This window comes from Gracilinanus agilis, chromosome 5, assembly GCF_016433145.1.
Source record: "Gracilinanus agilis isolate LMUSP501 chromosome 5, AgileGrace, whole genome shotgun sequence".
Lineage (NCBI taxonomy): Eukaryota > Metazoa > Chordata > Mammalia > Didelphimorphia > Didelphidae > Gracilinanus > Gracilinanus agilis.
Genome location: NC_058134.1, coordinates 51,845,533 through 51,956,843, shown reverse-complemented (window position 1 = coordinate 51,956,843; position 111,311 = coordinate 51,845,533). Strand labels below are relative to the sequence as shown.

Genomic DNA, 111,311 nt, shown 5'->3' with positions numbered 1-111,311 from the left:
TTAACATAGCTCATTATATATGTACATTACGTTTGTGACCTTTAAAAGAAATTGTTAATTATAAAACTTCTGTGATAAGTTTTAAATTACATAAAGTTAAAAAAACTTAATTGGTTAAAAAATGTTGCATAGGAAACTGGACACAGTTAGATGGTCACTATCTTCTAATGCTTACCCATCTCACAATATCAACATACATATGTGGACACAATAATTCCTTTCTAAAAGAAAAATGAAACAAGTAATTACATTAGAACATATTTTAAGGATGTGGATTTGTATTCTGTTTAGATGTGGTTTTAAGTACTACCATCATGTAATATACTAAAAACGTTCATCTCATGATTATATTCCTTCAGTCCACAATATAGCAATTAATTTGGCGTATTAATAGACTAGACAGAGGTCTCAGTAATATTCTATCTCCATAACTGAGCATCTTTAACAAAGGCGGGATGAGGCTGTAGGAAGGTTTGAACTCCATGATCCCTGTATTCAGGCTAACATGTGGGATGTGACTTAAGATAAAATAAATGTTATTATGCCACATGAAGTTGCCTTGTCATAAAAAACCATTACCCTGACCTCAAACACTTCCCAGCTGTGTGACCCTGGGCAAGTCACTTAACCCCCATTGCCTACCCTTACCACTCTTCTGCCTTGGAGCCAATACACAGTATTGACTCCAAGACGGAAGGTAAGGGTTTAAAAAATAAAAAATAAAAAAACATTACCTCCATCCCACAGTTAACATCAACATAAACACCCTTTTTCTTCTCACTTCAGCTCCTAGGGATTTGGTAGTTACTAAGACCTAGTGGCCAATTCTACAATAGCTTTGGGGGGGTGGCCTTTCTCCTTTGTATATTTTTGAATGAGGAGGAAACAGGAGGTCCTAATGAACCTGGAAGCTGTCTGGTAGCCGGCAGTCATGGAAGTTTTCTTTTGTTAATTGGTGGAGAAAGTCTGCCTGACAAGGAGAGACTTAAGACCAGGAAGCTTGAACAACCCATGGTAACTTGCCCTCACTCCTCCCCACCCCCCAATCTAATTAAGGTCATAATCCTGTGGACCAAAGACAGGCTGAACAACTCCCTGCACACTAATAATCTCTTCCAAAAGGCAATGTTAAGAAAATAGCTCAAGATGTTATCATTTCTCCTTTATTCAGGCCTTTGAAAATCATTGCAAAGATGGGCTATTTCCTGCCCAAGCATTTATCCATGAAGTTTACATACATATAAAAGATGTGTTTAAATAATTATTTATACACTGGCTTTAGAAACTCTGTTTCTATAAATTATTCCATAACATTTTTCAGTATCGACCTTCCACTGAGTTCAGTACTTGATTAATATCTTATTTTGTACATTTTCTCCATTTCAGTTGAAAAGGAAAGTTACTGTTAATAGGTCCTCTGTGGATTTTCAAAGCAAATTCCTATAATTACTCACTAAGGAATTCTTATTCAGTATGGACTTCATAAAAAAAAGGAGGCTTTTCCCCTTTGGGATAATACTCTTCCTAATAGTACTTCCCCTACTCTTGCTTATATGCATATTTGGTAAATTATTTGCGTATTATCTTTTCTTCCTTCTTCAATTTTTGTCCTACCCTGTTATAATGTGAGGTCCCACAAAGCAGAGGTTGGATTCCTCAGTTAAATGCTTTGAACATGCTAATTGGCTTATTATAAATGCCTTTTCATTCATTCATTCATCTACCATCACATTCATCCATCCTCTGTGAATTTCATTGTTTTCTAATATATATTCATTTTATTTTTAAGTTATTTCATTCCCCTTCTACATAGTAATTTGTTACCTCACAGAAATTTAGTCGTGTGAAAAATCCTGAAGGCAAAAATTTAAGAATTACTTTAGAATAACAAAAATTTGAAATAATTGCACTTGTTCATTAGAATCCTAATATGAGAAAGGTTTCACTCCTTCAGTATCCAAGCCATTTGGTTCTAAGTGGAATGCTAATATATCAAGTGACTAATAGTACAGATAGACTCATCGCTAATGTACACTAATGAAGTGTGAAGGTTTTCTTAAGCTTTTTAGAAAAAAACATAAAATAATGACTTTTGAAATAGCGTTTCAGATGTTAATGGATCTGAGTTTTGCACAATGCATCTGCTAGTACACTGTCAAGTAATCACAAAAGAAAAACACAGTATTATCATGTAAGAGTTTATTCACAATACAATATTATGAAATATATATAAAGGTAATTTTATAGTGAGTACTTTAATGTTTTTTACTGAATTGTTTTCATGATTTTTCACTGTTGTCAAAATAATACTAAATTCTATCATTGCCATCTTGACAGATGTAATAGAAAGAGAGAAAAATTACGATGACAAATTGAATATAGGCAATACCTCTTTTCCTCTAATCTAACCTAAGCAAGGTCCACAAGCATGAAAATACTCTAAATGGCAATACAAGTGATGATGAGACCAGTGATAATAAAAGTCATTTTTATTTTGATTTCTTTATTTTTATTTCAATTTAAAAGTTTAAAATTTTTTGCACTATTTATAACAACAGTAATTTTTCCTAAGTATTTTTCAGTGAACACCAACACTTGTTTTCTGTTCAAAAAGCTGACATTTTAGGCATGTATTCAGTTGATATTTTGGGGTAACCTACATTTGGAATAAGAGGATATATAATAATGGAAACTGAGCATTGGAGACTCTGCTGTAGATCTGTATTTTGTAGCATATCCCTATTCCTGAACCAAAATAGGTCATTGAGAAATCTATCAATTCTTATTCCTATGCAATAAGTAATTTTATTCCAAAAGGAAAATGACCATATTATATCATGCTGCTTAACCTCTGTGTATGAAGATTCTTAATTCTTTCAATATTTAGAACCATGTTAAATAGGAATATATTAATATGCTATTGTATATTTTTCAAAGTATGTGTGAAAATTTAAGCCTTTTGGTTAAATGTAAAATTTTTATTTAAAATAGGAATAGATTATATTTGTAGGTATTTATCAGATATAATTATTTTGTGCTATATATGGGATTTTATAATGAGTTCCATTGTTAAGATACATAATTAATTTCTTACAAATTAACATATCAACTTAAAATATTTATGTTAAAGATTATATTTAATAATATTCACTTAATGCCTAAAGTAAAATCTTACTTTCACTATAATCAAATTATTGAAATTATTTGTGCACAAGGGCTGCAGGAATTTGGGCCATATATTGTTTTATGCATCGTAATCATAACTTTTTATTGGTTATATCTTATATTATACAAAGATTGTCTGCCCTTTTACATTGCATTTTCCCATGAAAACAAAGAATTGCTTATATAATACAATACTGGAAACATCCTATCAGATAATACATATATCTATGCATATGCCCATTTTTTTTTAAAGAGGCTATGTATCCTTGGGGAAAGACAGGGCTGAACTCAGAGTGTAGAAGACCTGGGGTCAAACCCGACCTCTGGCTGTGGAACCCTGAGAAGTCATGTTATATATCTCAAGGCCTCGGGCACCTAACTCTCCAAAGCTATGAGCTCTAGAACAGTTGTAGTTGGGCTTTGGGAGACAGAGTGGACCTCATTCTGATGAAATCTCTCTCTGGACTCCATCCCCTCCCAACCAGACTGAAAAACATGTTTTTTGTTAAGGCACTAAAACTATCATTTTTCTTCTGGCATTTCAACTTAAGTGCTATAAATGTAATCCATGCACATTTAAGAATATTGAGTTAATTCTCCCAGTATCCAGCCTAAAATCTCTGCTTTTGACATTTTAGAAACTTGTAAATGTCTTCGTTTATAACAGTGTTCTATCAGTACACAGTATAGTGTTACAAAATTCAAGCCAACAATCTTCATGGACATACTTTGTCTGCATGCTGGAATAGAGACATATATAGGACAAGTAAATAAGTACTAAGATCCTTTCCTTAAAACATGAGTACTTTTGAAGATATTGTAATAAGAAAATGCAAATATACATCTTAAATAAAGGCTATGTCTAAATGACACCAAAACCACCAGTCGAGTCAATCAATCAAATTTTATTTGTTGAGCACCTATTATATAAAGAGTCAGACCAGTTTGTTTGACAGTCCTGTGAACAAAAGGCTGACATTTATTTTTATTGTCGTTTTTTTTTTTTGCCTTTCCAGTGTATTCATTGTTTAGAAAAAGCCAAAATTAATGCCCACTCTGTAAATCATCCAAAGGGAGTTTTCATAGCTGCAGAAGCAGACAAGTTGTATTGTTTCATGAAATGTTTTGTCAATGATGTTACCTTCAAAGAAGTCTGTTTTTGACAATGATATTCTCTTTAAATATGATGAGTTAATCCTGCCAACAACCAGCAGTAATGTGTCATAACATGATATAGCAAGAAGGAACTGGACTGCAATAAATCTTACCTTTAAAAGCCAACACTTTGAAGTGGTAACGGGTGATTTACAAAAGAATTGATTTGTTAGTTAATTATGTACTGTATCCATGCCTCGTGTAGTCCGACATTGAATAGTTCGTCTACTGTGGATGTATTTCTGATTTCTCCTGTATGTAACTATGTACCTGATGTTTGCCGGTCCCTGTTGTCATCTCTCTAAATAGAGATATCAAATTTAAAAGTAGTGCTTTTACAGTGTTTCCATAGTTCTGCCTTATATAAAACTAAATACAATGTAACAAATCAAATGTTTTGACTTTTCATTTGAAATGCTTTGGTTATTTCCTTTTTCTTTGTATAATAATTCTAAGAAATTTGAAAAAGATTTCATGTATTTAATATTTTTTATTTCTTTTGATCTAAAAGCTTGCACTATACTACATATATTATAGGTATTTTCTACAACATGGTGGTCATTAAAAATAACTCCATTAATGAAATAATTTTCTTAAATAGATGTGTCTTAGCAACAAATTAGTAGTTTTTATCTTATGATATATGTATAATCACATTACTTCTGAAAGCCTTAAAAAGATTTTATTTTATATACCAACCCACAGAAGGGAAAAGGGTTTAACAACAAAGAGTCTTGTAGAAGTCATTATTAACTGGCCATTTTTAAGACCAAAATTCCAACTTAATTTTTAAGAGTATTTTCACCGACCAGTTACTTAGTAAAAGCCTCTTGTTGTTCAGTTGTTTTATTAATCTGACTCTTTCTGACCCCTTCTGGGGTTTTCTTGGCACAAATCCTGGAGTAGTTTGCCATTTCCTTTTCCAGTTCATTTTATAGATGTGGAAACTGAGGCAAACATGGTAAAGTAAGTATCTGAGGCTGAATTTGAATTCAGATCTTCGTGTCTCCAAGTCCAACACTCTAACCCACTGTGCTACCTTATCTTAGAGTTGTATTATTGTTGATTTGCCCTTTAACAGAAGAGTCATATTCATAAATCAATCAAAAATCACATATTAAATGCCTTCTGTGTGGCACATGCTATGCTAGATGCTGAATATCTAATTATTCCTCTAAGTTTTCTATATCAGAGATACAGTAGGGGAAAGGCCATTCTAGTTCATTCTGCCACTTAGCACCTTAGGTGTAGTAATGTGTTACCCAACTTAATTCTTGTAGAATTCAGACTCCATATCAGTAAAGTGAGAGTACTTAGAGTAAAATGAACTCTAAGATCCAAATCTATGATCCTATTTGTTGTTAACTGGTTTAGACTTACATTTATAATTTTTGTTGGAAATGATAATTATTTCATTTGGGTTTTTAAAAAATACTTAATTTTTCTGCAACTCTAGCAGTCTGAAAAACTGACAAACCATTGCCCTAAAGCAATGATGGTGAACCTATGGCACAGGTGCCAAAGACGGCATGCAGAGCACTCTCTATGGGTACTTGGCGATCTCACCCCAAAGAGTTTGTTACTAGAAAGTGAGAAGGACTCAGGTGGAGCTGCTCCCCTCCACCACACCTGATGACTTTTTTTCACATTCCCTGTCCCTCTGCCCAGTAGCCCAATGGGAGTGCACAGTGGGTAAGGTAGGCAGCTCACAGGAGGCAAAGCTGGAGGAGGAAGGCTCAGGCCACTCCTCTCCCCCTCTCCATACCCACTGAGGGGATTCCTCACTTCACCCACCCCTCCACCCAATAGCCCAATGGGAGCGATTTTTCTCTCCTGTGTGGGAAAAACAGGGGCGGTGGGGAGAGGGAGGTGGAGTAGGCCATGTCCAGCACTTGGTGAGTGGGAGAGGCACTCTGTCTCTAAAAGGTTCATCACCATCACTTCCCTAAAGTATAAGAAAATTTAAGTTTTAGCTATTTTTTTCTGATAAGCATTTTCTAAAGCTAATTTGCCAAGACTCTCCTTCAGTTATATACATTAAGTGCTATAAAAATTCTTTGCATAAAACAAATTGTTGTGGCTTAGGAAGAAACAACATTAAAGTCATGCATGAGTATAGAGCATATTAAATTCCCATATCTAAATCTAAGATAATCAGTACAAACTTTCTTAATTCAAACAAGTAACAAATATACAACTGTGTGCATTACTGAAAACAGCAAATGAGTCTACAAACAAAAACCTGAAAAAAATTTTAAAACACAGATTCTTCATACTTAATCTACTTTTAGAAATATAATTTGGTTCTGAAGGACTCAAGGAAAAGAATGGTATCCACCTCCAAAGAAAGAACTGTTAGAGCTGGAATGCAGATCAAAGCATATGAGTTTTCTCTTTAGTTTATTTTTATTTGGAGGTTTTGGTTTTATATGAATATTTTCTTACAAAAATGAGCAATATGGAAATGTTTTGCATGACAGTACATGTATAATTGCTTACCATCTCCAGGAAGGGAGGGGGGAGATAATTTGGATCACATAACCTCAGAAAATGTATGTTGGAAACTTGTTACTACAAGTAATTGGTAAAATAAAATATCTTTACCAAAAAAATATATATATACATATATAAAATTTGACCTATATACTTTTAAAAGTTGAAATGCTACAGCATGTATATATATATATATATATATATTTTTTTTTTAAATTTTTTAAACCCTTAACTTCTATGTATTGACTTATAGGTGGAAGAGTGGTAAGGGTAGGCAATGGGGGTCAAGTGACTTGCCCAGGGTCACACAGCTGGGAAGTGTCTGAGGCCGGATTTGAACCTAGGACCTCCCATCTCTAGGCTTGGCTCTCAATCCACTGAGCTACCCAGCTGCCCTACAGCATATATTTTTAGTCATTCCATTTTCAAGATTTCACTGAAATTGGCATCTCATTTGTTTATTAAAATTAAAACTACAAATTTGACAAAAACTGCTGGGAAAGCTGGAAAACAGTATGGCAGAAATTAGGCATAGACCAAAAGCTCTCGCCTTATATGAAAGGTAAAGTCAAAATGGATACATGATTTAGAAATAAAAGGAGATACCATAAACAAATTAGGGGAACATAAAATAGTTTGCCTGTCAGACCTATAGATAAGGGAAGAGTATAGGTCAAAACAGGATATAAGGAACATTAGGAGATGCAAAGGAGATAACTTTGACTACCTTAAGTTTAAAAGTTTCTGTACAAACAAAATCAATGCAACCACAATTAAAAGGCAAACAACCTGGGGGTAGGGGGTAAGGAATCTGTATAGCAAAATCTCTAACAAAGGGCTTCATTTCACAAACATAGAGAGAACTGAGTCAAATTTTAAGTATGTAAAGCATTTCCCATTGACAAATGGTCAAAGGATATGAAACCAATTCTCAGATAAAGAATTGTAAACTTTGGTTATATGAAAAAATATTCCAAATCACTATTGATTAGAGCAAAACAAATTTCAACAACTCTGAGGAACTAACTCACATTCATTAGGCTGGCTAACATGACAAAAAAGGGAAATGATAAATGTTAGAGGGGATATGGAAAAATTGGGGTATTAATACACTGCTAGTGGAGCTACAGACATATAGAACCATTCTGGAGAACCATCTAAAACCATCAAACTCTGCATACTCTTTGACCCAGCAATACCACTACTAGGTCTATATGCCAAATAGATCAAAGTTGGGGGTGGGGGGATGTAGAATAGAGAGAGAGTCAGGCCAGAGATCCTGGATTCAAATGTGACCTCAGACACTAACTAGCTGTTTAACCCTCGGCAAGTCACTTAACTCCATTTGTCTAGGTCACCACTCTTCTGCCTGGGAATTGATGCTAAATATTGATTCTGAGACAGAAGTTAAGGGTTTAAAAAGCAATAAAGGGGTTAATATTTAGACTCAGAAACGAATTCATGATGATGGGATCAGAAATAAGTGACTTTTCAGTTATCCACAGCAATGGGTACTACAAAAGGGAACAGGGAACATTTTTAGTCTCTTTCCACATTTTGGTGCAGATGTGCCAAAATGCCAACCCCCATAACAAATCAAGAGAGACAGAAAATCCATAAAAGAGAAGAATAATCCCTAATAAGAGTAACCTAGGTTTATAGGGTTTTCAAAACTTTAAAACATACACTTACATACAACTTAAAAATAAATTTAATTACCTACTCTAGCTCACTTATGAACTGCCTTAATTTGTCTTAAATATAAGAATTTAACTTTCAAGCCAGTGGTCCAGTAGAAAAAAACAACTTTAAAATTAGACTCAAGATGATTTAGGTTCAAATTCTAGAACTTTGACTTATTATCAATGTACCGATGTTGTCAAATCATTTATGCTCTCTGGGTTGGACCAGATATCCCTTAGGTTTTCCAATCAATCAATCAAATTTATTAAGTGCCTACAATGTGTTGGGCACAGTGCTAAATACTGGATACAGGTCTACCCTGTTTTATTGTGCTTTGCTTTGTTATATTTTCAGATATTACATTTTTTTACAAAATGAAGGTTTGTGACAACCCCGCATTAAGCAAGTCTATCAGGACCATTTTTTCTAACTCCACATGCTCCTATCATATTTCTATGTCACATCTTGATAATTCTTCCAATATTTCAAACTTTTTCATTATTATTATGGTCATCTGTTACCAGTGAGCTTTTTTATTATATTTATCCCAATTACATGTAAATATAATTTTTAATAATCACTTTCTTACATTTTGCCATCCATGTTCTCTCCTTCCCTCCCTCTCCCCCACCTTCCCCAAGATGGCAAGTAATATGATGTAGGTTATTTATGTGCTATGATGCAACACATATTTCCATGTTCATCATGTTACAAAAGAAGAAGACACATTGCTTATACAAGAGAAAAATTCATGGAGGAAATAAAGTGAAGAATGGCATGCTTCAATCTGCACTCAGATTCCATCAATTCCTTCTATGGCAGTGAATAGTCTTTTTGTCATGAATCCCTTAGAGTTGTCCTGGATCCTTGCACTATTGAGAATAGTTAAGTCATTCAGAGTTGATCATCATACACTATTGATGTAACTGTGTACAAACTTCTGGTTCTGCTCACTTCACTTTGCATCACTTCATATAAGTTTTTCCAGGTTTTTGTTTTGTTTTGTTTTGTTTTTTTGTGATCATTCTATTTGTCATTTCTTAGAGCACAGTGGTATATTTCATTATAGTCATATACCACAACATGTTCAGCTGTTCCTCAATTGATAAACACCCCTTCAGTTTCCAATTCTTTGCCACCACAAAAAGAGCTATTATAAATATTTTCGTACAAGTAGGCCCTTTCTTCTTTTTTATTATCTCTTTGGGATGCAGACCTAGTACTGATACTGCTGGGTCAAAGGGTTTGCATAGTTTTATTGTCCTTTGGGCACTGATCCAAGTTGCTCTCCAGAATGATTGAATAAGTTCACAGCTCTACCAACAGTGGATTTTCCCATATCCCCTCCAACATTTTTTGTCATATTATCCAAACAGATAGATGTAAGGTGGCACCTTAGAGTTGTTTTAATTTGCATTTCTCTAATAGTGATTTGAGGCATTTTTTCAGAAGACTAAAAAGTTTTAATTCCTTTATCTGAGAACTATCTGTTCATATCCTTTGACCATTTATCAAGTGGAGAATAATTTGTATTCTTATAAATTTGATTCACTTCTGTATAAATTTAAGAAATGAGGCCCTTGTCTGAGACACTTGCTCTAAAATTATTTCCTAATTTTTTAGTTTCCCTTCTAATCTTGGTTGACTTAGTTTTGTTTGTACAAAACTTTTTTCATTTAATGTAGTTATCAATAGTAGTAGTAGCAACTAATTAATAGTGTAGAAGCAACTGGTATTTGTATAGTGCTTTATTATTTCATGAGACAGATGATATTATTATCCAAATTTTCAAATAAGGAATTGAAGCTGAGAGAGGTTTTTGTCTTGCTCTTCACACAGATTGTATGACAAAGACTTAGATCTTCAGCCAAGCCATACAAACTCCCACACTTAGCTTCTGTTTCAAGCATTATTAACTTGGGGCAGGATAGGCGTGCCAGGAGGGCCATCCTCCTTTGGCATCCTCCTGGCACTTGCCTCTCACCATGACTTAAGAAGCCACACCCTACTAGCTCATCATCTTGGCCAATGGGCTAACGAGACTGAGGGGCCACAAACCCTAAGGAGAATTGGGGCGGAGCTTGGGGAGTGGGGTGGGCGCTGGCCGGGGCCAGGGCAGTGGTCCAACCCTAGCTTGGGAAGCCTCCCCCAACCGCCCCATCCCCCGACTCCCCAGGGACTGAAGCTGGCCGGCTCTGCCCTCGGTCAGACTTAGTAGATGTCAAGGTCACCCAGTAGTACATCCTGGTCCATCACCTGATTTTTCTCCTGCCCCTGGACTTAGATGACTATGAAAGAGTGAGGCTTTACCGGCTTTTGCATTTCTGTCCAAGTTAAGACATGACCTTGTGATGTCATCGATCTTCAAAAGGAAGACAAGGGGCAACTAGGTGGCTCAGTAGATTAATAGCCCCACAGCTGCTTCCTAGCTGTATGGCTCTGGGCAAATCACTTAACCCGCACTGCCCAGCCCTTACTGCTCTTCTACCTTGAAACTTCTATGACCAAAGACAAGAGTTTTTTTAAAATCTCTTCTTTTAAAAAAATATGAGGGAAAAGAGCTCGAGTTCTGGAGTTGGAGGTTCTGGGGTCAAATTCCACCTACTACTCTTGGACAAATGATTCCCACTTCTCTTAGGCCAAGGTTTTTTTTTCCTCTCTATAAAACGCTGGATGGGGACAATTCCTCCCAATAAGGTCTCTAGGTGTAGCCCACACGTGCCCGAGTCACGCATGCGCAGTGAAGCAATGACCTCTGTGCCCCCCCAGCTGCACGTGCGCAGTGAGCGCAGGGCTTGTGCGTCTCTCCCTCTCCATCCACACCACTTCAAGTAAACCCCGAAGATGCACATGCGCGGAGGCCTCCACGCGTTTGTTTCTCTTAGGGCCCGCCCTCAGCAGCTCGCGCAGCCCAGGGAACGTGCCGGATTAGTTCTGTGGGTCCCTAGGGCTTCCGTAGGAGCCTAGCTTTCCCCTAGGCCCCGCCCCTTCATGCCCCACCCCCTAGCAACGCGCGCGGCTTGTGTTGGTAACGCCGGGTGCCCACGCCTCTGCCGCTTGTAGGTGGACTGTGGCGGCTGCGGTGGCGGCTGCGGCGGCGGAGGCCACTCTATGGAGAAGCCCCTGCTGCCCCTACGGCTGCGGCCCGCCCCTCGTCCCCCTGAGGCGTATTGACCTCAACCATGCTGTCAGCCACGACTTCTGCCCAGCCCAGTAGGGAATCGAGGGTCATGAGCCGGTCCCAGAAATCCAGCCTGGGCGTGCCCACGCCGGACCGCCTCACGCCCTCCCGGACCCCGGACACCCTCAGCGTCAGCCGGCCCAAGTCCAGCGCCAGCACCGTCAGCAGCCGCCACATCCCCTTGGTCAGGCTCAAGGCAGTCACCGACACGGACTTGGGGTTAGCCCAGGTGAGGCAGGGCGGGGGGCTGTGGAAGAAGCTACGCGACGTAAACACCTATCATCTTCGTTGTTATTGTAGCATCCATTTTGGTCCTTAACTATCCAAGAAATCATTCCCCTTTTGCAGATTAAAGAACAGGCTGAAATGAAAAGATGTGTGCACCTGCATACAAGTAGTAAGAGTCTGGGGCTGGATTTGAACCCAGATTTTCATCCTTCCGGGTCAGCACATGGTCCACTAGACACCAGGTAGTCATTGTGAGTAGAAGCACTCACCTCTAAATGCTTCACAGATGGCCCTGGCCAGCTGGAAAGCCTATGGCACCTTTTCCACAATCGTGACTCAAAAGGGCAAAACTGTTAATTTCCTAACTTTTAAATTTATTATTTATTTAAAACCTTACCTTTCGCCTGAGAATCAGTACAGCTTACAGGTTCCAAGGCTGAAGAGTGGCAAGGGCCAAGCAATGGGGGTTAAGTGACTTGCCCAGGGTTTCACAGCTAGGAAGCTCTGAGGTCAAATTTGAACCCTGGACCTGCCTCTAAATCCACTGTACTGCCCAGTTGCCCCTAGGACATAACTTTTTTTGTGTGTCATAGCCCTTCCCTTTTCTACCACTTTGACATCTTAGTGAAGTCTATGAACTCTTCTCAGAGCAAGGTTTTGTTGTCTACATTCATTATTAAGGGAAATACAACATTTCAGTTAGAGTTAAATGAAAATTAAAAGTGCAGGAGTTTTTTACTTTTCAAGTTCACAGACTGTGTGAAATCCATCCAAGAAGCTCCCTTTTTAAGGGTTCTGTGGGCCCCAAGTTAATAATGCTTGAAACAGAAGCTAAGTGTGGGAGTTTGTATGTCTTGCCTGAAGAGCTAAGTCTTTGTCATACAATCAGTGTGAAGAGCAAGACAAAAACCTCTCTTAGCTTCAATTCCTTATTTGAAAATTTGGATAATAATATCATCTGTCTCATGAAATAATAAAGCACTATACAAATATCAGTTGCTTCTACTACTATTAATCTTTCTGTTTAGCTTAAGACTCTAAATTACACAGAAGTGTGGCAAGGAAACTCCTTACTCTCATTGATGAAATCACAGACCAGTTCTAAGATCTTAGAGAAATGCAACCAAATTCTGTACTTACTGCTTTTGTATAAGGAGGGCAAAGAGAATAGATTCCATCCAACTAGACCATGATTATACTCTTCAGATCTTTTGAGAAGATTCAGAAGGGTTGGAATCTTTGCCTGGGTGCTGCTGCTCATTTGGTTCCTTGTTTCTCTTCCTATGTCTTAAAACTTGAAACTGCTCTAAAGCAAAGAAGAGAATAGAAGCAATAAAAGTAGGGGACCACTAAAGTAATCTGCTGAAAATCACTTTATAGGGGAAAAGCTGACCTGATTAGGTAGAACTTTTCTGTATGGCCCTTTACATACTGTTTTGAAATGTTCTTTATCCACTGATCTTCCTCCAACTAAACTTTTGACTACTAGAAGATAGGGAGCTGAGGAATATAATTAAAACCCTGGAAAGTTTGCATCTTTTAATCTTTTCTAACAAGCCTCTCTTTGATTCTTAATAACATAGATCTATGGATCATGAAGCAGTTTTTTTTTCTTGGACTACAAATTCAGCTAATTGCTTCAAATTAATATGTGAGAGTAATTCCACTTTAGAACTCTTCATTATCACTGATTTAAACTTTTTTTTTCCCTGAAAGTACAGGCCTATCAATTTCTCAGTATCCCTCATCATATATTCCCAAACCCTAAATTCTTTGGGGAATCCATGCCCTGCACCCTCACCCTGGCACTATGGAGTTACTGTGAAAACTCCCAGTGAGATTTCTTCAGTCTCAAGATGCGTCAGGAGCTCCATATTCTATCTCCTCATCATGAAGCCCCAGAGAGAGTTGAAGGTAGACCAGGGACATCCTTCTACTTTAGAGACAGGCTTACTGTATGCCACAGAGCAATCTGTAGTCGATACTTTTTTTTTACATGTGGAAGAGTCAGCATCATGGGAATTTGGCCTAGATTGTATAGATATCCCAACCCAATGGGGATAGAAGCTTTGATGGCACAGAATTTTCCATTCCCAATGCAGTAGGGAATCTGTGCTCCTTCCTCATACTAGGCAGGGGAGGGGAGTGGTATGGCCTGCCTAGGCCAAAACTGTAAAGTAAATGACTTTAGTCATTGATGACTCATCTTCACTCCTTCGCTGCAGAAGGGAAAGGAAAAGACGACTGCAGGAAGATGGTAATATTTAAATGGGATATACTCTGGCTTGTTATTGATCAGGTGAAAGAGATTGATGAGAAGCCAGAGAGAGAACTTTTTCTGATTGGGTTATCTTCCAACTATCTTCAGATCATACCACATAGACTCCTCAATCTGCTCTGCCTATGCCCCTGGCCAGTCCTGATATTGAGGAGTCATCTGAGATTCTGTGCTGCATAGGCAGTCTTCTAGCATACTTTGGGTTCTAAAATTAGAGCAATTTATGAGATACCTGAGAGCATTCCCTTATTACTCCAAAGAGTAAGTGCCTTTGACAGAACAGTCCCTGGATTAGGATTTAGATTTGGACACTTAAACCTTTCCATTCAGTGAATTCCTTGTGCTGGGCTGGCAGTCAGCCTAGTTACTAGAAGTTTGATTTTTGGCTACAAGTCCTTTTATGTAGTCCTCAAATATTGCTTCTATTAATGCTGTCCTTATTTAATTCTTTTTGCCAGATCTGCAGTTGAGAGAACTAGTTTGCCTCAGTTTCCTCATCCATAAAATGGGGTTAATAACCATACCTAACTCATAGGATTGTTTTAGGGATCAAATGAGATCATAATTGTAAAGTGTTTTCCACAGTACCTGGCACATAGTAAGCACTCTATAAATATCATTATTATTATCTATTCCTATGGTTCCGGAGTCATAGTCTATGTCATCAGGAGTCTGCCCTGAGTTTTAGGAGACTTGCAGAGGTGCCAAGGTTGGTGAATGTGAGCATACCTGAGTCTGAGCCAATTCATAAACAGGTACTGCTCACTTTATTCCATCTTGTTGCTGGTCTTCTCCCTTACTACCTGGCAGTGTACATTTTGTGAGCATTCAGATAAAATCTTTGTTTATCTTTTTTTTACCTCTTACTTTCTGTCTTGGAATCCATAATTAAGTGGGTAGCTAGGTGATTCAGTGGATTGAGAACCAGGCCTAGAAATGGGAGGTCCTGGCTTCAAATGTGACCACAGTTACTTCCCAGCTATGTGACAGGGCAGTCACTTAAGCCCCATTGCCTAGCCCTAGTTCTTCTGGAACCAATACATAGTATTCTATTCATTCTTAGATTGAAGGTAAAGGTTTAAAAAAAAAGAATCTATAACTTAACTATGTTTTCCAAGGCAGAAGAGCAATAAGGGCTAGGCAATTAAGTGACTTGCCCAGGGTCACACAGCTAGGAATTGTCTGAGGCCAAATGGAACGCATATCCTCTTATCTCTAGGCCTAGTTCTCTATCCATTGAGCCACTTGCCTGCTCCCAAAAGTATTTTTCAAAAAAATGATATTCTAAGAATCTGAAGGCTTATCTGCTATCCCTTGTTATATCACCACTAATAATTAATGGAAATAAAGTCTGCTTGAACTTCTTTTACTACCTATTAAAATTATTATTATGCCTACAGCCTTACCTAATTATGTAGGTGGTATGATGATTTATAAGTTAAAGTTTCTCAAAAAATATTTTTCCTTTTATATGTATTTTGGTTGTCAAAGACTATAAAAATCTCAAAATCTTGGTATGCTAATGGTTCTCATCTTGATAGCTATTTTTAAACAAAATTTCCTTTATGTGATATATTAGCATGCTGACAAAATGTTAAGGTCATTTGATAGGTAATAAATAAGACAAATTTCAAATCTAATAAGTAATAAAAGATGAAATAAAACTGAGAATAGTGAGAACCACCAAAGAGATGATCAAGAATATTATAGAGGAGCATCTCTGTCCAAGTATGAGTTGGAATAGGTGTCCAGCAATGTCCCTTCCTGTTCAGAAATTGTGAAAGATTTTATTCTGTGAAAGATAGATTAACTGGTATAATGAGAACCTTTGGGAAGGACAGGAATAAAAAGATCAAAGAGCTTATGTCAGATAAGAATAGAGGTGTGAAACACTTTTAAACTAAAAAAATTGTATTTAAAGAGAGCATGGATTATAGATGACACCGTCTTTAAAGCTAAATATAGAATATAGTTCCCAATCTCCTCATTTCTAGTGTGAGAGGTATGTGTCCAAGCCCTATCAATAATTTACAGTAGCAGTTCTCAAAAATGTGGTTCAGAAATTCCTGGAGGTCCCTGAAACCCTTTCAGAGAGTTTGCCAGGTCAAAAACTATTTTCATAAGAGTACTAAGACATTTTAATTTCCAATATGGTATATAGCAATATATATTACCCAAAAAAAACAAATACTCTTTGGGAATAAGGGGTCTTTTACATTTTTTTTTTAAGATGCTAGATGGCTCAGTGGATCAAGAGCCAGGACTAGAAATCAGAAGTCCTAGGTTCAAATGTGGCTTTAGACACTTCCCCATTGCCTGCCCTTTACTCCTCTTCTATCTTGAAACTGTGCAGAGAGAAAATAATTAATTTGTTCTTCTCAGATTGGGATTCCATTAAAGAAGAAAATTTGTTTAGGAGTTCAGAATAACATCTCAAGGACATTTTGTTATTGCCATAGGCCCAATGGGTGGAGAGATTTCTTATCTCAAAGAAAGCAAACCAATAGGCTATCCTACCTCCTTATCTGACCTTTAGAAGTCAGAAGAGTCCCTCCTGAAGGCACAGCTACCCCTTCATAATCTCCTCCCTGCCTGGTGGAACTCAGGGGGATTGGGGGTGCTCATGCTCTGTATCTTTTTGCTTTCTGATTGGGTAGTCTTTCATGCCTAGATTGTAAGTTTGGCCCTAGATCACAGGTATTGAACAGAGTGGGTGGGAGTTTGCGTCAGGAATCTATACAATGCTCGTTTCTGCACCCATGCATTGGGCATCACCATGAGGGCATGACTCCTCTTGAGAAAGATTAAACCTTGCCTCTGCTCACTTAAGCGGTCTCTATTTCTTTAAGCCGTATGTCTCATCCAAAACCAATACGCATTATTGATTCTAAGCTGGAAGGTAAGGGTTGGAGGGTTGTATAAGTGTAAAAGTATCCTTGACACCAAAAGGTTTGAAAACTGCAGGTCTAGGTAAGCATATCATGTCTTCTCTACATCCCTATAGGGCACCCTGCTTATCTGTGCATACTACTGAGGGCTCAAGGAAATTGGAACTTCATCTAGGATAGTAGGAAGTCAGTGTCCTGGGATGAGAGTTGGTTCCCAAACAGATCATTTGTAGGCCTCTGTCTGATACATCATACTCTTGAAACTCATCATTTTCCATTAATTGGGGCAAAACAGGAAAGACGAGGTGGTGAAGCCAATTCTTTTGCCAGCCAAGGATAGCTTCTTGGTAGTTCAGCTTACCCAGGACCTGTCCTCAGTTTTCTCCACAAACTCAGTCAATAAGCATTTATCTTTAAATATTTACTATGTGCTAGGCACAGGAGCATATACTAACTATTCAGCATGTCCCATAGAAGATAAGGTATACCTCCCCAAGACATGGTCTAGGTCCAGGACACACACACAAGTCATTGTAGCAACGAGAGATCAGAGAACCAGTCACTCTAAGAGTGAAACTTCTACATGAATCAGATTCTACAAATATATGCCCTTAACTTACCCATCCAGAATCTTTTCCAAAGATTAAACTAGTAATATGGCACTTGCTGGCTTTTCAGAGCTAATCATCTCAGTGACCCTAAACCTAACTTGAACCTAAAGTTAACTCAATAATAAAACCAAATTAAGTGTTTATTTCAAACTTACAAAATTATTAAGTTGTCTAAATTATATTCCTCACATTAAGGTGCTTGATGATAATTTTTTTTTAAATCTAAAAAACTTTGGAAGTAGGTCAAAGATGAGATAAATGTGAAACTGGCTGAGGATGTCAGCATTACAAAGACACATGACAGGGCAGCTAGGTGACTCAGTGGATAGAGAGCCAGGTTTGGAGATGTAAAGACCTGGATTCAAATTATGGTTTCAGATAATTCCTACCTATGTGATCCTGGGCAAATCACTTGGCCCCAGTTGCCTAGCCCTACCACTCTTCTGTCTTAGAACTGATACTCAGTATTGATTCTAAGCCAGAAGATAATAGTTTAAAAAAAAGAAATACATGAGAAGAGTGTCAACAGGAAATATAACTGCCCTTCCTAAATGGACCAAGCCTAAAGTCTCAGCCATTGACATTGACCCCTCCCTATCCCTATTGTGAACATTCTGGTAGAGCAGGGATAGAGCACCCAGCCTAGGGTCAGGAAGACCTGAGTTCACACTCTGCCTCAGACGCTTACAGCTGTGTGACACTGGGCAAGTCACTTAACCCTATTTGCCTCAGTTTTCTCATCTGTCAAATGAACACAGGAGAAAGAAAGAGCACTCTAGTATGTTTATCATGAAAATATCAAATAAGGTCATGGAGAGTTAGACATGTTTGAAATGAATGAACAACTGACTTCCTCTGATACTTCCCACCTCTGGCTATTCTATCTCTTCAGCTGATCTGCCTCATTAGTATTTGCATTTGCTCTATATTCCTAACCTCTGCCTTCATTTGAACTGCTTAGTTTGTTCCTTCCTCTTTCCATCAAACTGGGGAGAGAGAGTGAGAGAATAGACCCAATGATATAAAATTTTAAGACTTGGAAAAATCAGATATTTTGACCAACAAAGGAGTTTTTGCTCCATAATACAATTAACCTACAGATTGTATCATGTCAGCTTTCCATCCTCTTACACTGTCTCTTAGGAATGAAACACATTTTGAAAATTAATCCAAACAACAAATATTTATTGAACAGTGACATGTGGAGTAATTATGTTACGTGTTTCATGTTTCATTAAAGATAAAAAAGCCTTGTCTTTAATGAACTTTATTAAAGATTTTTATAGTCAAGCACAGGTCTTTCTAGTGAAATTAAAACATCTAATATGATCTGCTGATAAATGGCACTTTATAATTTTTATAACTGTAGCAAACTAAGAGAGGTATGTTTTGCAGGGCGTGCAGTTCAAGGCCATGGATCTTAATGGCATCATCAAACTGCTTGAAGAAGGTGGCAAAGTGAGTATCCCCAAAGAAAATTTTATCACATCAGAAAATGTTGTAGTATAGAGGATTATGTCGTATTTTGCCAAACATAACTCAGATTGCTCCCTTTTTATTTAAAGGAGAAGAATTTTATCCTAAATTCAAAGGCCCTTTCAATTTGTTATATGCAAATTCAGTCAGATGCTAAATGAAGGGGGAATGGGATAGTGTGGAGAATCAGTTTAGAGTGGGGAGAGGTAGTGACTTCTGTTTTGTGAGATGGAGAAAATTAAAGCACACATGATTTTAAAGAATCAGATTCTAAAGGGAAAGCCTGCTCCCAGGAAGAATTTGGTGCCCATAGATAAAGAGTAAGTGTTAAACAAATGAGTCATTTTAGATTTTTCTGCTCCCGAATCATGATGTATTAGCAGAAGAATTATTTTGTATGATCTTTTATATTAAGTTTCATGGAAACAAAATTATTTCAGGCATAAGAATTGTTGATTACTGACTCAAAACTGAGGAACCTGGACCCCCAACTCAGAATAAAAAAGACAGAGGAGTTAGGACTCTCCTGGCTCAAACAGAGGGGTCAAGGTCTAATTAAAGCAGATCTCTGCCTCAAAATAAATAATCCAGAAGAGTCAGAGTCTATAAAATGCAGCTTTAATTGGACAGGACCAAGGATGTGTACATCGTAACACTGCAGGTATTGTCTTATCATAGTGCCCAATGCCTGTTTCAGCAGAAGGTCTTTTAAGCTAAAAACTATGAAGGGGAAAGGGGAGCACACAGAGCAGAGTAAATGACATCATGGGATTAAGTACAATAATTGGTTTTCAGAATTGAAGCTTGAGGACCAACATGATTGGCTAGTAGTTTGGTGATTGGGTGCTAGCAACAAACCCCCTTTTTCCCACAGGACTTAAGAAAAGCTCATTGTTGGAGTTCAGGAGCAACATAATGACCTAGACTCTTGGACAGCAAACCAGACACCCTTGAAGGATACTTTGGTAGCTAAAGATGACAGGCCCAACAACTTTTCTTTCACATGAAGTCCTCAAGGTTAGCAAAATTACTTGGGGCAGGAAAGCTGCCTATCATAGACCAGCTGAATTCTGAACTAAGTTCAGAAACAAAGAATCATGACTTAAGCAATCATAGGAAGTCAGCAAGAGCACAATATTGGCCCTCCACTCAGGCCTATGGTTGGTCAGGCTAAAAAGCCTCTTCTAAAACTGGGAATTCTATGGGAGAGTGGCAGGATTCATTTCCACAGAATCATCTCCTACACTGGGCATAGTCTATTTTAAAAGGGTGGTCAACCTCTCAGTGAAAAACAATTTAGATGTAAGCCATTTTTGCTAAAATTCATGCACAACCTGAAATGGCTAAAAAAATCCAGGAGTATAAATGAAAACCATGGATATTACATTTTTTTATTATTTAAATTAAAGCAGAGAAACAGTCATTTACTAAGATATCATCAGAGATTTATGTTAAAGGGAGGAAGACCCTTAAAGCTCTAGAGGGAAGGTCTCATGGGACCAAAATGATTTGCCTAGTGAGGAAGCAGTAGTACTTGCAGAGGAAATTGTTTGAGTTGATTCACATGTTAGTATAATACTAAAAATTATACGATATATATGAAAGCTGAAGTACATAACTATATGTAAATTAAATAAAAATAATCCTATGTATGTTAAATAATTTTTTCTATGAGAAAATGAACTATATATTACATTATAATCGTAGTCTATAGTTTTATAATCAGACCAAGTCTTTCTCTTTTTGCTGTGGTTTTTTTTTTTTGAGTAATTTTAGCAAACAAATTATCATGAAATTTAATGGAAAAAACTTTTAAAATAAAATCATTACCAAAAATGTCATTTAATGACTATTTTCTTAGTTGTCAGCCTTAAGCTCTATAAACTTTAAAGCACTATGTAAATAAGCTTTATTACTACTAGCCTTAATCTTAGAATTCAAATAGTGTAGCATTTTCAAATTCAAAGAAATATGCCCATAGAAAAAAATAAAATAAAGGCTGGCTGCTTTTAAATGGTAATAGTTTAATTCCAAGTTCCCTGCCACATAGAAATCATCCAGTTACTTTTCTGAATACTGTTAAAAATGATGGTCTAACTGTGGCCCCCCTATTTCAGAAATATTTTGATAGTTCAACCAGCCACTTTCTAGTAAAATGGAATATATGGAGGGGGGAATAATAATTTCTTAGAGATGGTATTAGGAAAAGAGAACAAAGAAAATATGTTCATTAAAACTCTACCGCAAATTGCCTCACATTAACTTTTGGGTCTAGAAATTCTCAGTGTGCTTTATGGATAGAGGCTTGCATTTTTAATATAATATTGTTTTAATATGTTAAATTTAGTTACATTTCTTTTTAGCATGGTTTCTTTCACAGATTTCATAAAAGAATATGAGTAGTTATTTCAAACCTACAATGTGATGAAGTTGGTAAAAAGCATTTTGTTTTATAGCGCTGTATATTTGACACAGTAGCATCTAAGGGACTGTATGGTTTTTTTTAACTGTAAGTAACAAAGAACATTTCAAATACCAAGCACAGAAGTATTACAACTTATTATTTGTTGTAGGGTGATTTAGAAGAAAGGCAACTACAGTCTATTAAGATGATGGTGCAGTGTTATCAGAATGGATTTGTATCCTTTACAAATTAATCGTTGATTTCCTTATCCAAAGATGAATCGATGATAATCAGAAAATAATTACATGATGTACTTTTATAAATGTTTTCATTTTTTTGTTCCTTAAAAAAAGAGCATAAATTAAAGAAACTAATACATTTTAAACAAGTCTTATCAATATCCATAGAATCTAAACAATCTAAGGTATCTTCTTTGTCATATAATCAGTCATTTGTTAAGCACCTACTAATTGCTAAAAACAGCTATATAAGAATTGGAGATGAGCAAAAAAGGGAAAAAAAACAGTCCCTATTTTCAAGGAGGTCACAATCTAATGGGGGAAACAACCTGCAAACAACTCTATGGAAAAGATAAATACAAGATAAATCGGAGATAATCAACCCAGGGAAGGCATTAATGTTGAGCAGGATCAGGAACGGCTTCTTGCAGAAAGTGAAGTTTTAGCTGAGACTTGAAATAAACCAGGGATGCCAAGAGGGAGAGACGAGGAGGAAGAGAGTTTCAGGCACAGGGGAACAATGGAAATGCCCCAAATTGAGAGATGGAGCATCCTATGTGAGGAACATCAAGGAGGCCAGTGTCTCTTTACGATTTCCTGAATCACTGAGTATGTAGAAGGGAGTAAAGTGTAAGATGATTACAAAAGGTAGGAGGGGGACAGACTCTGAAGGGCTTTGAACTCCAAAAGGAGTATGTGATCCTAGAGATGCACAGGAAGTCACCAGAATTTATCCAATAGAGAGTTGATGTGGCCAGACCTTTGATTTAGGAAGGTCCATTTAATAGCTGATTGGAAAACGAGCTAGAGTAAGGAGAGAATTGAGTCAGGGTGGCCAAACAGTTGGCTGTTGTCATAATACATGTGTGAGGTGATGCGGGCCTGCACCAAGATGATGGCAGTGTTGGAGGAAAGAGAGGAGGGGGCTGTATAAGAGATGTAATGAAGGTAAAATTGACAGCACTTGGATGAGTGTGAAGAGAGAGTGAAGAGTGTAAAATGGTGCTAGGTATTCATGTGGGGGAATTTGAGGTTCTAGGCATCTCTACTTTATAATGAGGAGTGGTTCATTCTTTGCCACCAGCTAGTTATATATGTTATATTATTATATGAATATATAATATATGTATATGATATATAAATATTATAGTTACATAATTTGTGGCAAGTAGCCTCCTCAGTGGGCCTGTTTTCTTGTCTGTGAAATGAAATCTGTGAAATAATTGACTTAAGTAATTTATAAACTTTCTTCAGCTCTCAAAAAAATAAAATAAAATAAAATTCAGTGATACTTGTCTATATACAAGTATGATTTTTATAATAAAAGAGTAGGCTTCTTTTAAATTCGAAGGGCACGAAACACTGAATACCTAGAACACTTTTAGCTTGAAAAGGTATAAGATTTTTCATCTGGCTCCAGCCTGCCTTTACAGGCTCATTTTCATATTCCTCTCCTTCATGTATGCCTGTTGTTTATTCCTTTTCCTAGTCCTTGGTTGTCCCCCATGGAGCACACTGCCTCTTCCCTTCTTAGCTCACTTCAAGGCTTAGCTATAGAAAGAAGCCCTTCCTGATCCCCCCAGATGTACTCTCTCCTCCTCAAATTATCTTGTGCACAGTTACACACGTTTGTATTATATCAGCAGAATGTAAACTTCTTAATGGCAGGACTCATTTTTTGTTTTATCTTCATATCTCTAATGCCTACTATGTATGTGCTTAATAAATGCTTGTTAGGGGCAGCTGGGTGGCTCAGTGGATAGAGAGCCAGACCTGGAGATGGGATGCACTAGATTCAAATCTGGCCTTAGACACTTCCTAGCTGTGTGACCCTGGACAAGTCTCTTAACCTCCATTGCCTAGCCCTTACCGTTCTTCTGCCCAGGAACCTATACCTAGATTGATCCCAAGACAGAACGTTAAGGGTTTAAAAAGAATAAATGTTCGTTAGGTGAATGAATGAATGAAAAAAAAGTTGCGACATCACAATTAATTTAAACCTTGACTGTAAGGTAGTCATTTAAATTAATTTTAATAAAGTAAATATATTTTAAAAAGATAATTAGGACTTAGGCCCTGCGTTACCTTGTTTCCTAATCTTGGCTGTCTGTGTATGTGTGTATGTGTGTGTGTGTGTGTGTGTGTGTGTGTGTGTGTGTGTGTGTGTAGAGATAGAGAGGGGTGGGTTAGGGAGGAAGAGAGAGAGAATGTCAGGAAATTCAGATGAGCCCTGAATTAGCTTTGTTTAAAAAAAAAAACTTTTGTCACTTTCACATAAATACCTCATTGAACCCAAAGGCCTGACATCACTCTTAAAATCATCTAGGTAGCTTGAAGGGCGACCTGTCTCTGACTGTTACAGGTGCCTCCCAAGGGCAGGAATGTTCTGTCACTATAAGTGCTCACCATTTCTTGAAGATATTAGGAAAGAGGTTCATACATCTATTCTGGGTTGGACCAATAACTTCTGAGGTCTCTTCTACATGTGATTCTTTGAAAAATTAAATTAGCAAAGCAGTAGGCAATAATCTAGCTGTATATCTGGGTCCAGGTGCAGAAATGAACAATTCCTAATTAAACAAGAAATTTGAAACTAAATTATATAACATGTAAATATAAGTATATATATACATATATATATTTATTCATTCGCTTGTTTATTTATTTATTCGTTCGTTCATTCATTCATTTGTTTGTTTGTTTGTTTATTTTTTTAATTTATTTTCATTTCTTCTTATTCAGTTCTACAAGCCTATTATGTGCCAGGCACTGTACTGTGTCAGGCACTCAGAATGCAAAAACAAAAAATGACAACAACCCCTACTCGCCAGAAGAGTGCATTCTCTCACCAGTGATGGCTTATCTAAAAGAATCATGTAGAATGCTTAAGGACTTCTCATCATCTTCCTGAGGCTCTTAGAACAAAAAGAGCTGTCATTCTTTTAAAAAGTGTATTTTCTTAATGAAAAATATTAAAAGCCTCTCAGGGATTTGGCCCACATATTTAAAATCATGAGTCTGTGTTCAAAACGGATTAATACTCAGCCGGCTTTTTTGGACATCGTATGTGGCATTCTGAAACTATGCCGGTAAGTTCCTTTTCCTGAGTTTTGTTTCACCTCCGCACTGTATTTTATCACATCTTATTTTTTACTGTGACAAATAGATCACACATCATGGTGCTTGGGTGAAGTAAGAAACAGCTTTCTACAACACTGAGAAAGCTTTAATTGATCCCCTGATTCCAACAGCTGGGATTCTCAGAGGCAGTCAGTCAGTTACCTGTGGTCCGTTGGTCTGAGACTTCCAACACCAAGGGATTTAACCATAAGTATTGTTAAGTGTGTTTTCTTGTTACCAATGGCTCTCAGGTGAGGTATAAACTTTAGATGAAGCCAAGGAACCATAATATCTTTAGAAAATTTTTATGGAATGACATTTTATTGGTGAGATTTAATATGTAATCTTAAGGATGACATTTTTGAAAAGTGTCTTTTTTTCTCTCCATTTAGGGGAAAAATTTATTCAGGAATTTAATAACATTTTTGATATCTTAAATTTTGTTTTAATAGATAGTCATAATTCTCATGATGAGAATGATAATTTACATAATCCTCTTTGCATCTTTCAAAATGAAATTAATTTGGCATGTATCTTGAAAGATGTGAGTAGAATTATATTGAATTTAACGTGCTTATTTTTTCTTGTTAACAATTAAGACTCTCTTTAGCTGAAAGAATAATTTCCTTCAGTGACGCCTCAATAGAAAACTAGGAACAATTGTGCTTCCTTGCTGCCACACTGTGGCAAAAGAAAGCATATGTTTAAAAAGCCATTCTCCTTTGTACACAATGCAGTATGAAATAATCTTCTTGAAGTTAGAATAAATCTTTAAATATTCATTTAGAATCAGAAATGAAGAGTCACTTTACTATTTGATGGTTATTCTAAAACTTTATGCAATCTGTACATTTAATACCTTTTTGCTATAATTAAGACAGTAACAATGAGTCCCACATTTGAAAAATGAAGATGTATATGGCATGGCTCCTTCAAAGAATTTAAAATCGGACTGAGGATTGTGCAACAAAACAATTTATTATTTATTTCATTGAATCCTCTCCATTTTAAAACCATCTACATTTGTGAGGATGTCTAAGTTTTGGAAGATCAAGTAAATGGGTTATTTTTTCCATACTAATGTTAATGACATCTTATCAACCCAATAAATGGATATAACTGATGCTTTGGGATTTCACTTTCCCTATTCTTGCATATAAATCTTCTAGTCACTCTTACCTTCTTTCTTTTACTTAATTTCTGCTATGTGGCATTTACCCCATTCAGACTGTCCTCTTTCAGGGCATATTCCATTTTTTAAAAATTTTACTTTTGACTCTGAAACAGTCAAGTTTTCCCACTTTAACCAAAAGAGTGATTTATACTGTTTTTTTTTCACTTTCCTGTTTGGTTGCAAACTATTTCATTCCAAGTCTGTTTTGCAATTTAGTTTTCCATTTAAAAAAAATGAAAAGTTGGGACAAGATGTTCCTCGTGCTTTTTATGTGTTGAATTATATATAAACATTAGAAACTTCTCAAATAATAAATGCTTATAAATACATCATAAAAACTGCAGGATTCTCCTTTTCTTGGTAAATATGTACTCTTCACTTTTCTTAGCTTATATGCCATAAATGTTAGTTCTTTATATTTTTTGTTTTTCTCTAATAGTCCTATTAATTACTGTTACAGTCCATATTTTTAACAATAGTCTAATGTTTTTCTAAGTCTTCTAAAACTCAAAACTGAACTGTTTTTAAAGACTCATATGCTAAGAATTTTAGATAGATGGCTAATGCCATGTGATTTTAATGATGGATATTTGTTTATTAACTTCAAGTTTCAAAAGATAATTCATCCATCCATTATAGAGATGAAAACCCTGTCCAGCTGATAAAGAAAAGCACATTGACCTTTAAAGAACAAACAAGGCATTGACCCATTAACCCAAAGTTTGCAATACTCCGAGGAAAAAGCTCTTGATGAGCTCCTAAATCCTAGATAATCCAGAATTTATGGTACCATATCAGATAACCCAAGGTCTCCCTGACCTTGTAGAATTACAGTAACAGTCCTTTTTAACAGATTAATTCTACCTAAGTATATTCGATAGTTAAGTAAAAGGCTTTCTTTTCCACTCTGTGCCTTCCATTCATATATCTTTATTCTTGAAGTAAACCTAGTTAATAGTCCTACAATAAAGTATGGCATTACTCCAGTTTATGGGGTTATGTAATTGTTTTCAAAATTCCAGTGCCAAAGAATAATATACTGAGCCCATTCCCTATTGACTGAAAAGGAAAGATTTTTTTACTCCCTACCTTGTAAACATTTCTAGGGTCAAGATATAGATTAAAAACTTGCTATTACAGTCTCCAATTTGTATTTCAGTTTACCATTTCTGAAAAAAAAAACATCAGATGAAGTCACCTATGCAAAAGAAATCTCAGGGGCAGTTCCACTTCTAGGTAAGTCTACGTTTCTTTAAGGTTGTACTATGAAATCAGTGGAACAAGCCTTTTTTTTTTAATAGCTAATCTTTTAAAATTAGAATATATTGTACTTCCAGATTGGATTCTCTTTATGTTGGCAATGCAACTTAAGATATAATGTAGGAACACACCAGTTACTGTCAAAGAGAAAATAAATAGAATGGATCTTGGCTTCTCAATGGCTTTTAATGCAACCTCATAGGACTTCTTTGGCCATTTAGAAGAACACGGCTCTTCTTGCAAGTAGGTGGGCAAAATAAACTGCTTGAAAGTTGAACTTTGATAGTAATGAGCAAAAGTTTTGATATCGATTTACCAAAGGCATGAGGCATGAGGACCTTTTTTTTTTTATTCAATGCCATTATTAGTGACCCAGACTATAGACTCAAGAATAGAAGTTTAGAGTTTTATTAATTGGGTTTTTAATCTTTAATTATTTTTATTAATTGATTGATTTTAAATTAATTGATGCTGTACCCCAGTGGAAATGGAGAATTTCAGAGTTGGAAGGAATAGTCTTACCTATCTAATCCAACTAATATCTGAAAAGGAGTTCCTTTTGCAGCATGCCCAACCAGTGGTCATCCAGCATTTTTTGAAGGGCTCTACTGATGAGGGATCCCACTGCCCCCTGAAGCAGCCCATTCATTTTGGGGTAGCTCCCAGTGTCAGTCCTAAATTGTTTCTGCGCATAATCCAACCGTCTCTTCACTTAGGACAAACAGAACAAATTTTAGCTCTCCTATCTGTGACAGCCCTTCAAATACTGGAATACAACTACTAGGTCCTCCTCCTTTCCCCTCAAGTCTACTGATCTCCAGATTCACCATTCCCACAATCTTCAGTCAGTCCAGAATTCAGTACAGCACAGGTCTGGCCCTGAGGCTCCTCTTCCTGATAAACTCTAGAATTCCCCATTGCCTCTGGGAGCAAACACAATCTCTTCTAGATTGCATTTACAAGGCCTTCACAGCCTGGTCTCCACCTCCATCAATATATATTATTTCCTTTCCCACACGCTCCAGTTTTGTCAGGCTGGCCTTGCTATTCTACACATACAGCCTTGCATCTCCCACCTCTCTGCCTTTGTCTGGGCTGTCCTCCATGGCTAGGATTCACTGTCTCCTCACTTCTGGCTCTTAGAATCTCTTTCTTCCTTCAGATTTTACTTTAGCACAAGCACCACCTTCTACATGAAACCTTTATTGAAACCCTTTGCTGCTAGGGCCTTCCTCTCCAAAATCATCTTAGACTGATTCAGTATGTGTTGGTAAGAAGCAGTCTTGTAGAGCAGCTGGTTGGCTCAGTGGGTAGAGTGCCAGACCTAGAGATGAGGTCTTGGGTTCCAATCTGGCCCTAGATACTTCCTAGGTGTGTGACCCTGGGCAAGTCACTTCACCCCCAGTGCCTAGTCCTTACCACTCTTCTGCTTTGGAACAGATACTTAGATTCAATTTTGAGACAGAAGAAAAAACTTTAAAAGGGGGAGGCAATGTCGAGTAATGGATAGAGAGCCACTCTCAAAGTTCAGCAGACTTGTGTTCAAGTCCTGCCTCTGTCAAGAACTGGCTGTGTGTCCCTGGACAAGTTAATTAATATCTTAGCACTCTAGGCAATATTAAGACTCTTAAAACTGTTACTAGATTGTGACCTGCTTTGGGGCAGTGTTTATTTACTAGGCTTTAGGGAGCCACTTAAGAATTTTGGACAAGACAGTGAATAATCCAACAGGGATTTAAGATTACTTTGCTTAGTGGTCTTTACTGGGTATGGATTGGAGTAGGCAGAGGAGGACTAGTGAAGGTTTTCTTTCTGCTCCCATCCTCTACTCATAGCCCAGGCCTTCAAATGATGGAGCCATATCTGTTTTCTGCCCCCTTATTGTCCCTGCCCAGCTCTAAGAACAGTGCCAAGTCTCTTTCTCTCTGCATTCTGCAGGGATGCTGGTAGAAATAAGGTTACAACAGGAAACACACACTGAATCAAATCAATAAAATGTTTGTTATATCGTGATTATGGACAGGAAACTTGTCAGCTCTTCTGCCTGACAGGATTTTGGACAGGATGGCCCATCTCCCTAGGACATAGATATAATTTCCCTAAATCCAACCCTCCATAAAATGTATTTATCAAAAGAGTGTTACCTATACTAGAGAAATAAAGAAGCTGCTGCCCACTCTCAGAAAAGCAGTGCATGGATGAGGCTTTAAATGCCTTTCTCCTCAGTGTAGTACACATGGAAGTTATATTTGTTGTCTAGTTCTTTTAGTTGTGTCCTACTCTTTGGGACCCTTTTTGGAGTTTTCTTGGCAAAGATCCTGGAGTGGTTTGCCATTTCCTCCACTAGTTCATTTGACAGATGAGGAAACTGAGATAATCAGAGGTTAACTAACTTGCCCAGGATCACCAGGCTAAGTGTCTGAGGTCAAATTTGAACTCAGGTCTTTCCGACTTCAAGCCCGGTGATCTATTTACTATATACCACCTAGATGCCCCATGAATGCTATATAATATATAACAGCTAAATAATGATACTAATTCTGTAAATATAACAATCAGAACTGATATATGCAAAAGCGCTTTATCCTTTTTAAACTAGACACTTGAGATACAGGGATGGTCCAACAGTGCTGCTATTGCTAAAAATGTATCTTGAACTCTTTTGGAGAGGTTCCTAAGCTGAGCAAGATGTCAGCAGGACTGGTAATTGTGCTACTGTTCTAATTCCTCATTCAGAATTCTCAGTGATTGTCATGGCAAAGAGGTGGCGCCTGAAGGGACAGAACATTTCATGTTTCTTACATTGTCAAGTTGCAATCATTATAGCAATTGTTTTTGCCTAACCTGTTTTCGTTGTTATAAGGAGGCAGTGCAATTTCCTTGATATATCTGTGTTGTAAAAACAAAAGGCACTGATAAATCTCATTTTTTTTTTTAAAAATGTAGCATTGAATTAAGGTATTTAAGAAGAGAGAACAATTAGCATTGCAGGCAGCCCTAAAACTGTCCCCAACCCTTTTGTCTTTCATTAGAATTGGCCTAATAGTAAAAGAGAATGGAGGAAGGTAAATCTTTGGTATAGAAGGAAAGGCACAGCTGCTATGCTGACCCACTAACAAGAGAACTGGGGCAGGGGGTAGTGATGGGGAATATCTGGATACTACTACCTTCCATGCCAGATCTATTGACCAGTCTGTGATGAGACGGGTCATTGTGGTATACCTTGCCCACATATATGACAGAGATCTTAGACTTGAACCTCTCTCATTCAGAAGCATAATTGGGAACCACAGCTGTCACAGTATCCTCACAGTTTGGCATTCTGAGGATAGATTTGATTTTTGAAAATAGCAAAAGTCTTTTGGAACCAAATATTATAAAACAGACAGATAGTAGCCAAAGAGTAGTATTGGACCTATTTGTATTTGGTTTGGCTTTTATTGTTAGTGTAATTATAAACTACTGAAATGTACTTTTTTTGTTCAGCAACTCTCTTTGCTGGCGATTCCAGTAATATTTTTTTTAATGGCAGCATCATTAAAACAAATATATACAAAGCCTCCTGAGGGTTAACCACTCTGAAAGATAATCTGGGCATAACAGTTCACATATATTTTATAAAATTAGCTTTATTATTCATATGGTGTACATTCTTACAGGACATATGTCTAAAGCAGTGATGGGCAAACTTTTTAAAGAGGGGGCCAAAGGAAAGGAAATGCTCATCTGTCCATCTGTTTCTAAGGCAACTCTTTCACAGTTTCAATGTATTGTATCCTACTCATTGTATTCGTCAGATTAGGAATAATGTCACGCAGCCGGATATAACATTTCAGGGGGTCGCATCTGGCCCGCAGCCCATAGTTTGCCCATCACTGGTCTAAAGCAATATGGCCTCCACTCTCAGAGCCTAAAGACTGAGGAAATAAATTGAGCTGATAGAGGAGACCTACTTTGTATCAAGAGTATCTTTTTGAAAATCTAAAAAACTTGACTAAGAAATCATGGTGGAGAACCTTTAGGTGAAAATAAAAGAAGAGACAAAAGGAAATTATATCGGTATATAACTAGACAACGTGACCCCTTGGAGAAAATGGACAATGAGTTCTTGATATAGATCACAAAAAGGGAAAATGTATTAATGATAAAGAATATTAGCTCTCAAAATCATTCTGATATATAGTAAGGGAATGATGGCTACTATAGCAGTGAGAGGAAAGTAGAAGAGGGTAAGGATGGAGAAATACCAAAGCCACGAGGATAAACCAAAGCAGAGCCATTTTCAAATCCTTTCAGGGGCAGGACAAGCCTAATAGAAGGAGACAGAGACAGAGACAGAGAGGGAGGGATTCCAAAAACTACAAAACTGATGAGTTTGATGTCAACCCTCTGTGAAAGTCCAGGACATGTTATTAAGAAAATAGTTTATGAACCCCTAGAAAAGGAAAAAGTTTGTGTTTACTAAAAACATCATGCCAGACTCATTTCCCTTTATGACTAGCCTGGTAGGTTAGTGGAATGCCAGACCTTTCCATTAAAGAGTTCTTTGATCTCTGCCCCTCCACTAATTTGTAATAATCTGTTTTTCAGTTGGATTCATGACATGTTGTACCTTTCTGCTTAATTTGTTATTCCCCAATTTGTACTATAATTATTTGTGTGCATGGCTAAAGTCCTATTCTCCTGCTTCATTGTGGCGTGGAGATGACCCTGGGATTCTTCAGGGATAGCAGAGTAAAAGCTCCAGTAATTCTTACCAAGCTGAAAAGGCTTTGGGTGTGTCACTAGTGATGGAATCTGTCCTTTTTCTCAGGACTAGGCTAGATAAGCTCAGAGAGGCTCTTTGTGTTGTTGACTGCAGTAAGGAATTTTTCAGCCACAAAAATTCTCAGAGACTGTCTACTAAGGTAAGGATGTTAATTTGATTCAATGGAGGGTAGAGCCTATAACTAAAATTACAAGTCTTTGAAATACTTGAGTGAGAGAATAAGGTTTATCCAGAGATCTCTTCTGGACTGTAAGCTCCCTAAGGGCAAGTCTTTTATATCTTCATCAGTACCTAATATAATTAGTTATGACAGATGCTTAATAAATATTTGATGAGTGAATGAATAAATACAGCAGAACCCAATGGCCCTGAGATTTCATCTATATCAGTGAAGTTAAGCCCTTGCTGGACATAAAGATAGGCAAAGTCTGGGTCCCTGCCCACAGGGAGTCATATGGATATTATCTCCACAAGTATGGGTCCAAGAATGAATGTACCTTAACTCTAAACCATAAATAACTCAATGATATGTACAGCCTAGATGTACAAATAGCTGTTGAAGGGAAGTCAGGATGTCATAGGTGATTCCTTTGTTTATCATATTCCTCCACTAGATGGTGAGCTCTGTAATGTCTGTAAATCAGTCATCAAACAAAAGACAGTGGGTCCATGTAGAAATGTATACAAAATCTATAGAAGATAGGGAAGGCCCTGGCCCCTAAGGGGGATCCAGGAGGTCATATAGAAATTGCCTGGACTAAACTTTAAAGCACACTAGTTATTCCACATTGTAGTCATGAGGAGGGAATTCATTCTAGCCCTAGGGAACTAGAGTCTGTGCCAAGGCACCAAGATGGAAGTTGGAGAGTAATGTATGAGAACCAGCAAGAAGACCAGCCTAGCTCAATGTGATCAAGGTCTGGATAATAAGACTGGAGAAAGGTAGGGTGGGTGGGCAGGTTGTGGAGAGGAGTAAATGCCAGACAGGATTTCAGATTTAATACTAGACGTGAGAGGGAGCATCCTATTAGGGAACACTTCCTCACCAACAATGCCTACTACGGTGTTTTCTACCCTCTGGGTGCTTTCTAAATGGTGATGGAAGAGATAGAGGGAAGAATTAAGGGAGGGGGAAGTATACAGAGAAGATGAGAAGAGCTGGGCCTAGAATAAAAGAATTTAACCAAGTGAGGGGAAGAAATAGGAAACTCCAACAGAGAGAATGGTACAATTAAAGAAAGGCTCAGAGTCAAAGTGGGGAGAGAGTAAACAGATCTGCCTTACAAGACTAGCATTACTGTTTCAGGAAATAATAAAAAAAATGCATAGGTATCTGAGATCTTATTATAGAGACCTTTGAAAGTTAAGAAAAGGGGTTTGGACTTGATATGGTAGCCAATAAGACATATTATAGGTTTTTAGGCAGAGGAGTAATGTAATTAAAGCAATGTTTTGGATGGATTAGTCTGGTACTGACATAGAGTTGGCATAAAGTGATGGCTTTGGAGAGGGTACGGAAGGGAGAAACTGAAGGCAAAGAAATCATCTGAAAGGCTTCTCCAAAAGTGAGTTAATTAGGGTTTAGGCTAGGGTGTTTCCATATCCCTAACTGAAAGTATTCTCTCCCTCCTCAGATTCTCCTTGAGCTCATTGGGTGTAGCTAAGCTCTCCTTTTCCACCATCATTCTCTACTTTCTGTTTATCTGTATGTGTCTCTTAGTCTGTCTTCCCATCCAAATAGAGTGGCAGCTACTTGAGGGCACAGTTTTGACTTTGTCTTTGTAACCCATCAGCTACGATCCCCAGAACGGAGCCTGACACATAGTAGAGGCCTAATCAGTGTTTGTTGGATTCAGTGGAATTGAACTAAACTGAAATGAATGGCTCTGCTTAGGATTTTCATGGTGGACACAAAATGTAGGTCACAACAGAATTGCAGAGGGGCTCAAGTTTGAGCACGTGTGCCTGGTTTAATGCTGTGGACCTCACCAAAGCCATGCCCACCAGTCAGCAGCTGTCACCAGGCTTTATTATTTCAGCTAACACTCCCCTAGGGAATCCAGGCTACAGGCATATATGAGAGGCTAGAAACAGCTGATACATGCAAAATACAAGAGGATTGCATTCCTTCCTAAGCACATCCCCATCCTGAAGCTGGCTGTATCCAGAGTCAGGGAACTAACTCTCTGGTTTCTCCACGAGGACATTTGAGAAAGTCCTTGTACTCTGAGAAGCTCTGTCCCCACAGGGCCTGAGATTCCTTCTTCCCCTGACCCTACACAAAAGTGTTAGTGACGTCTGTTGAGTCAGAGACTCAGGCAGTAGCATGAGCTCTGCCTTGTGGAATGACTAGGCTGGGACCTCGTGAGCTTCAAAAGGTTGGAAGAGTAGACTACAAAAGATCTGTTGATGGGTGTACATTCCAGAGTGTGGCAGCAGCTGAGCTGGTGGGGGGCCAAGCTTCAAGTGACCTGCTTAACCCAGCTGCCTCAATGGATGAAAGGGAGCTAAGGCCTATCTGTGAGGCCCCTTTCAGAGGAGAACTTGGTAGAGAAGGGGGAATGCTTTGTGGCTGATGACTGCTTTCAGTTTGAACCCACTCTTCCTAGGAGCTGCTCAGTAGGAGGGAGATATGACCCCCACAGATGTTGGGAGGAAATGTTTTTGCTTCTTTTCTTGAGCTGTTTTTTGGAAAGGCGACAATAAAAGAGAGGAAAAAAAAGGAAAAGAAGGTCTTGTTTCTGTGTTCTCCAAGATAGCAAGAAATTGCCTGTTTCTTTCAGGTTTAGTGAATTGAGAGCCAGGCTAGAGAGAGAAGGTCCTAGGTTCAAATCTGGCCTGAAACACTTCCTAGTTGTGTGAGCCTGGTCAACTCCCTTACTTAACCCCCATTGTCTAGCCCTTATTGTTCTTCTACCTTGGAGCCAATACCAAGACAGTAGGTAAGGATTTTTAAAAACTACATCTCAAGTGGTAGCAATGGGAATTCCCTTTACTCCTTGGATGATATTTGTCAAGTCACTAAACCTCTCTCCACCTCAGTTTTTTCATCTTCAAAAATGAAAGTGGTGACTTTGATGACCTTTCCAGATTCAAATCTGTGATCTTGAGGTCATGGCTATAAACCCCACAGACATGCCAAAGGAAGAAACTACAAGACCTGCTGCTACAGAAGAAAAGGGGAAAAATTAAAATAAGAAAATGTTAGGAATTTAAGAAAAGTGGTCCTTTGATCAGAAAGAAAACGGTGCTTCAAACCTCTGAGTTAACAATCAACGGTAGAAAAAGGATAAGTTACCTTAAAGGGCTGTCTGGGAATGATTTGGACCAAGAAGAATAATTATTCCTTGTTTTAATCTATTTCCATGGAAGTAGGTCTTCTTATATATGAGTTTACAAAGAGAATATCTTGGATAATATAAAGAATTTGTAGAGCATAGATTTTTTTTTCAGTAAGGTATTAGGAATCTTCATTGTTCCCATTTAGAAATGTCACTTCTGACAGTGTTTCTGGGATTTATTAAGAAGATTAAAAGCCTTGATCTATTGAGCACATGGTCAGCTTATTCTTCAGTTAAGAACTGTGGTTAGAAACTATGGCACATGTTACAATCTTCATTCACAGGTCTGAACCTCCTTGCTAAGATAAATGTCGCTGATGACTGAAAACAAGATGAGTATTTCTTTTCTTGTTCCCAAGCCATCAGTGGCCATGCTTTATGGATCAAATGCCAGAAATGTACAATCAAATTAAAACCACCATAGTGTGAGACATATAGAATACTAATTATTATTTGCTGACTAATAACTTCCAGTTCCTCAGTGTGAATTGGTCTTAGCCTAAAAATTTAACTAAACAAACTTCCTCAAGATAAATAAAGAATATAGTGGATATTAAATGAGATAAAAGGTGGGCTTAGAGAGACATCTCATCTGTGCAGAGAGAATCAAACAAGAAGTCATTAGAATAGCTTAAATCTTAGGAGAACTGAAAGGAAGAGTTCCCATCGACTTCCATATTTGTTTGATTTTGTTTAAAACATTCAGTACTTCTTGATACTTTTAAATTTCCAAAATGCAAACAAATTTGCAAATCTTGGTGTCAAGACAGGACCTGATTCTAGAGATGAAGAAGATTTTATTGAATATAGAGTTTAGAGAGAGCTTTGAGGCTATTATCCAGCACTTTAATTGTCTGTATGAGGAAACTCAGATTCATAGGAGTGAAGGTATTTGTTAAAAGTCCCTCAAATTCTAAGTAGCAGAACAAAGAGGGGAACTTTGGTCCTCTGCCTCCCAATCCTTTGTTCTTGCTCCTACATCAGGCTACTTAGGATGATGGTTATAGACAAGAGGAACATAATGAAGCCATTGTGATAGGCTTTAAAGGCCAAAGAGAGGAATTTCTATTTGATCCTTGGGTGAAGGAATTGCTGCTGAAGCTTCTTTAGCAAGGAAAGACTTTAGGAATTTGTTAGCTGTGTGGAGGATGCATTAGAAAGGAAAGAAACTAGAGGCAGAGAGGACAAACAGAAAGTTGATGCAGGAGGAGGAGGAAGGTGGTTGAAGAAAGTGGATAGGAAGGAGAGGGGAGAGTGGCTAAGGTGGTAGAATCACTCAGGCCAGGCATGTAGACTCTTTGGAATAAAAGACTGAAATGGTCATGAGGCTTTCTTGTTTTAGTCCATAAGGATACACATCAATCCTCCTAAAGCTAGTGCATGTGGGGGCCCTAGAGGACATGAAACACCTTTTCAGAATTTCTCTTTGTTCCCTGCATCTCTGACCAGGCCCTTTCTCCTCTCTCTGCATTCGCAGAGACTTTGTCTGCACCCATGGACTCAATTATCTCTTCTCGGTCATATCAATGATTCCCCAAACCACATGCCCAGCTCTCATTTTGCTCTAGACCAGTGATGGGCAAACTTTTTAAAGAGGGGGTTCAAAGAAAAGGAAATGCTCATCTGTCAGTCTGTTTCTAAGGCAACTCTTTAGAAGTTTCATGGTATTGTATCCTACTTATTGTATTCCTCAGATTAGGAATAATGTCATGTGGCCAGATAGAACATTTCAGGGGGCTGCATCTGGCCTGCGGGCTGTAGTTTTCCCATCACTGCTCTAGGGCTTTGGTCCCACATCTCTGGCCACCTACTAGACACTTCCAAATAGATGTCACGCAAGCATGCCAAACTCAATGTGTCCAAAACCAGATGCTATCTCCTTTCCCATGAAGGCACACGTCTTCCTCTCTTAAATCCAGTTCATGTATGAGTCAAGACATCACCCTGTGATATGATTGGTCTTCTTCAAAACAAAGGACCAATAGCATATCTTCCTAATGTCCCCATTTCTGACAAGGGCACCATTATTTTTCCAAATTCATGTTTCATATCTCTTTGCTCTTGCTGATTCCTCCATAGCCAGTCACCTGTGTGGTTCTGTTCCATTCTGCCTCCACAGCCTTTCTTGAATCCATCCCCTTCTCTCCATTCCCACATCTTCTCTTCCCCCCCACCCTCTTCTTTCAGCTAGACTGCTGCAACAGTCTCATGTATGTCCACCCTTCCTCAAGGAGGTCCTATTCGAAGTAGGTCTTCCCTGACCCTAAGATCAAGTAGAAGCTCCTCTTTGAACATTGAAAGTCCTTCACAGTGTGAAAGCCAAAGTCTAGATTAACTTCTTGGGTTGGTTTCGCACTCCTTCCTGACATGCATTCTCTGTTCCAGGCAAACTGGGCCACTTTCTCTTCTCCATACACAACATTCTCTTCTTGCCATCAGACCCTTGCATGGGATGGCCCTCTTGTCTAGAAAGTTCTCTCTCCATGCCTCTGTCTCTTAAAAGTTTTGGTTTAACCGCCTTCAAAGTAAAGGTCAAATGCTACCTCCAAGAGCCCTTTCACAAGTCTTCCAGTGGGACTAGTACCTCACCAATTTTGACATGTATATATGTGTGTGCATATATTTATATGTGTTTATCTGTATAGACATATAAAGAAAGATGAGTATTTACAGATATATAAGCATATCCTATACATCTGAATGAAATACACACCTAGTATTCTTTTTTTAATCTTTCTCTTCCATCTTAGAATTAATACTAAGTATAGTTCCAAGGCAGAAGAGCAGTAAAGGCTAGGCAATGGGGGTTACTTGCTCAGGGTCACACAGCTAGGAAGTATCTGAGGCCATATTTGAATCCAGGACCTCCTGTCTCAAGGCCTGGCTCTCAATCCACCGAGCCTCCTAGTTGCCCCTACATACATAGTATTCTAAAAACCTTTGTTCAGTTTTGAGTGTAAATCTGAATTTACTACTCTGAGAATATGCTGGATCCTGCCCCACCCCATCCCCAAGCAGAATGTAAGCTCTCTTACAATATTTTACAAGTCCATTACTCAAAGGCTTTATCATGGTTTATTATTTCTAGAAGTTATCCAACCATTCACCACCTAGTAAGAGGTAGTAGATAAGAGAGGTAGATTTGGAGTCAGGAGACCTAGGATTCAAATCCTAAATCTATCCTTTACTATGTGAACAAACTCATGTATACAAATATCTGCAAAACCTCTCAAAAGTTTGTTTGTGATGCTGAAATGAGATCCTGTATATAAAGTTCTTCGCTTAAAGTCCTAAACAACTGTCCCTTATTATTATCATTCTTATTATAAGTCTTGGATTGACCCATAATTTATCTGTTTCTTAATATAACACTCAGTTTGCATGACCTTCCTAATGCATAAGTTTGACCATGTCTACCCCCTACACAATAAACTCCAGTGGCTCCGTATCACCTCCAAGACCAAATGCTCTGTCTGGCATTCAAAGTTCTTCTTAACTTGTTCCCTGCCCCAATAGATACTAAAAAAATAAAGGATGTAAGCTCCTTGAGGATGGAGACCGTCTCCCTTTGCTATTGATAGCCCTGGTGCCTGAGTTTAGTTGGCATTTAACAAATGTTTGTTGACTGAAAGTGATTGAATGTGTACTTATGATACCGCAAAGATGGTGCCTAGGATGGCTACTTCACTGGAAGTTAAATATTATTTAAGATTTGTAATGATTATCATTTTAAATGCTACTTTTCAATTTCTGACAGGTGACTTAATACAGATACCAAGTTCTGAGTTAAGGATACAACTTTGTAAGTGCATTGTTGATTTTTACCATGCAGAACCACTAAAGAAGCAAATTGCAGGTGAAGTATATTTTTTAAGTGTAACATATGCCACCATATACCCGCTATAATCCCTTTGAGTAGAGGAAGACTTGTAATTATGGTCTATACCAATTAGATGGTTTTCTAGAATCTCAAGATTTTCACTGATTCTAAACAAAAATTGATTTTCTATGTATCTTTTATTTGAAAATGTTTAGGTACCTAACAGAACTTTTAAATGATCTACCACTTACACAATTTCCTTACAATTGCACATTCCATTCAATAGGTATGTAGGATATGTTTTTCCCCATTATTATCCTATTATATATAGGATATTTTGCAATCATCTATAATATTTTAATCAGTTTTTGAATAAGACATTTACATCATCTAACTCAAGCCCTATTCTCAGATACTTTTAGGATAGAACGAATTCTTGAAGCTCTTTTCGAAGGAGATTAATGGAGGAAGATGCGAACAGGGATCATTATGTAGAACTAGTAAAAGGCAAATTAGTAACTAGGCAAAGCTTAAGACCTGGTAAACCTTGAGGGACGGCTGATGGGTGGCACCCTGGATAGAATGCTGGGCCTAGAGTCAGGAAGACTCATCTTCTTGAGTTCAAATCTGACTTCAGACACTTAATAGCTGTGTGAACCTGAGTAAGTCATGTAATGCTATTTGCCTCGGGTTTTCTCATCTGGAAAATGATCTGGAGAGGGAAATAGGAAACCACTCTGGTATCTTTGCAAGAAAATCACATAAAATGGGGTCATAATGAGCTGGACAAAGCTGAAACGACTAATAACAACAACTACCTTGAGGCAGGTAGATGGCTCAATGGATAGTGTTCTGAGCCTAGAGTCAGGAAGATCTGAGTTCAAATCTGGCCTCAGACATCTACTAGCAGTGTGACACTAGACAAGTCATTTAATCTCTGTCCTGATTCACCATAGAAGGAAATGGCAAACTACTCTAGTATTTTTGCCAAGAAAACCCCATGGACAGTATTGGCATACTAGGGTCACAAAGTCACAGAATCAAGAACAACAAAACCTTGTAGGTCTTAAAGTCAGTAAGTCAAGTCAATAAGCATTTATTAAGCACTTTCTATATGTCAGGCACTGTGCATAAAAAGAAAAACAATCCCTGCCCCCAAGGACCTCCTATCCTAACATGAGGCCCATATGTCAATACCCAGGTATATATATATATACACACAGGATAGAAAAAGAATAAATAGAGGGGAATCCCAGAGAGGAACACATGAGCAGTGGAGGTACCAGGAAAGGACTCCTACCAAAAGGGGATTTGAACTGAGTCTTCAAGGAAGATGGAGGAATCAAGAGAGAAAATATCCCAGGCATGGGGAAGAACCAGGGAAAGGGCAAGGAGAAGAGAGCATTGTGTGCATGGAATTGTCAGTAGATCTATGTAGCTGGAGCATATAGCACATAAAAGATGACCAGAAGAGTAGGAAGGAGACCATTTATTAAGGGCTTTAAATGTCACACAGAAGAGTATATATCTGATCTTGGTAAAGAGCCATTGGGATTTATGGGGTAAGGAAATGATACAGTGACAGCTACCCTTTAGAAAATCTCTTTGGCAGCGGAATGGGGAATAGATTGGAATGGGGAGAGCCTTGCAGCACAAAGACTAGTTAGCAGACTGTTATGGAGGCTAGGTAGAAGTGATAGTGTCCATGTGAGGAGAGAGAAGGGAACATACACAAGAGATGTCATGAAGGTAGAACTGCCAAGATTCAGCAGCTCTTTGGATGTGTAGGGGAGGTAAGGGACAGTGAGGTATGGAGAATGACATCAAGACTGCAAACCTAGGTGACTAGAAGGGTGGTGCTGCCTTCAGCAGGAATAAAGAGCATCAGGGGGAAAAAAGAAGAATTTTGGTAGAGAAAGATAATGAGTTTCGTCTAGGATATCTATGGGAAATCCAGTTTGAGTCCAAAAGATAATTGCTGACATGAGCCTGACTTTAGGAGAGATCTGGGAATTACCTACATAAAGATGATTGTTTAATCCAGTGGAACTATGACATCACCAAATGAGACAGGGCAGATGGAAAAGAGAAGAGAATTTGAGACCTTGTGGAATATCCACAGTTAAGGGTCATAACATGTCCGGAAATCCAGTAAATGAAAATGAGAATTGTCTAACTAGCCAAGAAAACCAGGGAAAAGAAGTGTCACAAAAAAACTTAAAGAGGAGAAAATATTCAGGAGGAAGAAAAAAAAATCAGCAAATGCTCAAAAAATATGAACCCTGAGAGGAGGTCATTCAGTTTGGTATTTAAGAGATCCCTGATAGCTTTGAAGAAGGCAGAAAGAAGTGAGAAATGAGGTGGAAACCAGATAGCAGAAGATGAGAGGAGAGAAAATAGAGGCACTTAGAAGAGATCACTTTTTCAGAGTTCAGCCATGAAGGGGAGAAGAGAGTTAGGACCATAGCTAACAGGAATGGATGAAGTCAGAGGGGAGAAATGGGCATGATTGTTGGCATTCGGGAAGGAGCCAGGAGTAAGGAAAGGTTGTAGAAAAAAGGAAGTGGACTAATAGGAGGGAATTGTTCTCCGGATTCTGAGTACGCCCTGCTGCTCACAATCAGTTTTAGGCTTGCTAGTGTTCAATGGAGGTAGCTATCATCAGAGATTTAGTCTCCTAGTAGCTCCTCTCTGATTCTGGTTTTGAGACTAGACAAGATTATCTTGAGGCCCATATAAAAGTGGAAACTTGAAATCTGGATCAAATCTCCACTTTAAAAGCCAGCATCAATAAATGAAGTTTCTGCTAACCAGCGTCATTTACAGCTTGAGATGGGGCTTTCCCAGAAAAGACACTCCTTTCTGCATTCAAATATACCTGGGTTCAGTCCTGGGAGAATAAAGCCTTAAAGAGAGTTTTTTGATTTCTGCTGTCTCCCAAGTACTCTCCTCCTTATCCTGTCTTCACCCTCGTGCCCCAGAGAACTTCTCTAATATAAACTCGGTTATGGCTCATTTCTAGGGTCTCCCTAAAAAAGATTAAAAGGGTCTCTTCCAGAAGTATTCTCAAAGTGAAAAATGCAAAAGATTCATTGGCATGCATTAACTTATGGGTAAAATAATGTATATTCTCTACTTTATTCTACTGTGCGGAAAGAAAGACCTCTAGGAACATTTGCAACTGCTTAATACATTTTCCCTTCACCTTGCATCTATACTATTTGGTCAACAGCTCATGGTCCATATTGTCTGGTGAGCTAAGTATTCATTCCTGGCTTATCCTCTTGACCCAGATCATCATCTCTAAGAAACATATAGTTGCATACAATAAGCCTGCTAGGCAGCTAGCCTCTTTGGACCTCTCAGACTCACTAGATAACCACTGAGGTTAAAAATATGCATCTCTCAAACTCACTGTTGAGAAAACCATTCTAAGGGAAAGAAATGCAAAGTACAAGGGGCAGCCAAAGACTTGAGATTCAGTCTTGGACTCACTTTGAAAGCAAATGTTCCCAGTGCCATTGTAGCCATCCCTATAGCTGCTGCTAGGGAGTAGAAGGAAGAAAAACCACCTCCTCCTTGTCATGAGGGAGGTGGCAGTGAGTTTCTTTTCCAAGGCAGAAGAGTGATAAGGATAGGCAGTGGGGGTTAAGTGGCTCGCCCAGGACCACACAGCTAGGACAATTCTGAGACCAGATTTAAACCCAAGACTTCCCATCTAAAGGCCTGGCTTTCCATCCACTGAACCACCTAGCTGCCCCTCTTCTCTTCTTTGGGAAGTCCTGGATTCAAATTTGGCCTCAGACACTTCCTAGCTCTGTGATCCTGGGCAAGTCACTAAACTCCAGTTGCCTCACCCTTACTGCTCTTCTTTTTTCTTCTTTTTTTAAACCTTTACCTTCTGGCAAAAAAGTGGTAAGGGTGGGCAATGGGGGTCAAGTGACTTGCCCAGGGTCACACAGCTGGGAAGTGTCTGAGGCCAGACTTGAACCTAGGACCTCCTGTCTCTAGGCCTGGCTCTCAATCCACTGAGCTACCCAGCTCCCCCACCCTTGCTGCTCTTCTGTCTGGAAACCAATACACAGTAATGATTCCAAGACAGAAGGTAAGGGTTTAAAAAAAAAAAGTCTTTAATCATTGGCCAACTGCCTACTGTTGTATATGTGTGTGTGTAGATATATATTAATATATCTACATACACTACTTCTATATGTAATAATTGTACATTCCCTCATTTTTTATAGGTTATCAGCAAGTTACTTCAGCTTACAAGATCCGGATGATTCAAACAGGGGGTTTGGCAGAAACTTTAGTTCTTTCATGGAACCTCCTTCAAAATGAACTTCTTGAAAAGTTATGGTTACTTAAAACTTTGCAGCATCTCTCTACTTCTGGTTTGTACTTATTAAAATAACCATCTTACATCCTACTCTCTATGTTTCCGACAAGTGTAGATTTCACAATACAAATAATTTATGCAGTTGTTTTGTATGTGTGTGTTTTGTCTTTTCAGAAGTTAATTGTAATTTAATGATAAAAGCACAAGCCGCCAACAAAATCTGCTCTTGCCTAAATAACCCAGATCCTTCTGGACAACTTCTCTTCCGTTCATCAGAAATCCTATGGAACTTATTAGAAAGATCTTCGAAAGAGGAAATCATCAAGCAGCTTAGTAACTTGAACTGTCTATTGTAAGTCTTTTCTGATAAATATAAGAAAGCCTAGAGATTTCTGAGGAGGTACAGTGTAGTGGGAGGACCACTTGGCTTGGAGTCAGAAAACCAGAAGTTGGAATCTAAGTGCCAATACTTCCTAGTCATTTCCATGAGGCCAACTCTGAAACTGGAAGAAATATTTACAGAACTGTCTCTCAGGGTTGTTATGAAGAAGACATTGTCAGCCTTAAGGCATTCTCTTTCTCTCCACCTAGCTATATGTATGTGCTGATTATTGTTGATATTTTTATATACATTTGATAGGCCCATGAATCTTAGAACTGGAAATAACCCTACAGGTCACTGATGTCCTCATTTTACAGTTGAGGACACTGAGACCCAGAGGGCCTAGTGTGTAGTCAGAGTTAAAGTCTGTCAAGTACATTATTCTTCTGCTGGGGCATCATCCATGTTTCTATATCTAAGCACACATAGAACCCAAGTGGCAGACCATCTCTCTTTTCTCTCTTCATTTTGTTTCAGTCATTATATCTACTCCCATCTCTATGCAGGTAACTCTCAGATCCCTATTTCTAGACCTAGCCTCTCTGTTTTTTTATATCCTTTCTTCTCTGCATCTTCACTACATTGCTGGCTCCTGGTTTTCCTTTTCCCTATCTGAATACTCCTCTATCTCCTTTGCTGATCTCCAGCCCTGTCATGCTTCCATGAGTGCCCCGAGGCTTTGTGTTTTGATTTCTTTTCTCTCTATCCTATCTCTCTTGGTGACTCATCAGTGCCCCCAGGTTCGGTTATCCAGTCTTTGCAAGTGGCTTCTGGATCTATACCTAGCTTTTACTTGTCCCCTGAGTTCCAATCTTCCATTTCCACCCATCCCTAACTGTCCTGTATGGATCCAAGACTTACCACGAACAAAACAACTTGTGGTCTTTCTCCCCAAGCTGTCCCCTCTTCCAAACCTCCCTATTAATGTTGAAGACAACATGATTCTTCCAGTCACATTACTGTACACAGCCAGTCTGTTATCAAATCTTGCTTCAATTTATTAAATCCATATGGCCTAGATCTCTATCCACTGTGCTATCTAGTCTCTCCTTGCCTTCCTCTCTTTTCTCAAGATCATGATGGTCTTAGTGAAGCACTCTAGCCATCTACCTGCCACCCTTTGTTCTCACCTTGTGAGACTAGCCCTTCTTCTCTTTCTGTCATGTAATTCTTTATTGACAATCTTGTTGGTTTGTATTTCAGCCAGTTCATATCCAACATGTATCTCTCCATTGCCCTCTACTCAATAATCTTTAGTTCTGCAGAGGCAGTGATGTCAACATCTCTTTGCCTTAGAGCAGTGGTTCCCAAACTTTTTTGGCCTACCGCCCCCTTTCCAGAAAAAATGTTATTTAGCCCCCTGGAAATTAATTTTTTTTTTAATTTTAATAGCAATTATTAGGAAAGATCAATGCACCTGTGACCATCACTGCTCTCCTGGATCACTACAGCACCCACCAGAGAGCAGTAGCACCCACTTTGGGAATCACTGCCTTAGAGCAACATAAGTAAAATATTTGTATTCATTGAAAAGATAAATCTTTTGTATTACAAGAAGCTTGGAGTCAATAAAAGTACTTCACAATTTTCCAAAAGCAATCCATCCTACTCTTCTTTTTAATTCTTGCCCCAGCTAATTCTATATCTGTATTTGTCCCAGTGGTACATACTGTTGGACAAGCTCTATAGATGTATGTTGAAATCTGAGCAATAGGCATTTTCCATCCATTTGACTTCCTATGTAGATGGACAGACCAAACTCTTGGGTGGCTCTTCAATATCTCTTCAGTGGCTTCATACAACTAATACAATGTCATCTACAAGCATCTGGGGGAACTTGCCATCCACTGGAAATCTCTCCTCAATATGATATCTATATTGGATCTCTTCCATCACAGATGCAAATAGTTTTGTTCGGCTTTATGGCTGAACATCTGGCTTTATGCCTTGCCTAATATTTATTATCAAAGCATTATCAAAGTATCAGGGTCATACACTTTCTGAGGAATCTTGAATGTTTTTTATATATAAATGAGAGACGCTTTATTATAAAAAAAAGCCTATGAATCATCATTTTGTTCCACTGAGTACATTTTTTTCTATAGCCAACAAAAACTAAGCACCACTATCTTATATTCTCTATATCTTTAGTTAGTCGCCACATGGCAAAGATGTGGTCCATTGTTGGATATTGCTTATGTAAACTTACTCATTCCCTACTAAAACTTTATCAAAGATACCCTCATTTCAGATCTAGACGCCCCTCATACTTTATATAAAGGAGACAGTAGACACTGATGTTTTATCAACAATTGTTTTTCTTTTTTCAAACCAATAAAGTCCAAGATTTTTTTCATGCCTTTGGTTTCTTTCCCTTCTTTAGATAACTTATAAATCATTCCCTCAAAGCCCTTCTGATAATATTGTTTCCAACATGGATTTCTTTTATATATGCTTGACCTAATCCATCTTTTTTTCCTGTCTATTTTCTCTCTAGTATCTTTTTTGCTTCTTCTGTGTGCATTTCAGAGACTGCAATGTTAGAGTCCAACTGTAAGGAAACTGATTTTTTTGTAATAATTTATACAGATTTCTGTTTTCTTTCTGTTTGTATTCTTTCTGCATTCAACTTTGAATGTCCTTGGTACATTCTTAGTTGGATTTCTTGCTTAGTTGGATTTCTTACCAAATTTTATTTAGTTTCTTTATGCTTTATGAGATGACATTCCTCATAAATGTCCATCATCCTTTGCAAGATCTTTTAACTAAATTAATATTCTAATCTGATACTTCCTTTGGTAATCACTTCTATTTGGAAAATAAGTCAGTGTTTGCTAAGTCACTTTCTAGGCTCTTTTAATCTCCTTGTAATGACAATTTAATTTAGTTTCATTTTGAGATTACAACAGATGGTAGTGGTATGATTGTTATAATTTTCATTGCTTTCATTATCACTTTCCATTTTTTATTTCTAAGAACTTACTTAAATAATTCATATTTAAAGTCTTAATTTTTTCTCAATACTATTTTTTCTAATTTATTATCTCTGACCTTAGCTCTGTGAAGTTGATGATCTGATTGTATACAGATAGCTAACCCAGGGACCATTTCTAATCCATTAATATGGCTTTTCCAGTCAGTTAGAATGGATGCTCTCATTTTCTGTGGTTTTGTTGGTACTCACCATATCCATACCTACCAGTCCTTTGTTTGAAGATAGTCTTCACAATATAGAAGTATGAGGATTATGTATAACCTACAAGTCTTTGCCTTTTCTTACCTTTTTTTCCTGATTTGTATTCATCTATTTACTCCCATACCCTATAAGATTATTATAATATATATTATATATATATAATTATTCATGTCACACTTTAAGGTTTGCACACATTATCCAATTTCTATCATTATAATAACCCTGTGAGTTATTATTTCCATATTATAGGTGAGAAAAATGAGGCTTATGGAGGTTAAGTGATTTACTCATGGTCAGAGGTGGGATTTGAACCCAGTTCTTCCTGACTGTGAGGCCAATTCTCTTTCTTTTTTTTATTTTTTAAAAACCTTTACCTTCCATCTTGGAGTCAATACTGTGAATTGGCAATATAGGCAATGGGGGTTAAGTGACTTGCCCAGGGTCACACAGCTGGAATGTGTCTGAATCCAGATTTGAACCTAGGACCTCCTGTCTCTAGGCCTGGCTCTCAATCTACTGAGCTACCCAGCTGCCCCCAATTTCTCTTTCTAGAGATTCTTAGATAGCACCAACTGAGAGGGACTGACTGGAGTAGGTTCTTGGCAACCATCAAAACCAACCCAGGTCAATTATATGTATTATATATAATATGTATAATATTCTGGGGACCTGAGTTTGAATCCCATCTCTGACCAGTAGGATCTTGGATGAATGACTTGTACTTCCTAGGCTTCAGTTTTGTCTTCTGTGAGATAAGGTTGGACTAAGTGATCTCTCAAGTCCTTTCCAGTTCTAAGTCTATGATCCATGATTATGAATCTAGAGTCTGCTCAACTGTCAGTATCTTCCTAAATGTAGCACTTTGTTATTCAGTTGTTGCAGTCATGTCTGACTCTTTGTAACCCCATCTGTGGCAGATACACTGGTCTAGTTTGCCATTTTTTCCCCAGCTCATTTTATAGCTCAGGAAACTGAGGTAAGGGTTAACGATTTGTCCAGAGTTACACAAGGCCAGGTTTGAACTAAGGAAGGTTAGCTTTCCTGACTCCACACCCAGCACTCCATCCATTGTACCACTTAGCTGCCCCAATTCTAGCACTAATTACTAGCAAACTATTAGGAAGAAATTTAATTTTTCTGTCTCAGTTTCTTAGTCTATGTGAAGCTACTTTAGGAAAGTATTTCTTGAAGTAGAAATTGACATTGTTCAAAATATAAATCGGGCAATCATAGAAAAATGACCAAATTTTTTGATTTCCTGTGTTGCTTTGCTATTACCACAATCAGAGAGGCAAAGCCATTGTCTGAGCAGAAACATAGCAGCTACTCCCAATGACCATAACAAAGCATCAGCCCATCTACTGGCAAGCTGCCTAGGACAAAAGAAAATATCCTAAATGTTTATGAAAGGACTTTAATCTTTGCCATTTGAAAAAAAATCAGGTGCAAAGAAGTAAATGAACTTCCTGGTTTCCGGAATTTTTGAAGTCTCTAAAATGGAATTTTTCTTGGCATATCTCTTAAACACTAGTTACTCCATAAGATTTATATTTGTAGTTTGCTGTTAACAGGTGGCCATGGACACACAGGTGGTATAAGATTCCCAAACAGCCTCTCTTGGCCTGACTGTAGTAGCTCAGTCTATCAGTCACCTATCAACCTCTCCATCTACCTTTTCACATTAAAAATCTTTATTACACACTAATTCTTGGATTTAAATGTTTACCCTCATAAATATCACTTAAAGACAGAGAACTCAATAACCTAATAGATAACTTAAAACTAGTTTTAAATTAATTTAATTTTATTGTCCTTCTGGCCTAATTAGAATTCCTTTTGGAGTATGCAGACAATGGAAAATAATCCCACAACCACTGCAAACTCAGGATGAGAATCCCTCCCAGACCTATGGTAGCTATTTTACCTTATCAAAACTAGGCATTTCAGTCCTCGTTTCCATGTTGAATCTTTGAAGAGCAAGACCTGTGAAGTTCCATTGGTTGCCAAATTCAAGTTACCTGTCCCGCACTCGCCTCCTCAGTTCCAGCCTTTGGTTTCATAGTCCCATAGATCTGGAGCTGGATGGGACTTTAATCATCATGTCCAATATAGATGGTTACCTGGTACCCAGTGGCTAAGGGACTCGCCTGAGTCACTAACAAAGACAGCTTCCCTTGACCCCAGGATTAGACTGTGGAGTTGAAAAATGTATGAACTAAGTGGAAATTGTTATTAAAATGATTCTGCTGTAGAATATGAAAATACAATTTTTCCCTAGGGCTTTGAAGGAAGTATTTAAGAATCTGTTTACTAGAGGTTATCGTCATTATGATCGTCAACTGAGGAATGACATCTTAGTAATCACCACAATTATAGCTCAAAACCCTGGAGCACCAATGATAGTAAGTATTCATTAGTCTTGCAGCCTAATGTGTTGATTAACAATAGATTTGTCAATATGGCAGCCAGTCCCCTTCCTTCTTTGTCTTCCACTTCTTTTTGCACTATTCCATAGATTGTACAGTGAAATAATCTTGGGGAGATCCAGCCTTCCTTTCCTCATCTTTGCTCGTCTCCTGAATGACTTCCCCCATTAAGTTCTAGCAGTCCTTCCAATTGTCCTTCCCAGATTGCTTGTGATAGGATGCGACCTCCTCTCCTCTGTAAGGAATCCACAGCAGCTTCGTTTGTACCTCTTGTTGTCAATTAACACATGCTATAATGTAATGTAATTATTGTTTGGATTGGGATATCATCCTTTTAGACTGTAAGTTCCTTAAGGACAAGGACTATCCCTTACTCATCTTTATATTACCTGGAGCCCTAGGAACAGTTTCTTAGATGTAGTACTGCAGTCATCCAATGGAGCACCATTCAGTGGTGGCATAGGGGATAGAATTCCAGGCCTAGAATCAGGAAGGACTCATTTTCTTGAGTTCGAATCCGACCTCAGACATTTCATAGCTATGTGTCCCTGGGAAATTCACTTAAACCCATTTGCCTCAGTTTCCTCATCTGTAAAATAAGATGGAAAAGAAAATGACAAACCCCTCCAGTATCTTTGTTGAGAAAACCCCAAATGGGGTCACTAAGAGCCAGATAGGACTGAAAAACTACTGAAAACAATTCATTCAATACTTAGTTGTTGAATTAAGTTGAATCCATGAATTTTATAATTATATCAAAAGATTGCATAATAGTGAACACTTACATAGTACTTTTAAGGTTTACAGAGTACTTTACATATGTTCTTATCTAATTTAATCCTTATAACAGCCCTCTGGGGAGAGGTAGGTGCTGTTCTTACATACCCCACTGAGGAAACTGAGACTGACAGACCCAAAGGGATTTGCCCTGTCACCACCAGTATATATGAGACAGGATTTGAACCCATGTTTTTCCAGTTGCCAAGTCTAGCATTATCCCCTGGACTACGTACCCAACTCAGGCTCACACTCCCCTGATGCAGACAGAGAAACAGAAGAAACAACAGGTTACAATCCCTGTCACCTCCATAGGAAGGTGCTCCAGCAGGCTCCTGGTCCTGAACTGCATGATATCCTGTATAAAATGTGTATATGGCTCTGGGAGCCCCAAGCCAGTTTTGGACAGTTGAGCCCCATATTGGGAGTCAGAGGCCATTTATTTATAGCTTTGTATACCTCGCCCCCAACAGAATGCCTCCCTCTCATACATAGCAGGAGTTGAATAAATGCTTAATGATGGATGGATCGCTCCTTTTAACTAGAGCCTCAGTAGTTTTCCATAGATGTTTGAGATAAGAAAAGATAAACTTAACACTTAGAACTACAGCTTCCTAAAGTGGTTAGTGCCCCATGTACGTCTAGAGACTGCAGGGTAAGTATGGACTCATTCTGGCTTTGGCATGCTTCCACAGTCCTCATTGAAATTAGAGTTGAGAGTGGACAACTAGGTGGATCAGTGGATTGAGAACCAGGACTAGAGATGAGGAGGTCCTGAGTTCAAATTTGACCTCAGTCATTTCCTGGTTATGTGACAAGGGCAAGGCACTTAACCCCCCATTGCCTAACCCTTGCTGTTGTTCAGCCTTGGAGCCAATGTAGTACTGATTATAAAAGAGAAGGTAAGGGTTTAAAAAAAAAAGAAATTAGACTTGAGAGAATTCACAAAATGCTACTAGAAAAAACCAAGGCATCTGTATTCTGCCCTCAGACTAAAAAGCTATTTCATATCTTCTTCCATTCTTCAAGCGTTTGTATATTATGTAAACAATTTCTGGGGCTTTCTTATTTAAGAATTCGATAGGAGAAAAAAGGTACCAGTAATGGGACTAGTTCTTCCACTGGCAATAAATAAATAAATAAATAACTAGCAAGACTAGAACTAGCTTGAGATGAAGTTGATTTTCTACCTTCTAGTCCTACCTTGATGATATAAATATGAATAAATGGAAGGGAGTCAATCTCTCTCTAGGTCTAACACATTTTGGATTGTCAGGAAATTCTGAAATGTAGCTCATAAAATACTCATACCTTAAAGGATAGAAAAGTCTGAAAACTAAGAAATGAACATTTGAAAATGGCCTATAATCAGGGACAGCTCGGTGGCTCAGTGGATAGAGAGCCAGGCCTGGAGATGAGAAATTTGGGTTCAAATCTGGCCTCAGACACTTCCTTAGCTATGTGACTTTGGGCAATCCATTTAGCCCTTGCTTAATCCTTACTACTCTTCAGCATTGGAAACAATTAATGAAAAGAAAAGAAAAGAAAAGATGGCCAATAATGGTAGCTTCAAAAAAAAAAAAGAATCACAAGCATATTTGGCCACTTAGCTTGCATTCCCTGCTTGTAAATGGGCAGATTGTAGATAATTTAAGAAAATAAACAAAGAGGCCCTAATACATCCCTACCCAAGGGTGTTATTTCCCAGGTACTTCTATTGAAATTATAATTTAATATCCTATATGTCTTATCGCTTTGTTAGGAAAGTGGATTTACCAGAGATTTGATACTCTTTGCAACATTTAACGAAGGTAAGACCTTAATTGTTTTCAATTATTTATTGTAATGTCAATGCTTTGTGTCTGTGCCTAGTTCTATAACCTGATTATGATTACTTTGACATGATTCAGTTTGTAATGTTGCTATAATTTTGTTTTCAGTTAAAAGTAAGGATCCTTTGGTGAAAGGACTTAAACTTTCTAATAGCTATGAAGACTTTGAGCTGAAGAAATTGCTGTTTAACGTAATTGTGATTTTATGTAGAGATTTACCAACTGTACAGGTAAGGAGACAAACAAGCAAATGAGGAAAATATGCATGAACATTGTTTAGCTTTATTTTAGTCTAGAGCTCTATCCCATGCTCCATTGTCATTTCTGCCTTTGTATCTTAAGTAGTAAATGCTTAACAAATGCTTCTTGATGATGGGGAAGCTACATGACATAGTGGATAGAATGCCAGGCCTAGAGTGGGCAAGTTATTTAACTCTGTTTGCATAAGGGAAAACACAAAAACACATACAGATGCTTCTTTTTTTTTTTAATTTAAATTCATACACTCCACCTTAGTAACAATTCTAAGACAGAAGAGCAATTAGAGTTTAATGACTTGCCCAGGTTATCCATAGCTAGGAAGTATCTAAGGTTAGATTTGAACCCAGGTCCTTCTGATGCCAGGCCTGGCACTCCAGCTGCCCCCAGAACAAATGTTTCTTGATGGACTAATTTTTTTTTTAAACCCTTAACTTCTGTGTATTGGCTCCTTGGTGGTAGAAGAGTGGTAAGGGTGGGCAATGGGGGTCAAGTGACTTGCCCAGAGTCACACAGCTGAGAAGTGTCTGAGGCCGGATTTGAACCTAGGACCTCCCGTCTCTAGGCCTGGCTCTCAATCCACTGAGCTACCCAGCTGCCCCCACTAATTTTTTTTTTTTAACCAGAGCAAAACTGACTTAAATTCAGCTTTTAAAAATTTTTCCCAGCTTCTCTGCTCATAAGAAATGTTGGACCACATAAACTAAGGAAAGAAGAAAAACCGAGACCTTGATGAGTCCATAAATAGTTCTGAGGGTTCCATTTAGCCAGGTGGTCAGGCCGGTTTACTCATCTCTGTCTGACAGTGTTGCAGAGAGTGCTCTAGGGATGGCGTCTCACAAGCCAGGAGGACGTGGCCAGCTCTGAATGTATTGAAAATCTTAGACCAAAAGTTTATTTTTACCCCTTCTTTCTTCTTTTTTTTTTTTGTCCCAATGGCCCCTCTTCCCAACTGGACGAAGCCCATCCTGGTTCGGAGGTCGGGGTGCTGTTGCTCTCTGCTCAGCCTCCCCACATTTATCAGTGACCTTGTAAACTTCCCTCGCGCTGCCTCTTGGCCTTCAGAGTTCCACCCCGAACATTCCATCTCAGCTGTTTTCTTTGAACTCCCCAGGGTACTTCAAGTACAAATGCTCTATATTTCGGTACAAACCTTGGACCATGTTTTCTTTTCTGTTTCAAATATTTTTCTTAACCGCAGACTCCTAATCATTTGGCAAGAGAGCCATTTTTCCCTGCATATTTTCAACCTTTAAAAATATTTGGATAAAAAGCTTTTGGAATTGGACAACATTTACAGGATGGTACCTAAACTGTGAAAACTTTGAATCATGCTTAGTCCACATCTAAAACCTCCTCAAATGCCTGGGATACCCTTTACACATACAAAATGAAAAACAGTGGAAATACCACATTTTAAAACAAATTTTGGCTCTTTCATATCCTAAATTTCTTTATTGTAGACAAGGTATAAAAATAACCAGAATTGTCTAGAATAGTTCCAGTTTCAATGGGGAAAATAAAGCATACATTTAACAAGACCTTTTGAAATCAGTATCCTTTGTCAGACTGTAAGTCTCAATTTTGATTAAGAAAAGATGATCACTATAGATGAAGAAAATTTGTATTATATGTGTATATATAGTCATATTTAAAATAATGTTTTTAACAGATAAATCAGAATGTATATATTCAAATGAGCATCTCCTTCAAAATAATCATTATGGGAGACGGTATAAGTATACCAAAAAGTGGGCGGCTAGGTTGCTTATTGGATAGAGAATCAGGCCTAGGGAAGAGAGATCCTTAATTTAGATATTTCCTAGCTGTATGACCCTGAGCAAGTCACTTAACTAGCTGCCTAGTCCTTACCATTCTTCTGCCTTCGAATAGAATACTTAGTATTAATTAAAAGACAGTAGGTAAGAGTTTTTAAAAAAATTTAAATGAGTAAAGCAACAATTACTGGAAATGGTTTTGGAGTTCCTATTTGGAATTATCTTCAAAGCCTACTTCCCGCTTTTTAAAAATCCCTTACCTTCTGTCTTAGTATCATTTCTAAGACAAGAAAGTGGCAAGGGCTAGGCAGTGGAGGTTAGGTGACTTGTCCAGGGTCACACAGCTAAGAAGTGTCTGAAACCCGATTTGAAGTCAGGTCCTCTTGACTCCTGGCCTAGATTTCTATCCACTGTGCTATCTAGCTACCCCTGCATCATATTATTCTAAATATCCTGAGAAATGGTAAATGTTTGCACCTTCAAGGTAAATTTGAATTTCTGAAGTAGCTAAAAGGCATTCAAATCTAAGTCTTTTATATTCATAATTAAACTTGGGAGTCAAAAAGTAAGTGTGACTAAAAAGTAATTAGCCTTTCTTCTTGGCACAGAAAGTGTCCCTTTTGGCAGTGTTATTGAAATGGGTATATCCATTCAGGTATATATATATATTTTTAACCTTTCCCTTCTTTCCTAAGAAATACAATACTGTATGTTGGTTCCAAGGCAGAAGAGCGGTAAGGGCTGGGCAATGGGGTTAAGTGACTTGCCCAGGGTCACCCAGCTAGGAAGTGTCTGAGGCCAGATATGAATTCAGGACCTCCTGTCTGTAGGCCTGGCTTTTTATCCACTGAGCCACCCAGCTGCCCCCTCTGATGATGTCACATTAACTATCACATCGCTTTATGATAACACTTCCAGTGAGTACTATGATTTTCAAAATTGGTCAGAGCACACAACATCAGACATGGCCTCATTTTTTTTTTTTTTTAGATTTTTTTTTTTTTAATTTTAAACCCTTAACTTCTGTGTATTGACTTATAGGTGGAAGATTGGTAAGGGTAGGCAATGGGGGTCAAGTGACTTGCCCAGGGTCACACAGCTGGGAAGTGTCTGAGGCCGGATTTGAACCTAGGACCTCCTGTCTCTAGGCCTGGCTCTCAATCTACTGAGCTACCCAGCTGCCCCTATGGCCTCATTTTTAACATGTTACAAATTCATTTTGATGACCTTTCCTGAATTTATTCTTCCAACTGATTTGTTACTTATGGGGCAGACAAAAATGTATGTGGCCATCAGAGACTGCACCAATATCTCTTTGATTCATTTGGTTACATACAATTTTTGTTTCAGGATAAACTAAAAAAGAAATGGTTTATAGTCATTTTGGTTTGTGTATCTATACCAGAGGGATTTTGAAAGCAGTTTTCCAAAAAAACACACACAGAGAAAAATAAAGACTAATGGGAAGTAGAAGGAAAAAAAGGATCCTCTTCTCCAAAAATAATGCCTTTAAACTTGTATGAATCTTGCTTTTTTTTTTATCATAGATACTAATTGAAGGTAAAACTGTGGAAGCTTTGTTTACATATGTTAAAAAAATTGAAAGACACAAAGTAATTGAATGGTCAGCTGCCCAACTCGAGGAATTACAACTCCACGCTATTGCCACCTTGGCCTCAGTGGCCCCTTTGTTGATAGACGACTACCTGTCCTGCAATGGCAATTCTCGAATTCTGATGTTCTTAGAGTGGTGTGTAAACGAAGGTGAGTGGACTGGGGAAAGGCCCGACCATTGCCTCCTCTTCTTAGAGCAAGAGTAGGACTGAGCTTTGCCACGCACAATATAGGAGATGGAACACGATTGATTCAGATGAATGCGTTGGTGACAATAGATCCTATGCTCTCAGAGCTGGGAGGAAGTGTAAGAATTCTAGCAAGAGCTCCCCATTTTAAAGACGAGGCACCTGAGGCTCAGAGAAAGATGAAGGAAGTTACTCCGTATCACACAGAAAGTCACTGGTCCAGCTGGAAAGAGAATCCAGGACCCTGACCGGGTAGGACAGGGCTTTTCCCAGGCTGCAGCACTGTCTCTTAAATAGGTAAACAACACATTTATTTTCCTTTGCTTTTATCTTTTTAAGCATCTTTTTTAAATGATTCAAAACTCAGGCCTGGAGATAGGAGGTCCTGGATTCTAATCTGGCCTCAGATACTTCCTAGCTGTGTGATTCTGGAGAAGTCACTTAACCCTCATTGCCCAGTCCTTACTGCTCTTCTGCACACAGTATTGAGTCTAAGACAGAAGGGAAGGGTTAAAGAAAAAAAATGATCAAAAAGATAGGCTTGTCTCATTTTAAGACAAAAGGATTAACCGATGGACAACCTACAAAGAAAAAAATACTGGTTTCCTAAAGATTACTCTGCAGTACTGATTCTAAGATAGCAGGTTTTTTTTAATTATTCAGAACTCAAAAATTAGGGGAAGCCAGGTGGCTCAGTGCATAGGGCACCAGACCTGGAGACAGAAAGACCTGGGGTCAAATATGGCCTCAGACATTTCCTAGCTATATGACTCTGGTCAAGTCACTCACCCATATTTGCCTAGCCTTTGCCCTTCTGTCTTAGAGTTATTACTAAGTCAGAAAGTAAAGAGTTAAGAAATTTTTTTTAGATAAAATTCAAAGATTAGACCAGAAATGGACAAATATCTGCATCATAATTGCAGACGATACAAATGAATTAAAGTAAATGATAACAGCTTCATGAATTTTAAATATTAAACATATCTAATTTAATTATTACACCTAATCTAGAAGTAATACTAAATACTGGCTATTGTTCTATATCATAGCCTGGTGAACTGAAGACATTTGCGTATATTAGATACTAGTGCTCACCTTTTTCCTTCAGGTTGATGTGTTTTTACAAATGAGATTATCGTTGACTTGAATTTTGGCATTGTCTTTTGGGGAAAATTACATTAGGTATGGCCTGATCAACAGAAATTTAAGAGGGAAAAAAATATCCTGATAAACTGTCAGACTTGATATTTTGGGAGAGAACAGGAATGACAGAAAAAAAGAATAGCAAGAGAGCAGAGTCAATGTAATCAAGGATGAAACTGGTAACAGAAGAGAAAATAACTTGGAACAGAGATAGAAATATTATGCAGAGTCTTGGATGTATAAGTACTAGAGGCTAGAATAAAGAAAATAAAGCAAACTTAACATTTTAATCTGGAGAAACCTTTGACTTCTTTCAAAAAATCCTAGAACACATTATTTCTCAAATTATTTTATTTTGTTAAATATTTCCCAATTATATGTAAAAAAAATCTTTTAAACAATCTTTTATTTTAAAATGTTGAGTTCCAAATTCTCTCCTTTCTTCTCTCCCCTCCCCACTTCTTGAGAAGGCAAGCAAATTGAGATCTTTTATACATGGGAATAATTCAAAGCATATTTCCATATTAACCATGTTGCAAAAGAAAGCACGAACAAAATAAAATAATAAAAATAAAGTTTTAAAAGGTATGCTTTGTATGATTTTTTTTTACTTGCATTCATTTGGAGGTTTTGGTTCTATATGATGATTCTCTTGCAAAAATGAACAATATGGAAAAATGCTTTGCATGATGATACATGTATAACCCAGATCAAATTGCTTGCCAGCTCTGGAAAGGGCAGAGGGAAAGGAGGGAGGGAGATGATTCGTATATATAACTTTGGAAAACTTATATGGAAATTTGTTATTACATATCATCGGTAAAAATAAAACTTCTTTATAACAAAAAAATTAAGTTAATGGGATAGCTAGGTATCTCTGTGATTAGAGAACCAGACCTGGAGAAGGGAAGTCCTGGGTTCCAATGTGGCCTTAGATAGACACATCCTAGCTGTGGGACCATGGGCAAATCACTTAACCTTCATTGCCTAGCTGCTCTTCTGCCTTGCAACCCATACTTAATTTTGATTCTAAGAGAGAAGGTAAGGGTTAAAAAAAAATGTAAATGGCAGAGCACATCAGCTACTATAACATCTTGTGATTCCATTTAGAGGCTGTTTGTTACTATCCAGTAGAGCCACCTAATTTCATTAAACTTCCACGTAATTTATAATGTGTAAATCTCTGGCATTATAAAATGTTCTATGTGTCAAGTATTCGTTTTTAGCTTCAAGCACACAGCTCTTTTTCACACAGCTTTTTTTTTTTCACAGAATGCTTGCTACGCAGCAAAATGAAATTTTTGTTCTTCTGTCTTCCTAGAAACCTTCTTTAGCCAAGGCAACAGTTTCCATGGCACGGGTGGCCGTGGCAACAAATTTGCCCAATTACGCTACACTTTGAGACTTCTGAGAGCCATGGTGTCCCTCAGTAACGAAATCGTAAACCAGGATCTCTTTAATCAGGGAGCAATTAAGCAACTGATAGGTAAGGTATGACTTATGATAGCTATTAATGAAAATTATAAAAATATGTGGAACGTCATACTACATTATAAACACATACACACACACAGATCCAGCTGGTATTTTTGCTTCGATAGCTAGAAAGCTTGTCTGATTCCCTGCTGTATTTGGCGTCTCTTTATGAACAATAGAGAATCCATACTGCAGTAAGTTACAGAAGCTAATAATTATCAATTTTCTTTAAATTACTTCAAGTCACAACATATTTGAATATGTATAAATAAATTTAGGGTCATTTATCTCATTTGTTTGTTGACATTTTTAGAGTCTATTCTAGTTAAGTCCTATTTTTCTGGCAATACAACTGCTGCCTCTAACTGTGCTATTTAGTCTTTTGTTTTCTTTTGCTAATTGAGAAAATCTATGTTTTCCCAAGCCATAGGGCATCTCTGAAAGCTCATCTGTTAGCATGAGGTGGATCCAGAATTGGTTTACCCCAGAATGGCAATTAATGGATTCATGTCAGTATGGATCAAAGTCTCTAATACAGTGTCCCCGGATTCTTTGTTTAACCTGTTATCTCTCATGTTTTGGACACTGTGTTCTTTTAGTGTAACCTAAGCTCAGCACCCTGGTGATCGTGGTGGTGGAGAAAGGCAGCCTGCCATAGAAATTGAGAGAGCTAGCTTCAGAAATAACTCTTCAATTCCTATCTCTAACACATACCATCTGAGGGACCCTTTGTTCTCTCTCAGCCAAGCCTGTGCTGGCCAGGCCAGTGATTCATGCTCTAGATTTAAAATGCACTTTGGGATCAGAAAAATGCAATAAAAGCCCTTTTTACTGAGAAACATGTAGGAAAAGAACACGATTTTCAACTTACCTTCATTGTTACCAGGTTGAAAACTCACAAAGCCATTCTCTAGAGGCAGTAACTTCTACTCAGGTGTAACTTCTGACCCCATCCCTTCCCAGCAACTCTACTGGGCCTCTCTCAGTTATATTCCAGGTGGCAAAGAAGCCAGACACACCCCTGCCTTATAGGACCAAACCAATTTACCTGCACCTAGAACCATCTAGAACCAGCAGTAGATAATGGGCTAAGTTAAGCCACCCAAGAAAAAGCTTAAGGGTTCCAGAGGGAAAGGAAAAGGAGGAAGAGGCAGCCTGGTGTGGTGGGAAAGTCAACATGACTCCACTTGCCACCTCATAGCATGGTCGAGACTGGCTGCTCCTCTGCAGAGAAGGTTCCAACTCACCCTAACTAGTGCCTCCCCAATAAGCACAGATCCTGCTACACTCTAGACAAGGCCCCTAGGCAACCCCAAGATCAAAGAAGGAAGTGATCTGTATTGATCACTCCTCACTGGACATTCATAAACTGTTGAATTCATAGTTTTGGTTCCCCCACCCTAAATAAATACAACATAAAAGCTCCCATTGGCTTTTTATCCAAGTCAGTTGAGTCAAAATGATGTAGAACAATTGCATTTGAACATTTTGATCAACTGACTGGGCTAAGAGCATAAATGGGAACACCTATCATATTTCTGGATGACACCAAGTTGGGTCCCATACTACAGGATGGATAACAGAATTGGAATCCATAAGGATCTCACCAGGATATAACTATGACTTAAAGCAAATAAGTCCCACCTAATGATTTTAGAAAATCAGCTGCACAAATGAAGATTAGGGGAGGCATGGCCAGCCAACAGAATCATAGGGTCCTAGACTTAGCACTAGAAGGTACCTTGGAACTTTTCTAGTCCAACCACTTCATTTTATAAAACATGAGAGTAAGAGAACTTAAGTGACTTGTTCAAGGTCATTGATGATAAGAAACAGCTAAGTTCTGGACCTATTTGGTTCTTGGGCAAACCAGAATTCATTCTGCTGTCTCACATTACCTCAAAGCTCATTGAAAAAGCCTTAACCTTAATGTGAGTCTGTCATGGCATGGCAGCCCCCAGAATGTTAATTTTTTAAACATTGAGTTTGAAGTTCCATTAGGCTTGAGCAGGTCAGATTTTACTTAAAGTGTTATTTTCAGTTCTGGGGAGTATATCTTAGGAATGAGACGCTTGACAAGCTAGAGCAAAGGTTTTTAACCTGGGGTTAAACCTATTATTTTGCTAACCCTCTTCATATAATTGGTTTCATTTGTATTCCTGTAATTTATGCATTTAAAAACATTCTGAAAGGAGGTCCATGGGTTTCACCAGACTGCCCAAAGGAGTCCATGACACACACAGAAAGATTTATGAGTCCTTGAGCTAGAGCAAATAAAGAGGACAGCAGGTATTGATTGGTGGGGTTGAAGCTGAGCTATGTGAGGATCAGTTCAGTCAATGATTCATCACCAACCATTAAGTAAGTAACTGCTGGAAATGTTTAGCCTGGAAAAGAGAAGCACATGAAATCTGGATTCCCAGGTTTGAGAATAGAAGGATATCAGAAGATCCTGTAGAAGGAGAGTCAAAATCATTTTGCCTATTCACAAAAGAGTGAAGGACAAAAGCTGCTGACTTGAATTTGGTAGAAAAAGAATTTCCCAACAATTAGAACTACCCAGAAGCAGAATGAGATGTCTTAGAAGGGGAACATCTTTCTCATTACATGATTTAGTTTCATGATTTAAAGGAGCAGAAAACCTCATGTTCTAACCTCATGTGTTTATTATATGGACATATATATAAGAAGGCTAGAAGAAGACATGTGTTCTCTTCTGTCTCCAGGTCCCTGACTTTCTCTAGGCCGGTGAAATCAACTGCTCCCAAGAAGTCAGCTCTGTCCAGACAGTAACCTGACCACTAAATGACCTGTAGATGTTAGGGGCTAGGCAGTTTTATCCTAGGGTAGACAAAGGGAACTGAATCTTCCAATCTAAGTGAAAGAAGTTCCATCCAATTTTGAATACCCCACCAATAAGGTCAGATAAAGCTAACTACATGGGATTACTAGAACTCCTTTGGAGTAAGAAGTTGTACTCTTGCATGTTTATCAATCCCACTACTATCTTGTATCATCTGGCTAAGGAGGCCTGATCCAAATGGTTTACAGAAAAATTTCACATAGGTACTAGATCACTACTCATCTGGAAGGTTACAGATAATATTCTTGCTCAGGCACAGGTGGTACCAGCTGAAGTCTGAAGCCCTTCTCAACGGAATAATTCTGTGAGTAGACCACTTAGATAGAAGCAAAGTAAAGGAATAGTCAACAATAAAGTTAGAAAGGTGGGCTGAACTTTTATCTAGAAGAGACAAATAGAAACTACGCACTGAAGTATTCTTGCTACATAGCTCCCAAAGTTGGCAGCTCTGTTCCAAATAATTCAGAAGGGACCATTTGTTCATTTTGTCCATTACTTTAGCTGATATCAAATTTTAAAAGCTTCAGACTGGGGGCAGCTGGGTAGCTCAGTGGATTGAGAGTCAGGCCTAGAGATGGGAGGTCCTAGGTTCAAATCTGACCTCACACACTTCCTAGCTGTGTGATCCTGGGCAAGTCACTTGACCCCCATTGCCTACCCTTACCACTCTTCTGCCTTGGAGCCAATACACAGTATTGACTCCAAGATGGAAGGTAAGGGTTTAAAAAAAAAAAAGCTTCAGACTCAGGAAGTGTGTTAATCAAATAATGATCTTCTTATTCTGTGTTAATTCAAGTAGCATCTAAAGATTTCAACTTTAAAATTCTTATTTTACCAGGAATCTTAACAAGTGCAGTATACACATTTAAGGAAGAGGCCATTGTTTTGGAAATTAAGTCAGATATATTACTTATCTTGTCTTGCATTTGTGAAAATCACATTCATAGGAAGGTATGTATTCCCCTGAGTTAATAAACTATGTGTTATATGGCTCCATAACTCTTGATGACCTAAAGTAATGGAGAACATTCAGGAGTTTGCTCACATTCCCAGAGAAGTGTGAATCCTAAAGCCTAGAGAAACAAAGGGTCATAGAGCTCTGACAGAAATTCCTTTTCTCAGATGACAAACAGTTGTAATCTATTAAAAAAACAACAGTATAAAGACAACTGAAGTGAGAAATAGTAGAAAGTGACAGATTACAAAGTGAATGGTATGGGGAGAGGCAGCCTTATGGCCAGCAGATAATCTATGCTACAGGAAATCTATCAATAATCCAAGATTGTTTGTACCATCATATATGTATTTTTAAAAAAGCAAAAAGCCCCCAGGATTGTAGAATTTAAGTCTTAGTAGTCAATTGTACTCAGCAAATGAATAGACATGAGGCCTCTATGTCTATAAGGGGAGAAAGGAGGAAAAGAACAAGACCAAAAAGGAATTAAATGTTTTGTTCCAGAAACATTATCATGGTTAGTCCCATCATTTGAAGTTATTAATTTGAAAGAACTAGTGACAGTATCTATGACTGAATAGGTACAAATTGTTTAAATCAACCTTGGGCGGGGTACAAAAACAGGCTGAGGAAAAATAATGAACAAAATATGTTAATTTTAAAAGTTAACTTTTACTTAAGGATTACTTACAATTTTTAATTGATATATAACAATATAAAGATGTCATTTTATATGTAACAATTTATAATAAAATTATCATTACAATTTAAGAATTAACTTACTAATTAAGATTTTAATAAACCTTTCATAAACAGGAAGCATTTGGAACTGAAGGAGTGGATATAATTCTTCATTTAATGAAAGTAGACCCTAAAAAGTTTCAGAGTGGATTAGGTCATAATCGACTTCTTTTTAGTACATTGGACTGCTTGTGGTAAGTATTTTGCAGTAACTATGGCTAGATCTTGTAAAATAATAGAGGTAGAAATGATCCCTAGTCAATTCTTGTATGTTTAAACCATGCCAGAAAGATGACGCTTCCACATTTCTTTAAAATCCCTAAGAACTAAGACCTTCTTCCTTAAGCTTATGGTAAAGCAGTTTAGTCTCTCAATCTTAATTTCAAAAAAATTCTTTCCGTCTCTACCCTAACTCCCCCTTACATCATTTAAGCACATCCCAGGAGAAACAAAGCCATTTGCCATTAGTCATACAGTTGCCTTCACATACTCCAATGTCTGGAAAGGCCATTTTCAGGCTTCTCTTTAGGAGACTAAAGAAATTCCTTTAACCTCTCTTCATAAGTGCTATTTCCATACCATTTTAATATTTTTCATCCTCTTAAACAACCTCATCCATCGCTTCTCTAAACAGCAATTTGCTAGGTGGAGAAAATAACTTAGTACTTATTATTTTAGGACTTCATACTTCCTTTTTTTGATTCTTTCTTCAATGCAGTAAATTCACATGAGCTATATGGCAATGCACTACACATGCTAAACTAATTCTCATTACACCCTTCCAAAGACACTGTCTCCAGGAATTTGTAGGTCTGCTGAACTCATTTACAGATATATGTGGGCAAGAGGCAGGGCTGCCAACGATCCTTTAGTGGTAGAGAAGAAAGAACACATGGATTCTTTGAGAGCAGATCCTAATCCTCTAAATGTTGTCTCTCCCAGAACCTATCATAGTGCTCTGTGCAGAATTGTGCTTAATGAGTGTTTGTTATATTTTGTTGGTGAACCAAGTTTCTATCTAGGATTTCCTGAATAGAATTAAGGAATACAAACCTTGTCTTTGGCTTACAGTCTTTTCAACTTATTCTGCATGAAGAACATCATGGTTCTGTCCTGTAGATACAGAATACAGAGGTTATACTATCTTTTTTTTTAAATTTTTATTTAATTAATTTATTTAGAATATTTTTCCATGGTTATATGATTCATGTTCTTTCCCTTCCCTCTTCCTACCTCCCTCCTATAGCCAACACACAATTCCATTGGGTTTTACATGTGTCATTGATCAAGACCCATTTCCAAATTATTAATATTGGCATTAGGGTGATCACTTAAAGTCTACGTCCCCAGTCATATCCCCATCTACCCATGTGATCAAGCAGTTGTTTTTCTTCTCTGCTTCTGCTCCCACAGTTCTTTCTCTGGATGTGAATAGCATTCTTTCTCATAAGTCCCTCAGAATTGTCCTGGGTCATTGCATTGCTGCTAGTACAGAAGTCCACTACAATCAATTGTGCCACAGTGTATCAGTCTCTGTGAACAATGTTCTCCTGGTTCTGCTCCTTTCACTCTGCATCAGTTCCTGGAGGTCTTTCTAGTTTACATGGAATTTCTCCAGTTCATTATTTCTTTTAGCACAATATTATTCCATTACCAACAGATACCACCATTTGTTCAGCCATTCCCCAATCAAAGAGCATCCCCTCATTTTCCAATTTTTTGCCACTACAAAGAGAGCAGCTATAAATATTTTTGTACAAGTCTTTTTCCTTATGATCTCTTTGGGGTACAAACTCAGCAGTGGTATGGATCAAAGGGTAGACAGTCTTTTAGTGCCCTTTGAGCATAGTTCCAAATTGCCATCCAGAATGGTTGGATCAATTCACAACTCCACCAGCAATACATTAATGTCCCAATTTTGCCACATCCCCTCCAACATTTATTACTTACCTTTGCTGTCATGTTAGCTAATCTGCTAGGTATGAGGTGGTACCTCAGAGTTGTTTTGATTTGCATTTCTCTAATTTTTAGGAATTTAGAACATTTTTTCATGTGCTTATTGATAGTTTTGATTTTGTTATCTGAAAATTGCCTATTCGTATCCCTTGCCCATTTATCAATTGGGAATGGCTTGATTTTTTGTACAATTGATTTATCTCCTTATAAATTTGAGTAATTACAGGCCTAGAAACGTGAGGTCCTAGGTTCAAATCTGGCCTAAGCAAGTCACTTGACCCCCCATTGCCTACCCTTACCACTCTTCTGCCTTGGAGCCAATACACAGTATTGACTCCAAGACGGAAGGAAAGGGTTTTAAAAACAAACAAACAAATAAATAAATTTGAGTAACTAGACCTACGTCAGAGTTTTTTGTTATAAAGATTTTCCCCCCGATTTGTTGCTTCCCTTCTAATTTTGGTTGCATTGGTTTTGTTTGTACAAAAACTTTTTAATTTAATGTAATCAAAATTATTTATTTTACATTTTGTAATTTTTTCTAACTCTTGCTTGATCTTAAAATCTTTCCTTTCCCAAAGATCTGACAAATATACTATTCTGTGTTCACCTAATTTACTTAGAGTTTCCTTCTTTATATTCAAGTCATTCACCCATTCTGAATTTATCTTGGTGTAGGGTGTGAGATGTTGATCTAAACCTAATCTCCTCCATACTGTTTTCCAATTCTCCCAGCAGTTTTTGCCAAATAGTGGGTTTTTGTCCCAAAAGCTGGGCTCTTTGGGTTTACTGTACACTGTCTTGCTCAGATCATTTACCCCAAGTCTATTCTACTGATCCTCCCTTCTGTCTCTTAGCCAGTACCATATTGTTTTGATGACCACTGCTTTATGATACAGTTTAAGATCTGGTACTACTAGACCCCCACCTCCTTCACAATTTTTTTTCATTATTTCCTTTGTTATTCTTGATCTTATGTCCTTCCAAATGAACTTTGTTATAGTTTTTCTAATTCAGTAAAGAAGTTTCTTGGTAGTTTGATAGGTATGGCACTAAATAGGTAAATTAATTTGGGTAGAATGGTCATTTTTATTATGTTAGCTCATCCTACCCATGAGCAATCAATGTTTTTCCAGTTGTTTAGATCTAGTTTTAATTGTGTGGAAAGTGTTTTGTAGTTGTGTTCGTATAATTCCTGTGTTTGTCTCAGCAGATAAATTCCTAAGTATTTTATATTGTCTAGGTTGATTTTAAATGGAATTTCTCTTTCTAACTCTTGCTGCCAGGATGTGTTGGAAGGTTATACTATCTTCACAGAGGGGTAAAGGTTAGTTTGACCTACAAAGATGGAGTGCCTTTTCCTGTCCTTTTTCTGACTTCCAAGAAAATGTATTAAAAGTCCAGGACACTGAGCAGCTCACCACCAACCCTAGAGACAGGAGGTCCTGGGCTCAGATCTGCCTTAGACACTAAGCTGTGTGACCCCGGGCAAGTCACTTATCCCCAATTGTCTAGCCCTGACCACTCTTTTCTTTGGAACTTAATATCTTTCTTAAGACAAAAGGTAAGGGTTTAAAAAAAAATCTAGGATACTATCAGAACAACTACCTACCTTGCCCCATAGATTCATTATAAGATGTATCTTTTTTACAACCTTTTGAAACAAAAACAGGCATTTTTTTAAACTAATAGGTACATAATTATGTTCTTCCAATGAATTGTGACAGTGAGACCAGGCTTACCTTTTATGTGTCTGCAGTCATTATGATTAATGTATCTTGAGGAAGGTAAATATTAATTTTTAAAGATAAATATACTTATCATTTTAATACATTAAAAACACTGTGTATCACCTACATCCACATTTTATTTTTATATTTTGAGAACATAAACTCTTTGGCTTAAGAGAATGACTTAAATTTCTTTTGGAATACCTATTAAATTAACAAAATATACCATAAATTATGTTTGTGTCTATTTAGGTGCTGCATTTTGGGATGTTATACCTTAGAAGACTATTTTCTTGAAAAAGAAGGCATTTTTCTACTTTTGGATCTGTTAGCTGTACGTATTACAATAATAATAATAAAAACTAAAATTTATATAGTACTTAATGTTTCAGGCACTGTGCTCAATGCTTTACACTTATCTCATTTGATCCTCACAAAAACCTTGGGAGGTAGGACTTATTATTATCCCCTTTTTTTCAGATGAGGAGACTGAGGTAAACCAGCCTAAGATAACAGCTAGTAAATGAAAGAAATCAAATATGAACTCAGATCTGCCTGACTACAGACCTGGCTTTCTATCCACTGCCCCTCCCAAATGTACGAAGTATAAAACAAAAAAATGTATCTAGATATTCTCTAAAAGCTCATGGGCTTTTTTTCTTCCAAGATATGAAATTTTTAAGGACTGAATTGTACTTGGAAAAAACTACTTCAGAGCCAAATCCATTTTGTATGACTATTACGTGCTGTGATTCAGTAATCCTTTGTTTGAAAATGAATAGAAGGAGTAGGGAGAAGCACCCCACAGAAAAGAGAGCTGTGCATTAGCCGTGGCAGTGAATTCGGAGACGCCCATTGGCCCAAGAATGATTTCCCACCAGCCTCATGGCTGCTTTTATTTGATGAAGATGAAATGGGAATCTAAAATCTGCCTTAACTGTTTCCACTACCGTTAGAATTTCATGGAACACAAATTCCTTTCTTATATGCCAGTTTGAGTAATGGGTTTTACAAAATATAAATATAAATTTCGGGGAGATATGTCTATTTTGAATACATTTTAAAACTGACCAAGTAATTTCCATTTTTCTTCTGTTGAAAAACTAGTATGAAGAGGATATAATTATTAATTATATGCAGAGAGTGTCAATATTGTTATTATTTGGCTTAAAGAATTTCATTTTTTAAATCCTTACCTTTTCTCTTAGAATAAATACTGCATATTGGTTCCAAGACACAAGAGCGGTAATAGGGGTTAAGTGGTTTTCCCAGGGTCACATAACTAGGAAGTGTCAGAGGCCAGGTTTGAGCCCAGGTCTTTGTGCCTAGCTCTCAATCCACTGAGCCATCTAGCTGTCTCTAAGCTAAGGTTTTTGTTTTTTTGTTGGTTTTTTTTTTAATGGAAAAAAATGTCTCCTTAAGACTTTCACACTTTGAATTGTATCCTTAGAACTGCCACATTTGGCTGAGCTTCACCATCCATGTCTTTCCCATCAGTTTAAAATTTTGCGATCTCTCCTGGGAAAGGAGCATGCGCTTTCTTTTTAAACTGTATGAAAGAAAGTGAGCAGAGGCTAATTAAGTAGAAGTAAGGAAAAATCATGAGAAAGTATAGCTTTTTAAATGGGGTTAATGAGAATGAAATACTCACCAGAAAATACTAATAAGTGGAATATCTGTTGTCTATATTGGACCATAGAAATGGGTGAAAGAGAGAAAACCAACTGCTTAGTGCTTGCTGAGGTGATTAAAGGACTCAGTTATATCAGTTGGCCCAAGTAATCCTGAAGAAAGATTCATTCTAAACAAAATTACAGGAGAATTCACCTTAAACTACTTTCTTTAAGTTGTAATAAATATAGGTCTATGTATGTATATATATAATATGTGACATATATATACATATATACCCCAAAGCAATTGGCATTTTATTATCAGCTAATGATTTCATTGTCTCCTCAGTAAGAAAATCTACTTGGAAAGCAAATTAAGAATAAATTAATTTATAGTAAACAGAGTTTGAATAGTTAGGCATAAGTTCAATACCAATCAAAGTACCTGATTTTTGCTCCTATGACATTTAGTATAGGATCTTAGCATTTAGCACTGAAAAGGGGTCTTAGAGATAATCTAAAATAACCCTTTTTTGTCTTAAAGGTAATAAAATTAGAACCCCAGTTTAATGCCTTACCCAAAACCCCACAAGAGTATCCCAAAGTTTAATCTGAATTCCAATTTTTACATGTTTGGATGTATTTTCCATTGTGCTGTATGCATTATGTCTTCCCATTTAAACAGATTATCCTATATGCTGCTTAATTGTATTCTTCTATCTTTAAGAAAATGATTTAGAAAAAAAATACAGTAACATCTCCCTTTGGTTCTAAGGGCAACATTTCTTTAGATTTCATTCAACTTTTTTCTCTCTCTTTTTCTTGATAAAGTTAAACCAAAAAAACTTCTGTAATCTCATTCTTGGAATAATGGTGGAATTTTGTGACAATCCCAAAACCTCTGTTCATGTTAATACTTGGAGAGGGAAGAAAGACCAAACAGCTGCCAATCTCTTAATTAAATTGTGGAGAGAAGAAGAAAAAATCTTAGGAGTAAAACGTGATGAAGATGGGAAGATAATTGGTAAATATAAGCATATTCATAACAAGAATGGATTAAAGAAAAATGAACAAAATAGACATTTTGGGAACAGAGCAGCTTAAAAGTATCAGACAAATATCACAGAGCTTCATCCTTGATAGGGATGAGTTGAAACTACAATAAAATCTTTCTGCCAAATGGTTAGCGGAAGCTGCCAGTTATTGGGGAATCACTTTTATTAGTCCCTTGTAATAGGTATTTGTTGTTTTTCCAAGTTTTCTCCCCTAAACAAGATCATATCACCCTTGTTGTTGTTATTATCATTAATCTTCATGTTCATTTCAGAAGTGTTCATTCTCCCCCTCAAAGCGGAATTTTAGAAATGACAAGTATCTAAGATATTCACCAACCCGCCCCTATCTTGTAGATGAGGAAATTAATAGTAATAATTGCTCAAGCTTTTGTTAGAGTTTTAAAGTTTGTAAAGTTCTCCTTCCAACAACCCTGTAGATAGGAAATATTCACCTTATATGAATGGCAAGTCTCAGAGAGCTTCAGCCACTAAGTACCAGAGGCAAGTTCAACACTGACTCTTCTGACTCAGAAGTCTAGTACACCCTCCACAATACTACCTTGTTGAATAAAGTTATTTATTATGAGTGTTTCCCCTAAATAACCCTCAGTGAATGTGTTAATGGAACCCAAAAAAAATCCCCTCTGTTGTAGCTAGCATATGCTGAAAATTTCTATAATATCCTGAGCGGTATGCCACAAGCCCCAAGGACACACCAGAGGCGGACTCCTCATCAGGCTCCTTTTCTTTTTTAAACCCTTACCTTCTCTCTTAGAATCAATACTAATTTTCTGTTTCCAGGCATAAAAGCAGTAAGGGCTAGGTAGTTGTATATATAAACTAAAAATAATGAAAATATTAAATATATAATATAAATGCATTTATATTATATTCTGGTAATATAGTAACCCAGACTCTAGTTTTACAAAGTAAAACTGGAATGCTAAGTATTAACTAGCGATTACCTGCCTTAATAAATTAGAAAGTACTTTATAAACATAGTTGGCACTAAATACTGAATGTAATGTAATAAGGATCATTTGTATTTAGCGTATTACAAATTTTTTATAAGTGGATAAATACTCCAAAGGAACATGAGAATACCTTAAAATGAATTTTTTTCACTGTAGTTTACTCTTCCCTGTGAAGCAGTGCTTCCATGACTAATTTATGCACATCAAGGTTTGAATCATACAATTGTAGTTTTTAAGTTTCCTCAGAAGCCATCTTGTGCAAGTCCAACCCCAGTTACAAATGATTTCTGCAATATCTCAAACAATCCTCTAAGTGTTAAGACAGTTTTTCTCACATTGAGCTGGAATTTGCCCAATTACAATTGGGCTAAAAAGCTTCCATTCATTCTCCTAAATCTCTTCTCCAATTACAAATCAAGGAGGTTTAATCCCTCTCCCCCAAGACAACCCTTCATACATTTGAACACTGCTGTCATCTCCTTCCCTTGTTTTTTTGTCTCTCAGCTAAACATCCCCAGTTCCTCCCACAGATTCCTTCCAATAGTTTCCAGCCTGAATAACCTCAGGACCCCTGGGCCTTGCTGCCCACCCAATGCTGAACCCTTTAGGTTTCTGGACCCTTCCAGCTGCCCTGCAGCTGAACTCTCTGTCTGGTATTGTCTGCCCCGTGAAAGCAGGAGCTCCTTGAAAACAAGGGATTCTCAAGATTTTTCTTTTTGTATTCCCAGTACTTAGCACAGCCCTGGGTATATAATAAGCACTTGATAGATTTCTTTTCATCCATCCATCCATTCATTCCTTTCACTCTCCAGGTTGCTTCTCCCTGGGTAAAATCATGCTTTGCAAAAGCAAACTATACTTTGTCCTCATTCCTCAATTACCAGAAATCCCACATTGATAAAATAAAGATTAATGACATGTACTATATAGTTCATTAATGATATCCCACTATATATATATGTGTGTGTGTGTATAGATATATGTATGTATGTTTCCTAACAATCGTTTTATTATCATAGTTTTATTTAAACCCTAATTACTCTAGTTATTTATTCTTAACTAGAAATATTTCCCCCAACAGATTCCATTTAAGTTAATCATTATCTTTATTACTTTTTATTTTTAATTACTGAATCATAGAATAATTTTTTATTTATATTTTAGCACACCAAAAAAAACAAAAGATGAGATGTCATTCTTAACCTGAAATTATTTTAAAAGTATCCGAATTAAGCGAGGTAGTTCTAGGATAATGCCCTTTTAAGTAAAATTATTTCAAAATCAGTTCCATGTTTTAAAAGAATGAAAATAAAAATTCTCAGATTTTCTCCTGAATAATGAAAAAAACTGAGTGATAATGCTGTAAAAAAAATTAATAATACAGACAAAATTTTATTCATGTTATGTATGTATTAATCTATTAAATTAAAAATTAATCTATTAACTAAAATAAATTTCATAAGAAAGTAGATATGTACTCTAATAATTGTAATTCTCCTGTTTTATTTTCCATGATATTCAACATTCAGATGCAAAGAAGCCTCTGATTACTAGCTTTCAAGAAGACCAAAAAATCATTCCAATGCCTGCCAGCTGTCCTACTACTTCAATCATGGAGGTGTCTGAAAACATCAGAGCAAAAATTTATGCTGTATTAGGCAAACTAGGTAAGAAGTTAGCCGTTAACATGGCCAAATGGTATAAGACATTGCATAAAATCACAATCCATGGCATTTCTGTCTTGGCCCGGTTACTGTTTTACCCTTGTCTCAGTCCATTGCTGTCCCCATCGTTTCATGATTCCTTGGAAGAGCCGCCAAACACTGTGCAGTCATTTGTGTTTGCTCTTCCTCCCTTTCTCCCTCTCGGTCTCTCCTTCCTACCCCTCCCTTTCTTTCTCTCTCTCTCTCTCTCTCTCTCTCTCTCTCTCTCTCCTCCTGCCCTCCTGCCTTCTCCTCATATTCTACCAAGGTCTCCACTTTCCAAGAGTTCGGGCCCAGACCCCTCTAAGTCCCTGGTGGGGTGGCCCTTCAAACGCATTTCTATCTGTCCTGATTTGTTATCTCCCCCAAAATTAGTGTCAGCTTTTTCAACTCACGGACTGTCTCACCTTTGTTTTGATAGAATTTATAACCAAAAGGGTAAGTCGAGGCAGGCTTTTCCAAGCAAAGTTATGATTTTAGATGAAGGTGCTGCCCACCATTAAAGCGAACTCTTGCCCCCCCCCCAATTTGGAGGTACATACACTTATAGAAGTGCAGAACAGGGAAGATTAGGTAACATCATGGATTTAGGAAGTTGAGCCAAGTGGCCCAGGCACAGAGGGATGGCCCCAGCCCTCTCTTGTCTCTGAGGAATGCCTTTGGGGATTTATGGGGTCCAGCTGCCTCTCAAGGTCCTAGACAGGAGCTGCAGACTCGAAGGCACCGGCCTAAGATAAGGCCACCTGAGCCTGACAAGCAGTGGGGCTTGGACAGGACAAGGTCAGCTCGTCCTGGGCCCGAGATGGCCCAGAGATACCATGCAGCGCCGGGGCCTGAAGTACTGCGAAGTAAGCTGCCTCCCCAGCAGGCCCCACTTGCAGGTGTTGCTGAGATAATAGTTCCCAGGCTCCCAGGGTTCGGGGGACAGCCAGAGCTCCAGAGCCCGCCACACAGAGGAACACTGAACTTTTGAACTCAGGAGCTGCTTTGCCCAGAAACAAAAAGAAGGAGGATTTGCTCTGTTACATCAAATACGAACTATGGTTACAGGGTAGAATCACTTACAAAGCGGAATAAAATACGAATAGAATTGAATATACAGTAGCAAATCAGCATCTGCTTCTTTCAATTCTTCACAGGCCCCCCGAATCTCTGAACCAGGTTTGGAGATGGAGGGCCATGACTTAGGCAGTTACAGGACAGAATCACCTTTTCCTAAGTCCCATCTTTGGCCACAATTTTCTGTGTCTTTTCCCCACTGTCCAGTGTCTATGAAATGGCCCCTTTGCTTTCGCCACTGCTCCTCTCCCACTCTATGTGAGCCTTTTCCCTAGACTTCCCTTCTTCATATGTTCAGCTGGCTGCTAGAACAGCTCCCAGCCCTGGATCTTAGCTCCTCTCCTCTGTCCTCAGCAAATTAACCCTTCATTTTCGGGTGTAGTGACCTCCCTGACCAGCTCAAACTAGCGCTCAGATGCATGAAGCCCCCAACAAATCCCCCCATGCTCCATCTTGCCCTGACCCAACCATAGACAGCCTTCCGCTCTTATCCTCGGTCCCCCCCACAGACTGTGCTCTCCTGGAGCGGAGGGACCCTTTCCTTTCATCCCACTCAGACTCGGTACCCAGCAAAGCACGCAAATGAATCTGTGAATAGCTCCGGGATGCTATTCTTTAATTCACTGTATTGCATTGCCGAAGCTAAACTGAGGCAGCCTTCTTCTGTAGAGACTTTCACAGCTTGGACCTACCCTCAAGAATCTGCCATTCTATTAGGGAGAATTTTTCAATTCTACATTAATAATAATAAGATGAGTTTAGCCATCATCATAATAGGGAGCAATAGTGCCATGCCACTGAAGGTTCCTTGCCAGCTGGGGAGCCTGCTTGTTCATTCTATTCAATTATGGACTAATGGAAACTTAGAGATGGAAGAAACATTTGACATCATCTGGCCCAGCTCCTTCATTTTCCACATGAACATGCTGAGGCCCAGAGTAATTGAGTGGCCCAGGGTGACACGGGGATTCACGTACAGAACAGATATTCAAAACCAGATCTCTGATCCCAAAGTCAGCGCTCTTCAAGGCCCCTGACCAGTAGGTCAACAAAAGTCTTTTTTATACTGTGGAGCTACCTCAAAACTACTGTACCCTCTTTCTCTTCTAAATTAGCTCAGAAATGTTCTCTTATTTTAAAAATCAAACAACCGAACAGAAAGGACAATTCTTCTCCCTGCAGTTACTATAGATTCATGGGCCTAACACAATCAGTCACAGAAGGAAAGTGTTAATAAATTGAGTTGTGGCCAAGAGTGGCCAGCTGCCAACATTCGTTTCAGTGAAAAGTAGGTGTTTTTTAATATCTCTCCTGCTGTTAAAGTAATTCCTTTTTTTTACAAACTTCGTTTAGATTTTGAAAATCTACCAGGCTTGTCTGCTGAAGATTTTGTCACACTCTGTGTCATACATAGATATCTTGATTTTAAAGTGAGTATATTCTTAATGATTCTATAATTAATGTGCTATGTAAAAATCAGCACTATGAGAGGCCTGCTGTTACCTCTGAGTACTTTATGTTGGTGATAGAGGATTTGATATTGTTATAGAAACATATATGTGTGTGTGTATATATATATATGTACATATATGTATACTTGTTTACACCCTCTTCACAGAACAACCTTAGTTCTTTTTCATTCAGATTAATGATTTACATAAGGTTATAGAACATTTATATACAAAAATTCAAAAGGCAATTTTAGACTTAGTTACAAAGTTTTTTTAAATAAGGTTTTTTATTAAGATATTGTGGACTTTTTTACATCACCGTGATTCCCACCCCCCATCCCACTCCAACCCTCCCAGAGAGCCATCTCCTAAAACAATTCATATTTTTAATGACAAAAATAAAAGAGAAAAGAAGAGAGAACAAACCAGCCCAACTGCTCAGGACATCAGAGAAGTCAGAAAATGTTTGTCATGTGTAGCACTTACAGACCTGCTGCAGTCTCTCCTTCCTAAGTAATTTTGCAACATTCACTTTGGACCTTTTTTTTCCCAGAAGCTTCTTTCTGACTGTGTTGTAGTCTCTGAGAGTATTGTTTTCTTGGTTCTACTTCCATCGTGCTAGATCAGTTCATAGAGATCTTCCTATGTTTCCATTTATCCCATTCGTTATTCCTTATAGCACAGAAAGATCTCCTTATATTCACATACCACAATTTGTTTAGCCATTTCCCTGATTGATGGGCATCTGTTTCCAATTCGCTGCTATATATCTATTTTGGTGTATCCTTGGGGACTTTCCTGTTGTCAATGCCCTCCTGGGGGATAAGCTAGTAACGGAATATTTAGAGGCATCTAGGTGGCCAGGAGTCAGATTCATCTGAGTTCAAATCCAGCCTCCTAGATGTCTGACCCTAAGAAAGTCACTTTTGCCAAATGGGGTCACAAAGAGTCAGAAGTGACTGAAAACAACAACAGAAAATGAATATTGGGTCAAAATGTATGGATATTTTAGTCATTTTATTTTAGTTCAATCTCAAATAATTCAGTTTCAGATCATTTCAAATTTATTTCCAACATGGTCATACTGATTTACATCTCCAACAACCAGGTAATAGGGTGCCTATCTTTTCTCAATCCCTCCAATGTTGACTTTTCCCTTCTTTTATCATCTTTGTCAGTTTGCAAATCTCAGGATTTGGGATTTGGGATTTGGAGATTTTATTGTTGCTTAGTCATTTTCAGTTGTTTCCAACTCTGTGACCCCTTTTTTGGTTTTCTTGGCAAATATACTAGAGTGATTTGCCATTTCCTTCTCCAATTCATTTTATAGATGAGGAAACTGAGGCAAACAGGGTTAAGTGACTTGCCTAGGGTCACACAGCTGTGAGTGTTTGAGGCTGAGTTTGAACTTAGGTCTACCTGTAGGCCCTGCGCTCACTGAGCCATCTAGCTTCCTAGTTTGGATTTTAAATTCTATTATTATTATTACTAATTGTTATAATAGTGATTTTGGTTAGTAACATTGATTGTGATTTGGAGCATTCTTTCAATTGTCTTTTAAATAATTGGCTTCTTCTTTTGAGAACAGTTTGTTCTAATCTTTTGATACACGTATTGGAAAGTGGCTTTTGGTCATATATATCCCTGTAGTTGGTTGGGTTGTTTTTTTGATGGTTTTTTTTTTAATGCCTCTGAAGAACCAGTAGTTAGAATTAAGTTTTAAAAATCTTTCAGTGGTTACACATTCTTTATTTAATGAATAGTCAAAAATAATCAATTTCAGTATTTTGCTATCACCTCACCTTCTTTTTTTTCCCCTTCCCTATTACATAGGGTTTTTTTTTAAATAAGTACTCCCAGGATACTAGAAAAATTTTTGATGATCCTGTAAATGTTCTCCTTTCCTAAGCAAATCTGAGCAACTTGCTTCCTAAACAACACTCCCCATCAGTTTTAGAAAGATTAAAATTACAGTATCTTTCCTGAATTGATGTGACTTTTATCTTAATTTAAGTAAATTCCCTAATATTCAACAAGAGCAAGTAAGGAATGCCTTATGAATAATTCACTCTCCTGGCTGGAGTAGACACATTTCTCCATAGCTGAGAAGGAAGCAAGTGATGAGTGCCCTACAAGTGATCCTATATCTACCCTACATTTAGTCCAGGGCCCAAGTATCACTGAGGATCTGGGAAGTGGAATCAAAGCAACAGAAGCCAGATCAATGACTAGCTGCTCCTACAACACAGAAAATAGTGAGGATCATGAACCAGAAGGCAATAGCAGTTAGGTTGGATTATGAGTTAAGTGACTTAAGAAAAAACCAAACCACAATAGAGTTATGTGGCTGTACTTTAATTGGGTTATTATGCAAACCACTTAATATATGGTACCCCCATCTCTTACAAATAGATGTCTACTAAATCTATAAATGGCATAAAAGTACCTACTATTCCCAGGAGATAATAAAATAACATCTGAGTAAGAATATAATATTATAGGCAAGGAGTCAATTCCCTAACAAAATCTGGAATCAAATGGGATAAGTGCCAACATTTATTTATACTCACCATAAGGTTTAATGTCTTATAAAAGATTGGGGAGATATGGAATGAAATCAATGAAGAAATAAGAGTTGAACGATTCAGACCCATCAGTGCTGATAAAAACACACTGGAAGCTATTACGGAAGCTTCGGAAAACATTGGGAAAATGGTGGTGGCGCTGCAGAATGAGATGGTTGAAAGCCAACGAAACCAAGACATGCACAGTGAACAGAAAGATTATATTAAGGTGAGCTAGAGAGAATGTCAATAGTAAAAGTCCACATGACTCATGGACTAGTCAATGCAGAGAGACGTTATTGAAGACTAGGTTTGCTTACTTTGCAAGAACTTTTATTTGGCTTTTTTTTTTAGTCCTCCCTCAGGGTTACAGGTAAAGCTTTGGAGTTAAAACTATAGCTTCAGTTCCTCCTATCAACTTCGTTTTCTAAAAAAGCTATAATTGAAGCTCTTCAATCTTTCATTTTCTTTAGTTATAAAGGGAAATAAAAATTTTGAGTGCAATAGAATTCAAAAAAAGCTCCAGCTTTTATAAACTATAGAGACAAAAAAATGGCTATGGGAGGGGGGAGGGAAAGAAAATGATTCATGTAATAAACATGAAAAAATATTTTAAAAATAAAGTTTTTTAAAAACTATAGAGACAAAGTTGGAGAATATCCATGAATGATGGACTATATTGGCTATGGCCACAGATATTTCCAGAATACTGTTGACATTTGAGGTCTCCCTGGATTTGTTTTGAGTTCTTTTATTAACTGCATCACTGCATGATCTGAAAAATCACTTTAACTTCATAAGCTTGGATTCCTTTGTACAATAAGGATAATATTTGTCATATACCAAAAGAGTACCCAGAGATATGATAATTAATCATTGAAATATGTAAAATGCTTTAACTGAGAAGTAAAGGAACTTTTCATCTTAAAAATGCAACTAAAACTAATCAAATACGGCCTTCTATGATTAAACCACCATTAGTTTTGTGATTATCCAACTGGTGAATCTTTTGCCAAGTTCCCTGGCTTTGCTTTGACATTCTTTGGTTTAATAGCTATCACATGAATAATAAATGAATTTCCATGCCCCTGAATAGTGGAGATCCAGAGCTGTCTTTTAAGAGTAGACAGTTGTAATAAGGGAATCAGTTGTATAGATGAACAATTATAATACAAATTAAAGGATATGCACAAAGAGCTGGGAGAAATTCAAAAGGAGGTGATATGGAGCACTAGAAAGGGCATGTGATTTTGGACCTAGGAAAACTCAGTTCAAATCTTGACTCCAACATTTATTAGCTTGGTGACCCCAGAAAAGTCATGTTACCCTTGAGTTTCTTCTTAAGAAACTCTTGGATTAGGGGCAGCCAGGTTTCTTAATGGATAGAGACCCAGACCTGGAGATGGGGGGTTCTGGGTTCACATGTGGCCTCACATACTTCCTAGCCATGTGACCCTGGGCAAATCACTTAACCCTCATCACCTAGCCCTTGCTGCTCTTCTGCCTTGGACTCAGTACTTAGAATCAAAGGTAAGGGTCTAAAAAAACAAAAAAGAAAAAGAAAAAGAAAAAAGAAAAGAAAAAACCCTTGGTTTTTTTCTGTGAAATGAGGATAATAATTGTGCCGCATGACTCACAGTATTATTGTGAGGAAAGTGCTTGAAAGCCTGAAAGTGTTACATAAAGGTGATGATGTTATTATCTTCATTCAACAAGTATTGATTAAGCACATAGACCCTGTGAAAGACAAAAATGGAAGGAAAAAAGTCCATACTGAGCAATCAGACTTGCTTTTAAAAGACTGTGGTGATTATAAAAGCAATCTTATCATTTTATACAGCATCCCTTCAATTGGCGATTCAAAGAGTGAACTGTTCATAGCTTAGCCATACAGAAAACAAAGGGATTTTTTTCATTGTAAACTTAATTCTATCTTTTATAATGAGCTATATAGTTCTTTTAGCCATTTTATAAATTGCCTGAAAATTTACCTTGCTGAGAAAGAGTTGCCTCCCTCACAATCCAGGGCTTTCTAAATAAATACCTTGTCATCAATTCAGACACCAAGAACAATATTCCTCGACCACACATAGAAATATTTTAAAATAAAAAGTATGCATATGTTTTAAATTAATCTTCTACAAATATATCTCATTACAGATACATGCCACTCATAAGCAAAGGGACATGGCTAATAAATCTTGGGGAAAATACTTGGCTAGAACATCCAATTCTAAAGCTTTAAAGGTAAGATTTTAGAAGAATTATGTTCGCCTAAGAAGCAATTATATTCATTCAAATACTAATCTGAATGCAAAAGCAATATTTTTCATATTTCTGGTAGCATGTAATATGTATGTATATATGCATATATACATATATATATATATAGCTAAAGCAGATCAGATTTATAACAATAGCTGACAAAATATGGAATTTTCCTCTTTCACCAGAAAGTTCCATGCGTTTCATGGAATTTATGTATCAGAGAGAAAAACAAATGGCCTCCCTGGCCCTGAGAGGATTTTATGTATATGTATATATATAAACTTCCAAGGCAAGATATGGTAAAAGCATTAGTGAGAGAGCACGAGGGATAGAAATCGTATATGGCTGTTACCTTGTCATACTCCTGCATCCAATTCATCAGTGAGCTAACTTTTCTGCAAAAATCATTGAGGTGAGGGTTAGAGATCAGGAACAGCTTTTCCACATTAGCCTGCCTCTCCGACTGCTGGTTATTTCCATGATCACAAAAAGAAGGCATGCAGGGAAGCAGGGAACAGAGACTAGAAGGGAAAAGCTGATCCCCCTGACACTGTCCAGGACTGGCAACGTTTTGCTTTGCTTCTCTTATTGGAAAACAAAGCCCAGGCAGCACAATTCAGAGAATGGAGTGCATTGGAAGAGTAAGCAAGGAAGTCACCTCAGAGGAAGTAACTTCAGAAATATGTGTCCTTTGTTTTCTCTTATACCTTTTCGTTTCAATTTTTGGAGATACTTTATTCAACACCGCAGACCTGTCACCAGCTAGGAGATTGCCAATATCAATGCCTTGCCAAGGACGTACAGGTCTAGTCCAAATATTGGCATTAAAAAAAAAAACACTGGGGTGGGGGTGGACAAAGAGCTCCCAGGTGTACCTCATTTGGGGAATGGCATCCCCCCCTCTAATCTTAGTTGCAAATCAGTCCCAGCTGTTCTTTTCAGTTTTATGAAACAATCCAGAGGAGCTAGTATCCGGCTCCGGCTCCACAGGCCGGTCCCTACCTCCCCCTGCCATCCCCATCTCACCTTTTCTAGTGATTGTTGAGTTTTAGTATGGCCACAGTAAACTATATCAATTTATTACATTTTAATTAACTTTAGGCACATCCTATCAATGAATGCAAAATGGTATAAAAATTGGCATGAATAGATTTAGTCCATGAATTGAGCCAGATTCCCCCAGGCCTACCCTACACCGTGATTTTAAGCCAGTTATCTCTACAAACAGCATTAACTTTTTTCAGGTCACTCAGCCTTATTTAATACATTAAAGATGGAACTTTCTAATATACTTCTAATGGCTTTAGAACTTTCAGAGGTGCCTAATGAACAGCCATAGAATAAATTTGATATGTATAAAATATAGACTTAAGGGCAGCTCAGTGGATTGAGAACTAGGGTTAGAGATAGAAGGTCCTGGGTTCAAATGTGGCCTCAGATACTTTCTAACTGTGTGACCCTGGGCAACTCACTTAACCCCCATTGTCTAGCCCTTCCCACTCTTCTCCTTGAGAACCAATACACAGTATTGACTCTAAGATGGAAGATAAGGGTTTTAAATAAATAAATAAATATTAGTCTTTCTGCCATTTTGAGCACATGCTATTGAAATTTGTCTTCTTTTCTTTTTTTTTTTTTAACTTTGCCTTTTCTGTATATTCAGAAAACCAAAAAGCTTCAGGAAAGGGCTATTGAGTCTTCTCGACCCAAAGGACAACTGCAGAATGCCATGGTTCACTCAACAGACATCAAGGGCCTGAATATAACAGTAAGATTTTTCTCCCTTAATTTAAGGAACCTGTTTTCTTCTGTAGATTTAGGTAAACAAGTTAACAGTGACTTCTGGACAGATTTGAACTTTGCTGATTGTTTCTGATCTCACAAAGGCCAGATTTGTTCCCCTCTGGAGCACCCCCCCCAAAAAAAATCCAGATTACAAGTGTAGCTAGTGGTGATCTCATAGAAGGAGAAGTGGAACCCATCTACGAGATTTTTCTTCTTTGATGACATACGTCCTCAATATCTTACCTAGGCCCATTGTTTGGATGATGCAGAAGCAACATTTTAAATCAACATATCATCCTTTTGAAGAAAATGGTTGTTAGCAATGTTTTTCTCCAAAATAATCCTTAGCTGACATTTTCATTTGAAAACATAACTATCATGTATTAGAACAGTAATTGCTTCAGTAATTCACATGTAGGTGATGCTTTCCATTCACTAGCTGATAGCAACCCTATCCAATCCATTATTCACATCACTATCCAAATGATATTCTTAAAGCCCAGATAGGACCTACTCAGAAAGTTCCAGGGATGCCTTCTGGCCTCTTGTATGAAAAATGAGCTCCACTATTTGGAAAACCTTTTGGAATCCAACTCCAAAGCTTAAGCCCTAAGCTCCAGAAACCCATTTTAGGGCCCTATTACATATTATGTTCCTTCATACAGTATTTCCTATTAGTAATTTTAGAGATACTTAAAATATCTTCCGGTCCTTGCAAGTCAAGAATTCAGCCAAGTGTTTGCTTGAGGCTTGATATTCTCATTTTAATTGCATTTTTACGTAGTGTTTACCATACTTGTGATTCGGACTAAAATACTTGACTAAATGCATTTTAAAAAACATTTATTAGTATAAGAAGGGAAACATTTAGGAAAATTCTGTGCTGATAAGACAAAGTTACAAAGCCAAAAAAGCTTGATATCTAAAACCTTGTGTACACATTTTGAAACAGGAAAACAGTGATGGGAAACTCTTTGCAACAAAGATAGAACAAAAAACAGATGGGCGAAGCGCTTCAAAGAAGGCCTTAAAAGACCCGCCTCCCCAACAGAATGTTTCTGTGAAACATGTCAACCAGGAAAACTTGACACAGAATTCTCTCACAGACACATCAGAAGCTCAGACCAAAAAGCTTAAAAAAAAAGAAACAAAAGATAATCAAATCACAACGAAAAACACTAAAAGCACTTGAAACCGCCACCGCTTCAAATTAAGCAGTTCTGTCATAGTTAGAAACAAAAGCTACCACCAATAGATAGATGAAGTAATACTAAGAACAGTACATGTGTATATATTTAGTATATAGGTGTGTGTATGCATATATGTGTGTGTGTATATATATATATATAGACACACAGAGAATACTCATATAAAGCAAAAAAACTTGAAGAATTATGTAATTAATGCAAGAAAATTCTTCTGCAGTCTAATATCACATAGCAAGAAAAGGTCTAATAATGAATATAAAATTTTAGGAAGAGTAGCCTAGATTTTATCCCAGTAGAGTCTTTTTTTGCCTATGAATTTTCCATACATCAGTTGTTGCCTCTTATACGTCAGAGATCTGTGGATTCATGACAATGGGTTCTCCTTCCACCAACATAGATGTGAATGTTTCTGTGCTCTGGCCAAAAGAAATTCATCACCCTACAGCCAATCTGATAAACCCAACCAGACCCTTCCTCACAGCCTTTCCAGCTTGATAGGGCCAATCAGAGGACGTAGGTACCAGCAGAGTTCTTGAAGAACCTGGGTTGCTGCCGAGATCCTCACAGAAGAATCTATAGATTAGCACACATCCCCACCATCATCGATGGCTTTTTAAAAGCACTTGAAAACTTGTGAAAACATAAAGCAATAACATTCTTCAGATTTTTTTAATCCCAGCTTAATCTGCCAATAAACTGGGTCAGATCCAGAGATTCAACTTCACAGTCACACTTTCTTTGTGCCTAACCCAACCTAGAAAAGCAGCTTGTTGTTGGCATATAGCCAGACGTTTGCCATTCGAAATGGAGCCTACTTATAAATACAAGTTACATAGAACAAGACAAATGCATCTTGGGAACACGACGCAGCTCATCCTGTCCAGTTGCTAGATGTTGTCATCCTGGACCACCACCCACCTTCCTCTCCACTCCACAGACACTCTTACCCTAACCGCCATAGGACTCAACCATTTTTGGCATGACTTCTCTTCCAGCTCATTCTACAGATGCCAATTGTTTGATCTCATCCAAACTCTTGTCTCCCATTTTGTCTCATCTGACATAAACTGATTCAGGTTTCTTCAAGTCCTCAGTTTCACCCAGAGTGTTTCCTGACTCTCTGGCTTTGGGATATCCATCTCAGGATCCTTCTAAGGGATTCTAGTCATATGCCACAACTCTGATGCTATATAAATCTTCCAGGCTATATTTCTAAGCTCCTCTGCTGATTCTTTGGTACCCAGTGGCCTCCCTCTAAGCCTGCAATCAGAATCACTGTAAGGGAAAAGTTTTTACTTAATACTTAAAATGGATCTATAATCATTCTCTCCCAAGGAGTTCAGATGTCAACCCCATCTTGATTTTTTTTGTGTGTGATTCTTTTCCATGGCCTTCCTTTATAGGGAGTATAATATAACTCGATCTGCCAAGAGGCATCTTCTTGGCCCTTTAACATTACCTGGGTAGAAATGCAGCCCTCAGATCTTCCATATTCCACCTCATTTTCTGATCATAATTTCAGATGTCTTCTTTTATAACAGTTGCAGATAACTCATCGTCGGCAATATTCTATAGCCTGTTTGTGCTCCCAAACAGCTCTCTGTTGCCTTTTGTTTAACCTGAAATTTTGATTCTTTGGAGACTGCAGCATTCTGTAATTTATAGCTAGAGAGCAGGGACCCCAGGAGATTGTTTTGTTATGTTTTGTTTTTAATCTAGTCCTGTGATTCAATCATTGTAGGGAGCTCACAGGAAGTAAGTTTCACTTACCAACACACAGATTAGCAACTTTTCTCTAATTTATAATCTTGCAAAATTCCATTAATTAGAAAATATAGGTTTTTGTTTTGGGAAAAAGCCTGGGCTCTTTAAAACCACTGTGGGAGCAAGTGGGTAGCTCAGTGTCTAGAGAACAAGACCTGGAGATGGAAAGTCCTGGGTTCAGATGTGGCCTCAGACATTTCCTAGCTTTGTGACCCTACACAAGTCATTTAGCTCCCGTTGCCTAGCCTTTACTGCTCTTCTGCCTTTGGACTAACACTTAGTATCGATTCTAAGATAGAAAGTCAGCGTCAAAAGAAAACCAACTACTTTGCAGTTTTTCCCAAATTTATTTTGTTTTCTTTCCTCTATTCAATTCATGACCCTGTTCACCATCTGTCTGCCATGTATGTCCATGATACCTGTGCTGATGAACCAGCTCTGTGAATTCTCTATCCACCTATTGTCTGGATAATAGGCATTCGTCATCCACTCAGTATTTTCTGCATAGATTGTTAAATCAAACTCATTTGAATGGTAATGAATCTCATTTATGCTCTGTATTCAGTATATTATGATAAGCACAGCAACATTTACAGACACAAACATATGGAATCCTTCCTCTGTTTGAATTCAGAGCCAGACATTTCCCATGATAGAAGCAAACAACATTGTCAAGCATGTAACTCACTTTTTATGTGTTGTTCCCTTTTAATAATTAGAGCATCGCCAACCACATTTATCCCTCATGTATGTATCAAGGAATTTAATCTCATTTTAGGAGGCAACTAGGTGACTGGGAATAGAATCAGGAAGACCTTAGTTTAAGTCCAGCCTCAGATACTTCCTAGCTATGGGACCCTGGGCAAGTCTCTTAATCATTGATTGCCTCACAAAAGGATTCACTAGAGAAAGAAATGGCAAACCACTCCAATATCCTTGCCGAGATCATAGCTATCCATAAGATCACAAAGAATTGGGCACAGTTGAACAATGACAACAATCTCATCTTTAAAAAAAAAAACCTTTTACTTTCCATCTTAGAATGAAAACTTGTATTGGTTCTAAGGCAGAAAAATGGTAATGGCCAGGCAAGAGGGGTTAAGTGATTTGTCCAGGATCACATAACTGGAAAATGTCTTAGGTCAAATTTGAGCCCAGGACCTCCCATCTCTAAGTCTGGCTTTCAATATATTGAGCCACCTAGCTGCCCCCAACAATCTCATGTTAACCTATTCATGGGAGATACCTTGCTGGAGAGGTTTCTCTGACTACTTTTTGATCTAATGTATGAAATGCTTTTTTTAATAATCAACAACATACTTTTCAGGCAATTTACTATGAAGATATAGTCTTTTGAAGAAAATCACTTGTAAAATCCTGCCTTCTCATATTTTTCATGAACAAACCCTCAGTATTTGTGTAAGAATTCTTTTAAAGATGTTGAAAAATGAAAACCCGGGGATAGTCATCAGTAGTTATTGTTCTCTTGATTGCTTTTTTTGTGGCAATAACATCTAAGAAAATACACATACAAAATTACTATGTGGTAGTAGTAGTTTGGGGCATAAAGATATTTATTATAGATTAACAAAAGCAGAAGAGTCCTCTCTATAGTCATCAGATTTATCCTCCTACCATTAGACTTTGTCCAAATCATCCCAACCATCCCAGGACCATTATACAACACCACAGAATGACCAATCCCATTCTGCCTTTTATGCTGACCAACTGTTTTCCTTCTTCAGGGAATCAGACAATTCATTCCACTTTTTTCCTTATACTTCCCAGCCCTTTACAGCACTTTTTTTAGGAAGTAAAAAGATTTGCCTCTTCAATAAAACTTTCACCTTCTTCATTATTAATCTAAGTTGGAAAAGAAAGCAAATGTTAATCTCATTTCCTTTTGTCATTTTCTAGGCTCATTAAGGACCTTCCATTAAGCTTTCTTTACACATACACATGCATACACAAACACACACACACATACCTCTTCAGGTTAAAACATGTTTGGAAAGTTGCAAAATGCTTCTTGGTTATCCTAAGATGCTTACTCCCCCCAAAAGCCCATCCCTTTAACAACAGTATAAGATCTTCAGGTGATTCTTTATGACTATGACAAATAATAAAATGCCAGGAATTTGAAAAAATCAAAAACCCAGGTGATCCAAAGATAAAGGGGGCTAATATGTAGCAGCACATTAACATGAATTATTTCCAAATAGAGTGTGACATAATAGATGTCATGAAGTACAGACAGGAAAAGAAGGGCAGACCAGAAAGAATAGGTGGACAATCAAAATGCTACATTTGGTAGATTAAAAGGCCCAACAAAAGATCCGTATAGAGGATGTACATGAAAAACCCAAGCAAGAAGCACAGCATATGGAGGGCCATTGGCATCAAAGATTCATCAACCATGCTGAGAGCCATTGGCATTAAAGACTTTTCTCTGTGTGTCATTTAAAATGGATGTTCAGAAACAGTGAGCTTCAGAACCAGTACAATAGCTGGTTGGCACAGTGGATTGTGCACCAAGCTTGAAGTCAGGAAGACCTGAATCCAAATCCAGTTTCAGATACTTACTGGTTGTGTGACCCTGGAGCAAGTCATTTACCCTCTTGAGTTTCCTCATCTTCAGGAAAGCTTTGAGTTTCCTCATCTGTCCATTATCTTTATGATAAAAAACACTTCACTCCCAGGTTGGTTGGGAAGAGAAAATGAGACAATATTTGCAAAGCAATCTGGAACGTTAAAGAGCTATATGAGGCCTAGCTGTTATTATCCAAAAGGAAGAATGGTATTGATTGCGTCGGAACATTAAATAGTCAACATTGTTGTACTTAGCTGAATCCAGTCCACGTAGAAGAAGCAAAGTTTGGCAGATGTCTGAGAAAAAAAAACTGTTGAATGTAGTCGTGTATCTTTATAGCCACTATTTGACAATTTTCAACTGAAATCCATGAAAAAAATATGGAAGATATGTTTATAGAACAATTTTATCTGTCATTTTATTTCAGGATAGTAGACATTGAACCAAAGGTACACATTGATATTCTTAATAATGAAACCATTTTGGCCAAATTTGTTCCTTCAGAAGTTATTATGGGACAAACATAAAGGCAAATTGAGCTTGATTTAAAACAGAGAACTCATTTGACTTAGTGAGTCCAGAGTGAACATAGAATATTATTTTCAACAGACTGAAACATGGTGACATCAATGATAACAGAGAAGTTAGGATAGCATCAAGGTTTCTGCCTTTATCTTGATCAGTTATGATCAGTGAAACATCTTAGTTTTAGGACAATAGCCTGAGACAGAAAAAGAAAGAACTGGAGGATCACCTATATGGATGTTATAGTTGATGCAGATCAGATCACACAGAGAAGGTAGTAGGAGTCAGAAAAATGGCCAGCCCTACAATGAATCCCTCATAGAATAAGGGGAGATGACAAAAAAAATATATACACACACACACACACAAACGACAGAAGACCCAAGAGCATCCTCGAACTATAAAATGCAGAGAATCTCAAGGAGCAGCATTACATATTAAAGGAAATTGGGCAGGAGGATGAGGCTCAGAACAAATCAGTCTCTTGATCCTGTTATTTTTAGTGCACTGAGAAATTAGGGAGTGAGACCAATTAGGGAGTAAGAAGATAGAGATTAAATTACCAGCTAAATACTCCACACAGACAAATGCCATATACGTGAAGATGGGAATGTGATAAAGGGTTGCTGGGAGAGAAAACTAAAGCAATCAGTCATTGGCATGAGGTGGGGAAAAGACTACATTTCTTTCTCTGAATGTGTTTTACAAAGACAGGTAATCAAACATCATAAATGATAACAAGCAGATGATCAGATACTTGACAATACTGATTTTTCTGGTGAACTGTTCTTTGTAGTAGAGAATTGTTTAAAGGCCAGCTAAAGTTCCTGGAAATACTAACAGACAAGGTGTGGAGTCAACATAACATTCAGCTCAAGACGAAGTTAAAGATCTCCAAAAGGACAAGATGTGTCATACTACTCCATCAAGAAAAGAACTTGATTTTTTTTCCACAGATGTGTCAGTGAAGCATAAAAACCCAGATAAACAAATGGTCCTGAGAAAGTCCAGGATACTCTGATACCAGTATGTGTGGCCAGCAACGCTTCCTGGGTGTGATACCTGTCCCCATCATAGGCCAGTGATGGGTGCCCTTCGATCATGTGGCCAAAGTACTGCCTTCTTCCAACCTAGAGAAAGTCAGAGTATCACTGTATTTATTATAGGAATACCAAGAAGTACTCTATTTTAGCAGTGACGCCCAGTGGTATCTTTCAAAACTCTCTGCTGCATGTGTGAGGTAGACTTCCTAAAGAAAGCAGTGTTCCCACTAGCCCATACAGGGCAATCAGACTATAGACACGTAGGCTGATTTCCTCAAAAACCTGTGGCTTCAAGTGGCGCTACTGGTCAGTTTTTTAATGAAACTAGATGATGAAATGGAATATTATTTCAAATATATACATAACAGCTCTGTGCCTCCAACTTCTACAGTGACTTTGTTACCCCCACCCCATCTCTCTGAGATCTCTCATTATGGCCTCACCCATATCCACAGGACTTAATGTATCAAGCTTAGAGATTGTGAAAAGATAAAAAGAAATCATCCAGCACTTCTTTGGATCCATCTTCCTTCATTCTTCTTATAAACCTTCCCCCACTTGCCTTCTTCAATCTTCTGGGGTAGTGGGAGGAAATTTTGAACTACCTGCATCTTTATTTCATGCTAAGAAGTCAAGGAGGAGGTGTGTGCATTAAGGACTCTGTCTCTGAATCAAACAGGGAAGAGGCCTGGGAGTCAGCCTCTTCTCAGCTCACCAGCCCAACTATATTCACAATAGCAGGTGGTCTCAGCACTCTGGGTCCCCCTTTGTCATGGTTCCTGACTCCATCCCTGCACCAGCATCAGCATCTCCTGTATAGCATGGATCCCCAACAGTCTCTGTCACTGGCCATTCTAGACATGAGCTGCAGCAGCAGTGACCTCTACAGTGTCCAAACTCCTCTTGTCTACGTCATGGAAGCTCAGGAATTTCAATCCCAGACTAATGGCGGCTCCTTGCCAGTCATCCTCCTGGCAAAGGAGTGTCATTCCTCCCAGTACTATATCTCTTACCCGTATCAAGTTTGGCCTCAATGCCCATGGTGAGGGATGAAGAGCGGTCCAGATTCTTGTGTGTGCCTGGATCAACTGAAACTATTTTGCCAGTCTCCTTCTCCCAAAAGCATCACCCCAGGCCCACAAGAAAATAATATTTCAGGAGGTAAGAGGGACAGTCATGGGCATTGGTTAAAGGATAGTCCTCATTTTAAGAAAAGAAAATGTTTCACCAAAGATCCGTTATGATACCATGTGTCCTGATTTAAGGTTTGGAAATTCACTGCGTCTTAACTGATCACCTTCTGTTTAAAGATTGCACTAGACAATGGCACAGGCATAAAGAAAAATAAGACTCTCTCTGCCCTTTGGGGGTTCCCAGTCTAGTGTAGGACACATACACCAACTTCATCTATCCCTTGTCAATCATCCGTTCCCAAAGCATAAGCTATCAAATGTGTAAACGATCCTAAATCGGTGTGTCTACTTTGACCACAGGTCCATGCCCCAGACCTATCTATATCTCTAACCACCTAGAATGCCTCCATCTGAATATCCCCCTGCATGCATTTCAAATTCAGTAGATTCAAAACAATTCACTCTTTCCACTACATCTTCTCCTTTGGTCACTTTGTTTCTTTTTTTTTTTTTTTTAACTGTTCAATCAACACTCCTTTTATTTTCTTTTCTCATTATAAACACAACAAAATATTTAAATAAGCAACAAAAAGAGAAAAGGATTTTATGTGAACCTGGGAACTTAAGTTACATAGATTTGGGGGACTTTTACATGTATATTAAATTTGGCCCACAGTGACAAAACTTCCCTGTTTGTGTTCCCCCTCCCCCGAACTTCATTCTTTATGTTGTTGTTTTTTTTCTGGACATTTTTGTAATATTTTATTGATACGCTCTTCTTTCTTATATTCCTCTTTCTACCCACCAATCCTTCACCTCAAAAAGAAGCCCTCTCGTAACAAACAAGTTTCTCCAAACAAAACAAATCAACTCTTTGGTTCTATCTAAAAATGTCTGCCTCCTTCTTCACCTCTTGTTCCTCACCTGTCTGCAAAGAAGTGAGAAGCACACTCCCTTATCAGTCTTCTGAATTCGTGATCAGTCACTACATTGATCAAACTTCTGAGACCTTTCGAGTTTTTCCTTTACACTCTTGCGGTCATTGTGTCAATTGTGGTTCTTCTCACTTCATTCTGCGTTCGTATAGATCTTCCCAGATTTCTCTGAATCCCACCATTATGAACATACCATTTCCCAAGAGCCAGCTACCTGGGGACTTTGCTTTGTCACCTTCTTCTGTTAACATAGTTGGCTGGAATACATAGAGGAGTTTTAAACATTGGAATGATGGGCAACAAAAGTCTAAATCTAGTCCCAAGAAAGCCATGATATCATGGCTAGAAGCCTTACATTTTGGGGGAGTATCATCGTTAATTTCTGACCAATTTTACAAATAAAACTCATTAACCATATTTATTGAGCATCAAAATAAAGTCCTGAATGAGAATTAGCAGAGTGATGCAAAAGTCAGGCCCCTTCCTTGTTTTTCTTGGGAGGACACAAAGAGCATCTTTCTATTCCATGATGAACAGCCATGAACAGTGACTGAGGGCAGAATGGACTGTGCCAGAAGGGTATTGTGGTTGGTAAAGTGGATGAAGTTAGCTTGAAACTTGTATTCCTGAGATGTGACGGTCACACCAATGCCCCACAGCATCTTTCCAACCTTGGGAGCAAACATAGCTACCTTGACAGAATGTCCTCCTCCATTTCTGCCTGTTGAAATATTCCTCTTCCCTCAAGGTCCAGCTGAGGGTCCCCACTCAACCTCCACTCACAGCATCCCTTCCCTCCTCAGATTTCACGGGCAGCTCTACCTGGACCATTCCTTTGTCTTTCTCCCATTCTGCTCTGGGTCTCACTCCATCGTGTCATTTTTACTTTACTATTAGATTATAAATTCCTTGAGGACAAGGATTATCCTTCCTCATTTTCATATGCCCAGCTCCTTTCATGGTGCTTTGCTTTAATAAATAGTGATTTTTATTAAAGTAACAAAGAACATAAACCAGAATTTTTCTGAAGTAAAATGTAAGCTATAGAGAAGAGGCTAAGATTGTGAGGACATGTGTGGTGGTGTACACCTCTCATCCCAGCTCCCAGGGAGGCTGAGGCAGATGAACCTCTCCATCTTGAGAGTTCTGAGATATGGGGACCCATGCCAGGCAGATGGATGCACTACCTTCAGCACCAGTTTGGTGAGCGACTAGAAATAGGGCCACTGGCTACCTGAAGAGGAATGAGACTGGTCCAGGTTAAAGGCAGAGCCCATTAAAGCCCCCTTGTCCATCAGGAGTGGGATCAGGCCCCTGAGAAACCCCTACACGTCTAGACTGGTCATGCTGGGGACACCCAATCTTGGAAGAAAAAAAAAGACAGAGCAATATCTGCCCCACACAAAATCATGAAAAAGACAGCCTTGGGGATTTGGAATCACAAAACAAAGGAGCAAGGCATCCTGAAATGGTGGCCAGCAAGGGGCCATGCATGAACTGCACACTCAGTAAATGCTGGCTGATAGTGGGACTGGGGCCAAATAACAACCTCCCTAAATTCCAGAGACACAGGACGACATGCCTCGCTGGCTTAGGGGGAGAAAAGTGCTTTGTAAACCAATTTATTGTTAGGGATGTCATCCCTCAAGAACCAAGGCCAGATGATGTCCAACTTGTCAGAGATAAGGTTTAGGCTGAGTTCAGGAGGCCACGGCAGTCCCCAAAAGATTCCTAGGCAATTCTGCTGCTCACAGAATGGTGAAATGGGGCATGTTCCTTTTTGGACTCTCTCACCTCTGGCTCCTCCAGCCCTCCCCCGTCCCCTCTCCAGTGCTCCCAAGCAGCCCCTTTTCCAGCTTTGAGGAAGGAAAGTCCTCTAATCTACACATTCATATTATGGTGGTAGTTCTTACATGAAAATAATACATTTAAAATATAGACTCCAGAAAAACAAAACTACCCCCTCACACAGCCATCAGATAGAAACCAACAAATTCAAGGAAGCATAAGCAATAGAAGGAAACATTCCCAAAGGCATTCACTGTGTGTTCCAATTTTTTATCACCTTTTACATCTGTATTTATTTACTGGGGGTCCATGGACACAACAAGCACTTGAAAAATGTTTATTGGATTAATGAAAACACAAGGATTATTGGCGAAGGCTTATAGATAAAAACATTAACCTGTCTCCTCTCCAGCTGAGTCACTCCAGCTCCTTCAAAAGTACACTGGGTTCAAATCTGGCCTCAGACACTTCCTAGCCATGTGACCTTGGACTAGTCACTTAACCCCCATTGCCTGGCCCGGCCCTTACCAGTCTTCTGCCTTGGAGCCAATACTTAGTATGGATTCTAAGACAGAAAGTAAGGGTTTAAAAAAAACTGGGTGGAAACTGTCCTCTAGAGAAAACATAGAAAATATCTAAGGACAGTGGTCACGCTCTACATATACATCTTTCTTTTCCTTTCCTTCCTTTCATGACTCTTCTTTCTTTTCCTCATTTTCTTTTTTTATGTTACTTGTCCTTTCACTTCTCCCATGTTTTTGTTGTGTGTATATGGACAGATATTTCTTCTCCTTTCCCATTAGTGACACATTAAACACAGCGATCGAGGGTTTCTGGTGCCAGCTGACTGATGTATATGATGACCTTGTACTAGTCACATCATGTCTCTAAACTTCATATACCTCATCTGTAAATCAGGGCTGGGGGCAGCTAGGTGGGACAGTCAGGACCTGCATTTGAATTTGGCCTCAGACACTTACTAGCTGTGTGATCCTAGGCAAGTCATTTAACCCTGTTTGCCTGTTTCCTCCTCTGTAAAAATTAAGCAGAGAAGGAAATGGCAAACTAGCATATTGCCAAGAAAACTCTAAATGGGATTATGAAGTCAAACATGACTGAAGTGAATGAACCACAAATAATATTTGTGTTGTATGTGTGTGTGTGTATATACATATATGGAGAGAGAGAAAGAGAGAGAGGGAGAGACAGACACAGAGAGAGAAAGGGAGAGGGAGAGGAAGAAAGAGAGAGAGAGGTAAAGAGAGGGAGAAGGAGAAAAAGAGGGAAGGAAAAAGAGGGAGAGAGGGGGAGAGAGAGAGAGAGAGAGAGAGAGAGAGAGAACGAGAACAAATTAAGGCTAATACTAGCCACCTCTACTGGGAATAATCCTGAAAATAATAAGAATGTGGAACTCCCTTAGGTCCTAGTGTTTCAAGAAATACAACATTCAAGACTGTTAGTAACCTATATTGCACACTTTTAAGAAATATCAAATTCTCCTACGCTGAAATCTTATTTGTTTAAAAGAATGATGACCCATTTTGAACCTGAGAGTTGCTGAATCTGAACCTCTCTCTTTACCTTTGACAGAACTATAACTTCATTGCAAACAAAATAGTGTTGATCCCCCCCTTTTATGGGGTCTGGAGCTCAAGGGATACTGTCTTCACTGATACCTTCAGGGTCTTTCAGTCTACCATATATTTCTCTTCCCTTCCCACCCACACATGCAGCCTGCCAGACCACACATGATGACATTCCTAACAGCCCAAACTTTCCACGATGCCGTTTGACACCAGATATCTAACTGGGGAATCCTGAAGAAAATCCAAATACATATATTAGAGGGATAATCTTCAAATTAGACACAAGGATATTGGGCTTTATCCTATCATTTAAAGACTAAAATGAATTTCCTTTTTCTAGGTTCCCACTAGTAAAGTAGTAACCGTGGAAAGTACTCCCGTACATTTATTAGGGGGACCACTAGCAGACACAGATATCGCCCTTAAAAGACTGCCAGTTCGAGGAGGAGCTTTACAAAGAGTCGTTAAAATAGAAGATAAGCCAAAAGATGGCCGACTTCACTAACTACAGCACTCAAAAAATAAATATACTGCTTCTAGTTTTCTAGCGAAGAAATATATTTTTATGCAAAATGTCTGTGGCAAACATTTAGAATGCATTATTATGGCTTTGGCAAAGTATTCTATGGGGGGGTGGGGGAAATTTGTAATTAACCATGTTCTATGAATGTAACTTTGGATCGAACATTTCAATAACATGTAGCATCAGAAAACGCAAAGAACTTACCGATGGTCTAAGTTCTAGCTGAATAAAATTTTATGCTCTCTAAAACTAAATGACAGCAATATGGTAGTTAATTATTTTTGCCATAAAAGGAAATATTACTCATTAGCTAAACAATTTAAAAGAAATAAACTATTTTGAAAATAACTTGTTTGTAATCTGAAATTCTATATGAAGCCTGCTTTTCTCCCTATGGGGTGGGGGCTATTGACTCACTTTCTCCCCTTCCAAGGGAAGCACCAGATAATGAAATTCATGCAATGATGAATCAAAGGGTCAAAAGAAGGGATATTGCCAGGGCCATGACCAGACGAAGATGCCAAGTGCACAATGGCAACAAGTTTTCTGCCCACCACATCCAGGGCATTCACCCTCTGCCGCCTCAGGGAGAGAGACGTCTCCCATCTTTCCTCCTCCCCACTTTCTTTGATGCAAGCAGGGCAATGATTTCCCCCTCGGATCCTAGCAGTCTTCTCCTTAGGCTGCACCTGTGGGTCCAATGGGGCATAAGTTAACCGCTCCATCAACTTTCAGAGACTGGCTTAAATAAGAACTACAGCCTGAAAATAATGTCTAATAAGAAGATAGCACATATGGATGCCATCATTCATTTGTTAAACTAGAATTTATTAAGAATTTAGTAGGCCCATGACAATGCAGCAGAGACTGAGACACAGAGACAAAATTCTAAAAACAAACACACACAAACAAGTTCCTAACCAAAAGAAACTTCCATTCTTCTAGAAGAATACCACATTTACCCAGATAAGAGAGGTCAAATTGGTCAAGGAGGGAGAGAGGACTAATAATCCAATAATAAAAAAAAGAGAGAGATTACTAGGGACATAGGGAGAAGTTTTCTACCTGGGGTGACACAAGAAGTAGAAATATGAGTGAATGGGATAACCATGGATTCAGGAGACAGACTATGTATGCCAAATTCCAAGGAAAGCGAGTAACCACTTTGTCTGGAATAATATGTGTGTAAAGGAGAACCCTATGGAATGTCTGGAAAATTAAGCTGTAACCAGACTGTGAAGGAATTTTAAGTGCCAGTCTGGGGAATCTGTATTTTATCCTATGGGCCATGGGGAGCCCCTGAAGGTTTTTAAGCAAAGGGCATAACCTGGCAAACCTATGCTGGAGGAAAATGATTTGGATGGCTTCGTGAAGGACAGACTTGAAGGCAGTAGGGAGTTGAAGTTGCTATGTCAGGAGGCTAGTGAGGAGACCAGGTGAGAGGCATTGAAGGATGATTTATCCTGGGGGGATGCATAGTTGAGTGATGAGAAGAGGAAAGATAGGAGAAAGGTGGTAGTGTGAGACTTAATAGCTGATCAGCTGGGGGGAAGGAGGATTCACTTTATATCAATAATCTACCTTCTCTCAAATGACTGTGATAATCCATGAAATTATTTATTTTACAGTACTTTTTCATATACATTATATGTTTGTATCTTTACTATATTAATGTTATTTAATATTAATATATGTATATGTGATATATACATATAGTTATTAAAGTATAGAACAAATTTGGATATACACAGTGATTGAGACCTGTGGATGAAAATCAAAGCAGCCTGAGAAGCCAGACACACTGGTACTTCTCCAGTATAGACAAAGAGGAAGGCGAGAGAAATATAAATATAAATATATATATATATATATATATATATATATATAAAATCCTATAGACAATCTTGAAAGTCAGTTGGAGGGAACTTCAAAGTATATCTTGCCTTCCAATTTGGGCTTAAGCAGAAAGCCTTCATGCAGCATCCCCAAAAGTAATTTTCCATGGGCAATGATAGAGCGCAGGGCCTGGAGTCAGGAAGAATCATCTTCCTGAGTTCAAATTTAACCTCAGATACTTTCTAGCTATGTGACCCTGGGTAAGCCACTTAACCCTGTTTGCCTCAGTTTCCTCATCTGTAAAATGAGCTGGAGAAGGAAATGGCAAATCGCTTCAGTGGCTCTGTCAAGAAAATCCCCAAAAGGGTTACAAGGAGTTGGACGTGACTAAAATGACAGAATTACAAAAGTGGTTTTCCAACCTTCCAGTGACAAGGCCATTAGCTCTCAGTTCCAGAGAAAGCTCTGCACTCTTTGTCAGCTCCTCATTTCAATGATCTCATTCCTTTGCATGAACACATTTATAACTCTTCTACTATAAATAAAAAGGAATACATTCATGTTCCTATCCACTTTGTTCTAATATGCCAACTCAAGAGAAGGTGCTTCAAGCCAGAGCATCAAGGGTCATATCCATGATGGGAAATAGACTGCATTCTCTTGTCTTCCTTTGGGTCTAGAAGACTCAGCGTCCTTCTCCTAAAGCCTTTTGTTTTCTGAGGATACGGAAAAGTGAATAAATTAAGACAATATTGTCCAACCTATGACCAACAGAAGTCCCTTCTGTGCAACAAAATAGTTACCCAGACTTTGCTTTATGGCCTCCAATGATGGCAACTTAACTACCTTCTTAGAAAAATCCACTCTACTTTTAGACAGTCCTATCAGGAAGTTTTCCTTGTACTAAGCCAAAATTCTGCTTTTAGCAACTTCCCCAGTGCTACTAGTTCTTCCCTTTGGAGCAAGGCCAATCTAATCCACCTAAGATCTAATCTGTCTTCTATATCAGCTTTGCAAATATGTGAAGAAAACTAGTACATCCCTGCTTCTTTAAATACTTTTCAGACTCAACATTCTGAGATCCTTTCATTCATTTAGCTGTTCTTTGGTCATGCACCGGTGTGCCAATATCCTCCCCAAGAAAGGGTACCCAGAACTGAATATAACACTCCTGCTACTGTCAAACCAGGTCAGAATACAGAGGGAATATCACTACCACCATTCTGTACCCTGCAAAGGTGCAAGAATGACAATATTCCAGAGCTGAAAGGGCTAAAAGTCAAGTGGAGATTCAGAGAATTAAATCCTACCAACATGAGAAACATGGGGGTGGGGAAGGGAGAAGGAATGGAAGAAACAATTGGGAGGGTCCAAAGATACTTTCCCTATTTCACAGTTTTATGTGAGACAGACCCCACATTGGCTACACACGCACACACACATACACACACACACACACACTATATATATATTTGTTTGTTTTTTATTTATATAGTGTGTGATAGCACTGGATTAAGCATTGGAATTGGAGTCAGGAAAACTCATGCAGTAGAATTCAAATATGGCCTCAGATACTCACTAGCAATGTGGACAAGTCACATAACCTTCTTTGCCTTAGTTACTTATGTGTAAAATGAGGTGGAGAAGGAAATGGCAAACCATTCCAAGATCTTTTCCAAGAAAACCCCAAATAGAGTTATGAAGAGGCAAAAAAGAGTAAATGACAGCAGGTGTATACATACACGCACATGCGCGTGCACACACACACACACACACATATTTCTTTCAGAGACAGAGAAGTTCATAAACTATATATGTAGATAGTGTGGGCCATTCATTTATAACAAGCGACATAAATTTTTAAAATCAGCTTCTCTTTATCTGGAGGCAAACCCTATTTTTTTAATTTAAAAAAATTTTAAATTAATTTTTATTTAATTTAAGTTTTGATCATTTTTAATTTAATTTTTTAATTTAAAAAATGAATAAAAGTTTGAAAGTAAATAAGCAAGATTTAAAGAGGAGGAAATTCCCAAAGGTGAGGTCAGTTTGCCAGGCATCGTTGAGGCAAAAGCCAAGGGGGTGGGGGGAGGTGTAGTGGGGGTGGGGATGGTTAAAGAAGGGGAGTGGGTGATCAAGAGGTAAATTCACCAGGTCTCCGTGCAAAGGCAAATTCTGATCTGATCATTAACGTGGCCAGTGAGCCAAATAAGGGTCCACCTGCTCCTGACTATATTTAGCTCAGAGGAGCAGTGCCTTTCCCTTGCAATCTACTGGCCACTGGCCTGGTACATGTGTCTGCACTAGAGGGCTTCAGATGTCTCCAGAGCCTCAACCCCCATCAGGAAAGCTTCTCCCTTTTACGGTCCTGAAGCTCTCACAATCAAATAGCCATCTTGTCTCTGCCCAACAACCTCTAAGGACCCTCCATCTCTCAAGAGAACTTCTTTCCATTTTGGACAGTTCTAATTTTCAGGAAGGATTTTCCCCCAAATATTCCATTGGCCTTTTTATAGCAGTTATCTGTTATTTGGGGGGGCTTTCTGGGACCAGACAGAACAGATCCCATCCCTCTTCCACATGTCAGCCCATCAAATACCAGAACAAAATTCTCAGGTTGCCCTGCACCTTCACACTCCCAGCTCCTTCAACTAACCCTCAAAGGATGACTTAGGATAGAACCTTGGGGGCCACCTAGGTTTAAGGGACCGGAAGGGAATTAAAACTCAGCAGAGGAGCCAAAGAAAAATCAGTTTAGTAGGAGACTTTGTGAGATTGCAGTGTCCTAGAAGTCAAAGGAGAAGAGGGTATTCCAAGGAAGAGATGTTCCATTATTATTATCAAATGCAACAGAGAGGAAAGGTCAAGGAAGAGAAGGATGGGGGGGGGGGGGGGTGGAGAAATGACCATTGGATTTTCCGATAAAGAGGCTATTCATGTAGAAACCCCAAACTTGTAGCCTAGTGAGATCTGATGAACCCCAAGTTTTAGGACGATTTATGCTTAGTCCCACCTAACTGGGATTGTCATTTACCTTGGAGTCCATTATTCAGTGTGAAACTGCCAGCCTGAGATTCCCTTCAGGGTGGATTCTCACTGAACAAGGACAAGGTTTGGGATCTCCAATTTACAAATTCGGGGTTCATCAGATCTGACTAGGCTACAAGTTTGGGGGTTTCTAGATTCCATGTTGACACAGACCATGAAAATGGCTCTTTCAAAACACTCTCCACATCCAGAGAAAGAACTACAGGGGCAGAAACACAAAAGAAAAACATAGGCTCGATCCCCTGGTTCGATGGGGAGAGGATTGGGCTGAGGCCTTTAAAGGATCTCTCTATTGCAAATCTGAATAATATGGAAATAGGTTTTGAAGGAGGATGCAAGACTAACCCAGTGGAATTGCTTGTCAGCTCCAGGAGGGGGAAGGGAAGAGGGGAGAGGAAGCACGTGAATCTTGTAACCATGGAAAAATATTCTAAATAAATAAATAATTTAAAAAAAAAAAAAAAAAAAGACAGCTCTCTGAACAGCCATATTGTAAGGAACTGAGCAGGGACTGTAGAGTGACTAAGCAGAAGCAGACAAGATGAGATCCTCTCCCTAGCCGTTTAGCAGCAAAGGCCCCACATGAAAGGGATAAGGAATTTGGCTGTGGAGGGAGGGAGCTTCTGAACCTTTCTTGCATTATTCATTTGCAGTTTGGGGTGGGGGAGAAGCGATGTGGAACGAGAACCATCCTGGAGGAAAAATAATAAGCAGGCGAGCCATTTTATAGGATTTTTTTTTTTTTTTTGCCTCGTGTCATTTCGCTCTCTTCCAAATCATCTGAAAGCTAACAAGCTTTGCATCTCCTGCGGAAAACGGAGCCCTGGGCTCCAGGTGCAGAGCATTTATTTGAACCGTTTCTAGGCCTGGCGTGCCCAAGGGACTGGAGAGCCAGGACAATTCACCACGGGGTGCCCTCTCCTGCCCAGGGCCTGTTATTTGAGAAATCACGTACAAATGAACATCCAGCCAGGGGAGATGGCCAGGGAAAAAGGAGAGGACAATCCCAAACTGCTTAAAGGGAGCGAGGAGCATCAAAGGCAGAATGGGAGAGGGAGGGAAGAGAATTGGAGTTTAAAGCCCCCAAAGCTAGTCTGCTTTCCTTAAATGGAAAGAATGTGGCCCGGGGGAAGGGGGGCAAAGAGGGGGCTCAGACTAGATAAGCCTGGTGGTCCCTTCCTTCTTGTCCCCATGGCCAAACTTGTTAGCGAGAAACCCCCAGATTGACCTTTGTCCCTAGATCAAACACGGACTCCTCGAGTGCCTGTCAGTCACTGGAGCCTGAATTCAGCTGAAGACAATCAAAACCTTAATCATTCAAGCCCCAGTGAATTCAATTAGCCCGATTCAGGCCTTTTTATTTTCTATATAAGTACCTCGCTTTGGAGGGTGCATTGGATGTCTCGGGACTGTGGTTTTCTGCCGCTTCCAGACTATAATCAGGGCTGCCACTCCTCATGACTCCTTTGATACTTTTGATTAATTTACAAATCGGCGCCATCATCCCGGGTTAACAGAGGGAACCAAATGGCGGATTGGAGGCAAACCAGCTGAATTTTCAACATTTTCCTCCAGATGACCATCAAATAATATCTGAAATAAATTTAGGAGTCGTTAAGCTATTAAGAAGTCATAGTGAGATTTTTTTTTTCTGGCCTAAGAAAATTTAGGAAGTTGGCAGAAGTGTGTAACACCAGGGTGGAGATTCGATTGGAAGCCATTCAGAAAGCTGGGGCAATTTCAGCCACTGCAATAGCTTCTGGAGCTCACAGCCCAGGGGTGAGGGGGCTGGATAACTGGTAGAAAAGAGATTTCAAGGGGCCCTTTGCTGGAAATGGTTCAGCTGGCATCGATTGGCAGCTATTGTCCATACGTGGTTCTGGGGTGCAATTCTAGGGCACAGAGGAGTGCTGGGGATCAATCACAAAAAAAGTGTTGCAAGGGAAAGGGGGAACGCTAGAGCTTGGGGCTGCAAAGGGAACCAGGGGTCCTTCCTGGGTGAAGATCAGAGAGCAGTGGAACAGAGCTCTTCCAGGATCCCCCCCACTTTGGAAGCACCAAAAAATTGCAGACCCCCCCCCAGAACGGGCTCTGAAAATACTACCACAAAATAGCCAGAAATCTGGCATAGTGCCTTCTCACTCCAGGGGAACAGAGCCCAATTTTAACATAAAATAAAAAGTCAAGAAATAAGCTAGAAAACAACAAAAAAATTTGATCATAAAAAGCTACTTTGATCTCTCTGGGTATAGACCTAGTGGCAGTCTGGCTGGGTCAAAGACTACGCACAGTTTGATATTCCTTTGGGTCTAATTCCAAATGGTTCTCCTAGTTCACTCCTCCACCAGCAGTTCATTAGTGTGATTCTTTTTTTTTTTCTTCATCCCATCTAACATATGTCGTTTCTTTTTATTTATTTATTTTTTATTGATTAAGAAACTGTTTCCATGGTTACATGATTCATGTTCTTTTCCTCTCCTCTTCCCACCCCATCCTGTAGCCAACAAGCAATTCCACTGGGTTTTACACGTGTCATTGATCGAGACCTATTTCCATGTTATTGATATTTGCACTGAGGTGATTGTTTAGAGCCTGCATCCTCAATCATATCCCCATTGTCATTTCCGATAAGTGTGTATCTCAGAGTTGTTTTAATTGACAGAAAGTAAGGGTTTTTAAAAAAAAGTATTTACAGCAGGCTTCTCTAACAAAAACCTTACTTCTCAACCATATTCTGTATCTAGAACTGATTTAAAGATATAAAAATAAGAGCCATTTTCTGATTAATAAATGGTCAAAGGATATAAGTTGACAGTTTTCAAAAGAAATTAAAGCTATCTATAGTCTTATGAAAGAATGTTTTAAATCACTATTGATTGGAGAAATGCAAATCCAGAGAGATCAAAGAAAAAAGGGAACAAGCCTATATGTACAAAAATATTTATAGCAGATCTTTTTTGGGGTGGCAAAGAATTGGGATTCAAGGGGATGCCCATCAATTGGGGAACGGCTAAACGAGTTGTGGCATATTATTGGAATAGAACACTATTGTCCTGTGGGATGTGATGAGAGGAGTAGTTTCAGAATAACATGGCAAGACCTATATGAACTGAAGCGCAAAGTAAAGTGAGAACCAGGAGATAGTAGCAATAATATTGTAATGATGATGATTTGTAAAAGACGTGGCTACTCTCATTGATATATCAATTCGAGATGATTTCAAAGGACTTGTAATGAAAAATTACTGTCCAAGTCCAGAGAAAGAACTGATATATTCAAGTAAAAATTGATGTATAATTTTCTCATGTTTTCCTTTTTTTTTTTTTTTTTGCAATATGGCTTATATGGAAGTATATGTTGCATGATTTCACATTTGTAATTGATATAATGCTTCCTTCTCATGAGTAGGGAATGAAGGGAGATAATTTTAAAGAATATTTAAAATTAATATTTTATTTATTGATAATATACTATAAACTTATTAGATATTAATACTTTGCCATTATTAATAAATTAAATAATAACTTGTAAAATAGAAACCCTTTTTTTTTAAGAGTTGACAGGTTAGTTGGGAGGGGAATTACTGATGAAGAATTGCACAGAAAAAAACAGTGACCTTAAGGAGGTCATTAGAAGTGTATGACCAGAAAAGAATATGAACAGGTGGTTTTCAAAGGAATAAATCTAAATTATCAATAGCTTTATGAAAAAAGTGCACTAAATCACGAATCAGAAAAATGCATTGGTAGAAGGAGTTTCCTCACCTGAAAATGCCCTATTCAAATGACATTACAGATCCATATTCTTTTTCTTTCTTTCCTCAAAGCCAGATGGGAAGAATTTCATCTCGAAACAATAATAATGGCCCCAATCCTGGGACATAATTTGAGATTTTGTTTCAGTGAATAAAAGCCTATTTCTAGGTTGTTTCTGACCTGGACCTTGAGAAGTACAAAAACCTCTCTTTTAACAGAGAGGAAGCCTCTGAGTCACTCGGTATTATTTGAGGGAGCGGATGTCTCCCAGCATGGTGGTGGTTTTCTTTTCATATATATTTTACACTGTCTAATGACCTCAGGAATTATCTGAGTCACTGCGTATCTAGGTGACCAGCTTCTCTGAAAAAAACTGAGTGGAGAGGACAGTTTGATTTAGCTGGTGAAAATTCTGAATACCAACAGTGTCAGTGATGCTTTATTTTTAGGCTTTCGATGACCAATTGATTGAATTGAATCCCAGTGAAAGAATGACACAAATTGGGAACTGTCAGTGTTTTATGAAACTGAATGCTTGCTTTAGCCATAAGTAGGGTACATTCAAGGAACGTGACATTCCACATCTTGATTACATGTGATATGATGAAGCCTGTTCTTCTGGAAACAGGAACTCCAAATTGAGAACACCCTCTTCCAACCACATCTGGGATACCGAATTCAATTCTGGGCTCTGCACTCTAGGGATGACTGAAGAATGGCTGAAAGATAGCAGGTGGACTGGTTGGACTACATGAATTCTGAGGTCACTTCCAATTGTGAGACCTTCACATTCTCGCCTTCTTATGAAATGTTATTCTCTTTCCCCCAATTATATGTAAAAATTGTTTCTAACACTTGAAAAATAATTTTGAGCCTTGAATTCTCTCTCTTTCTCTCCCACCCTCTGAGATGGTAAGCACTCATATGAATTTTACATGTGCAATTATGTAAAACGTTTCCTGTATTAATCCTTTTGTGGAAGGAAACTTGAAACAGAAAAAAAATGAGAAAGTGAACAAAGTTTGCTTTGGAGAGTCTCGTATACAAGGATTCACTTTTTTTCTTGGCCTCAATTATACTGGGTTGAAGCTGAGCCTCAATAATTCAATTCATGATATACTTATTTAGAGGAAGGAGGGAGGAAGAGAGAAAAGGTGAGGTGGAAGAAGATTAAGGAGGGAGAAAGAGGGGAAATATTTATTAAGGACCCCTTATGTGCTAGGCACTGTGCTAAGCAGTTTACCATTATTATCTCATTCAGTCCTTACAGAAGCTCTGTGCTACTATAATTTGTAATTTATAGATAAGGAAACTGAGGCAAAAGAAGTTAAGTGACCTACCCAGGGTCACACAGATAGTGCTGATGATAAATTCACACATAGAAGTCTATCTACAGCACCACTTAGCTACCTCTTTTTCTATTATGTGCAAAGAATTGTGCTAACTGATTAGAGTACAAAGACAAAATCAAAATGGCCCCTAAACAAGGAGCTTACATTCTACTAGGGAATACAACACTTACATTAAAAATATAATATAATACTTAGAGAATCCTAGAGAATCAACTAAAAAACTAGTTGAAATAATAACTTTATTAAAGTTGCAAAATACAAAATAAATCCACATAAATCATCAGCATTTCTATATGTTACCAACAAAGTCCAGTAGCAAAAGTTAGAAAGGGAAATCCCATTTAAAATCACTCTAAGTGATATAAAATCCTTGGGAATCTACTTGTCAAGGCAAACACAGGATTTATGTGAACATAATTATGAAACATTTTTCACACATGGTCAGATCTAAACAATTAGAAAAAAAATGTATTGCTCACGGGTAGGCCAAGCTAATATAATAAAAATGACAATTCTACCTAAATGTATTTATTCAGTGCCATACCAATCAAACTACCAAATAATTACTTTATAGAACTAGAAAAAATAATAGCAAAATTCATCTGGAAGAACAAAAGGTCAAGAATATCAAGGGACTAATGAAAAAAAATGTGAAGGCAGGTGGCATAACAGTACCAGATCTCAAACTGTACTGTAAAGCAGCAATCATTAAAACATCTGGTACCCACTAAGGAATCCAAGGAATAGAATGGTAGATCCATGGAGCAGATTAGATACACAGTATGTAAGGATATTTGATAAACTCAAAGATTCCAGCTTTTGGAATAAGAACTCACTCTAATAAAAACTGCTGGAAAAGCTGGAAAACAGTATGGCAGAAGGTAGGCATAGACCAATATCTCACACCCTATATGAAGATGAGGTCAAAATGGGTATATTATTTCTATATAAAGAATGATACCATAACTAAATTAGAGGAACACAGAATAGTTTACCTGGCAGATCCTTGGAAAGGGGAACTTATGGTCAAATAGAAAGAATTATAAGATGTAAAATGAATAATTTTGATTATATTAAATTAAAAAACTTTTGTACAAACAAAGCTAATGTAATCAAGATATTTGAAGGGAAACAACAAGCTGGGGGGAAAATTTATAACAAATGTCTCTGATAAAGGTCCAATTTCTTAAATTTATAAAGGACTAAGTCAAATTTATAAGAATACAAGTTATACCCTAATTGACAAATGGTCAAAGGATATAAACAAGCAATTTTCAGATGAAGAAATCTAAACCATCAATAATCATATGAAAAAATGTTCTAAATCACTCTTGATTAGAGAAATGCAAATTAAAACAACTCTGAGATTACCACTTCATACCTATCAGATTGGCCAATATGGCAGTAAAGGAAAGCAGTAAATGTTGAAGGGGATGCAGCAAAATTGGGACACCAATACATTGTTGGTGGAGTTGTGAACTGTCTAACCATTCTGGAGGGCAATTTGGAACTCTACCCAAAATGCTGTAAAACTGTGCATACCCTTTGATCTGGTAATATCACTCCTGGGTCTGTATCCCAAAGAGATAATAAAAAAGGGGAAAGGACCTACTCATACAGAAATATTTATTGCAGTTCTTTTTGTAATGGCAAAGAAATGGAAATTGAGGGGGTTTCCATCAATTGGGGAATAGCTGAAAAAATTGTGGTACATGTTGGTAATGGAATACTATTGTGCTATAAGAAATGATAAGCAAAATGATTTTAGAAAAAGCTGGAAATATTTGCAGGAACTGATGCAGAGTGAAATAAGTAGAACTGAGAGAGAACATTGTACACAATAACAGCAATATTGGACAATGATTATCTGTGAAAACTTGGTTACTCTCAGCAATGCGATGATCTGGGACATAAAGACATGATATGGGGAATGCTCTCCATCTCCAGACAAAGACCTGTTGGAGTCATCTTTCACATCAGTGTATTTTTGGTTTTATTTTGGGTTTTTGGTTATGTGTGAATTTGCTCTTATAACAATTACCAATATGGAAGTATGTTTTGCATGACAATAAAAATATTAAAATTTTTAAATTTTTAAAGTATCATACAAGAAGAATTGAGGGAAAAGAAAATACTAACACCAGCAAGAAAGGTAGGGGGAAGGTTTCAGGGAGGAAATGATACCAGAGCTTTGATCTGAAAGAAGTAAAACATGAAATGAGAATATCTTCAATATGGGGAGGTAGGAAAGGGAATGTCAGTTATAGAAAATAGCTAGTCATCTAGTTGAGTTGGAAGGTGAAGTTCATGAATGGGTTTACTGTGAATGAGACAAATTGGATCTATGTTGTAGAGGGTTTTAAGTGCCAAGCAAAGGAGTACAGAACTCATCCCATAGGTCATAGGAAGCCACTGTAAGTTTATGAATAAGGAAATATTTTTGTAAAAACTAAACTTTGACAGATAATGTATGGGTTGAAATGAAAGAGAAAGATATTGGAAGCAGGAAATCTATTAGAAGATAATTAGAGTAAGCTAAATCAAGAAAACAACATGTACAATAACAACAATTTGAATGGAAAGAACAACCACACACCAAAAAAATCAAATCAGTATAACACAATTATAAAGGTCAAATGGGACTAACATCATGGTATATAAGAATATACCCTCAAACTTCCCCTCTGTGTAGCAGGGAGGTTCACAGCACATGTTTTCAGAATTTATGTATTTTACCTATCAGTTGTGCTGACAACTTTTTTCCTCTAAAAAAAAAAATACGACTTGTCTTATGGAATGGCAATCTGTAAAGAGGGAAGGGAAGGAATTCTTGGGATACCATGGTAATGTAAGAAAAAGAAAATAGCAATAATTTTTTAAAAGACAATTACTAGGAGCAACTACGTGGCTTGGTGGACAGAACTGGAGACAAGAGGTCCTGGATTCAAATTTGACCTCAGACACTTCCTATCTAGGTGATCCTGGACAAGTCATTTGAGCCCCATTGCCTATCCCTTATTGCTCTTCAATCAATGTTTAGTATTGGTTCTAAAAGAGAAGATAAGGGTTATTAAAAAAAATACAATTGGGCAGCTGGGTAGCTCAGTGGATTGAGAGCCAGGCCTAGAGACGGGAGGTGCTAGGTTCAAATCCGGTCTCAGACACTTCCCAGCTGTGTGACCCTGGGCAAGTCACTTGACCCCCATTGCCTACCCTTACCACTCTTCCACCTATAAGTCACTACACAGAAGTTAAGGGTTTAAAATTAAAAAAAAAAAATACAATTACTGTGTGCAGTGAAAAGTATTGCAGACCTAAAGTAGGAGGAGGTGGTAAGGGGGATCTAATTGGAAAGGAAGGTATGGGTGCAAGAGATGTTGTGAATGATTTTAAAAAATAATGTATTAAGTACTTATTGTGTATAAAGCATTTTGCTAAGTGCTGGAGACACAAAAAGAAAAGCGAGAGACCCTTATCTCAAGGAGCCCATGTTCTAATAGGGGAGATATCACTTGTATTCAAGGTTGCAGCTACAAGTCAGAAGGAATAAGTCCATGGTCCTTAAAGTACAGGAGCAGAGTAGAAGTTAATGGCTCTTCTTTAAAATCATTATTTAGTGTGTCTATTCCCAGAGCCCTTGGGTTCAGGTTCTCAGCTGTCTCCATCAGAATCTAAGGAGAGATGGTCGGCGGGCAGGGGTGATTTTCCTGACATTTGTTGCTTCCCATCTCTCCCTCAGGTTACTTTGCTGCTTTATCTAGGCTGACTTGCCTGCTTTTTCCGAGGCAGAATCAACAAAATTTGGCAACTGATGGTGTTGAGGAGAAAGGAAGAGTCAAGGATGGCTCCCTGGTTATGAACCTCAATGCCTGAGAAGATGGCAAGACCCTCAACAGAAATACCGAAGGTTAGAATGGACACTATCTGGAAGATAGTGGGAGATATGAGACTGGAATCCAAGCAAGATACAAGAGTTGGATTTGGGAGTCACCTACACAGAAATTACATTTAAACTTATGGAAAATATGCAAAATTACCAAGGCAGAAAGTCAAGGGAAGGAGTTCATAATCTGTAGTCCACAAACCAAAACCCAGATGTATATTACAGATTCCTCTTAGAGCAAGAGTTCTTAACCTAGGATCCACAAAGGGATTGTGTATAGATTTCAGGGTTCCATGAACTTGGATGAGAAAAAATTACATCTTTATTTTTACTAAACTAGGTGGCTCGATGGATAGAGCACTGGATCTGGAGTTAGGAAGCCTTGAGCTCAAATTCAACCTCAAATGCTTATTAGTGGTGCAATTCTGGGCAAGTCACTTAATTTTGTTTGCCTTAATCCACGGGAGAAGAAAATGGCAATTTACAAAATCTTTGCCAAGAAAATCCTATAGACAGTATTAGTGTAATATGGTCCCTGGGGTCATGAAGAGTTAGATATGACTGAACAATGGAACAATAATAATAACAAAATTTAAATTTAGCACTTCTTTTAATTACGAATGAAGGCAACAAACCTCAGCAATATTAGACTTCATTAGACTGCCAAGGGTATTTATTATGTAAAAAAAAAATTTAGTCTAGTGAGAAAAGAAAGCATTAAGGATTGAGCCCTAAGGAGCACCCACACTAAGGGGACAGGAAATAAATGATAACGAAGTAAAGGATACTAGGAGAAGGAATAGTCATCAGAGCCAGAATCAGAGTTGAAGAGGAGGTTTAAGGTGTGCCCTCTCCAATGCGAAATTTGGATAAACAGAAATCATGGAAGTTGGGATTGTTGAAAGACTGGGAGGACGGGATACTAGAGGTGAGCAGGTGCTAGGGCAGATAAGACTGTTCTAGCTGCTGTAATTGGAAAGGAGGTATAGTGAGAAATAAGGAAAGTAAAAAGGATCTGGGCAAGGAGCAATGAGATGGCCCAGTGGATTGAGAGACAAGAGGCTGTATAAATGGAGATTTTGAACCTTGGACTTCATCCCCCAGAAGTCCCTCAGTATTTCCCAAAAAGTCCCTTTAATCTCTCCTGCACCTCCACTCCTGTGTGGTCACGTTATTGTTTTATAAGTTCTGTAGTTCCTCCCTCTCTCTCTTCTTCACAAGCATGGCTGAAGTTAGTTTAGCACTTTTTCACTCTAGTTTTTTATGTTTATTACTAATAAAACTCTATGAAATATAATACTTAGTTATTGAATATTAATTTTTATCTCTACAAGGCCCTGGGTTCAAATCTAGTCCCAAACACTTCCTAGCTGTTTGACCTTGGCCATGTCACTTAACCTTCATTGCCTAGCCCTACAACTCTTTTGCCTTGGAACCAATACACAATATTTATTCTAAGATGGAAGGTAAGGGTTTTTTTAAGGGTCCGGGCAAGATGAAATGAAATTTATTAACACTGTCACCTTTTCTGCCCTTTCTCTCTTATATCTACACATCCCCTCTCTTCTTGGTTTTATATTTCCTTTGGCTAACATAGACACAGCAAGATCCCTCCCTTCCCCCAATCTTATAACAATACCATATCCTGCCTTGAGTTGTAGTTGACTGTGTCACAATGGGATTGATTGATTGCTAATGGGAATGAAGAGAGAACTTTCTGAATGGGACCTTTTAAATCAAATTCTGCTTTGAAGCAGTATGGACAATGGATTTTGGAAATCCTAAACACTCCCAAAGGGTCTAGAATTTAAATTAGCAGAGCCTTCTAGAACCCAGGCTCATCTTGACCCTATTCAATGAGATATATGAGAAGAATTTTCCTGTAGCCACCCACTGAAGGTCTGTGTATCTGTTGTCTAAAGTAAAGTGTTGTCACCAATTACCGAGAGACTCATCGCCAGTCTGGATACAGGATGACAGGATGATGAATTATTTTGGCCATAATAACTCTCAAAGAACATCTAATCAATTGCAGGGAGGTTTTGATCAGTCAGAAGAGAAAGCTCCCTCATCAAAAAAAATTACAGATACTTGGAGTATTGAAGTAAATAATTCCTTCTAATAAACCCATCATCATTTCCTATTATTCACTGGTATAGCTGTAATTTTCTGCTCCCATGTCCCTTAGTGCCCCAATGATGAACTCTATTTTAAGCATGTTGAAATAATGACAAAGCCAGAAACACAGAGTTAGATTAAAGGAGGCTCTCAGCCTCTCTAAACCTGAAAGAGATTGTAGCCCCTTCTCAACAACAGTGTTTTCTGATTATCTGCCCAAGAGGCTCAGCAGTCTCACCAGACCTAATCTTTGCTTTGCTGCAGCAGACAGTTAGGTCCAGTCCCTTGACTGTGAACTGGCCAACTTTAGTTTCTCTGCCGGTATTAATGGGATAAGATCCTTTATTTCACATTCTTTCTGAACACTAAGAAATAAGGAACCATCTGCACAATATTTGATCCTTTGTCCATTTTCATTCATCAAATAAATATTTCTAGGGTGTCTAGGATGTGGAAGACTCTTCTCCTTGTAAATTCAGCAAGGGAAATGGCAGGCATAGAAACCACCAAAGGAGAAGGCACTCTGGGATAAGACTCTGACCGGGACATCCATTTAGGGAGAGAAGATACTAGTTCTAGAACTCGGATGTCTTGAATCAAAGGCTAGTTCTCTAATTATCTTTATAATACTGTGTAAATTAAGTCACTCCTCTGGTCCTCAGCTCATCTCTAGTGAAAAGGCCATAAACCAAGTACTAAAATGCTCAAAAGAGAAAAGAGAATGACCTCTAGGCAGGGAAATCACAAGGGTAAAGGAACGGATGGAGAAGATATAGGGAAGGAGTGAAACAGGAAAAGGGGATATTGAACAGTC

General features: G+C 38.2%; 1 protein-coding gene across 1 annotated transcript; it reads left to right on the top strand.

The window, feature by feature from the left end:
- Window positions 1-11,169: 11,169 nt before the first annotated feature.
- Window positions 11,170-82,649, top strand: CFAP69 (cilia and flagella associated protein 69). The gene is given in 24 exon segments (XM_044678915.1): window positions 11,170-11,293; window positions 11,560-11,906; window positions 19,078-19,140; window positions 21,732-21,797; window positions 24,781-24,890; window positions 27,255-27,331; window positions 39,222-39,320; window positions 43,529-43,678; window positions 43,798-43,975; window positions 49,480-49,603; window positions 52,167-52,215; window positions 52,345-52,466; window positions 55,820-56,036; window positions 58,539-58,703; window positions 62,395-62,507; window positions 63,328-63,446; window positions 67,191-67,272; window positions 69,383-69,575; window positions 72,110-72,247; window positions 74,696-74,772; window positions 77,389-77,586; window positions 79,518-79,604; window positions 81,289-81,393; window positions 82,363-82,649. Coding segments are annotated over 24 exon segments (3,243 nt in total). The 3' UTR covers window positions 82,603-82,649.
- Window positions 82,650-111,311: the final 28,662 nt, after the last annotated feature.